The following is a 104459-nucleotide window of genomic DNA, read 5'->3' as shown; positions in this document are numbered from 1 at the left end:
GTCATTCCAGTGCTTTGGGAGGCTAAGGTGGGAGGATCGCTTGAACCCAGGGGATTGAGGCTGCAGTGAACCTCGATGGTGCCAGCGTGCTCCGGCATGGGTGACAGAGCAAGGCTACTGGAAAAAAGAAGGGAAATGCCACCTGGCTTCCCTCTGTGTCCTCCCCGCCACCACCTCTGCCCCTGTGGAAGGCAGAGCTTCGGCCTTCTGTGATGGAAACCACTTCCTCCACACTGCTCCTGTCACGTAGCCTCCGAGGGAAGGCTGCCCCTGCCTCTTCCCCAGCGTGGCACCATCCTCTCCCTGTCCCCGCGCTTCAGGGAGTGGCGGCTCCCAGCAGTGGCAGCTGAGCTGAGACTCAGCCCCACAGAAAGGAAGCGCTGGCTTTCCAAGCTGCCGGTTTGGTTGGAAACCCCGGCAGGTCCCGAGACACGCCCTGCACTCCCCCTGCGTCTGCAGCAGGCCCAGCCCAGGGCGGGTGGTTCTGTCACCTCTCCTCGCCCAACAAATCAGAAGTGACCACCAGGGCATGTGACCCTTTCGGGCATGTGACCCTTTGCAGCCCTTTTTGGGCTGCAGATGAAACGGTGAGGGCTTGTCCTGGGGTCTTCGGGGTTCCCGGAGGCCCATCACCTGCTTCTCCGGTTGTCCGAGATCCAAAGCCCAGCCTTTCTACCTTCGGGGCTGTGTGCTCGGATAGAGGAGGCCGCCTCTGGGCTCGATGTGGGCAGCTGGGCTGTTCTAGGGGCCCGCTGAGCTCTCTAAAGCTCTTGGGGCTGTGAGCCTCCCCCTTCAGTACTTCCTGGAGACTACTCGCAAGCTGATGCTTATCTGCGGGCGAATTGTAGGGGAAGGGTGGCTGGCACTGTGTTTCTGGAGGAAACAAAGCAGAAGGTGGGGGCTTGTGGTTCTGTGGGAACTGCTGGATTGTCCTTTTCTTCTTAGGGTGACCCTTCTAGTCTTGTGTGTCTTTTTTTTTTTTTTTCTGCAGACACCAAAGAAGAGATGAGTTGACACCTCCTGCAAACAGCTCCCCAGGCTTTTCTGCTCCTTCATGTTTTGCCCCTAAAGTCTCACATGACTTAAAAAAAAAAAAAAAAAAAAAAAAAAAGCCAGGCTTGGTGGCTCACACCTGTAATCTAAACACTTTGGGAGTCCGAGGCAAGAAGATCACTTGAGCCCAGGAGTTAAAGACCAGCCTGAGCAACATAGTAAAACCCTATCTCTACCAAAAAAAAAAAAAAAAAAAAAAAATTGGCCGGGCGTGGTAGTGCACAACTGTAGTCCCAGCTACTCAGGAGGCTGAGGCAGGAGAATCACCTGAGCCTGGGGAGGTGGAGGTTGCAGTGAGCCGAGATCTCACCATCACACTCCAGCCCGGGCGACAGAGTGTGGCCCCAAAAAATAAGAAATAGGAGAAAAAAAAAAGTGTTGAAGGTGCCGCCCTGTGGGTAACCAGGACCCTCAGTATTGCCGGGAGGGCGCGGGGGGGATGTGTTGCCTGCCTGTGCTCCAAGCCGGCGGGTCCTCTGTGCCGGTCCTGGAAACCCCAGGGTCCTGGCCACCCCCTGCCATTGGCAAGGGGGTCCCAGGGGAGCAGGGGCAGTCTGGGCTGGGTGGGGACGGACTCCGCCCCAGGATCCCTGCGGTGTGCACGGCCATCCTGCAGCTTCATTGGAGCCCCACAGCACCCCAGAGGGAAGGACGGAAGAGAAGCTGTGGTCTTGCCTGTCTTCCCTGCCTCGCTTCAGGGTCAGACTTCTAGAAACTACTTTGTAGATGTGGCAAGAGTGCGTCCACCCCGGCAGTTTCTAGATCTCTCAACTCCTGCTCCCCACAAGAAACCACCCAGACCCAGCCGCCGCCTCATCCGAGACCACCCTCCTGCCTGCTGTCCTTTGGACTTGTTGCCTCATTTTCTCCACTGTGGAGGCCTGGGAAGGGATCCCGGGTGCTCCCAAAAGTGGCTACACACCTGGGGATGCCCCGTTTTGCCCTGGCCACGGACGTGCTGCAGGCCAGGGGGTAGGATCCCCCTGCATCCTGGGGCCAGAACCTTTCCTGTAAAACATGCAGAATTTTAAAGTTTGCAGGGCATGGGCTGGGTGGCTCACGCCTGTAATCCCAGGGCTTTGAGGCCGAGATGGGCAGATCACCTGAGGTCAGGAGTTCAAGACCAGCCTGGCCAACATAGTGAAACCCCATCTCTACCAAAAAATACAAAAATTAACGGGGCGTGGTGGCAGGCAACTATAATCCCAGCTACTCGGGAGGCTGAGGCCAGAGAATCGCTTGAACCTGGGAGGCGGAGTTTGCAGTGAGCCGAGATCGCCCCACTGTACTCCAGCCTAGATGACACAGCCAGACTCTGTCTCAAAGAAAAAGGTTGTGGGGCTTGGCCGGGTGTGGTGGCTCACGCCTATAATCCTAACACTTTGGGAGGCCGAGGCAGGTGGATCACCTGAGGTCAGGAGTTCGAGACCAGCCCGGCCAACACGGCGAAACCCTGTCTCTACTAAAAATACAAAAAAAGTTAGTCGAGCTTGGTGGTGGGTGCCTGTAGTCCCAGCTACTGGGGAGGGTGAGGCAGGAGAATGGTGTGAACCCAAGAGGCAGAGCTTGCAGTGAGCCAAGATCATGCCACTGCACTCGAGCCTGGGCGACAGAGTGAGACTCCATCTAAAAAAAAAAAAAATTAGGTGGATGTGGTGCCAGCCACCTATAATCCCAGCTACACGGGAGGCTGAGGCAGGAGAATTGCTTGAACTCAGAAGGCGGAGGTTGCAGTGAGCTGAGATTGTGCCACTACACTCCAGCCTGGGCGACAGAGCAAGACTCTGTCTTAAAAAATAAATAACGTGGCCAGGCGCGGTGGCTCACACCTGTAATCCCAGCACTTTGGGAGGCTGAGGTAGGCGGATCACGAGGTCAGGAGATCGAGACCATCCTGGCTAACACAGTGAAACCCCGTCTCCACTAAAAATACAAAAAATTAGCCGGGTGTGGTGGCGGGCACCTGTAGTCCTAGGTACTCAGGAGGCTGAGGCAGGAGAATGGCGTGAACCCGGGAGGCGGAGCTTACAGTGAGCTGAGACTGTGTCACTACACTCCAGCCTGGGCGAGAGAGCGAGACTCCGTCTCAAAAAAATAATAATAAAAAAATAAATAAATAACATTTGCGGGGCTTTAGGGTGAAGGGAGTGTCACTGAAAGCCAGGCCTTGGGGTGCCCTGGGGCAGCTCACTCCTTGACATTGGAAGGTTTTACACAGATGTGTTGAGGTTTTCTGTGGTTATTAAAAACCTCCAGATAGGCCGGGAGCGGTGGCTTATGCCTGTAATCCCAGCACTTTGGGACGCCAAGAGGTGTGGATCACGAGGTCAGAAGTTCGAGACCAGCCTTGCCAACATGGTGAAACCGTGTCTCTACTAAAAATACAAAAATTAGCCAGGCATGGTAGCACACCTGTAATCCCAGCTACTCAGGAGGCTGAGGCAGGAGAATGGCGTGAACCCGGGAGGCAGAGGTTGCAGTGAGCCGAGATCGCGCCACTGTACTCCAGCCTGGGCGACAGAGCAAGACTCCGTCTCAAAAACAAAACAAAACAAAACAAAACAAAAAAAGAAAAAAAACCTCCCGACAACATGATAGCCCTGCCCCATGTCTGAGGCCCACGTGGACCTGGGGCACACTACCTGTGGCCCCAAGAAGACTCCTACAGCGTTTTGTCGGCTGTTTTCCCAGCTCGGTATTTTTTTTTTCCAGACAGAGTATTGCTCTGTCGCCCAGCCTAGAGTGCAGTGGCACTATCTCAGCTCACTGCAACCTTCACCTCCCAGGTTCAATTGATGCTCATATGTCAGCCTCCCGAGTAGCTGGGACTACAGGTGCCCACCACACCCAGCTAATTTTTGTATTTTTAGTAGAGACAGGGTTTCACCATGTTGCCCAGGCTGGTCTCAAACTCCTGACCTCAAGCCATTCACCCGCCTGGGCCTCCCAAAGTGCTGGGATTACAGGCGTGAGCCACCGCGCCCGCCCCCCAGCTCGGTATTTTCATCGTAAATAAACAGCGCTTGACTTGGTCATGTGTGCTGGCTTCTGCCTCCGGAGAACATGGGCAGCCCTGACATCCCTCTCCATAGTGCAGTCTGTCCCCGGACACAACAAAAAGTCACCGGCTCCATGCAAGTGCCCCAGGCTGTGTGCCGGGCAGGATTTGCTAAAATATTCGGTTTATGAAGCTGGGGTCACAGGCGACCGCCCGCTCGCTTCATCCTGTGGAATTCTCCCCAGATGGGACCCAGGCTGGGCCTGGGACAGGCACGTACTTCCTTCTCCTCCTACAACAACCGCCTCGGGGTGGGACAAGTGGAAAGGTCATCAAATGAAACGAGGCTGGAGAAGCAACCAGCCGCCCAGAGGGTGAGATTCCACGTGGGTCACCACGCCATAGCATCCCCATCCTGTCCCCATCCCTGCCACCCCAACCCAGTGTGCACATTGCACCCCAGACGAAATGTACATTTCCCAGTTTTAGCAGAATTTCCCTGTTAAAACATTTTAAATAGAAAAGGCTGGGCACAGTGGCCCACGCCTGTAATCCCAGCACATTGGGAGGCCAAGGCAGGAGGATCACTTGAGGTCAGGAGTTCGAGACCAGCCTGGGCAACACAATGAAATCCCATCTCTACTAAAAATACAAAAATTAGCCAGGCATGGTGGTGGGCGCCTGTAATCCCAGCTACTCGGGAGGCTGAGGCAGGAGAATCCCTTGAACCTGGGAGGTGGAGCTTGCAGTGAGCCGAGATCCTGCCACTGCACTCCAGCCTGGGCGACAGAGTGAGACTCCATCTCAAAATAAACAAACATAAATTAGCCGGTGTATTCACTTAAACCCAGGAGACAGAGGCTGCAGTGAACCAAGATCATGCCACTGCCCTCCAGCCTGGGCGACAGAGCGAGACTCTGTCTCAAAACATACAAACAAACAAAAATTAGCCGGCCTGTTCGCTTAAACCCAAGAAGCGGAGGCTGCAGTGAGCCAATATCGTGCCACTGCCCTCCAGCCTGGGTGACAGAGCGAGACTCTGTCTCAAAAAAAATAAATACTGTTTGGGTGCGGTGACTCAGACCTGTAATCCCAGCACTTTGGGAGGCCAAGGTGGGTGATCACCTGAGGTTGAGAGTTCAAGACCAGCCTAGCCAACATGATGAAAGCCCATCTCTACAAAAAATACAAAAATTAGCTGGGCATGGTTGTGGGCACCTGTGATCCCAACTACTCGGGAGGCTGAGGCAGGAGCGCAGGAGTTACCTGTTCCGCCCATGTGGCCCTGCACTGCAGCCTGGCAACAGAGGGAGACAGACTCCATCTCAATAAATAAATAAATAAATATTAATAAACAAAACAGAAGAAAAGAACAGATGATTTGATAGTATATTTAACCCAGCAGAGCCAAAATAATCCCATTTCACCTTGGAATCAATATGAAATATTTAGGTGTTTTTTTTTTTTTTTTTTTGAGACGGAGTCTCGCTCTGCTGCCCAGGCTGGAGTGCAGTGGCGTGATCTCGGCTCACCACAACCTCCACCTCCCGGGTTCAAGCGATTCTCTTGCCTCAGTCTCCCGAGTAGCTGGGATTACAGGCATGTGCCACCACCCCCGGCTAATTTTTGTATTTTTAGTAGAGACAGGGTTTCACCATGTTGGCCAGGCTGGTCTCGAACCCCTCACTTCAATGATCTGACCGCCTCGGCCTCCCAAAGTGCTGGGATGACAGGCGTGAGCAACTGCGCCCAGTGGTTTTGTTTTGTTTTTTTGGATGCAAATACTTGGGAATTTTGTCTGCCAGGGACTGCCTGACCGGCAGGCACAAAACTCAGTCATTTCTGTCCCCTCACAGATGTCATTTAATCCACTGGATCTTAGCAGGAACCATTCTGTCCCCTCACCCAGGGGAGGCTTGGAAACTCCCAGATGTCTGTGGTTGTCGAGACAGGGGGTGCCCCTGCCATGGAGTGGATGGAGGCCAGAGATGTCACCCAGCACCCTGCCCAGGGCGGCCCCACCGCCAGAGAACCATCCAGCCCAGATGTCCCCAGTGCGGGATGGAGGCGGGGGTCTCAGGCAGCCCTCCCTGGGGCCAGGGCGGTTTCCTGTGTGCAGAGTCTGGGACACAGGGTGGAGGGGGTGCAGGCAGGGGACAGCTGCACCCAGGGTGAGGACATGATGGGGCAGCACAGAAAGAAGCTTCTAGAAGGTGGGCGGTCTGGGGCCACGTGGCCAGGGGTGGAGGTGTGTGACTTGCAGGAAGCCTCAGGTCCCGCAGGCGGAACTCAGCCTCCTGGAGGCCCTGGGCTCCAGAGCAGGTTAAGGAGAGTTCAGAGGAAGTTGTCACAGCCTTTCCCAGAATGCAGGGGTCTGGCGAGGGGTGGGAGGGAGGGAGGAAGAAGGGGCCCGGCTCAAAACGAAACCAGCAGCGGCCGGCGGCCCCACCCCTCTCTCCGCTCCCCTTCCTGGCCTCTGAGCTGACCAGGTGTGCGGGTCCCGGGGCCTCCAGGCCGCACCTGGAGCAACAGGCCAGGTGGGTTGAGGGTGGCGCAGGAGTTACCTGTTCCCCAGTCCCTGCCAGGCGGACAGGAGAGGCCTGGGCCCAGTGGCGATCTGGAACTGGAGGCCCAGTCTCAGGTTTCTGCCGGGCTTCCCAGGGGAGGGACAGAGGCCGGCAGAGAGGCCCCCTGGGGGGCAGCACAGGTGAGGACCCACCCCCCAGCTGGGACCCTGACACCAGCTCTCTCCCGTCTACCAGTGACTCACCACCAGCCCCTCAGGACAGCAGGGCCTCCTGTTTTGTTTATGTTTTTGTTTGACGCAGGGTCTCACTCTGTCGCCCAGGCTGGAGTTCAGTGCCACCATCATGGCTCACTTCAGCCTCCGCCTCCCGGGTTCCAGCGATCCTCCTGCCTCCGCCTCCTGAGTAACTGGGACTACAGGCATGCGCCACCATGCCCAGCTAATTTTTTGAAGCTTTCTCGTAGAGATGGGGTCTCACCATATTGCCCAGGCTGGCCTGAAACTCCTGGAACTCCTGGCCCCAAGCAATCCTTCTGATCCCAATGTGCTGGGATGACAGGCGTGAGTCACTGCGGCTGGCCAGGGCCTCCTGTTTGAACATCAGGCCACAGGCCTGACGATATTTCTGCTGTCCGTGGGCCTGTGACCTTGGGGAAGATACAATCCCCTCTGAGAGCCTCAGTTTCCCTATTTGCAAAGGAACTCATCACAGGCCGCGCGTGGTGGCTCACGCCTGTAATCCCAGCACTTTAGGAGGCCGAGGCAGGTGGATCACCTGAGGTCAGGAGCTGGAGACCAGCTTGGCCAACATGGGGAAACCCCATTTCTACTAAAAGTACAAAAATTAGCCGGGTGTGGGGGCGCACGCCTGTAATCTCAGCTACTCTGAAAGCTGAGGCGGGAGAATCGCTTGAACCCGGAAGGCAGAGGTTGCAGTGAGCTGAGATCGTGCCACTGCACTCCAGCCTGGGCGACAGAGCAAGACTCCATGTCTAGAAAAAAAAAAAAAAAAAAAGGCCAGGCGCAGTGGCTCAGGCCTGTAATCCCAGCACTTTGGGAGGCCGAGGTGGGCAGATCACCTGAGGTCAGGAGTTCAAGACCAGCCTGGCCAACAATAGTGAAACCCCGTCTCTACTAAAAATACAAAAAAAAAAAAAAAAAAATTATCCTCTTGTGGTGGCGCATGCCTGTAATCCCAGCTACTCGGGAGGCTGAGGCAGGACACTAGCTTGAACCCGGGAGGTGGAGGTTGCAGTGAGCCAAGATCACGCCATTGCACTCCAGCCTGGGCAACAAGAGTGAAACTCCGTCCGGCGTGGTGGCTCATGCCTATAATCCTAGCACTTTGGGAGGCCAAGGCGGGCAGATCACGAGGTCAGGAGATGGAGACCATCCTGGCTAGAAACCCCGTCTCTACTAAAAATACAAAAAATTAGCCAGGCGTGGCGGCAGGCGCCTGTAGTCCCAGCTACTCGGGAGGCTGAGGCAGGAGAATGGCGTGAACCCAGGAGGCGGAGCTTGCAGTGAACCGAGATCGCGCCACTGCACTCCAGACTGGGTGACAGAGTGAGACTCTGTCTCAAAAAAAAAGAAAAGAGAGAAGTGTCCACGGAGGAGCGAATCCTCTCTGCAGACTTCCGAGGAGGCTCACATCCCTTCTGTTTGCACCCCACAAAATAGGCTGACCAGGTTTGCCTCTCCCCACACAACCTCTGCGGCAGCTGAGTCCCTCTGCAAGTTCGGTGACCTTCTGAAGGTGACTCGAGCCTCCCCCAGGGAAGACATGGACGATCCTGTGGTCCCACCATCCTGCTCTCCCCCCTAACAGGACACTGCCTTCGTGACCCACAAATATTTGGGGCTCTTCTACAGTGCCCTGTGGGATCCTAAAAGATAAACGCCCCTGTCCATCCTTGGGGAGCCTGCAGCCTCACCACTCGGGCCCAGAAATTAGAATTTATAGCCGCCCTAAGGGCTAAAGGCAAATTTAGCCAGAACCTAGAGGAGAAGTCCTGGGAAGGAGAGGAATCCACAGCTGAGGGCTGGAGAGGACATTCCCAACAGTGGCGGGGCCAACATGGGCAACTGTGTCAGCAAAGGCTCGGAGGCAGGACTGGGTGACAGGGGCCCTTGGAGAGGACCAGCATGGCTGGGGGCGCGGGCTGGGAGCAACGAGGTTCAAAATATGGCCATGCAGCTGAGATCCCTTCCTCCCTCCAGGCAAGAAAGGAGGGCAGCTTTTTGTTTTGTTTTGTTTTGTTTTGTTTTGTTTTTGAAATGGAGTCTCGCTCTGTCACCGAGGCTGGAGTGCAGTGGCACGATCTCGGCTCACTGCAAGCTCTGCCTCCTGGGTTCACGCCATTCTCCTGCCTCAGCCTCCCCAATAGGTGGGACTACAGTTGCCCGCCACCACACCCGGCTAATTTTTTTGTATTTTTTAGTAGAGACGGGGTTTCACCCTGTTAGCCAGGACGGTCTCAATCTCCTGACCTAGTGATCCACCCGCCTCAGTCTCCCAAAGTGCTGGGATTACTGGCGTGAGCCACTGCGCCTGGCCAAGGGGGGCAGCTTTGAAAGCCCCCGGCACAACCTCCTGAGCTGTGGCATCGCTGCCAAGATGGCACTGAGGGCCCTCCATGGCACGGGGTCCCTACTGGGCCCCCTGAGTGTGGCTGGTGGTTGGTGGCTGGTTGCCTCTTGGAGTGAGGCTCACTGCGCACAAAGGTTAAAGGCTGGATGTCACCAGGCCTGGAGCAGTGGCAGGTTCAAATGCAGATGTTGCCGCAACTTCCGTCAGTATCTAGAACTATCTAGAACTCGCACTCCCAGGAACACCTGGTCCAGGTCACCTTCCCCTCCTCCCTCAAGCCAGGCTTGAGCTCTGTGCAGAGACAAAGGCTGGGGCCTGAGTGGCTGTCCTGGGTCCCCCTTCCTCCCAGAATACCAAGCTCACACCGTTTCTCAGGCCTCGGGAGACCCTTCGTGTTAGGCCTTTGCAGCTCTGTCCCCACGGACACTGGGCTCCCTGGGCTCTTGAAGGAAGAAGGAGGGAGGAGGGGCAGGCAGGAGGGAGGAGGGGCAGATAGGAGGGAGGAGGAGGAACAGGGAGGAGTGGGGGAGGGAGGAGGAGCAGGGGTGAGTAGGGAGGAAGAAGCAGGAGCAAGAAGGAGGAGGAGGGAGGAAGGAAGAGCAGGGAGGAGGGAGGAGGGGCAGGCAGGAGGGAGGAGAGGCGAGGAGGAGGGGGGAGTAGGAGGGAGGAAGGAGAAGCAGGGAAGAGCAGGGAGGAGGGAGGAGAGGCAGGGAGGAGGAGGGAGGAGGAGCAAGAAGGAGGAGGAGGGAGGAAGGAGGAGGAGCATCGAGGAGGAGGGAGAAGGGAGGAGGAACATCGAGGAGAAGGGAGGAGGAGCAATGATCACAGACACAGGAGGGAGCTCCCTGGGATTTCATAAGATCCTAGTGCCAGAGCCAGCTGGGCTGAGGAAAGAGGAGATCCTGAATGTGGAACCCTGGAAGGGAGATTAGACTGGAGCCCTAGCTGACACTTGTGGGTATCCACTCTACACTCCCCATACCTTTTTTTTTTTCTGAGACAGAGTCCCGCTTTGTACCCCAGGCTGGAGTGCAGTGGCGCAACCTCAGCTCACTAAAACCTCCACCTCCCAGGTTCAAGCGATTCTTCCGCCTCAGCCTCCCGAGTAGCTGGGATTACAGGCGCGCGCCACCACGCCCAACTAACTTTTGTATTTTTAGTAGAGACGGGGTTTCACTGTGTTAGCCAGGATGGTCTCGATCTCCTGACCTTGTGATCTGCCCGCCTCAGCCTCCCAAAGTGCTGGGATTACAGGCGTAAGCCACCATGCCCGGCCCCTTCCTCCCCTCTTTTCCCTTCCCCCTTCCCGTCCCCACCCCTCCCTCTCTCTCTCCCCTTCCCTTCATCTCCCCTCCGTGTCTTCCCCTCCCTGCTCTTTCCCTCCCACCTCTTCCCCTCCACCTCTCCTTTCCTCCTGCCCTCCCCATCCCCTCCCCCTTCTCCTCCTCCTCTCTTCCCCCCTTCCCCTCCCCACCCTTCCCTCTCTCCCTCCACCTCCTCCCTTCCTTCCCCTCCCCATCCCTTCTCCCCTTCCCCTTCCCTCCCCATAATTTGTTTGTTTGTTTTTTGAGACAGGATCTCACTCTGTCACTCAGGCTGGAGTGCAGTGGCGGCACGATCACCTCTCGCTGCAGCCTCCTGCTCAGGTGAACCTCCTGTCTCAGCCTCCTGAGTAGCTGGGATGACAGGCACACGCCACCATGCATTACTAATTTTTGTGTTTTTTTTTGTAGAGTCAGGGTTTCATCATGTGGCCAGGCTGGTCTCCAAGTCCTGGGCTGAAGGGATCCTCCATACTCCCGCCTCGGCCTCCCAAAGTGCTGGGGTTACAGGTGTCAGTCACTGCACCATGGCCCCCTCTCCCAATCATTAAAGGGGAGGGGCCATTGTGTACCCAGCCCACTTGTCTCTGTTCCTCTCTGGGCCTCCTCAGAGCGCCACCTGTGAATGCTAACGTGGGTTTCCCTTTTTATTTATTTATTTATTTTTTTGAGACGGAGTCTCACTCTGTCGCCCAGGCTGGAGTGCAGTGGCGCAATCTCGGCTCACTGCAAGCTCTGCCTCCCGGGTTCACGCCATTCTCCTGCCTCAGCCTCCCAAGTAGCTGGGACTACAGGCGCCCGCCACCACGCCCAGCTAATTTTTGTATTTTCAGTAGAGCTGGGGTTGCACCATGTTGGCCAGGCTAGTCTTGAACTCCTGACCTCATGATCCACCTGCCTCGGCCTCCCAAAGTGCTGGGATGACAGGCGTGAGCCACCGCACTGGGCTGCTAATGTGGGTTTCTAAGGTTCCAGCAGCCTCCCTAAGCCTCCTCTTTGGAAGTCCTGGGTTCCCGCCCTGTGTGGGGTGGAGAAGGGGCTTTTCCAGGAGCACAGAGCTGCCAGCCCAGGTGGATCCTCTCAGCACCTTAGCCAGCTGGTGCTGTCTTTCTATCCATTTTATTATTATTATTATTATTATTATTATTATTTTAGACAGGGTCTCAGTCTGTTGCCCAGGCTGGAGTGCAGTGGTGCGATCTCAGCTCACTGCAACCTCCACTTCCCAGATCCAAGTGATTCTCCTGCCTCAGCCTCCCAAGTAGCTGGAATTACAGGCGCCTGCCACCATGGCTGGTTAATATTTATTTATTTATTTTCTCTCTTTTTATTATTCCCGTTTTACAATGAAGAAGCTAATTTTTATTTTTCTTAATTTTTAATGTTTTTATTTTGAGATGGAGTCTGGCTGTCTTGCCCAGGATGGAGTGCAGTGGCACGATCTTGGCTCACTGCAACCTCTGCCTCCCAGATTCAAGCAATTCTCCCGCCTCAGCCTCCGGAGTAGCTGGGATTACAGGTGCAAGCCACCACGCCTGGCTAAGTTTTATATTTTTAGTAGAGACGGAGTTTCACCACGTTGGCCAGGCTGGTCTTGAACTCCTGACCTCAAGTGATCCGCCCCTCTTCGCCTCCTAAGGTGCTGGAATTACAGGTGTGAGCCATCCAGCCCAGCCAAGTGACTATACTAAAAACCACTGAAGCTGGGTGAGGTGACGCATGCCTGTAATCCCAGCACTTTGGGAGGCCGAGGCGGGCAGATTGCCTGAACGCAGGAGTTCAAGACCAGCCTGGGCAACATGGTGAAACACTGTCTCTACTAAAATGTAAAAATTAGCCGGGCATGGTGGTGGGCACCTGTATTCCCAGCTACTCCAGAGGCTGAGGCAGGAGAATCAGTTGAACCTGGGAGGTGGAGGCTGCAGTGAGCCGAGACTGCTCTGCTGTACTCCAGAGTGAGACTGTGTCTCCAAAAAAAGAAAAAAGAAAAACAAAAAAACACTTAACTATATACTCTAAATTGGGTGAATTGCACGGCATGTGAATTATATCTCAATAAAGCTGTTAAAAAAAAAAAAAAAACTGCCCCCCCTCACATTTTGACACAGACTAACCGCCTATCTCTACTGAGATATGTTATTGATATTGACATGCAAATAGTCACTCCCCTATCCTGTCTGACCAGCACCAAGCACCTGCCCCACCTTGACTGGGCCCTGTGGGGGTGCTGAGGACAGGGAGGTCAGTGGGTCTCAGTCCCTGCTCTTGAGTGAGTGGCTCAAGCCCCAGGCCCCCACCAAGCAGGAAGGACCTGAGGGTGGGGTGGGGATGGAGGTGGGGTGGGGACAAGGCCATGCCCAACTGAATTTCCAGCCTGGATCTGCTAGCGGACAGAGCTCCAGCCTCCGCTGGGGGTTCTGGGGGACAGTGGCTCATCCCAGGCTCGGGACTCGGGCAGCCCGGAGCCTCCTTCCCGGTGGTTTCTGGGCCAAGGGTCTCTCCCCGGCCAAAGGAGCGGCCGACATCCTGTTCTGCCTGGGAGTTGGCCCCGCCCCCTCCCACAGGGACATTATGGGATGGTCCGCGGTGCTGGAGGAACCTTTGAACTTCCCAGCGCTGGATGGGGTTTACGTGATTCTTAGCCCCACTTTTGGGTAACTGGGGGTCCAGGAAAGGAGGCTCAGGGATAGTGGGAAGTTGCTTCTCCCACCCAAGGTCACACAGGGAGAACTTGACCTTGACCCCATGACCTTGACTTCCAGGATCCCCCCGCCAGGCCAGAAGAAGGTCAGGAAAAGGAGCGGCAGGTGGTGGACCCCTCCCCGGCCCCCGACTTAACAATGCCACCACCCTCTCCGGCTCTGTCCCTCTCTCTGTCCCTCTCTCCTCTCTCTGTCCCCAGCCCTGAAAGTGAAACCGGTGATACCAAAATGAAACGGAAGCTCTGGCCCCGGCAGCCAAGCCCGGCAGGCAGAGACAGAGAGAAGGAGAGGGGGACAGGGGTCAGCCCACGTGGCAGGTGGGCTGCAGGGAGGGAGGACTCCGCTCTTTAAATTGCAGTGGTTCTTAAAAAAAGAACAAACCCAGGAGGTCTGGCTGGACCAGAACCGCAGCCATGATCTCCCCCCCCACAGCCCCGCCCCCACCCCTGAAGTCTGGAGTCTTCAGCTCCACGCTGGAGGTGCCATGTTGAGGATTCTGCACAACTGGGGGCTGGGGGAGAGGACACACTGGCCTTGTCCATTGTTGGGAGGTCCCGTGGGGTGAGGGTGACCTTTGGGGTTCATCTCCAGGGTCCAGGAATCACCCCAAAGTGGGTAAAGCCTGGGGCCAGGGTCCCCCCCTTATCCCAGAGTAGGGACTGTCTGCTTTGGACAAGGGGGTGCCTGTAGGGGGTTGACCCCAGGGGTGGTGGTGGAGGGGCAGTGGATGACTGAAGTCCTGCCTTGTCCAGAGGTCACTGGCCAGTGGCTTTTCTTCTCCGCAGAGCACAGAGAGGAGAGAAGTGTGCAGGTGCCTTCTACAGCGAGCAAGACTGAAGTTAGACCCGGGCTAGAATTTCGGCCCCTCGGTGCGGTGGACAAGATGGGGCCGGATCAGCCTCTGGGGTGGGTCCATCCTGGGCACTGCAGGGTGCTGAGCTGTGTCCCTGGCCTCCACCCACCCCCTCCCCAATCATGACACCTAAAAATGTCTCCAGATATCACCCAGTGTCGCCTGGAAGGAGGCAGAGTCACTCCAGATGAGACCTCCTGAGCTAAAGGGTACTGGGCCACAGAGAGAGGTAGAGACTGGGCCCTGAGCCATGACCCAAAAGGCAGCAGGCCCTGGGCTTTGGAGCTCTGTGGCCAGGTCCTGAGAGGTGCCTGGGAGGCAGCCATCCAGTCTTGAAGAGAGTGGGTGGGGCAAGAGGCTGTGGCTCAGGTACAGAGAGGGGCCTGGGCTGGGTAAAAACGGGGCAGAAGGACCCATTGCAGATGGGAATTCTGAGTGGTGTGGTGGAGATGGATCCAGTCCCAGCATAGCTACCAAGGCTTCTGCCTTCTGGAACAAATCGAAGTCACCTCTTAGCAGCTACCCGGGTGAAAATACCCAGGCACCATCTCCCCAACCGCTATGAATTCAGAGGCCATGGAGAAGTCAGCAGCTCAGAAAGTATTTCTCCCAGGCCAGGCACGGTGGCTCACGCCTGTGATCTCAGCACTTTGGGAGGCCAAAGCGGGTGGATCACCTGAGCTCAGGAGTTTGAAACCAGTATGGTCAACACGGTAAGACCACATCTGTAGTAAAAATACAAAAGTTAGCCAGGTGTGGTGGCACACACCTGTAATGCCAGTTACTCAGGAGGCTGCGGCAGGAGAATCGCCTGAACCCGGGAGGTGGAGGTTGCAGTGAGCTGAGATCACACCACTGCACTCCAGCCTGGGTGACAGAATAAGACTCAGTCTCAAAAAATAAAATAATAAATAAATAAATTGAGATATAATTCACATACCAGAATATGTACCTTTTATTTATTATTTATTTATTTATTTATTTATTTATTATTTTTTTGAGACAGAGTTTTGCTCTTATTGCCCAGGCTGGAGTGCAATGGCAAGATCTTGGCTCACTCCAACCTCTGCCTCCCAGGTTCAAGTGATTTTCCTGCCTCAGCCTCCCAAGTAGCTGGGATTACAGGCACCCACCACCATGCCCAGCTGATTTTTGTATTTTTAGTGGAGATGAGGTATCGTCATGTTGGTCAGGCTGGTCTTGAACTCCTGACCTCAGGTGATCTGGCTGCCTCGACTTCCCAAAGTGCTGGGATTCCAGGCATGAGCCACCACGCCAGGCTAATTTTGTATTTTTAGTGGAGACGGGTGTAGTCACGTTGGCCAGGCTGGTCTTGAACTCCCGACCTCAGGTGATCCAGCCGCCTCGGCTTCCCAAAGTGCTGGGATTCCAAGCGAGAGTCTGTCTTTTTTTTTTTTTTAAGACAAAGTCTCACTCTGTTGCCCAGGCTGGAGTGCAGTGGCGCAATCTCAGCTCACTGCAACCTCTGCCTCCCAGGTTCAAGCGATTCTCCTGCCTCAGCCTCCTGAGTAGCTGAGATTACAGGCGCGCATCACCACGCCCGGCTAATTTTTTTTGTTTTGTATTTTTAGTAGAGACGGGGTTTCACGGGGTTTCATGATGTTGGTCAGGCTGATCTTGAACTCCTGACCTCGTGATCCGCCCTCCTCGGCCTCCCAAAGTGCTGGGATTACAGGCTACAGGTGAGCCACCGCGCCCAGCCTCGAGCCTGCCCTTTTTAAAGGGTGCGATTCAGTCATTCTCAATACATTCACAGAGTTGTGCAACTATCACCACTATCTAGTTGCAGAACCTATCACCCCAAAAAGGAAGCCCCATCCCCATCGGCAGTCACTACCCATCCCCCTCCCTGCCCCGGCACCCACGCATCCCCTTCCTGCCTTTGTGGCTTGGCCTATCCTGGACATTTCATAGAAATGGGATCACACGCTGTGTGGCTTTTTGTGTCTGACTTCCCTCACTGAGTGTGAGGTCCTCAGGGTTCATCCACGCGGTGGCCTGAGTCAGAGCCTCCTTCCTTTTCATAGCTGAATCCAGAACACTTTAAATAAAGTCCACAGCCTGCACCATGGCCCACAGGTCCCCACTGGGTGCCCTCTGACTCCCAACTGGAGCCACTCTGGGCACCTTGGCTGTTCCTCTCACCTAGGAAACATACGGAGGTCTTCAGCTGATTCTATCTTCATTCAGATCTCTGCTCATGGCCGGGCGCAGTGGCTCACCCCTGTAATCCCAGCACTTTGGGAAGCCAACGTGGGTGGACACATGAGGTCAGGAGTTCGAGACCAGCCTGACCAACATGGCGAAACCCCATCTTTACTAAAAATACAAAGAGTAGCCAGGCGCGGTGGCGCACGCCTGCAATCCCAGCTACTCGGGAGGCTGAGGCAAGAGAATCTCTTGAACCCGGGAGGCGAAGGTTGGAGTGAGCGGAGATCGCACCACTGCCCTCCAGCCTGGTGACAGAGCAAGACTGTCTCCAAAATGAAAGAAAGAAAGAAAGAAAGAGAGAGAGAGAGGGAGGGAGGGAGGGAGGGAGGGAGGGAGGGAAGGAGGGAGGGAGGGAAAGGAAAGGAAGGAAAGAAAGAAAGAAAGGGAAAGGAAAGGAAAGGAAAGAAAGAAAGAAGGAAGGAAGGAAGGAGAGAAAAGAAAGAAAGAAAGGGAAAGGAAAGAAAGAAAGAAAGAAAGAAAGAAAGATCTCTGCTCAAACATCACTTCCTTTGAAGAAATCATCTTCATGATCTTTTTTTTTTTTTTTTTTTTTCTGGTAGAGACAGGGTCTCACTATGTTGCCCAGGCTGATCTTGACCTCCTGGGCTCAAGCAGTCCTTTAGCTTTGGCCTCCCAAGATGCTGGGATTACAGACGTGAGCCACCGTGTCGGCCTTTCAGGACTATTTAAAAAATAAAATAGCCTCTAGGCACAAGTAGGTTTTGTCTGATTCTGTGGGATCTCTGTGTCTTTTGCTATCTTTGAGTTATTTCACAATCCCATAAGTTGTAGAAAACTGATAATAATTGCAACGATTCTTGTCCACAAGAAAACAAATTCATTGTGTATCATCACGTCGTCTTCCTTCTATTTGTAGATGCATTCTAGCATTTTTTTTTTTTTTTTTTTTTTGAGACGGAGTCTCGCTCTGTCGCGCAGGCTGGAATGCGATGGTGCGATCTTGGCTCACTGCAAGCTCCGCCCCCTGGGTTCACGCCATTCTCCTGCCTCAGCCTCCTGAGTAGCTGGGAATACAGGCACCCACCACTATGCGCAGGTAATTTTTTGTATATTTAGTAGAGATGGGGTTTCACTGTGTTGGCCAGGATGGTCTCGATCTCCTGACCTCGTGATCCACCCGCCTCGGCCTCCCAAAGTGCTGGCTTGAGCCACTGTGCCCAGCCTTTTTTTTTTTTTTTTTTTTTTGAGACAGAGTTTTGCTCTTGTTGCCCAAGCTGGAGTGCAATGGAACGATCATGGCTCACCACCTCCCGGGTTCAAGTGATTCTCCTGCCTCAGCCTCCTGAGTAGCTGGGATTACGGGCGTGCGCCACTATGTCTGGCTAATTTTGTGTTTTTAGTAGAAACGGGGTTTCACCATGTTGGTCAGGCTGGTCTCAAACTCCTGACCTCAGGTGATCCACCCGCGTCAGCCTCCCAAAATGCTGGGATTACAGGTGGGAGCCACCATGCCCAGCCTATTATTATTATTTTAAATTTTAGAGATGGAGTCTTGCTCTGTTGCCCAGGCTGGAGTGCAGAGGATACTGACGGACACAATCATAGCTCACTGCAGCCACCAATTCTTGGGCTCAAGTGATCCTCCTGCCTCAGCCTCCCACATAGCTGGGACTACAGGCATGCAGCACCGTGCTTGGTTCCTAATTATGCAAAAAAAAAAAAAAAAAAATTCCCTGGCCAGGTGTGGTGGCTCACACTTGTAATCCCAGCACTCTGGGAGGCCAAGGCAGTGGATCACCTGAGGTCAAAGGTTCGAGACCAGCATGGCCAACATGGTGAAACCCCGTCTCTAAGAAAAATACAAAAATTTGCTGGGGGTGGTGGCAGGCACCTGTAATCCCAGCTACTCAGGAGGCTGAGACAGGAGAATCACTTGAACCCGGGAGGTGGAGGTTGCAGTGAGCTGAGATAAGGTGGCACCATTGCACTCCGGGCTGGGCGACAGAGTGAGACTCCGTCTCAAAAACAAACAAACAAAAAACAATTCCACAGGATTGGTCCTGGTATTTCCATTCCTATGGCTTGCTTTTCTCATTGCACTCATGATGTCTGGAATTTTGTATTCATTTGTCTTCTTTCTTACTATCTTTAGCCTCCTCTAGCCTGTATGCTGGAGAGCAGGGACTTGGCCCATGCAAAGCATATGGTCCATTTTTGTCCAGTGAATAAATGAGACAGGAAGTCATGGCCGGGCATGGTGGCTCATGCCTACAATCCCCGCACATTGGGAGGCCAAGGCAGGTGGATCACTTCAGCCCACGAGTTTGAGACCAGCCTAGGCAACATAGCCAGACTCTGTCTTTATCTACAAAATAAAAAGAAAAATAATTAGGCCGGGCACGGTGGCTTCTGCCTGTAATCCCAGCACTTTGGGAGGCTGAGGTAGGTGGAACATCTGTGGTCAGAAGTTCGAGACTAGCCTGACCAACAGGGAGAAACCCCATCTCTTCTAAACATACAAAATTAGCCCAGTGTAGTGGTGCGTGCCTGTAATCCCAGCTACTCGGGAGGCTGAGGCAGGAGAATGGCTTGAACCCGGGAGGTGGAGGTTGCAGTGAGCCAAGATCACGCCATTGCACTCCAGCCTGGGTGACAAAATCAAAACTCTGTCTCTAAATAAATAAATAAATAAATAAATAATAGGTCAGGCGTGGTAGCTCATGCCTGTAATCCCAGCACTTTGGAAGGCCAAGGCGGGTGGATCACAAGGTCAGAAGTTCAAGACCAGCCTGACCAACATGGTGAAACCTCATCTCTACTAAAACTACAAAAAATTAGCCGGGCGTGATGGTGTGTGCCTGTAGTCCCAGCTACTTGGGAGGCTGAGGCAGAATTACTTGAACCTGGGAGGCAGAGGTTGCAGTGAGCCAAGATTGCGCCACTGCACTCCAGCCTGGGAGACAGAGTATGACTCTGTCTCTAAATAAATAAATAAATAAATAAATAAATAAAGCACAAGGCTGGGCACAGTGGCTCACGCCTGTAATCCCAGCACTTTGGGAAGCTGAGGTGGGTGGTTCCCAAGGTCAGGAGTTCGAGACCAGTCTGGCCAACATAGTGAAACCTTGTCTCTACTAAAAATACAAAAAATTAGTGGGACGTTGTGGCGGGCACCCGTAATCCCAGCTACTCAGGACGCTGAGGCAGAAGAATTGCTGGAACCCGGGAGGCGGAGGTTGCGGTGAGCCAAGATCACGCCATTGCACTCCAGCCCAGGCAACAGTGTGAGACTCCGTCTGAAAGAAAATAAATAAAAATAAAAATAAAAAATAAAAAGCACAGTTGTTTCGAGAATATTGAAAGAGTTATGGAACCATTACTTCTATATAATTTCAGAACATTCTCATCATCACCAAAATAAACCTCATGTCCAATAGCAGTCACCCCCATTCCCCTCCCCAGCCTCTGATAACCATGCATCCACTTTGTATCTCTGTGGATTGGCCTGTTCAGGACATTTCAGAGAAATGGGATCACACAGTTTGGACTTTTGTGTCTTGCTTCTCTCACTGAGTGTGATGTCCTCAAAGTGCATCCACACTGTGGCCTGCATCAGAGCCTTGCTCCTTTTCATGGCTGAGTCATATTCCACTGTGTGGATGTCCTACGCTGTGTTTATCCATTGATCTAATAATGGAAGCTGGGCACAGTGGCTCACGCCTGTAATCCTAGCACTTAGGGAAGCTGAGACGGGTGAATCACCTGAGGTCAGGAGTTTGAGACCAGCCTGGCCAACATGGTGAAACCTCGTCTCTACTAAAAATACAAAAATTAGCCGGGCATGGTGGCAGATGCCTGTAATCCCAGCTACTTGGGAGGCTGAGGCAGGAGAATCGCTTGAACCTGGGAGGTGGAGGTTGCAGTGAGCTGAGATTGTGCCACTGCACTCCAGCCTGGGTGACACAGGAGACTGTCTCAGAAAAAAAAAAAAAAAAAAGAAAGAAAGAAAAGAAAAGAATAATAGCAATGGACACTGGAATTGTTTCCACCTTTTGGCTGTTGTGAATTATGCTGTTATAAACATTCTATTTTGGCCGGGCGCGGTGGCTCACTGTAATCCCAGCACTTTGGGAGGCCAAGGTGGGTGGATCACGAGGTCAGGAGATCGAGACCATCCTGGCTAACACGGTGAAACCCCGTCTCTACTAAAAACACACAAAAAATTAGCTGGGCGTGGTGGTGGGTGCCTGTAGTCCCAGCTACTCTGGAGGCTGAGGCAGGAGAATGGCGTGAACCCGGGAGGCGGAGCTTGCAGTGAGCCGAGATAGTGCCATTGCACTCCAGCCTGGGCGACAGAGCAAGACTCCGCCTCAAAAAAATAAAATAAAATAAACATTCTATTTCATTATTATTATTATTCATTTATTTTTAAAAAATGGAGATGGGGCCAGGCGCCGTGGCTCACGCCTGTAATCCCAGCACTTTGGGAGGCCAAGGTGGGTGGATCACAAGGTCAGGGATTTGAGACCAGCTTGGCCAATATGGTGAAACTCCGTCTCCAGTAAAAATACAAAAATTAGCTGTGCATGGTGGCGTGCACCTGTAGTCCCAGCTACTTGGGAGGCTGAGGCACAAGAATTGCTTGAACCCGGGAGGTGAAGGTTGCAGTGAGCTGAGATCGCGGCACTGCACTCCAGCCTGGGCAACAGAGCGAGACTCCGTATCAAAATAAATAAATAAATAAAAATAAAATAAAATATTACATGACTTCACAGCACAGTCTAGTCAACGTAACTGAAACTCAAGTCCCCCCAGTCACTCCTTTTGTGTCTTTGCTAAGTTACTCCTCCACCCTGGTCCCCTGTCTACATCTATCCACTAAGGATAATAACCCTGGCTACGGCCGGGCGCGGTGGCTCACGCCTGTAATCCCAGCACTTTGGGAGGCCGAGGCGGGCGGATCATCTGAGGTCGGGAATTCAAGACCAGCCTGAATAACATGGAGAAACCCCATCTCTACTAAAAATACAAAATTAGAGGCCGGGCACGGTGGCTTATGCCTGTAATCCTGGCACATTGGGAGGCCGAGGCAGGCGGATCATGAGGTCAGGAGTTCGAGACTAGCCTTGCCCACATGATGAAACCCCCTCTCTACTAAAAATGCAAAATTAGCTGGGCATGGTGGTGCTCGGCTGTAATCCCAGCTACTCAGAAGGCCGAGGCAGGAAAATCGCTTGAACCGGGGAGGCAGAAGTTGCAGTGAGCCGAGATCGCGCCATTGCACTCCAGCCTGGGCAATAGAGTGAGACTTCGTCTCAAAAAAAAAAAAAAAAAAAAAAAAAAATTAGCCGGATGTAGTGACGCATGCCTGTAATCCCAGCTACTCGGGAGGTTGAGGCAGGAGAATCGCTTGAACCTGGGAGGCAGAGGTTGTGGTGAGCCGAGATCGTGCCATTACACTCCAGCCTGGGCAATAAGAGTGAAACTCTGTCTCACAAACAAATAAACAAACAAACAAACAGAAAACCCCTGGCTACACAGAGACAAAAATAATAGGCGTGGCTCAAACATTAATAATATAATCACACCTATCATGTATTGAAGACCTCCCTGGTGCAGGGGTTGTGCTGTCTCAGCATTCCATGCACCGTCTCATTTCTCCCTTGTCACAACACTAGGAAGTTGCATCGATTCTTCTCTCCAAAGGAGTCTGAGGATCAGAGAGGTTAAGCAACTGCCCAAGATCACACAGCAACCCAATCTTTTATACTTTATTAGGTTTTCAATAGTATCAACTCGGGTTTTTTTTTTTTTTTTTTTTTTGGTTGGGGGAGGAAAAAGGAAGTGAAGGGCAGAGGTCAGGAGGAAGCTTTGGGTCCCCTTCTTTCTGTTTTCATGACAGGGGTGGGGGGCGTGGTTTGGGGTGTGCCACATCCTGGCACTTCCTGAAGGACCTCCCTTCGGTCCCCCTGGCAGTGTCCAGAGACACGTGAATGCTGGATTTAACATCCTTGCTCCTTGTCCATCTCTGGGCCTCAGTTTCCCCAACTGTATAATGGAAATTGTGGTCTCTGCTTCTTCTCAGGGCTGCGATGAGGATTAGGGTCCATGCCCGTCTCACAGAGGAGCCCCTGCCCCTCTGAGTCAGGTTCTCACCATGGAGAATCCGAGTGGGGCCTTCTCGATCCTTTTCCTGCAGGATCGGATCTGAGGCTGGTGGTACAGAAGGGGAAACTGAGTCACCTGCTGCTCCTGGTGTGGGGGAAGTTAGACCATGTAGAGCTTAGAGCCTGGGCGTCTCACTGGCACGATGGTTCATGCCTGTCATCTCAGCACTGTGGGAGGCTCAGGTGGGAGGAACACTGAAGCCCAGGAGTTTGGGACCTGGGAAACATAGCAAGACCCCCCCTACGCCCCCACCAAATCTCTATTAAAAAAACAAAAAACAAAAACAAACAAACAAACAAAAAAAACAAGGACAGCCACGGTGGCTCACGCCTGTAATCCCAGCACTTTGGGAGGCCAAGGCGGGTGGATCACCTGAAGTCAGGAGTTTGAGACCAGGCTGGCCAACATGGCGAAACTCTGTCTCTACTGAAAATACAAAAAAAAAAAAATTAGCTGGGCGTGGTGGCAGGTGCCTGTAATCCCAGCTACTCAGGAGGCTGAGGCAGGGGAATCGCTTGAACCCGGGAGGCAGAGATTGCAGTGAGCCAAGATCGTGCCATTGCACTCCAGGCTGGGCGACAGAGCAAGTCTGTCTAAAAAAAAAAAAACAAAAAAAAAATCAAAAAAAAAAAAAAACCGTCTAGGCATCATTTGCAGAAATCCAAACACAACAGTGGGATCTGGGAAGAATCGTGCTTCAGCGTGGCCTCCTGGTCCCGAGGCTGATGGCCGGTGGTTGAAGGAAGAAGGGTTTCTATCCAAGGCAGGGTCCTTGGAGCAAAGTCCCTGGATGACACCCTCGCCCTAGATCCACGCGGCCCCTCCCTGGGTCCCTTCCCACCTACTAGGCTGGTTTCAGGCTGCGAGTCCTGAGACAGTCCACTTCCCCTCCGGGGGGCCCTCCCGGGTTTCCCCTCGTAGCAAGATTATTATTACAAAAGCCAATCCAACCCGTTTGGGTGTTGAAAGGCGCTTTTAATAAATTGTGCGAAGAAGCCATAAACTGTGTCTCTCGCAGGAGAGGCTTTGAAGTCGGAGGACAGGCTGGGTACACTACACCCAGGCCGGTGGTGGTTCCCGCTGTCAGGTGGTGTTGGTACTAAGAATGACAAATAATAATAAAACATAAGAATGACCCTGGGATTAGGTGTTAGAATGAAGGCACAGTGAGCCCCGGAACAGGGTCACCCGCTGGATAAGCGCTCACTAAACGGCAGCTAAAGCAGCTGTCAGTACTCTCTCCGTCCGGAGGAATGAGGAAGGGGAAACTGAGTCCTGGAGCCCCCCCCCAGACGCCCGGTCGCACCAGCCAGCCCTCCCCGGGCCAGGCCAGGACGTTCTCACCACTCGTGCCCTGCTCCCCCTTCCCTGTCCCCCGCCGGACCTCTCCCACGACCGGGGAGGAAGTGGGAGAAACGGACAGGGGAAAAAAAAAAGTCGCGCTGAACCAACGCCTCCCCACTCCCCACCTCCGCCCCTCGCGAGCCATGCAGACCCCCTTGTGCCAAGGAGCGGACCGCGCGGACCCAGGCGTCCAGGGCCCGATCCCCGTCCCGCCCCGTGGCCCGCAGCCGGGTGGGGGAACTCGCGAAGCCGGGAAAACAACCGCCCTCCCCGCCCCTCGCCAACCCCTTTCCCCGCTGACGCCCCTAGCGCAGCGGGGTGGAGGCGACTCCTTTATATAATCGCGGGAGGGCAGGTTGGTGGTTTCATTTAGGGACCCGGGAGCCCCGCGGACCCGGGCCGTCCTTGGCAAGGCCACCCCCCGGGGTCCCTGGCGCGGCAAGTCCCACTGAGGCCCGGGGAGGCCCAGGGCCTGGCCTTGCGGGGGTGTCCCCATCGCCTCGCCCCCAACCCACCCCCGGCAGCCCGGGCCGCGCGACCCACACGCCCGCGTCGCTCCTCGCTGTGCGCACCGCGCTCCCCGCCCCCGCTGCCATCCTGCCACGCCCCGGGCGTCGGGGGCACAGCCCGCGCCCCCCCGCACCCCGCCCCTGCGCAGAGGCTGGGGGCCTGTTTATCTGGAGGCCCCCACCCCCCCTCCACCCCGGGGGGCCCGCTCCCCCCGCGCCCCGGGGAGCTCTGGGGCCAGATAAGCTGGCAAGCTGGCACGGCGCCGCGCGGCGGGGCGGAGAGGTCAGAGGCGGGGGGGCGCGCCGGGGCGGGCCGGACCCCCCCCCACTTGACAAAACCTAATAACAGCCCGGTCTCCCCGGCGCAGCGGGCGAAGCCCCACGGGAGGGCAGAGACGTGGCAAGAGGGGACCTGCTGAGCCTGTTCTGGCCTCCGAGGCCAGGCTGGGGGGGGCGGGCTGGGCGTGGGGGGGCCGGCGGCTGCGGCACCTTTAAGACAAGGGAGGACCCCTCTTGCCCTCGGAGAAACCAGGAAGGGAGTCGCGAGCATCATACGGGGCTTTGGCTGTACTGTACAGTTACTGTAGGGGCAGTGACGCCGCCGCCGCCGCGCGAGGGAGCGACCAGGGCAGCGCGACGCGGGCAGAGCGAGCGCCGCGGACCCCGGAGGCGAGCGGCCGAGGGAGCCCAGTCCCAACTCCGGGCCCCGGCCCCGCGCGCCCCGGCCCGGCCCCGCGAGGTAAGTCAGCGCCCGGCGCGGCCCCCGGCACGGGGTGCAGGGCGGGGACGGGCGGGGGTCGCTGCGCCCACCGCTGCCCCCTCGGGAAGGGGAGATCCGGGGAGCCGGGGACGTTCCCCCAAGTTTCAGAGGAGGGGGTGGTTGGCAGCTGCCCGGAGGCTGGAGGCGCCCTGGATCCCGAGCGCGGGGAGGGGGCGCCGCCCGGGAAGGGGGGATTGGGGGCTAAGTGCATGAGCTTGTGCGCCAGCCCCCCCCAACCCGGGTGCATGGCTTTTCGGGGCTCCCAGGCGCGCGGGGAGCGGGGGAGGGGAAGGAGGGCTGCATTGAGGGTGGGGGGAGCCGGCGTGGGGAGATAGGGGGGCGCGTCGCCTGCTAAGTTTCCAGCTGAAGACGAGGGGCGCTCTCGCCCCCCGGGGGCCTATTCGATGCTGCGTGCATACGTTGGAGTTGGCCAGGATTGAGCTCCATGGGGGATGGGGGGGAGGGGGCTGAAAAAACAGGGAGGGGGGCTTTGGAAGGGAGGGGGAAGGGGTGGGGTGTCCGGGTGGGCGGGCAGGGCCGCAGAGACCTCTGGGCGTCGTAGTCCCTCCGCCGTTTGCAGCCGGCAGGTGGCAAGCGGCTTGGACTACAAGTCCCAGGGTGCCCCGCGCCGGCAGCCCGCCGCGGCCCGCGGGTAGGGGCGGTGCGGAGGAGGGGCGGTGAGCGGCGGGCCGGAGAGCCAATGGGCGCGGGCCGATCGCGCGGCGCGGCGCGGGGGCGGGGCCAGCCGGCCCGGGGGCGGGGCCTGGAGCCGGGCTCCCCTCGCCGGGGGCCGGTGGCGGTCCCGGCTTCCGGCTGCGCGGCCCGCGGGCCGGCCCCCTCCCCGCCCCGGGGCCCCTCCCCGCCTGGTTGTGTAACCGTCCCCAGCCCCCCTCCCCTCGGCCCCCCGCCCGTGGGGGGGGGGGTCACCCTCCCCGCTCTCCCCGGGGAGGGCGGCGGCCCGGGCGGCCGCGCGGTGCAGGCGAGCCCGGGGATGCGCGGCCTAGCGCAGGCCGGGCCCGGGCGTGGGGGAGGCGGGCGGGCGGACCCAGATCCGGGGTAATTTGCATCGCCCTCCCCCCAGCCCGGGTGGGGATTGGCCGCCGGCGGCGGGGGGTGGCGCGGGGCCAGGCTCACTGCCGCCTCCCGGCCCCTCGGAGGGAGCCAGCCCAGCCGCAGCCGCCGCCACCGCCGCCGCCGGGGCCGGGCCCCCTCGCCGCTGCCCCGGGAAGGAGGTAGGAGCCCCCCGCGCGGGCGAGACGGCGGGGGCCCGCGGGCCGGGCGGGGGCCGCGCTGCGGCCGGGGCGGGGGAGGGGGCCGCTTCCTGCCCCCGCCCGGGCCTGACTCAGCCCCGGGTCGGGGGCCCGGCCTGGCCCCTCGCCCTGCCCGGACGGCCATACGGCTCCGACCCGCGAGAGGGGGCGGAGAGAGCACCCCAGTCCCCGCCGTCCGCTCCCCCAAAGCGCGTGACCCCGTCTCCTCTGGCCCGGACCCCCCCTCCTTCCCCTTGACGCCACCACCACGTGCGAAGCCTGAGCCCGGGCAGGGGAGGGGGGAGCTGGTGGGATCCGGCCCCCTCCCTCCCGCTCCCTACCTCCCGGGCGGGAGACCCAGCCCCCCCGGGCCTGGGAGCCTGGCTGGGGGCTGAGCGGAGCGGAGGAGCGGGTGCCCCCCCAGGGCCCGGGCCTCTGCGGGTTCTGGGAGGCGCTGCCCGGGCTGGCTGGCGGGGGCGCACGGTGGGCCGCGGCGGGAGGTTGCTGTCCACCCGGGCCCGGGCACCCAGTCGGCGCCCACTAAATGTTGGCGGAATGCAGCCAGGAGTTGGCGGCGAGGCGGGGGGAGGCAGCAAACTCCTCTCCCCCCTAGTCAGGCGGCGGAAGTCACAGAGGTGCTGGTGCCCCTGCCACCCGCGGCACCCACCTGGCTCACCCATGGGTGGCGGGCTCGGTGGGCCCCCCCACCTCCCTGCCATCTGCCTCCGAAGAGGGCGTCGGGATTCCGTGTCAGCACCCCCCGCCCCAACCTCAGAACTGGACCAGGGCGTAACCCTGAGCGTGCCGCTCCCACACTGGGGGTGCCTCCCCACCACCGGCCGATCACTTCCTATTGGCAAGCTGGTCTGGGAGAGGTCCCGGGGAGGCCAGGCTGGGGCAGGGGCCCAGGCCAGGCCAGGCCTAGGCCCAGCCCTGCTGCTGCCAGGGCCTGAGGGCTGCAGGCCGGGGGCGTTTGTCCCCGAGGGCCACCCCCCATGGGGCCCCGAGAGCACCTATCGGCGGGGCCGGGGCCTCTGTTTACCACCAGCCATCGCTGTGGAGACAGAGCCTGGGGGAGAAGGGGGGGCAGGAGCCGGCCGCTGGAAAAGCGAAGTCTAAGGAAGGAAAGAAGAGCCAACCGGGACACTGAAATTTTAATTCGTGGGTCAGTCCGGGGGGTATTTATTATTCAGTTCCGATTGGCTGCGTGGCGGCCAGTCAGCACCCGGGCCCGGGCGGGCAGCCACGCATCGGCAGAGGCCCGCGGGCGGCCGCAGGCAGTGGATAGGTCCTTTGCTCTGTGCGGGAGACTGAGGCGCGGCGGTGGCAAAGCCCAGCCTGGGGCCTGGTCGGGAAGGTTCCTGGGGCGATCACAAATCCCTGCTGGGTGTTTGTTTGTTTGTTTTTTCCTTTTCTTTCCTTGAGTCCCTCTGACCTATAGCTGGGTCCACCTGGTGGCAGATCCCCGTTGCCATATGAGGAGGAAACTAAGGCCGGGAGGGGAGGTCGAATGTGAGCTTGGAAACTCCGGAGGTTAGAGCAAGCCTCGGAGCAGGTGCCGGTGCTGGGCAGGGGAGACTGAGGCGTAGGGGGAAGCAGAGAGCGGCCCAAGGTCACTCAGGTGGAGTCAGAGCTGCCCCCTGTGCTCCATCCTTCCAGCTCGGGGCCTGTCCAAAGTCCCCTCCCCCTGTGTGGTGGCCCAGGGGCGCCTGCCCACCTGTCTTTAAGCAGGGCGGGAGGTTGGCAGTAGAGGCTCAACTGCGGGCACCTGCCTGCAAATGGAGCGTCACCGAGGCTTATTAAACCCTGTGTCCGAAGATGACATTGAGGCTCAGAGAGGGCCAGCATGGCTCCCAAGGTCACACAGCACGAGCCACAGCCCTCTCGCCTCCCTGCCTCACCGGGCAGGCCCTTGCTGGTGCACGTGCATACGAGGCCCCTCTCCAATCCTGCCGAGCCACAAACTCATCTCACCTTGGTCCTCAGAGGCCGGCAGGGCTCTGGGTTTTATGACCAGAGGAGACCGAGTTCACCTCCCCAGAGCCAGCCCACTGCAGCCCAGATGCTCCAAGGAGGGCTCCTCAAGGGTTGGAATGCTGGCACGCTTGCTCTGCGACCTTGGACGAGCCCCGTGACCCCTGCAGCCGGGGCGCGCTGTGTGCCGGGGTCTGCAGAGGGTCCCCCAGCTGGTGCCTGCGAAGCCACCCGTGTTGTCTTTTCTTTTCTGCTCCGTGGCGGAAACTCCCAGGTCAGCTCAGGGCATGGCAGAGACCTGAGTGTGGGACGTGGGTCAGAGCTGCGTGAGACACCTGCACCCCCACCTGTCACCTGCCAGACCATAAACCGCCCTGCAGTAGCCCTGGGCAACAAGGACAAGAGGAACGAGCTTGGGTGGGGGTGAGCCTTGGGTGGGGGTGAGCATGGTCCAATCCTAGCCCAGCCCTTGGGTCCACCCCAGCAGTCACTCCCCCTCTGCCAGCCTCAGTCTTCCCATCCAGACAGTGGGGAGATGGTCATCAGCCCTAGAGTGTTGTCTCGAGGGTCCGCTCAGTGGGTCCTTGGGAATGTTTGTTGAGCGACTACTGTGCACTGTGTCAGGCCCTTGGGGAGCTGTCTTGAGGGCTGGAGGGGCAGAGGCGCCTCCCTGAGCTGCCTATGTCAGCTGGACTCCAGCCCTGCCCCAGGCTCCTGTGCGAGAGCTCCCTTGCAAGGCAGCTCTGAGGGTATGAGGATAAGCTGTCCTTCCTCTCAGCCCCCAGGGTAGGGGGATTTCATCTCCTGCTGGTATCCGGGGGCCAGGAAAGGGGGTGGAAGGAGCCGTGGGAGGACTAGTTAGGCAGGCCAGAGCCAGACGGACGGCCAGTGCTCAAATTCCAGTTCTGCTGTGCGACCCTGGCCAAGCTGCTCCCCCTCTCTGATCCCGTTCCCTGTTTGCAAAATGGGGCACAGACACAGATCCTGCCTTCCAGCGCTGTGGGTGCCGTCACGTACCGTGGGTCTCTGGGGCGATTATCAAGGCCCAGCCTCCCCTAGCTGCTCCGAGGAGCGGCTCTGGCCCTTGGGCCCCGAGCGCCGAGTCCAGAGCCCCATAGCGCAGAAGGCACCCCTCAAGAGAATCCGGCGCTCGGGAGAAGCATGGCCAAAGGACCAGCCCCTCCATCTGTCCCCCCAGCAGGCTGTGGACGGCGACTCGGTGGAAGTGTCGCCACCCACGCCTTTCTGGTTTGACTGGAAAACAAGGCCCATCCCACCTATCAGGATGCCTGAGAGAAGGATCTGGCCGGATTCTGCAGGCTGCGGGGCTCCCAGGCTGAGCCTTCCACCTGCTCAGGCGAGGGTGGGGGTGGGGCAGGTATCTCCAGGTGACAAGCAGGCCTCCCTCAGGGGAGGGAGAGAGAGGTCACCCCGGCCTCTCACAGGCATCTCAGCTAAGCAGGTGCAGCCTGGGCTGATGGCAGGGTGGACAAGGATGGGCTTCCGAGAGTCTGGCCTTGCTTGCCCCCAGTGATGGGAAGCTCAGCCCCTCCACTGTCGTCGTGAAGCTTCCTCTTGGAACCCGGGCTCAGGCTATAGTCTGGGCTTCCTGGCCCATGACACCTCAGAGTGTGGGAACAGGGTGGGCCTCAGTCCCACCCATGAGTTGGGCGTCAGATGGGATCCCCCTGGCCTCCTCATCGCTGCCCCCATCCCCGCTGTCACACTTACCACTGGGCCCCCGCGGCCTTCCTGCCTCTGGCCCTTTAAGGCCCGGGCAGGAAGCCCCTCCCCATTTAGGGCAATAAATGGACACGTAAAATGGCCGAGGGCCTGTTTGCTCCATGTCTGGCCCAGAGGGAGGCCTGCGGGCCAGGGCAGGCGGGCAGGGGGCGGGTTGGCAGCTGGCAGCCACCCCAGGCCGTTGGTGCCCCCCGATCGGGACACTGCATTCCTGTCCCATTAAACCCAGGCCGAGGACTGGGCCAGGCGGGGCTTGGCACCAGGTCAGGGCGGGGTTACCCGTCGGGGCCAACCTTGCAACACAGGCCGCTGGGCGGGGAGGGGGCGGGGGCTGCCGGGTGCAGGCCTGGCAGCCGCACCTGCACACCAGGCTTACAGTGTGACCTTGGGCCGGCCGCCCACCCTCTCTGGGCCTGATCTCCCCTTCCAGCTTCCTCCTCAGACCCCACCACTCACTCCCTTGGTAGGTGAGGAGGGGACTGAATTCCCAGAATGGCATTCAGGAGCGAAGTTCCCATCTGTGAGGGGTGGTGAACAGCCTGGCAATGTGTTTTGGGGACTGGCTCTGGTGCACATTACGTCCCTGGGCTAAGTTTGCTGAATGGATGTGAGCGGGACCCTGACCACAGTGGGGGGCCTCTTTCCACTGTCACGACCCCCATCCCCCAGGAGACAGAGGCTCAGAGAGGTCTCGCATCTTGCCCAAGGTCACACAGCTTGGAGGTGGGGGAGTCGAGGCTTGAACCCAAGCTGCTTTGCACAGCACATAGGAGGGTTGAGAGGTCCCTTTGACCTCCTTCCCTGTTCTCCCTGGGCAGAGGGTTGGGTGGGGGCCCTGATCCCCTCATTAGACGGCCCCCGGCTCCAGGAAGTGGCCTTCGGGAAGGTGGCGGGTGGCAGTTACCTGCCCAGCCCTCACCTTGTCGTGTGACCTTGGGGAGGCCCCTGGCTACCACACCCTGCACTAGCGATGCAGCCTCCTCTCTGCCGGTCCCCCTTGCCTGGTCGCCCACCTCCAGGCCTCAGTTCCTGATGCTCCCCATGCTGGGGCGCCCTTCTTGGGATGCCGGGGTCCTTCCTGGGCGACATCTGCTGCTCCCTGAGCCACGTCAGGGTGCTTCCGAGCTCACGGCACATCCCCAGCAGCTGGGAAGTGGCAGCTGCCCAGGTCAGAGGGCTGCTGTGTGACCTCGACTGGGCCGCCTCACCTCTCTGAGCCTCTCAGGGACCTGGGGAAGATGAAGTGAAGGTGCCCAGTTAGTTTGGGAGCACAGAGGAGGCCGAAATGTGGCCTGGGTGCCGTGGCTCTCGATAGACACTACAACAAGTGACCCTTAGGTTAGATGGGAGGTGGGACCAGCAGGCTGCCCAGCCCCCTGCTTCTGGGTATGCCTGGCAGCCAGCTGGGCGGGCCTGGGCGTGGGCTGTCTCTGGTTTATCTGGCGGTTTGCTGCGCCCCTACTGTGCGCCGCCCTGGGAGGGTTGGGCTTAGGGGCCTGGGAGTGGCCCGGGGGGAGGAGGGCGCCCCACCTCCAGCCCAGGAGGGGCCTGCCAGGGCCTGCCCCTCAGCCGTCGAGTCAGCATCGAGCAGCCCCGGAAATCCCACGGAGGCCAGCGCGGGGGAGGAGCTGTGATGAAAGATGGGGCCCCGGGTGGGTGTGGGCCGAGCCCAGGGGACCCTGGCTGGCGTGGGGCCGGGGCTTCCCGGAGGAGGGGAACGAAACCGCCACCTCCGGAGGCGTGTACCATGTGTCGGGCGCACAGTGGGGCTTCAGCACTCGGGGACTTTTTATTGCCAAGACTTTGTGGCCCCCCCCGGAGGTGCTCTGGCTGGGCCCAGCCTCCTCTCTCCCACCTCGGAGGCAGGGTCTTCGGCCCTTTCCTTAGGGGAGGCCTCCAGGAGGCCCAGGTGGGGGCATTGGCGCAGGGCGTGGCCGGCAGGTGGCTTGTGTTCCTGGAGTGAGGGCGTGGGTCAGTTGTCTCAGAGCGAGTTTAGTTTCCAGGGCGAGGGCAGGGCCTTGCCCTGGGTGGGTGGGGGGACCGGCCCCTCCATCATTTCCTGGCCCCCAGCCCCTGGGAGTCAGCCCTGCCGGGCACCCTTAGGCCAGGACTGCAGCCCTCTCTGGGCCCCGGCGTTCTCATCTGTAAAACGTGGCCACAGTCCTCTCACGGGGTCTTTCCTTGGCTGACATCACCCCGGGCCTCGCTGCTTTGAGGGAGGGCCTCAGTGATATTTAGGGGGGAATAGGGGCCCAAGAGAGGGTCCCAGGCTGGAGAGGGCAGAGACTGGGACCCCCGGACCCAACCTGGAGCTGGGATCTTCACGCTGGCGGGGACCTGCAGGAGGTGGCTGAGCCACCTGGATTATTTTGGGTCCATCCTCCAGGCCCCAGGAAAGACACCTCCCAGCCAGTCCAGAGCGGGGACCCTGGTCACCCGAGGGGAGGAGCGGCCCAGCAGGCCGGGGTGGCCATCTTGGGGCGTTGGTGGCCTGGGTCAGAGGTCTCCCCCCATGCTGGGGTGGGTAGGAGGGCCCGGGCCCGTCTGATCCAGAGCTCCATCTGCTCACACGCTCCCCGCGGCCCAGGGCCAGACGGCAGATGGTGGCAGGGAGTGGACACCACCAAAGGGGGCTCCTCGGAGGCTTCCCAGGGCCGAGCCTTGGGTGGGGTCGCCCCCCTCCTACCCTCCCTGCTCCCAGCAGCCACATCTGAGCCCACTGACCCACCACAGGCCTTAGAGTGGACGGGGGCGCTGAGCAGCTGGGCCCTGGGCCGAGGCTGGAAGGAGGGAAGGAAGGCGGGTGGAGGGGCCTGGGGAGCGTGGTGGCACTGAGCAAGCTCACAAAGGCCTCTGTGTCGCCCGGCAGCTCGGGCCCCGCGCTGAGGGCCCTGGGCTTTGGGTTCGGCTGGACCGACACCATGCCTCCCTTGTGGGGCCTGGCTCAAGCCCATCGGCGTCAGAGCCTGCCTGGGCTGCCACGCTCGGGGACAGGAGGGTCTGGTGGCCCGGAGGAGGCCATGGAAGGTCCAGCTCAGGCCCTCTCCCCAGGGGCCTTGCCCAGGGGCTCTGGCCTGAGAGCCACCGGCCGGCCTGGAGGAATGTGAGCTGTGCTGGGTGACTCTGGGCAGCTGGGGGCTCCCAGGAGAGGGCGGAGGGGTGGGGACAGGGGCCAGAGGGTTGCACAAGCTCCGAGTGGGTGGATGAGTCACAGCCGAGGGGAAGGCGGAAAAAAGGGAGGGGGAGAAAGGGGTGGGACAGACACAGTCCCCCCAGGGCCTGGCGCTGCCCGAAACCTCTGCCCATTTGACAGATAGGGAGACCGAGGCCCAGAGAGGGCCAAGGTCTTGGCTGGGGCTGAACAGCTCAGCTGGGGTGGCTGAGAGTTGGGGAGGGGCTGCCAGGCGGGCCTGTGGGCAGGCAGGAGGTGGATAGGGGTTGCCCCGGCTCCCCGCTCCTCCCGGGCTGTAGCCCGGTCTCTTTTACTCACAGCTAGGGCTGAGCCCTATGCTGGGGGCTCAGAGGGGCAGGAAGGGGTTTAGCCTGCGGAGTCACTGGCCCTGCCCGGACGGGGCACACCCACGGTGGCCTTGACCTCGGCTGGGTTTCGGCACTGGGTCCCCGTGCCTGGGCTGCCACACCCCTTCCTGCTGACTCAGAGCCCCCTGAAAAGAACCAGGCCTGACCAGGAGGCAGGAGTCAGGGCTGGGGAGGCCGAGGGGTCGGCTCTTAGGTCCACTCCCGGTTTGAGTTCGGACGCAACTGTGTCCTCATGGTGGGGCCTCGGGCAAGTGGCCTCAGCTCACGACGGAGTGGGTGCTGCTCGTGGGGTTCGGGTGGAACTGGTGGGAAGTAGGTGTTATGTGTTGTTGTTTTTTTTTTTTTGGAGACGAGTCTCGCTCTGTCACCAGACTGGAGTGCTGTGGCGTGATCTAGGTGGCTCACTGCAGCCTCCACGTCCCGGTTCAAGTGATTATCCTGCCTCAGCCTCCCGAGTAGCTGGGACTATAGGCCCGAGCCACCAGGCCCAGCTAATTTTTTGTTAGAGATGGGGTTACACCATATTGCCCAGGATGGTCTCGATCTCTTGACCTCGTGATCCACCCGCTTTGGCCTCTCAAAGTGCTGGGATTACAAGTGTGAGCCACGGCGCCTGGCCAAAGTAGGTGTTTTGTAAAGGTCACTGCGTGGCCTCCCCTCTATATCGGCCGAAGCCCGTGCTCAGACCAACAGGAAAATGGCTCAGATCAGGGCACTTCTCTCGAGCACCTACTGTGTGCTCCTATAGCACCTCAAAGTGCCCTTTCCTTATTTATTTATTTATTTATTTATTTTTCCGAGACGGAGTTTCGCTCTTGTTGTCCAGGCTGGAGTACAATGGCGCAATCTCACCGCAACCTCCGACTCCCGGGTTCAAGCGATTCTCCTGCCTCAGCCTCCCGAGTAGCTGGAATTACAGGCATGTGCCACCATGCCCGGCTAATTTTGTATTTTTAGTAGAGACGAGGTTTCACCATGTTGGTCAGGCTGGTCTTGAACTCTCGACCTTAGGTGATCCGCCTGCCTTGGCCTGCCAAAGTGCTGGGATTACAGGTGTGAACCACAGTGCTCAGCCCTTTTTTTTTTTTCTTTTTTTTTTTTGAGACCGAGTCTCACTGTGTTGCCCAGGCCGGAGTACAGTGGCTCCATCCAGGCTCACCACAACCTCCGCCTCCCGGGTTCAAGCAATTCTTCTGCCTCAGCCTCCTGAGTAGCTAGGATTACAGGCACCTGCCACCACGCCTGGCTGATTTTTTGTTGTTGTTAAGACGGAGTCTCTCTGTGGCCCAGGCTGGAGTGCAGTGGTGCAATCTCGGCTCACTGCAACCTCCACCTCCCGGGTTCAAGCGATTCTCCCGCCTCAGCCTCCCAAATAGCTGGGATTACAGGCACGTGCCACCACGCCCATCTATTTTTGTATTTTTAGTAGAGACAGAGTTTCACTGTGTCAGCCAGGATGGTCTCGATCTCCTGACCTGGTGATCTGCCCGCCTCGGCCTCCCAAAGTGCTGGAATTACAGGTGTGAGCCACCACACCCAGCCTAATTTTTGTATTTTTAGTAGAGACAGGGTTTCACCATGTTGGCCAGGCTGGTCGCTGGTCTTGAACTCCTGACCTCAAGTGATCTGCCCACTTCAGCCTCCCAAAAATGCTAGAATTACAGGCGTGAGCACTGAGCCCGGCCTCAAAGTGCCCTTTCAACAGGCATTCCCAGGGTCCCTCCTGGGAGGGGTGGTGCCAGTGTGCTTGTGACATTTAAGCGTCCAGTGTGGGTTTTGCCGGCATAATCTCACGCTGATGAGACAGAACAGGGCATCTGACTGCTCTTGGGCACAGCTAGGGAAACTGAGGCTGGTGGGGGGCAGGAAACCTGACTGTCTTCATGCACAGCTGGGGAAACTGAGGCTGGGGGCAGGACATCTGGCTGCCCTCGTGTACGGATGGGAAACAGGCTGGGAGTGGGACACCTGATTGCCTTCCTGTACAGCTGGGGAAACTGAGGCTGGGGACAGGACATCTAATTGCTTTTGTGCACAGCTGGGGAAACAGGCTGGGGGAGGCAAGACAGCTGACCATTCTCATGTACAGCTGGGGAAACTGAGGCTAGAGGATAGGACATTTGACTGCCCTTGGGAACAGCTGGGTAAACTGAGGCTGGGGAGCCGGGACATCTGGCTATCCTCATGCACAGATGGAAAACAGTCTTGGCCGGGTGCCGTGGCTCACGCCTGTAATCTTAACACTTTGGGAGGCAGGGGCGGTTGGATCATTTGAGGCCAGGGTTTTTTTATTTGTTTTGTTTTGTTTTTTTGAGATGGAGTCTCGCTCTGTCGCCCAGGCTGGAGTGCAGTGGTGCGATCTCAGCTCACTGCAAGCTCTGCCTCCTGGGTTCATGCCATTCTCCTGCCTCAGCCTCCCGAGTAGCTGGGACTACAGGCCCCCGCCACCACGTCCGGCTAATTTTTTGTATATTTTAGTACAGACGGGGTTTCACTGTGTTAGCCAGGATGGTCTCGATCCCCTGACCTCATGATCCGCCCCTCTCGGCCTCCCAAAGTGCTGGGATTACAGGCGTGAGCCACCGCGCCAGGGGTTTGAGACTAGCCTGGCCAACATGGTGAAAGCCTGTCTCTATACTAAAGACACACAAAAAAGAAAAGAGGCTGGAGGCAGGGCATGTATCGCTTTGGTGCACAGCTGGGGAAGCTGGGGCTGGAAAGGCGCAACATCTGACCGCCTTCACGTGCAGGTGGGAATCTTGAGGCTGGGGGAGCAGGGTGGAGCGCCGCTTCTCAAGGGCCTCGGGCCCTTGTCAGTGGGCACAGGAACCCCCGCACCCCCACTCACGAGTGCCCTCTCCCTCCCCACTGCTGCAGGTCTCGGCGCGGAAGATGGCCGGCGGCGTGGACGGCCCCATCGGGATCCCGTTCCCCGACCACAGCAGCGACATCCTGAGTGGGCTGAACGAGCAGCGGACGCAGGGCCTGCTGTGCGACGTGGTGATCCTGGTGGAGGGCCGCGAGTTCCCCACGCACCGCTCGGTGCTGGCCGCCTGCAGCCAGTACTTCAAGAAGCTGTTCACGTCGGGCGCCGTGGTGGACCAGCAGAACGTGTACGAGATCGACTTCGTCAGCGCCGAGGCGCTCACCGCGCTCATGGACTTCGCCTACACGGCCACGCTCACCGTCAGCACAGCCAACGTGGGTGACATCCTCAGCGCCGCCCGCCTGCTGGAGATCCCCGCCGTGAGCCACGTGTGCGCCGACCTCCTGGACCGGCAGATCCTGGCGGCCGACGCGGGCGCCGACGCCGGGCAGCTGGACCTTGTAGATCAAATTGATCAGCGCAACCTCCTCCGCGCCAAGGAGTACCTCGAGTTCTTCCAGAGCAACCCCATGAACAGCCTGCCCCCCGCGGCCGCCGCCGCCGCCGCCAGCTTCCCGTGGTCCGCCTTTGGGGCGTCCGATGACGACCTGGATGCCACCAAGGAGGCCGTGGCCGCCGCTGTGGCCGCCGTGGCCGCGGGCGACTGCAACGGCTTAGACTTCTATGGGCCGGGCCCCCCGGCCGAGCGGCCCCCGACGGGGGACGGGGACGAGGGCGACAGCAACCCGGGTCTGTGGCCAGAGCGGGATGAGGACGCCCCCACTGGGGGTCTCTTTCCGCCGCCGGTGGCCCCGCCGGCCGCCACGCAGAACGGCCACTACGGCCGGGGCGGAGAGGAGGAGGCCGCCTCGCTGTCGGAGGCGGCCCCCGAGCCGGGCGACTCTCCGGGCTTCCTGTCGGGAGCGGCCGAGGGCGAGGACGGGGACGGGCCCGACGTGGACGGGCTGGCGGCCAGCACGCTGCTGCAGCAGATGATGTCATCGGTGGGCCGGGCGGGGGCCGCGGCGGGGGACAGCGACGAGGAGTCGCGGGCCGACGACAAGGGCGTCATGGACTACTACCTGAAGTACTTCAGCGGCGCCCACGACGGCGACGTCTACCCGGCCTGGTCGCAGAAGGTGGAGAAGAAGATCCGAGCCAAGGCCTTCCAGAAGTGCCCCATCTGCGAGAAGGTCATCCAGGGCGCCGGCAAGCTGCCGCGACACATCCGCACCCACACGGGCGAGAAGCCCTACGAGTGCAACATCTGCAAGGTCCGCTTCACCAGGTGAGCTGCCCGCCGCGGGGGAGGCGCCGTCCTGCTCTCTGCCCCAGCATCCGCCACTCACGACCCCTCCCGCCTCTCTCCCTGCACCGCACGCACACATGCACGCAGACGCACAGACACATGCACGTCACATACACATCCACACGCACGCAGACACACACACACGCAATTGCACAGACATGTACGCGCACATGCACAGACACACAGACGCATACACATGCACACCACATACACATGCACACGCACACACGCACACGTGCACACAGACGTGCTACACAAACACACATGCAGACACAGATGCACATGCACACCACATACACATCACATACACATGCACGCACACACACACACACATAACACGCACATGAACACCCAGACACGCACACAGATGCACAGGCACACACAGACATGCACTCAGGCACATGCACACAGACACGTACATGCACAGACATACACGCACATGCATGCAACCATGCACCCACAGACACACATACATGCACGCACACACACACAGACACACCCCACCTCTTGGACCCAAAGCCAACGCTTCCCTGATCCACTTAGCTGTTAAGAACAACCTAGACCAGGACTTGCCCTTGTGTGTGGACATCCCGGTGGGTGACAGCACGGGCCAGACATAAGATGACAGCCACATCATATGCAAAGCGTGCCGGACAGGGTTGAGCTGTGGGAGGTGGGTGGGAAGGCACAGTCGTTCTTCCTCCCTGGAGGGCTGGTTCCTCTCTTCTGCACTTTTGGATCTTTTTCTTTTTCTGCTTTGGGAGAGGGTGACAGGCCCTCAGGCTTAGGGAGGGAGAGTCCAGGCCGTGGAGTGGTTTCTGAGTTTCCCGTGAGCCTGGGTAATTTGCTTCAATCAGCCAACATTTATGAAGCATCTGCTGGTGCCAGGCCTGTTCTAGGCGCCGGGGACAGGCCTTGCCGGAACCTGAAGGAGGGGAGGAGCAGCTGTGGGAAAGGGCGTTCCAGGCAGAGGGAACAGCCAGTGCAGAGGCCCTGAGGCCAGCTCAGCTTGAGAGATCACTGTGCCCCCCTGGGAGCCACGGGGCTTGGTCCCTAAACAGCAGGAGTTCAAGGCCAGGCTGGGGCAGTTTTCGATTCGGTCTCAGGAGTCCAGAGGTGGCTGGCTGGGCCTCGTAGATCCAGGGCGGGCTGTAGCGGTGGGGGCAGGGGGCTGGCAGGCAGGGACCTGGCCAGGCCGGGTGACTCAGCACCACCCCCTGCCCCCCGCCCGCCCTGGGGTTCCCCCAGCCACGCCCACCGAGGCTGAAGAAAGAGGCCATTGTCCCAGCTTCCCAGCCCCACCCCGTGGGGACAGGAACTGGGACTGACCCCTCCCCAGCACCCTGGCCCCCTCCCCAGCAGGCCAGGAGAGGAGGGTGTGGCCTGGACTCCGGCACCCAGGAGTGCCAGGCAGGGGGCAAAGGGCACTTTGGGAGGCAGGCAGTGTAGCTGGTGGTTTGTCCCTCCTTGGTGAGGCTGGGATACTGGAGGTCTTGGGGGGCTCCTCTTCCTCCAGGCAGGGGTCACTGTGGGTTCGTCTCTGAGCTCAGGAAGAGCAGCTTGGTGGGGTGCAGAGAACCGGGGTCTGCAGAGGGGACCAGGCTGAGCGAAGGTGGTGACCCCCACCCTGCCTCCCTGTCCGCAGGCCACAGGCCCAGTTTCATTCTGACTCGGGCACTGCTGGCTCTCCCACCCCACCCGGGGCTGATCCCCTCAGTCAGAGAAACTGAGGCTTAGAGAGGGACAATTGTTGAGACCTCTTCCTCCCACCCCAATTTAGACCCACCTGCTTCCTCTTTTCCCCCACCCCATGCTCTGGTCCCCCCTCCCCAGGACACCAGCACCCCCACCCTCCAAAAGCCTGGGAGCCCGAGGCCCCTCTGAGTCACAGCAGGGCGTTGAGTAAGTGGGGCCTGTGGTGGCCCGGGCTATAATTACCCAGGCTGGGGCTCGGGGTGATGAAACTAGGGATACCTCCGCCCCCACCCCGCCTCTGCGTGGCCCTCTGGCCTGCTGTGCAGCCCCAGGCAAGTCCCTTCCTCTCTCTGGGCCTCCCAGGCTCATCTGGGGAGTCTGCACAGTTCTAGAAAAAGCTAGTAGCTGCCATCCCCTCTGTGACCCCGGCCCTGAGCCAGATCTGGGCAAGGCAGCCTGGAGACCTTGCCGTGAGCTTTGCAGAAGGTGATCAGTAAACCAGAGGCAGCCTGGAGACCTTGCCGTGAGCTTTGCAGAAGGTGATCAGTAAACCAGAGGCCTGGAGGCTGGTAAACAGACCTGGTTAGGCCAGGGTTCTGTTAGCAAACTACCACGTTCTGTTGGCTTCAGTGGGGCAGCAAGGCTAGAGATAAGGTAGGGGTCTGGTTGCAAAGGGCCAGGCCTTGACCCTCAGGGCAACAGAGCCAAGGAAGGGTTAAAGTTAGGGACACCAGCTCTGTAGCTGGTGCCAGAGGGAGGGACTTAGGGCTGGAGGAACCCAGAGGGGAGCCAGGTCTTTGGGAATTAGGAAAGGTAGAGGGGCATTCAAGGTAGGGCTTTGAGGGATGAATAAGAGTTTGCCAGTCCCCACACTAAAGAAGTCTTCAGTCTATTGAGTGTGAGAAGGAAGAAACCCAAAGTGGCTCAGATGTGGGGCGCAACAGGCAGCAGCAAGGAGTAGGTCAGATTCTAGCCAGGGCTCTTGAGACCCAGGGTTCCCTCCTGCCCTCTGGATCCCAGGAAGGAGTACACTTTATCACTATAGATTGGCAACACGCAATGGGAATAGGCAAGACACCTTTTTTTTTTCTTTTTTTTTTTTGAGACTGTCGCCCAGGCTGGAGTGCAGTGGCACCATCTCAGCTCACTGCAACCTCCACCTCCCAGGTTCAAGCGATTCTCCTGCCTCAGCTTCCCAAGTAGCTGGGATTAGAGGCGCCCACCACCATGCCGGCTAATTTTTGTATTTTTAGTAGAGACGGGGTTTCGCCATGTTGGCCAGGCTGGTCTTGAACTCCTGACCTCAGGTGATCTGTCCGCCTCAGCCTCCCAAAGCGCTGGGGTTACAAGTGTGAGCCACCATGCCCGGCCAGCAAGCCACCTACATATTTTTACATTTTCTGACAGCCCCGTTCAAAAAAAGTCAAAGGGAGTTGGTGAAAGTGACTTGAAACATATTTTACCTAACCCAGTAGATGTATTTCCATGTGTAGTCAATGTGCACAATCCTCATTGAGCCATTTTACATCACCTTTTGCATATCAAATCTTCAAAAGCTGGGGTACCTTTTGCACTTCAGCGCACATCAGTTCAGAGCGGCCACATTCCAAGGGTTCAGGAGTCACCTAGGCCACAGGCACCCGGCTGATATGGTGACCGGCTTTGTAGGCTAGAGGCTCCAGGCTAAGCTGGGTCCACGCTGCCTCCGTGGGGCAAGGAGGGGCCCTTGAGTCACACCCAACCCCTGCCTTCTCAGGGCTCACGATCCAATTAGGGAGACGGAGGAGAAACAAGGAAATCAACAGAAACAAGAGAGACTGGCCAGGCGCAGTGGCTCACGCCTGTAATCCCGGCACTTTGGGAGGCTGAGGCAGGCGGATCACTTGAGGTCAGGACTTCAAGACCAGCCCAGCCAACATGGTGAAAACCCTGTCTCTATTAAAAATACAAAAATCAGCCAGGTGTGGTGGTGCACGCCTGTAATCCCAGCGTTTGGGAGACCGAGGTGGGTGGATCACCTGAGGTCAGGAGTTCGAGACCAGCCTGGCCAACATGGTGAAACCCCGTCTCTACTAAAAATACAAAAATGAGCCAGGTGTGGTGGCAGAGGGCCTGTAATCCCAGCTACTTGGGAGGCTGAGGCAGGAGAATTGCTTGAACCCGGGAAACGGAGGTTGCAGTGAGCCGAGATCACGCCACTGCGCTCAAGCCTGGAAGATAGAGCGAGACTTGGTCTCAAAAAAAAAAAAAACAATGGAAGAGTCAGATGGTGATGGCAGGAGGATGGAGACAGAGCTGGGGAAGGAGGTGACATTTGAGCCCAAATTTGACTGTGAAGATTCAGGAGGAAAAAAGAAAGTGCCCCGGACTGCGGGAACAGCACATGCAAAGGCCCCAGTGTAGCTTGCGCTTTGCACGTCAGGGTGGAGCCCAGATAGGGGAGTGACGCTGAAGTGAGGGGGGAGTGGGCAGTCCTGGGTGCCATGGGGTGGGGACTCGGTTACTAGGGTGACCAACTGCCCCACTTTGTCCCGGACAGAGGGGTTTCCCAGGATGCAAGACTTTCAGTGCTAAAACCAGAACAGTTGGTCATCCTATCTGTCACCAAACACCTCGGCCACTGCCAGCCTCGAGAGGGCAGGGATGTTTGCCTGTCTTGTTCCCTGTGGTATTTTCAGCACCTGGAACAGGGCCTGGCCCTCAGTGGGCGCTCGGCAAAGGTCTGTGGAATGAATGAAGGCACCAGGCACTGGCTGGCCTCATCCTACCCCAGGGGTAGGGGCAGGATGGAGCGGCAGAAGCCCACTGTCTCCTGCGGTAGGGAAAGGGGTTCATGGCGGGCGCAGTAGCTCACACCTGTAATCCTAGAGCTTTGGGAGGCCAAGGCAAGAGGATCACTTGAGCCCAGGAGCTTGAGATTAGCCTGGGTAACGTAGCTCGACCCCCATCTCTCAAACTTATATGTATATGTATATGTATATGTATATGTATATGTATGTATATATGTATATATATGTGTGTATATATGTGTATGTATATATGTATATGTGTATATATATACACACACACATATAGTTTAATAGCTATTTAATAGGGTGTGGTGGTGTGTGTGCTACTCTGGAGGATGAGGCAAGACGACGGCTGGAGCCCAGGAGTTCGAGGCTGCAGGGAACCGTGATCACGCCACTGCCCTCCAGCCTGAAGGACAAAGTCAGACCCTGCCTCTCTTTTTTTTTTGGAGACAGTCTCATTCTGTCACCGAGGCTGGAGGGAAGTGGCGTGATCTTGGCTCACTGCAACCTCCATCTCCCAGGTAGCTGGGATTATAGGCCTGCGCCACCACGCCTGGCAAATTTTTTTTTTTGAGACGGAGTTTCGCTGCAACCTCCACCTCCCAGATTCAAGCGATCCTCCTGCCTCAGCCTTCCTAATAGCTGGCATTACAGGCGCCTGCCACCATGCCCAGCTAATTTTTGTATTTTTTTTTATTTATTTATTTTTTTTAGTAGAGACGGGGTTTCACTGTGTTGATCAGGTTGGTCTCCAACTCCTGGCCTCAAGTGATCCGCCCTCCTTGGCCTCCCAAAGTGCTGGGATTACAGGCCTGAGCCACCGCGCCTGGCCTAGACCTTGTCTCTTAAAAAGTTAAAAAAGAAAAGGAAACGGGGTTCAGAGAGGCTTAGAGTTTTCCCAAGGCCACACAGCACTCGGGGTCCGAGGCCCTCTTTAGATGTTCAGAATGCGAAATCGCCCCCACTCCTCCCGCTTTTCGAGGGACCGTCCCCATCGAGGCACCGACACCTCTGGTGCACGGTCCGTGTTCTGCAAGGGTGATCCAGGGCCTGCCGCGTCCGTGAGGGTCCCTGGGCGGGGATCGGGGGTCCCCGGCCCCACTGACCGTGCCCACCCCGTGCCCCGTCCACAGGCAGGACAAGCTGAAGGTGCACATGCGGAAGCACACGGGCGAGAAGCCGTACCTGTGCCAGCAGTGCGGCGCCGCCTTTGCCCACAACTACGACCTGAAGAACCACATGCGCGTGCACACGGGCCTGCGCCCCTACCAGTGCGACAGCTGCTGCAAGACCTTCGTCCGCTCCGACCACCTGCACAGACACCTCAAGAAAGACGGCTGCAACGGCGTCCCCTCGCGCCGCGGCCGCAAGCCCCGCGTCCGGGGCGGGGGGCCCGACCCCAGCCCGGGGGCCACCGCGACCCCCGGCGCCCCCGCCCAGCCCAGCTCCCCCGACGCCCGGCGCAACGGCCAGGAGAAGCACTTTAAGGACGAGGACGAGGACGAGGACGTGGCCAGCCCCGACGGCTTGGGCCGGTTGAATGTAGCGGGCGCCGGTGGAGGAGGTGACAGCGGAGGTGGCCCCGGGGCCGCCACCGACGGTAACTTCACAGCCGGACTCGCCTAAAAACCAAAAAGAGAAAACAGAAACCCGAGAAAGAGAGAGACAGAGAGAGAGAAAAAAAATCACCCACCACCCCCCCAAAAACACAAAAAAAGAAAATCTATCTATATACAGATATCTATATCTATATATATATATACAGATATATATATATGACGCGTCACAGAATCTAGGGTAGCGCTTTCTCAGATTTCCCTCCTTTCTGACGTTTTTCTCCCTCCGCAGGGGCCCCGGACCTCCCTGGCTCCCCTTCCCCCCATCTCCCCATCGCTGGGTTTCGGGGCTTGGTTTAGGGTTTTTTGTAGGACACAAGGAATCCGAGACCCCGCACAGCCCCCTGGGCACCCGGCATGGGGCCTGGGGCCCGATCCGAGGCCCTGGGCTGGGGGGAGGGTAGACGTGAGGGGGCTGGGGGGGGACTGGGGTGGGCTTTTAATTTCCTCCCCTCGCTGGTTTCTATGAGTCTTTCAGACAAGACCTTAAATGATTTCTGTCTGCTCTGAGCGGACGTTAAAATGGGCCCCCGTCCCCCGACCCGCACCCTCCTTCCTCAGGGCACTTACTAAGGGAGGGGTCTCCCTCTCCATCTCCCCAATGGCCTCCCCGCCTCCAGCCCTGCCTGCGGCCTCCACCCCTCACCCACCCCACATCTCCTGGCCACTGAGACACAAACCTATTTATTTCTAGGCCTGGAGAAAGGAGATCGGACTGGGGTTCCCGGTGGGGCACCAGGATGGCTCCTGGGGGTGCTCCTGCCGCCTTCCTTCACGGCACTTACAACCGGCGGGACCCCCAGGGACCACCCCTCAGGGCGCCCCCCACCCCCGCCCGGTCCACCTAGACCCCCACGTTTGGAGATTCAAAACTTCTGTCTTCGTCCTCTCCCCCGAGCCCCCTCTCCCAAATTTTTAAAGCACTTTTTAGATTTTTTTTTCTCTTTCCTCCTTAAAAACAAAATTTATATATAGATATATATATATATATAAATAATATACTTTTCCTCAGAGGAGCAGGCAACAGTGTGGGACAGACAGAGTCATGATCAGAGGAACCCCAGGGTCTGGTGATGGCAGGGACGGGGGGAGAGAGAGAAAATCCACAAATTCCAGTGTCACAAAAGCAATAAAACAAACTAGAAAAAAAAAGGTTTTACAAAACGAAAGGAAGGAAAAAAAAAAAAGGCAACCAACCACATTAGAAGTCTTGGCACTTTGTAACGGAACGGGTACTACACTTTATTTTAATTCTTAATTTAAAAACATGTTTACAAGTTACAACCAACTTCTATGAAAAGTTGAAAAGACAAAAAAAAAAAAAAGCGAGCGAGAGAGAGAGCGAGAGAGAGAGCGAGAGCAGAAGAAATTCCTAAAAGTCGATTTATTTTTGTACAAAATAATAAAAAAAAAAACCCACCACAAACGTAGAATCCACTTCTGTTCCCCAAAAAGCGAGAAGGGGGGTTCAGGAGGAAGCCATCGCAGGGGACCTGGGAGACGCCCCGAGGTGTTTGTGCTTCACACCCGGACGTCAGCCTCGAAGGCAGGACTGTGGGGTGTTCGTGCTGTGTTCCCCCCACCCCCCCTTTCTGTCCCCTTTTTTGGTTCTGACGTGAAGAGGTCTTAGTGCCCGCTTCTGTCCACGGGGTCTCTCCTTCCTCCTCCCTAGCTCAGGGATGGGCCTTCCAGCCGGAGCACCCCGATCCCCATCCGGCACCCCCCAATCCCCCAACATGCCTATCCTCCCACATGGCCACCAAGGAGCTGGACCTTGGATGCGCCTGCCCTGTTGAGGTGGGTGACAGGGGCCCCCCACCTCCAGGGCCTTAGAACCACCGCCCCCCTCCCCACCCCAGGCACCCTTTTTTTTACTCAAAGGCACTGACTGTAATCCAGGGGGACTGGGACCTGCCTCCCCCCAACCTCTGGCTCCCACAAGGCCCGGTGTTGACCGAGCCACAGGCCACGGACAGGGGCCGGGGTTGGGGAGACTATGTCGCCAGATGCCAGGACACCCTCACCCCTTTTGCATATGCAATGCCTAGCATGGGACCCCGAAAATAGACGCTCTGCTGCACTGAGACTTCTTGTCTATGCCCAACCGGGGGAGGTGTCTCCCTGCCCCCGACCCCCCCATACCCCGTTTTCTGTGACACACACATCTTCTCGTCTCTTTTTCTTTCATTGTTAAAGGGAAGCTTTTTAAGAAGGCAATTTTCATATTGTTTCTACAGGATGGTTTTGGTTCCCTTCCCTTCCCACCCCCCCTTAAGCCTGTCAGCCCCCTCCAAATGTCTCAGGATCCCCCCTCTCCCCTGGGGCTGGGTGACAGCACCCCGGCTGCGTTCACACCCCAGTGTCACAGGGCGAGCTGTTCTGGAGAGAAAACCATCTGTCGTGGCTGAGCAGGGAGCTTGAACACCCAGGCCAGGGACACCCCTCCCCAGCTCCCAGAGAGGCCCCCTGAGGGGTGAGCCCTCTTTCCACCTTCCCCTATCCATGCACCCCCTCGCAATAAAACCAACTCTAAAATCACAGCTGTCGTCCTAGCCAGTGGGGGCGACCGGACTTGGGGGGTGGAGCCCTCTGGGACTTCGTAGGAACAAGGGCTGCGGCCCACCGCGATACTTACACAGACCTCGGGGATTGCACTAAACCCTCGTTCCTAGCTCCGCACTCAGCTTCGCCTGTCCTGCCCGCCCACTTTGCCTTAACTGCCCGCCCGTCCTGGGGGCCACAGCCTCTGCATGGGCCCAGAGCCGGGACCCCCCCCCAGCCCAGCCCCGCCCTCCCCAGACTCCGCGCAATCACATACTGTATATAGACGTGAATCGATTTTATTTTTATTCTTTAAATTAAGGTCGTGATAAAGTGTTGCCAAAGATACCTGCTGAATTCTCGCGTTTCAGGAAACAAACAAACAAAAAAAAAATGATATTTGAGGAGGGTCGTGTTGACTCCATAAGAAAGGACACAGCTCAAAGCTTTTTTGTTTGGTTGTTTGGGGTTTTTTTGTGTTTTCTTTTTTTGGGGTGTTTTTTTTTTTTAACTGCCTGGTACAAAAAAAAAAAGAAAAAAAAAAGAAAAACAATGCGAAATTGTTATTTCCATTCTCATGGTGAAGTTGCGTGGACGCGTGTGTGCGTGTGTGCAAGAGAGCGGGAGTGAGGTCCAGGCTGGGGTTGGGAGGCTTCAGGTGGGGGCGCCCGGGGGCCGGGGAGGTGGCCGGGCCGGAGCCCCCGTCTGCAGTGGCCCCCAGCCTGCTGGGCCCAGGAGAGAGAGAGAAGCATCTTTGCTACTAGCTGTTGCTGCTACCTGCCTCTGCCCCCCGACGCCCCCCCTCCTTTTGAGATTAAGGAAAAAAAAAAAAAGTCAAAAAAGTTTTTAAAAATGAAAAAAAAAATTATAAACCAGTGAATGTAAAATGCCGGAGCAGGCCCAGCCTGGCATGGGTGCGGGCCTGCAGCCAGCCAGGCTCGAGCGGGCGATACCAAAGTCTGCCCCCCACCATTGTGGCCATGGAGTCCTGTCACTGTCTTTTTGCCTCCTTCCGAGGGGGGTCCCCCAGCCTCTTCCAGGGTCTTCCCCTGGAAATGGGCGGCTGCAGGGAAGGTGGGGGACGGGGGTCTTTGCACGATTCAGACCCCGGGGCCGTGGCAGGAGCGGTCACCTCACAGGTGGTGACACTGAGGCAGGGGCCTCAGGGTGCCCCCTCCCGCCAGGCAGCCAGAATGGTTGGAGGCAAGACAGAGAGAATGAAAAGAAAAACAGAATAAAAAAAAATATTAAAAACCAACAAAAAAAAGCAAAAATCCTATTTTTTGAGAAAGAAAGATATTTATATTTGCAGTTTTATTTTAAAAAGTTATTTAAGTTGAAGCAGCCTTCCTGGAGGTGGGGGGGGGATGGGTGGCTGGCGCAGGACGGGTCAGGGGCCTGGAGGCTGGGGGGGCCCCAGGAGCTACAACCTCAGAGTTAAGACTAGCTCGCATTAAATACATAGATTTACAAGGGGTGGGTGGGGGGACCGGGGCCAGGAGGTGGAGGGGGCCGGGGAGACCCCCATGCCTCGCCGGGGCTGCCTGGAGGCTGTGGACCAGGATCCGATGCCCAGGTCCCGCCCCCCACCCCACCCCAGGCCCAGAATCGAGGTGCCTTGGACATTGGAGGGGCCAGGCCTGGGGAATGGGGGGCGGGGCGGCGCCCTCAGGGTACAGAGCACAGACAGACATTCCAGAGACTGTATTTGAGAGTCTTTATAAAGTGTGGGAGATTTAAAAAAAAAAAAAAAACTGATAAAAATGCACTTTTTGGGAGTGGGGAGGGAGAAGCTTTAAAAGTAATAAAAAACAAACAAAAACACAAAAGATGAAAAAACAAAAAAATTCGTTTTTCTTGTACATAAAAAAAAAAAAGAACCACTAAACGCAGCCTGTTACGACCGCTGCCGCCTCAGTCGCCTCATTTGATGTTCTCTGTGTTTTGTTTGGGGGAGGCTGGGGAGCGGGGATGGGGGCCTTGGGGGGGGTCTCCTTTTTCCCCTTTTGGCCCTGAAGAGACTGGGTGGGTTGAGCGCCTCATCCATACCACACCTTTGGGCCCAGGGTGACCGGATCCTGGGTCCCAAGGAGAGAAGCCCCAGGTCCCCGACCTTTCCTGCTCTTCCTGCCCAGCCTTGGAAGCCAGGCCCATCTCTTTGGGGTCCGTCTGTTGCGTGGTAGGGAGGCTGGGTGTGGATGGTGACCCAGAGCACCGGGGTGGGGGGTGAGTGTCCGAGGAGTACCCAGGTCCAGAGGCCCCTCTTGCAGGGAAGGTGACCCACAGCCCCTGGCGCGGGCAGGCAGCTGGCACAGGATAAGGCCAGAGGGGCAGCAGGGAGAACCGGCCGGGCGGGTTGTCAGCAGAATCCAGGGCTGGGCCCTGGGCACCGCTGACTCCAGGCTTTCCCGAGGCCCCAGGCGGGGTAGCCTCACCTGGGGGCCACCCGACTGTGCTAGAGGACCCCAGGGTGCTGCCCCATGCCAGGCCCCAGGGACATGAGCCAGGATCTGGAGCTGGAAGCCTCAGCTAGCTGCAGCCCCTACCTCTGGGTAGGGTCTCTGAGGCAGAGCCTCCTCCTTCCTCCTGTCCTCCAACCAGACTCGGCCGATGTCCAAGGAATCTGTCCAGGCCAGCAAAGGTGGGGATGGGGCCAGCCCCAAGGGATGGATGAGGCACTCATGGAAGCAGATGGCACAGTGAGGCACCAGTGGCTGCACTGAGCCGGGCACTGGGTCCACTCAGAACCCCAGCTCCTCCTCTGTGGATTGGGCTCTTCCCAGTAGCCACAGGAAGTCAACAAAGCCTGGCCCAGCCCTTGCCAGGAAACACCACATAGACCACACCACGAAGTCTGAGGGCCTCCGTGTCCTTGTGTGGACCCCATGCTAAAGCCCCTTACCTGTGCGAGGCCACCCATGAACCTGCTGCAGCCAGGATTCGTGCCCAAGTCCCTGACACGGGCTGGGGCAGGGTTGGGGGTCGGTGGTTCTACAGCCGTGTCCTGAGCCCCCTGCACCCTGGACCCTCAGGGCACACTGAGGCCTCTGCTCAGAGGTCCCACGTTGGGAAGCTGAAGGAGCCGCAGCCTCAGGACCACAAGCCAGGGTTAGGTGCTTCCTAACCTCTGTGCTTCAGAGAAGGCCGGGAGTGGTGGTTCATGCCTGTAATCCCAGCACTTTGGGAGGCTGAGGAGGGAGGATTGCTTGAGCCCAGGAGTTCGAGACCAGCCAGAAAAACAAGGTGAAACCACATCTCTGCAAAAAATACAAAAATTAGCCAGGTGTGATGGTGCACGCCTGTGGTCTCAGCTACTCTGGAGGCTGAGGTGGAAGTATTGCTTGAGCCCAGGAGGTCAAGGCTGCAGTGAGCTATGATTGCATGCACCACTGCACTCCAGCCTGGGTGACAGAGTGAGACCCTTCCTCAGAAATGAAAATAAACGTAATTCACACACCATATAATTGCCCTTCAAGGCCAGGCGCAGCGGCTCATGCCTGTAATCCCAGCATTTTGGGAGGCCAAGGCAGATGGATCACGAGGTCAGGAGATTGAGACCATCCTGGCCAACATGGTGAAACCCCGTCTCTAGTAAAAATACAAAAATTAGCCAGGCGTGGTGGTGCACGCCTATAGTCCCAGCTACTCAGGAAGCTGTAGCAGGAGAATCACTTAAACCTGGGAGGTGAAGGTTGCAGTAAGCCGAGATGGTGCCACTGCACTCCAGCCTGGGCAACAGAGCAAGACTCCATGTCAAAAAAAAAAAAAGGCCGGGCGCGGTGGCTCACGCCTGTAATCCCAACACTTTGGGAGGCCGAGGTGGGCCGATCACGAGGTCAGGAGATCGAAACCATCCTGGCTAACACGGTGAAACCCCGTCTCTACTAAAAATACAAAAATTAGCCGGGCATGGTGGCAGGGGCCTATAGTCCCAGCTACTTGGAAGGCTGAGGCAGGAGAATGGCGTGAACCCGTGAGGCAGCACTTGCAATGAGCTGAGATTCCGCCACTGCACTCCAGCCTGGGCGACAGAGCGAGACTGTCTCAAACAAACAAACAAACAAACAAACAAATTCCCTTAAAAAAATTATGCACCTGTCACCACTAATTCCAGAACATTCTATCCAGCCCAAAGGATGCCCATATCCATTTGTGGTCACTCTCAATCCCCTTCTCCACCCTCCGGCACCCATGAATCCCCTTCCTGTCTCTGTGGATGGGCCTGTTCTGGACATTTCGTAGAAATGGGATCACACGCCGCGTGGCCTTTGGTGTCTGATGTCTCTCACTAAGCGTGGCGTCCTCAGGGTTCGTCTGTGCTGGGGCCTGTGTCACAGCCTCGCTCCTTTCCATGGCTGTCATTCTGCGGTGTGGATGGCCACGCTGCGCTGATTCACTCCCCAGTTGGACACGGGTCATTGCCACGCTTGGCTGCTGTGCACATCCGTGAACACGTTTCAGTGTGGACGGATGTGTTCACTTACCTTGGGGACATGTCTAGGACTGGCATTGCAGGTCCCACACTAACTCCACATTTAACCTTTTGAACAACTGCTCAACTGTTTCCAAAGGGCTGCGCCATGTTATCCTCCCCAGCTACGTGGACTGCAGCTTCCTCTGACCCTCGCTGCTGTCTTTGATGCTAGCTGTTCCTGGTAGGGGTGACAGGTATCTCACTGTGCATTTGACTCACATCCCTAACATCTCTTCATGTGCTCATTGGTTGTCTGTATTATTATTATTATTATTGTATATATATATTTTTTGAGACGGAGTCTCGCTCTGTTGCCCAGGCTAAAGTGCAGTGGCGTGATCTCAGCTCACTGCAACCTCCGCCTCCCAGGTTCAAGCGATTCTCCTGCCTCAGTCTCCCGAGTAGCTGGAACTACAAGGCGCGTGCCACCATGCCTGGCTTTTTGTATTTTTAGTAGCGATGGGGCTTCACTGTGTTAGCCGGGATGGTCTCGATCTCCTGACCTCAGGTGATCCGCCCACCTCGGCCTCCCAAAGTGCTGGGATTACAAGCATGAGCCACTGCACCCGGCCCTTTTTTTTCATCTTACAAAAGCAAAACGTTTGTGTATCGTCTTGGCCACCCAGAGACATGGACGATCCTGGGACCTGAATTCCGCGTATGGCCCAAGCCCCTTCTCCCAGTCTCCCAGCTTGGTGGACACCAGGCCCAGGCAGTACAGTACACAGTAAAACTGGCCTCATTCAGGTCGGGCACGGTGGCTCATGCCTGTAATCCTAGCACTTTGGGAGGTTGAGGCAGCAGGATCACTTGAGGCCCAGAGTTCAAGACCAGCCTGGGCAACACAGCGAGACTCCCTCTCTATTAAAAATAAATAAATAAATAAATAATCTGCCTCATTTGACCACGAGCAGCACCTTTTGAATTCTGAAGCTGAGGCAATAACCAAGAAAGAGAGATGTGGGTGAGGCTGTTTCTGTCCTTCCCCCAACCCCGCCCCCCAACTACACGGTACACACTTAAGAGACACAGAGCACAGAAAAGCAGACACCTGGGTGGCTTCACCTCGACCTTTTTTATTTGCATTTTTTAAAAACAATTAAATTAGAATACAAATATTAGAAAACAGCGGCCTTCAGCTGCCCGTGCGGGCGGGAGGGGCCGAGCTGCGCAGCGGGCTGCGGGCTCTGCAGTGAGACTGAACTGCCCTCGGCCAGATGCACGTCCCTTTCTTTAGACCTGAAATGATATTGCTTCCTGACTAGGAGTTCTGTTTATACAAAGGAAAATTCTGGGCTGGGGAGGACAAAAGCAAAACAGACCGCAGGCAGCGGTGTTAAAGAACCAGGTGAGGCCAGTGCCCCGCCTGAGCCCCGGTCTCCTGGGGGGCAAGGGGGGTGCCCAGCTGTGGGCTCCTGGAGGCAGAGCCCTGGTAGCTCCCCCAGTTGTTGGACCCTGAGGCCAAGGGCACGGGTGGGGCCTGCGAGGGGCCGGGAACCCCTGGGGACAGGAGGGAGGCCCCTGGTCTGGTCCTGCTGGAAGAGTGAGGCTCCCGGGGGACAGGGTGCCGGGCTAGCCTCATACCCGTCGGAAAACCAAGAGCAAAAAGGAGAGGAATCAACCCAAACCGAGAGCCGGGGTGGCCGGGGTCCCTGCTGCCCCTTGGGAAGCGACCGCCCCCCAGGCCCCAAGGACCGGGGTATGGTGGCGGCGGCGGAAGCTGTGGACATCTGTGGACATCTGTGCTGTTCCGTAGGGAAGTTAACCTGAATTGGAGTTACCGAGGTAGCTGGCTAGAAAACTGAGACCCCCCCACGCCACACGGTGCCGCACCCTGGGCCCCCGCCTTCCCCGGGGGTTCCTGGCCACACGCCGGGTCTTCAAAATACCAAATTATTGCACTTTCAAAAAATACAACACATCTGTGGCTAAACCCTCCCCAGCTGCCCACCGCACCCCCATCCTGCCCACCCATCCCCCCACCCCACTGCCCCTCCCTGCCCCAACCCACTCCATGGCTTCTCGGCTAAAACCCCCGCTGCTCGGCGTGTGAGGGTCTCTGGGCGAGGGTGCATTTACAGAGAAAAAGCAAAGGAAGAGACAAACGTCAAAGTGGTCGCCAGAGAGGAGCTGCGCCCCACCGCCCGCCGCCCAGGTCCCTGCGCACGGGCTGGAATGGTCGTGGGAAGGGGGCGGCGGGACATCCGGAGGGGAGGGCGCAGGGCGGCGTCCTGGTCCCTCCCGCCCACTACCCCTTCCCGGCTCGGACTCCAGCCGGGGAGGCGGCTGTGTGGGTGGCCGGCCTTGTTTTTAAGAGTTTGACTTTTTTGTTTCATTTTTCTTTTTTGTATCTTTTTTTGTCATTTTACTTTTTTAATCCCCCGATAGGAGAGTCCAGAGGTACAGGTGCCAGGAGCCAGGCAAAAGGGTGGAAAAACAAAACGAACGACAATAAAAAGAAAAAGAAAGGTCACTCCTCCCTCTGCGCCCGAGGCTGGCCCGCGCCCCTCTGCGTGGTGAGCACCAGGAAAGTCGAGTGTGCGGCCAGGGTCAGCAGGCCGGCACCAGGCCCTTCTGGAAGGGGCAGCGGCGCTTGGGCCGGGGTCCCTCTTCGTCCTCGTCTTCCTCCTCCTCTTCCTCCTCCTCCTCATCCTCCGAGGATGATGAGCTGTCCAGCGTGAGGTCCACCACATCGGCGCCCGGCTTCCCATTCTCCACGCTGCCCACAGGGCCGCCGCCACCTGTGCTGCCCAGGGCACCGCTCCCGTTGACGCTGGGGGCGGGCAGGAGCCCACTGGCGTCCGAGGGGCCTGTGGGCGACAGGGACAGGGTACAGGTACTTAGGATGCAACCACTGACAAATGGGGAAACTGAGGCGGCCCTGGCTGCAGACTGCGCAGCTGGTGGGGCGAGGCACTCACCCAGCACGAGGATGGCGCCCTGCGGGCTGCAGCTGCGCTCCTTTTCGGCGCGGATCGGGCACCACGAGCCGTCCACCAGGTACTCGATCTCGTCAGCGTCCTCACACTCGCTCAGGATCTTCGAGAGGAGCCTGGGGCGAGGCGGACAGCTGACGCCTGGGCTGGAGGCGCCCCGCCCCCCAAACTCCCCCAGCCCTCCATCCCTCCCGGATGCAGCCAGACACTCCCCACTTCTCTCTGCAAGAGCAGCTTCACCACCCCGACCGCAGGGGTCCAGGGGCCCCGCATTCCCTCCCCTGGCCTCAGGCCCCTACAGGTGCTGAGCCCCAGGCAGGTCTGCAGTGCACAGCACGGCCAGGGGAGGGGCGCGGCATGGAGGCAATACCCAGTGGCCCCCAACTACCCACAAGAGCAGGGGGTGTGGCGGCTGCAGGGGTCCTGCCCACCCTGCCCCTCTGGGCACCTCCAGGTGTGCACGCATGTTTGAGCGTGTGTAGATGTGACAGTATATCTGTGTGTGTGCATGTGCGTGTGTGCGAGCATGTGCGTGTGTGCGAGCATGTGCGTGTGTGCACACGTGTGTGGAGTCTATGAATGTGTATGTGTGAGCACGTGTACACACGTGTGACTGCATATGGGCATACGTGAATGTGGACTGTATGGATGTGTGGGGGGGTGTGTGTGTGATGGTGTGGACTGTATGGATGTGTGTGGGTGTGTGTGTGTGACGGTGTGGACCGTATGGATGTGTGTGGGGGTGTGTGTGTGAAAGTGTGGACTGTATGGACGTGTGTGTGTGAGAGAAGGTGTGGACTGTATGGATGTGTGTGGGTGTGTGACAGTGTGGACTATATGGATGTGTGTGGGTGTGTGTGTGTGACGGTGTGGACTGGATGTGTGTGGGTGTGTGTGTGAAGGTGTGGACTATAGATGTGTGTGGGTGTGACGGTGTGGACTGTATAGGTGTGTGTGGGTGTGTGTGAAGGTGTGGACTGTATGGATGTGTGTGGGTGTGTGTGAAGGTGTGAACTGTATGGATGTGTGTGGGTGTGTGTGACGGTGTGGACTGTATGGATGAGTGTGGGTGTGTGTGAAGGTGTGGACTGTATGGATGTGTGTGGGTGTGTGTGAAGGTGTGGACTGTATGGATGTGTGTGGGTGTGTGTGACGGTGTGGACTGTATGGATGTGTGTGGGTGTGTGTGAAGGTGTGGACTGTATGGATGTGTGTGGGGGTGTGTGTAAGTGTGGACTGTATGGACGTGTGTGTGTGTGAGAGAAGGTGTGGACTGTATGGATGTGTGTGGGTGTGTGTGTGACAGTGTGGACTATATGGATGTGTGTGGGTGTGTGTGTGACGGTGTGGACTGGATGTGTGTGGGTGTGTGTGAAGGTGTGGACTGTATAGATGTGTGTGGGTGTGTGGGTGTGACGGTGTGGACTGTATAGGTGTGTGTGGGTGTGTGTGAAGGTGTGGACTGTATGGATGTGTGTGGGTGTGTGTGAAGGTGTGGACTGTATGGATGTGTGTGGGTGTGTGTGACGGTGTGGACTGTATGGATGTGTGTGGGTGTGTGTGAAGGTGTGGACTGTATGGATGTGTGTGGGGGTGTGTGTGTGAAAGTGTGGACTGTATGGACGTGTGTGTGTGTGAGAGAAGGTTTGGACTGTATGGATGTGTGTGGGTGTGTGTGTGACAGTGTGGACTATATGGATGTGTGTGGGTGTGTGTGTGACGGTGTGGACTGGATGTGTGTGGGTGTGTGTGAAGGTGTGGACTGTATAGATGTGTGTGGGTGTGTGGGTGTGACGGTGTGGACTGTATAGGTGTGTGTGGGTGTGTGTGACGGTGTGGACTGTATGGATGTGTGTGGGTGTGTGTGTGAAGGTGTGAACTGTATGGATGTGTGTGGGTGTGTGTGACGGTGTGGACTGTATGGATGTGTGTGGGTGTGTGTGTGAAGGTGTGGACTGTATGGATGTGTGTGGGTGTGTGTGAAGGTGTGGACTGTATGGATGTGTGTGGGTGTGTGTGAAGGTGTGGACTGTATGGATGTGTGTGGGTGTGTGTGTGTGAAGGTGTGGACTGTATGGATGTGTGTGGGTGTGTGTGTGTGAAGGTGTGGACTGTATGGATGTGTGTGGGTGTGTGTGTGTGAAGGTGTGGACTGTATGGATGTGTGTGGGTGTGTGTGTGTGAAGGTGTGGACTGTATGGATGTGTGTGGGTGTGTGTGTGAAGGTGTGGACTGTATGGATGTGTGTGGGTGTGTGTGTGTGAAGGTGTGGACTGTATGGATGTGTGTGTGTGGGGGTGTGTGTGTGAAGGTGTGGACTGTATGGATGTGTGTGGGTGTGTGTGTGTGAAGGTGTGGACTGTATGGATGTGTGTGGGTGTGTGTGTGTGAAGGTGTGGACTGTATGGATGTGTGTGGGTGTGTGTGTGTGAAGGTGTGGACTGTATGGATGTGTGTGGGTGTGTGTGTGAAGGTGTGGACTGTATGGATGTGTGTGGGTGTGTGTGTGTGAAGGTGTGGACTGTATGGATGTGTGTGTGTGGGGGTGTGTGTGTGAAGGTGTGGACTGTATGGATGTGTGTGGGTGTGTGTGTGTGAAGGTGTGGACTGTATAGATGTGTGTGGGTGTGTGTGAAGGTGTGGACTGTATGGATGGTGTGTGTGTGGGTGTGTGTGTGTGAAGGTGTGAACTGTATGGATGTGTGTGGGTGTGTGTGTGAAGGTGTGGACTGTATGGATGTGTGTGGGTGTGTGTGTGAAGGTGTGGACTGGATGTGTGTGGGTGTGTGTGAAGGTGTGGACTGTATAGATGTGTGTGGGTGTGTGTGTGAAGGTGTGGACTGTATGGATGTGTGTGGGTGTGTGTGTGAAGGTGTGGACTGTATGGATGTGTGTGGGTGTGTGTGTGTGAAGGTGTGGACTGTATGGATGTGTGTGGGTGTGTGTGTGAAGGTGTGGACTGTATGGATGTGTGTGGGTGTGTGTGAAGGTGTGGACTGTATGGATGTGTGTGGGTGTGTGTGTGAAGGTGTGGACTGTATGGATGTGTGTGGGTGTGTGTGAAGGTGTGGACTGTATGGATGTGTGTGGGTGTGTGTGAAGGTGTGGACTGTATGGATGTGTGTGGGTGTGTGTGTGTGAAGGTGTGGACTGTATGGATGTGTGTGGGTGTGTGTGTGAAGGTGTGGACTGTATGGATGTGTGTGGGTGTGTGTGTGAAGGTGTGGACTGTATGGATGTGTGTGTGTGGGTGTGTGTGAAGGTGTGGACTGTATGGATGTGTGTGGGTGTGTGTGTGAAGGTGTGGACTGTATGGATGTGTGTGGGTGTGTGTGTGAAGGTGTGGACTGTATGGATGTGTGTGGGTGTGTGTGTGATGGTGTGGACTGTATGGATGTGTGTGTGTGTGTGGGTGTGTGTGTGAAGGTGTGGACTGTATGGATGTGTGTGGGTGTGTGTGAAGGTGTGGACTGTATGGATGTGTGTGGGTGTGTGTGTGTGAAGGTGTGGACTGTATGGATGTGTGTGGGTGTGTGTGTGAAGGTGTGGACTGTATGGATGTGTGTGGGTGTGTGTGTGAAGGTGTGGACTGTATGGATGTGTGTGTGTGGGTGTGTGTGAAGGTGTGGACTGTATAGATGTGTGTGGGTGTGTGTGAAGGTGTGGACTGTATGGATGTGTGTGTGTGGGTGTGTGTGTGTGAAGGTGTGGACTGTATGGATGTGTGTGTGGGTGTGTGTGTGTGAAGGTGTGGACTGTATGGATGTGTGTGTGGGTGTGTGTGTGTGAAGGTGTGGACTGTATGGATGTGTGTGGGTGTGTGTGTGAAGGTGTGGACTGTATGGATGTGTGTGGGTGTGTGTGTGAAGGTGTGGACTGTATGGATGTGTGTGTGTGGGTGTGTGTGTGTGAAGGTGTGGACTGTATGGATGTGTGTGTGGGTGTGTGTGTGTGAAGGTGTGGACTGTATGGATGTGTGTGTGGGTGTGTGTGTGTGAAGGTGTGGACTGTATGGATGTGTGTGGGTGTGTGTGTGAAGGTGTGGACTGTATGGATGTGTGTGGGTGTGTGTGTGAAGGTGTGGACTGTATGGATGTGTGTGTGTGGGTGTGTGTGAAGGTGTGGACTGTATAGATGTGTGTGGGTGTGTGTGAAGGTGTGGACTGTATGGATGTGTGTGTGTGGGTGTGTGTGTGTGAAGGTGTGGACTGTATGGATGTGTGTGTGGGTGTGTGTGTGTGAAGGTGTGGACTGTATGGATGTGTGTGGGTGTGTGTGTGAAGGTGTGGACTGTATGGATGTGTGTGGGTGTGTGTGTGAAGGTGTGGACTGTATGGATGTGTGTGTGTGGGTGTGTGTGAAGGTGTGGACTGTATAGATGTGTGTGGGTGTGTGTGAAGGTGTGGACTGTATGGATGTGTGTGTGTGGGTGTGTGTGTGTGAAGGTGTGGACTGTATGGATGTGTGTGTGGGTGTGTGTGTGTGTGAAGGTGTGGACTGTATGGATGTGTGTGTGGGTGTGTGTGTGTGAAGGTGTGGACTGTATGGATGTGTGTGGGTGTGTGTGTGAAGGTGTGGACTGTATGGATGTGTGTGGGTGTGTGTGTGAAGGTGTGGACTGTATGGATGTGTGTGTGTGGGTGTGTGTGAAGGTGTGGACTGTATAGATGTGTGTGGGTGTGTGTGAAGGTGTGGACTGTATGGATGTGTGTGTGTGGGTGTGTGTGTGAAGGTGTGGACTGTATGGATGTGTGTGTGGGTGTGTGTGTGTGAAGGTGTGGACTGTATGGATGTGTGTGGGTGTGTGTGAAGGTGTGGACTGTATGGATGTGTGTGTGTGTGTGTGTGTGTGTGAAGGTGTGGACTGTATGGATGTGTGTGGGTGTGTGTGTGTGAAGGTGTGGACTGTATGGATGTGTGTGTGTGGGTGTGTGTGTGTGAAGGTGTGGACTGTATGGATGTGTGTGTGTGGGTGTGTGTGAAGGTGTGGACTGTATGGATGTGTGTGTGTGGGTGTGTGTGTGTGAAGGTGTGGACTGTATGGATGTGTGTGTGTGTGGGTGTGTGTGTGAAGGTGTGGACTGTATGGATGTGTGTGTGTGGGTGTGTGAAGGTGTGGACTGTATGGATGTGTGTGTGGGTGTGTGTGTGTGAAGGTGTGGACTGTATGGATGTGTGTGTGGGTGTGTGTGTGTGAAGGTGTGGACTGTATGGATGTGTGTGGGTGTGTGTGTGAAGGTGTGGACTGTATGGATGTGTGTGGGTGTGTGTGTGAAGGTGTGGACTGTATGGATGTGTGTGGGTGTGTGTGTGAAGGTGTGGACTGTATGGATGTGTGTGGGTGTGTGTGTGAAGGTGTGGACTGTATGGATGTGTGTGTGTGGGTGTGTGTGTGAAGGTGTGGACTGTATAGATGTGTGTGGGTGTGTGTGAAGGTGTGGACTGTATGGATGTGTGTGGGTGTGTGTGAAGGTGTGGACTATGGATGTGTGTGTGTGTGTGGGTGTGTGTGTGTGAAGGTGTGGACTGTATAGACGTGTGGGCCTGCAGGTGTGTGTGAAGGTGTGGACTATGGATGTGTGTGTGTGTGTGGGTGTGTGTGTGTGAAGGTGTGGACTGTATGGATGTGTGTGGGTGTGTGTGTGAAGGTGTGGACTGTATGGATGTGTGTGGGTGTGTGTGTGAAGGTGTGGACTGTATGGATATGTGTGTGTGGGTGTGTGTGAAGGTGTGGACTGTATAGATGTGTGTGGGTGTGTGTGAAGGTGTGGACTGTATGGATGTGTGTGTGTGGGTGTGTGTGTGTGAAGGTGTGGACTGTATGGATGTGTGTGTGGGTGTGTGTGTGTGAAGGTGTGGACTGTATGGATGTGTGTGTGGGTGTGTGTGTGTGAAGGTGTGGACTGTATGGATGTGTGTGTGGGTGTGTGTGTGTGAAGGTGTGGACTGTATGGATGTGTGTGGGTGTGTGTGTGAAGGTGTGGACTGTATGGATGTGTGTGGGTGTGTGTGTGAAGGTGTGGACTGTATGGATGTGTGTGGGTGTGTGTGTGTGAAGGTGTGGACTGTATGGATGTGTGTGGGTGTGTGTGAAGGTGTGGACTGTATGGATGTGTGTGGGTGTGTGTGAAGGTGTGGACTGTATGGATGTGTGTGGGTGTGTGTGAAGGTGTGGACTGTATGGATGTGTGTGGGTGTGTGTGAAGGTGTGGACTGTATGGATGTGTGTGGGTGTGTGTGTGTGAAGGTGTGGACTGTATGGGGGTGTGTGTGTGTGTGGGTGTGTGTGTGAAGGTGTGGACTGTATGGATGTGTGTGTGTGGGTGTGTGTGTGAAGGCGTGGACTGTATGGATGTGTGTGTGTGGGTGTGTGTGTGTGAAGGTGTGGACTGTATGGATGTGTGTGTGTGTGTGTGTGAAGGTGTGGACTGTATGGATGTGTGTGGGTGTGTGTGTGAAGGTGTGGACTGTATGGATGTGTGTGGGTGTGTGTGTGAAGGTGTGGACTGTATGGATGTGTGTGGGTGTGTGTGAAGGTGTGGACTGTATGGATGTGTGTGGGTGTGTGTGAAGGTGTGGACTGTATGGATGTGTGTGTGTGTGAAGGTGTGGACTGTATGGATGTGTGTGTGGGTGTGTGTGTGAAGGTGTGGACTGTATGGATGTGTGTGTGTGTGTGTGAAGGTGTGGACTGTATGGGTGTGTGTGTGTGGGTGTGTGTGTGAAGGTGTGGACTGTATGGATGTGTGTGGGTGTGTGTGTGAAGGTGTGGACTGTATGGATGTGTGTGGGTGTGTGTGTGTGAAGGTGTGGACTGTATGGATGTGTGTGGGTGTGTGTGTGTGAAGGTGTGGACTGTATGGGTGTGTGTGTGTGTGTGGGTGTGTGTGTGAAGGTGTGGACTATGGATGTGTGTGTGTGTGGGTGTGTGTGAAGGTGTGGACTGTATGGATGTGTGTGTGGGTGTGTGTGTGAAGGTGTGGACTGTATGGATGTGTGTGTGTGTGTGGGTGTGTGTGTGAAGGTGTGGACTGTATGGATGTGTGTGGGTGTGTGTGAAGGTGTGGACTGTATGGATGTGTGTGGGTGTGTGTGTGAAGGTGTGGACTGTATGGATGTGTGTGGGTGGGTGTGTGTGAAGGTGTGGACTGTATGGATGTGTGTGGGTGTGTGTGAAGGTGTGGACTGTATGGATGTGTGTGGGTGTGTGTGTGTGAAGGTGTGGACTGTATGGATGTGTGTGGGTGTGTGTGAAGGTGTGGACTGTATGGATGTGTGTGTGTGTGGGTGTGTGTGTGAAGGTGTGGACTGTATGGATGTGTGTGGGTGTGTGTGTGAAGGTGTGGACTGTATGGATGTGTGTGGGTGTGTGTGTGTGTGAAGGTGTGGACTGTATGGATGTGTGTGGGTGTGTGTGTGTGTGAAGGTGTGGACTGTATGGATGTGTGTGGGGGTGTGTGTGTGAAGGTGTGGACTGTATGGGTGTGTGTGTGTGTGTGGGTGTGTGTGTGAAGGTGTGGACTATGGATGTGTGTGTGTGGGTGTGTGTGAAGGTGTGGACTGTATGGATGTGTGTGTGGGTGTGTGTGTGAAGGTGTGGACTGTATGGATGTGTGTGTGTGTGTGGGTGTGTGTGTGAAGGTGTGGACTGTATGGATGTGTGTGGGTGTGTGTGAAGGTGTGGACTGTATGGATGTGTGTGGGTGTGTGTGTGAAGGTGTGGACTATGGATGTGTGTGGGTGGGTGTGTGTGAAGGTGTGGACTGTATGGATGTGTGTGGGTGTGTGTGAAGGTGTGGACTGTATGGATGTGTGTGGGTGTGTGTGTGTGAAGGTGTGGACTGTATGGATGTGTGTGTGTGTGGGTGTGTGTGTGAAGGTGTGGACTGTATGGATGTGTGTGGGTGTGTGTGAAGGTGTGGACTGTATGGATGTGTGTGGGTGTGTGTGTGAAGGTGTGGACTGTATGGATGTGTGTGGGTGGGTGTGTGTGAAGGTGTGGACTGTATGGATGTGTGTGGGTGTGTGTGAAGGTGTGGACTGTATGGATGTGTGTGTGTGTGTGTGTGTGAAGGTGTGGACTGTATGGATGTGTGTGGGTGTGTGTGAAGGTGTGGACTGTATGGATGTGTGTGTGTGTGTGGGTGTGTGTGTGAAGGTGTGGACTGTATGGATGTGTGTGTGTGTGTGGGTGTGTGTGTGTGAAGGTGTGGACTGTATAGACGTGTAGGCCTGCAGGTGTGGGTGTGTGTGTGAAGGTGTGGACTGTATGGATGTGTGTGTGTGTAGGTGTGTGTGTGTGAAGGTGTGGACTGTATGGATGTGTGTGTGTGTGGGTGTGTGTGTGTGAAGGTGTGGACTGTATGGATGTGTGTGTGTGGGTGTGTGTGTGTGAAGGTGTGGACTGTATGGATGTGTGTGTGTGGGTGTGTGTGTGAAGGTGTGGACTGTATAGGCGTGTGGGCCTGCAGGTGTGGGTGTGTGTGTGAAGGTGTGGACTGTATAGACGTGTGGGCCTGCAGGTGTGGGTGTGTGTGTGAAGGTGTGGACTGTATAGACGTGTGGGCCTGCAGGTGTGGGTGTGCGCGCACGCCTGCTTTCACGTCGCACTGTGTGCTCGCCAGATCAGGAAACAGCCTGGAGTGAAGGTGCTGGCTGCTCAAAGCCCCTGCAGAGGCTGTGAGGGTAGCAATGGGAGCAGAGTGGGGGGTCCCCACGCCCATCCCAGCCACAGCCTCTCCAGAGCGCCCCCGCTGTGTCCGGCCTTCTTACTCGGAGGTCCTACCAGCCCCATTTTACAAATGCAGAAACAGAGGCTCGGGAAGGGGATGAGTTCCCTGAGGCCACAAGGCCAATTGGAGGCAGGCACTGGTTCTGCTCCCCCACCCGTCTTGGCCAAAGGGCCTCAGTCTCCCCACCCGCAGGAAAGGAAGGGTGCAGTGGCTGGGGGGCGTCTGAGGAGAGGCCCCCTGCCCCACGGGTCCATGCAGGGCCCAGGCTGGCCTGTTACTGTCAAGGCTACAGCTGCTCCCAGGCACCCGCAGTAGCATCGTTCTCATCACACAGGAGAGCCCTCGTCCCGCTCTGGGCCACTCTTTCTGAGGCTCTCACCCAGGCCAGCCCCTCCGCCCCGCCGAGCTCTCTGTGAGGCGATGCTCGGAGCCCACCGTGCCAGGGCCGCCCCAGGCGTAGCACAGCCCTGCCTGCCGCTTGCAAAACTCCTTTTCACCCTCCAAAGCCCCACCCCAAAGCTTCTCTTCCTCCTCCCCAAGACACACACAGCAACAGGAACGTTTATGTCTGCCTCTGCTTCTCTATCCGCTCCCCTGGCCAAGAACAAGAACCTGAAGGCAGGGTCTGGGATGGGGCTCTTTTGGGGACCCTGGGGTCACCCAGCTCAGAGCCAGGGACAGAGAGGCAATAGGGCTCATGGAACAAAGTATGAACCAAGGACCCCTCCTCCAGGAAGCCTCCCTGGCTACACCGAGTCCCATGGGCTGCTGAGGACAAGGCCTGCGTGGGACACAGCTGCCTGCCCCAGCCCTGGTGGCCCTGGAGCTGTGAGAGCTGCCACCACCCCAAGCCCAAGCCCCACTCCGGGCCTGTGGGGGAAGGCGGGCACCCGGCTGCACAGCTGTCAGGCTGGGAACAGAGCGGCCATTCAGGCAGCCCACGTGCCCAGCCCCAAGGACTCCTCTCTCTACCCGAAGCTGGGATGCAAGGGGGTGGCCACCCAGCCCTCCACAGAGGGGACCCAGACTCAGGCTGGGTTCGAGTCCCAGCCTGGCCCCCTGTGAGCCGGGGCAGCTCCAGCTGCTGGTTGCCTCCTCTGAGCCTGTTTTCTCATCTGTAAAATGAGGAAGCTCACAGGTCTGTCTCCTGGGATGGGGACAAGTGCATGAACCGGAGGTCCACTTGGGGATCAAATCTACAACCCCAGAGGCAGGCCAGCCCTGCCTTCACCTGCACAGTCTGCTGAGGCCGTGCCCGAGGGCTGGGGACTCGGCCCACCCCCACAGGCAGGGCCTGCTCCCGCCTGTGAGGGCATCAGCTGGTGCCACTGTGGCCTCACGCCCTGCCGGTGGCTCTGGGGACGAGGCTCTGGGGCCGGCGCCGAGCAGGAGCCGCATCAGGCACCACAGACAATGGGGCTCAGTTTCTGGAAACTTAAGCCCTGGACAGAGCCTTCCACCAGGGGGAATGGTCTTGTCCTCCTGTCCCCTGTGGCCTGGGGAATGCCTGGCCACAGCTGTGCCACCTAGGAAGGGAAGGGCATGGCGTGGCCAGAGCGCTACAGGAGGCGCCACCTCCTCTGCCTTTCTGCGAGGTCACCCCCAAGGCTGCGCGTCCTAGGGTGAACGCCGTGTGAAAGCATGACCTGGCTCAGTTTTTTGTGGCAAAAACCACACTCCTGGAGCTCAGGGTCACACTCGCCTGAGGCCACGTGGGAGCGGGGTGGACTGGGGCCCACCTTCTGCAACCTAAGCTACGTGGCTGTCACCTGCATAGCAAAGGCTCTGAGAAGTTCCGCCAGAAAGAAACCGGCTCTTTTTGCAGCCCGGGGCTTCCAAAGCTCCAGGACCATGTGCCCCCATTGCTGTGTCTTGCTGGGGCACCACGTGGTCTGCAGGAAGCAGGGTGCCATCGAGACCTCCACAGCCGTCCGGCTCCGGCCGCCCTCCCCGGGGCCCCAGGCTCACCCATCAATGATGAGCTGGTCGTAGGGGGCTGGCTTGTCACACACGGGGCACATCCAGGTGGGCTTCTTCTCGTTCATCTGCAGGTAGAAGACGGCGTCGAAGCACTGCAAGTGGGCGCAGGTCTCTGCCCGGCAGGGCACAGAGAGCCGCATTTTCACCAGCTGTGGGGGAGGGGCTGCGTGAGCAGGGCACCCCTCCTGTTGTGCCCGCCTGCCCGGTGCCCCTCACCCCCAGCTCCATCCTGTGGCTTGCTCCAATCACTCATGCCTCAGGAACACGGAGGGGACCAAGACCAGCCTTGCCCCCGCAGGCTCGCGGCCCAGCCAAGCCGCCCCGGGCCCAGGGCCTCCAGGGAGGAAGTACGGTCGCAGTAGAGGGCCTCGAGGAGGGGGCTGTGCCCCAACTCACCGGGCAGATGAGGGACACTCGCACACCGGTGGTGGCGATCTCGCTGTCAGGATCAAGGCGCAGCTTCTCCTTGACTGTGGGGAGGGAACGGAAGACATCGTCAGGAGGGTGGGAACAGCAGGGCGTGGGGCTGTGATTCGCGTTCTCTCCAGCACGGATGTCCACCTCCCAGAACAGGCCCCTGACGAGTCCCGAGCTTCGCTGTGTGGCTCGGGGCCATGACGGATCAGAGAAAGCCGGGTGGCGACCACCATTAGATTTGACCACAACCTGGGCACAGCACAGACCCAGCCAAAGCCCCCACATGGAGATGGCCTACGTGGCCCCCCCCCACCCTGCGTGGGCTGTGACCCGTGGGACTTTTCTGGCAAGTTTCATGCAACACAGCCACCGACAGGGTCATTGCCGTGACTTCATTCTGTCACCGAAGCACCATCCCCAAGGCCACAGCGGGGAATGAGGCAGGGACTCCTTTGGGAGACGGATCCTGGGGCCTCCTGGCTGTGAGCCAGGAAGCGGCTGCCGCCCAGCCCCAGCGCCGCCCCAACGCAGCCCGCACAGCCAGAAGTGTAGCTGCTTCTTTAAAGGAAAAGATGGTGCCCGCCAGCAAGCTGCACGGAACACGGGGAAACATATGTGAAACATGAAGGCTTGGGGGCAGGTGCCGCCCTCCCCTCGACAGGCAGCAGGCCCACAGCCAGAAGGAAACTCATGCAGGGACCCTGGCTGCCCTCCTGATGCTTCTGGGATGCGGCTAAACTCCATCCATGGGTAGCTCAGGAGAGACCCCAGCTCTGGGCCGTGCGGGGCAGACCACCCTGGCCCACAACCCATAGGGCCTGTCTATCCACCACCTGGCCCTCAGCTGCCTGGTGGACCAGTGTTGCTTCCTCCAGGAAGCCACCTGCCCAACTGACTTGGGGTCCAGAGTGATGGTGCCAGCCTGCGCCCCCCCCACTCCCCCCAGCTGTCCTGACGTTCCTCTGCCTGGAAATGCCCCTACCACGCCTTATGGCCTAAACCACCACTTATCTCTGGCCGCTTGGGAGCCACTTCCTCCTTTCTGACCCCCACCCAGCCCCCCGAGCCGGTGTGTGGAGCAGTGGCTCTCCCTTCTCCCGTGGGGACGTGGTGGCAGCCACGTGCTGGCCGACACGGTCTGGCTCCCTCACAGGCTCCCAGCAGCTCTCCTGCTTGAGCCAAGGCTGCCCCAGCCGCTCACTCCTCAGCTGAGTTTTCATCCCTGGATCCCAGCTTTGGCTACCAGGTGCCCAGGTGGACCCTCACGCCTGGCAAAGGGGCAGCTAGGAGGGGATGTAGGTGCCCCTCTGATTTTAAAGCAAACCCTCCCTCCTTCGTGTACAGAGAGACGTGCACAGCAGGAAGGGTTCAAGTGAGGTAAAGGTGAGGACTTCCTAGGTGCAGCAAGAAAGAAATCCAGTGACAGAAAGGCTGAGCCTGGGGCCGGCTGTGGGAAGCGGCAGGAGACCCCTTCAGAGAGGAAGCCTGACCCCGCAGCCCCCAGCACTGCAGGGCTCTGGTCACTGAGGAGTTAAGCCCGGCACCCACTCTGTGGGCCTAGAAGAGGCCTGCCCAGCCCCAGCCTCCTCCCTCAAGTTGGCCATTGTCCCCACAGTCAAGGAAGGTCGGCGGGAGGGTTGAAAAAAGGGCCCTTTGAGGGAAGAGGGAGGTGGGGCGGGGTAACCCAGGTCACAGAACCTTAACTTTGCCACTCTGTGCCTCAGTGTCCCCACTGGTCACACGGGGACATCGCCAGGCCCTCCCTCCCCGAGCCTGGAGGAGCCTGGCCAGGGATGCCGGACTCCGTGGACGGACCCCTCGCCCTCCACGTCCTGCTCTGCAGAGGGGGCGCTGCCGGGTATCTTTCCTGACTTGGAGGGCTGGAGTGCACAAGAGGCTTCACCACGATGGGGCTCGCAGGCCCCTGGCAGTGCCAGCACTGCTCCAGGCTTCTGGACACCCAGGCTAGGAGGTGCCCTTTGGTGGTCAGGAACAGGGACCAGAGGCCCAGGCCTGGCTGTGCCAGGAGGGCAGTGCTCATGTGGAACTCTCTGGCCTGGGTACAGGGGCCTGGGCAGCTAGGAGGGGCAGCTGGAAGACCCTCTGGCCCACATTCTGCCAAGGGGCTGGGGTGGTGCCCAGATTCCACCTGAAAACAGCCACCATTCGGGAAGTGGGTGTGAGCAAACCCGACTGGCCCAGAACCGCCCTCTCCTCAGCCTGGCAGGTGGTCCCAGTCCTCACTCACCCGCCCGACAACCACTCCCAGCTCCAAAGGACTCCAGGTTAGGCCTAGCCTCTCCATAGGACAGGCCTGCAGAGCCCACTGAGGCCTGGGCCCCAAGCATGTGGGGTCCAGAGAGATGCCCAGGTGCCTTCAAGATGGCTCAGATCTATTCTCCTGAAGACAGTGACCACCAGAGAAGGCCATCGACTTTCTGAGGCCACACAGCCGCCAAGCAGGGCTAACTGCTGTATGCTGGCTTTGTGCTGCGCGGCTGCTCGGGGTGGGGACTGATTCGCCTGCCAGTCTTGGCAGGCTTTTATTTTTTTTGAGACGGAGTCTCAGTCTCACACTCTGACCCAGGCTGGAGTGCAGTGGCACGATTTCGGCTCACTGCAAGCTCCGCCTCCTGGGTTCATGCCATTCTCCTGCCTCAGCCTCCCAAGTAGCTGGGACTACAGGCGCCCGCCACCATGCCTGGCTAATTTTTTGTATTTTTAGTAGAGATGGGGTTTCACCATATTAGCCAGGATGGTGTTGATCTCCTGACCCCGTGATCCACCCGCCTTGGCCTCCCCAAGTGCTGGGATTACAGGCGTCAGTCACCATGCCTTGCCGGCAGGCTTTCTTTTAAAATTGCTCTGCGTGTCACTTAAAAAAAAATTGTTTTCATTGTTACAAGTACAAAAGAGACCAGGTGCGAAAGTGGCCAAGACTGTAATCCCAGCACTTTGGGAGATTGAGGCAGGTGCACTGCTTGAGCCCAGGAATTTAAGACCAGCCTGGGCAACACAGCAAGATTCCATCTCTACGAAACATTAAAAAATTAGTTGGGGCCGGGCGCGGTGGCTCACGCCTGTAATCCCAGCACTTTGGGAGGCCAAGGCGAGCGGATCACAAGGTCAGGAGCTCAAGACCATCCTGGCTAACACAGTGAAACCCCTTCTCTACTAAAAATACAAAAAAATTAGCCAGGCACGGTGGCACGTGCCTGTAATCCCAGCTACTCAGGAGGCTGAGGCAGAAGAATTGCTTGAACCCAGGAGGTGGAGGTTTCAGTGAGCCGAGATCGCGCCATTGCACTCCAGCCTGGGCAACAGAGTGAGACTCTGTCTCAAAAAAAAAAAAAAATTAGTTGGGTGTGATGGTGAACACATGTGGGCCCAAGCTACTCAGGAGGCTGAGGCAGGAGGATGGCTTGAGCTCGAGTTAGAGGCTGCAGTGAGCCACGATCCCACCACTGCACTGTAGCCTGGGTGATACAGCGAGACACTCTTTTTTTTTTTTTTTTGAGGTGGAGTTTTGCTCTGCAGCCCAGGCTGGAGTGCAGTGGTGCAATCTCAGCTCACTGCAACCTCTATCTCCCGGAGACCCTGACTCTCTAAAAAAAAAAATTAAAAAAAAAAAAAGATTAAATGAGGCCTCACCAATGTGAGATCAGACCGCCGCCGCCCATCTTCCTCCCACAACAACCGCCTCCATGACCCTCGCTGTCCGTGACCCGCCAGGTCCCGCAGCACCCTTGGCCCCGCTGAGGCAACCAGAAGGGGCTGCTTAGACCACAGCTCCCTCTGTGCTCCTCTCACCCCTCCCGGCCTCTGTGCTGTCCCGGAATGAGGCTCCAGCTCTTTTGCTGCTCGGACCCCTGTGGGCTGGGGCGCCTGGGGCCAGCAACACAAGGTGTGACCTACAAGCCTTTGCACAGCAGCTCCCACTGCCAAGTGCCCCCTCTGCCATCCGTATCCTCCAGAGACCTCCCCAGCCACAGCCGGGGGGCCATGGACCCCCAGAGTGACAGGCGGCCCCTGATCGATCTCCTTCGGGTGTAGGGCCCCCCACTTCACCCAGCACAGGGCAGGTTTCCAGGGTGGACTCGGCACCCCTCGGCCGAGGTGGCCTGAGCTGCTCACCCAGCGCCTTGCACAGCTCCGGGTGCTTCACCCCAATGGTCTTCAGCCTCTGCAGCAGCTCCGACGAGGTCAGCTGCCGTACCAGGTACAGGGCCACCGAGTAGCTCTGGGGACAGAAGGGCGGGGTCAGGGCTGGCAGGCCGGGGCCAGGGCTGGGGGGCAGGGTGGGCACCTGGGCACGCACTCACCTTGCCATAGTTCCCCCAGGTGACGGTGATGCGGTTGGTGGCCGAGGACAGGTACATGAGGTGGGTGAGGTTGATGGGGCGGCACGGCCTCTTGGGCTCCACCCCGGGCTTATTGGAGGGGTAGTAGCCCTGCAAGCAGGTGGGCTGCTCAGCCTCGAGCCAAGAGCGGCTGGGAAATCCAACGGTCCCTACCCTCCCTCTACGCCCCCCAAACTCGTGCAGCAGACGCAGTGGGGCCATGCTCACCGGGACTGAGCAGTAGCTGTGGTTGACCTTCACAGCGATGTTGGGCGGGTACTGGTCCTCCTGAGGGCAGCTGGTATCTGAGTAACAGATTCTGCAACGACAACAGGGACCATGGGGCGGGGAGGGGGCACACAGGAAGGGCTAGGCCGCTGCAGGGATACATGAATGGGAGCCAGGCGGCAGTGATGGGGGCACTGGAGAAGGTGACACGGGGGGGTATCGGGGCCCCCGGGTGTGGCCTGAGTGGGGGTCGGATGGTGGTGTATCCCCAGACAGGGACAGACAGCAGGCGAGGGGAGCTGGGTTCCGCTGTTAGCAGGGGAGACTGAGAAGGGCCTGGGCCAGGACTGGGGGGCGGGGAGGGGTGGGTGGCTGAGGGTCCAGCCCTGGGGTCGCGGGCACACCTGGGCATACCTCAGGACGACCTGCACGGCTTTAACTCCGGGCTGCAGTTCCCTGTGGGTGTGGAGCAAACCAGAGGAAAGGAAAGGAGAGCTGAGTGAGGAGGGCTTGACCCCAGCCCGCCCAACAAGGTGGAGACCGCCACCCCACAAGGCTCCCTCCCCCAGAGCTGGGAAACTGGGGCCCAGGACTCTTTTGTACAGGCTGGGTGAGACAGGAGTGGCTGTGGGGTTAGGAGAGGGGCTGGCCTCCCTGGAAAATGCAAAAGAATCCACAGCAAAACCCTGAACCAGAGAGGGCAGCCAGGTACCTCTCCCTGCGAAGAAACATAGCTAAAACGTGCATTCTAGAATCTAGCAGCTGGCTCACAATGGCAAGAAAACACCCAGTTTGGGAGGTCAAGGCTGGCGGAGCTCTTGAGCCCAGGAATTCGAGACCAGCCTGTGCAATATGGTGAAACTGTCTCTACAAAAAATACAAAAAATTATCCAGGTGTGGTGGTGCACACCTGTGGTCCCAGCTGCTTGGAGGCTGAGGCAGGAGGATCATCTGAACCCATGGAGGCAGAGGCTGCAGTGAGCTATGATTGCACCACTGCGCTCCAGCCTGGGTAACAAAGAGAAACACTCTCCAAAAAAAAAAAAAAACAAAAAAACCCAGTAACACCTGAGGATAAACTTTAACAAGAAACGCCCCCAGAAGAAGAGGAAAAAGTCTATCTACCCAAAGACGCATCCGTGGATGTTCACAGCAGAACTGACCACGACAGCCACAAACTAGCAGCATCCTGAGTGTCCTTCCATAGACCGAAGGACCAACACGCACGGGACGCGACCCAGTCACGGAAAGGAGCCAGGCTCAGACCCAGGCCTCGGCACAGGTGCACCATGAGGACGTCCCGCCCAGTGAGAGATGCCAGACACGAAAGGACACACAAGGCAGGTGGCTCACGACAGTAACCCCAGCACTTTGGGAGGCGGAGGTGGGTGGGTCACCTGAGGTCAGGAGTTCGAGACAAGCCTGGGCAACATGGTGAAACCTCGTCTCTACTAAAAATACAAAAATTAGGCCAGGCGCGGTGGTTCACGCCTGTAATCCCAGCACTTGGGGAGGCCGAGGCGGGCGGATCACAAGGCCAGGAGATCGAGACCCTCCTGGCTATCACGGTGAAACCCTGTCTCTACTAAAAATACAAAAAAAAAAAAAAAAATCAGCCAGGCGTGGTGGCAGGCGCCTGTAGTCCCAGCTACTCGGGAGGCTGAGGCAGGAGAATGGTGTGAACCCAGGAGGCGGAGCTTGCAGTGAGCCAAGATCGCGCCACTGCACTCCAGCCTGGGCGTCAGAGCGTGACTCCGTCTCAAAAAAAAAAAAAATACAAATATTAGCTGAGCGTGGTGGTGCATGCCTGTAATCCTACCTACTCAGAGGTCTGGGGCAAGAGAATCACTTGAACCTGGGAGGCGGAGATTGCAGTGAGCTGAGATCGCGACACTGCACTCCAGCCTGGGCGACAGAGTGAGATTCTGTCTCAAATAATAATAATAAACGAAAGCCACACAGTATGTGATTCCACTTCTACGAAATGTCCAGGACAGGCCCATTTACAGACAGGAGGGGATGCGTGGGGGCCAGTGGATGAAGGGTGGCAGCTGCTGGGGATAGACACAACTGCTCTGAGACTAGGCAGTGGTGGGAGCTGCGCTACCTACTGATCCACAAGAACCCACTCGATGACACCCTTAAAAATTGTATATTCTATGGTATGCAAATCATATCTCAATGTAAGAAAAAGAAATGTGGGATGGGCAGGGTGGCTCATGCCTGTAATCCCAGCACTTTGGGAGGCAGAGGTGGGGTGGATCACATGGTCAAGAGATTGAGATCATCCTGGCCAACATGGTGAAACCCTGTCTCTACTAAAAACACAAAAATTAGCCAGGCGTGGTGGTGCGCACCTGTAGTCCCAGCTACTCGGGAGGCTGAGTCAGGAGAATCGCTTGAACCTGGGAGGCAGAAGTTGCAGTGAGCCGACATCACGCCACTGCACTCCAGCCTGGCGACAGAGCGACTTCATCTCAAAAAAAAAAAAAAAAAAAAGAGAAAGAAAAAGAAATGTCCAGAAGCTTTCTGAGGAGAAAACCAAACTCATTTTTTTTTTTTTTTTTTTTTGAGACGGAGTCTCCCTTTGTTGCCCAGGCTGGAGTGCAGTGGCGGGATCTCGGCTCACTGCAAGCTCCGCCTCCCGGGTTCATGCCATTCTCCTGCCTCAGCCTCCCGAGTAGCTGGGACTACAGGCGCCCGCCACCACACCCAGCTAATTTTTTTGTATGTTTGGCAGAGACGGGGTTTCACTGTGTTAGCCAAGATGGTCTTGATCTTCTGACCTCGTGATCCACCTGCCTCGCCCTCCCAAAGGGCTGGGATTACAGTTGTGAGCCACCGAGCCCAGCCCAAACTGATTTTATACTGTGTGGCTGGCTCTGAGCACCTGCAGCAGGGACCCAGTGCAGGTGGAGGCTGTGCTGACCCAGGTACACAGACAAGGAAGATGAGGCTGAGGAAGACGAGGTCGCCACCTTGTGTCACCCAGGCAGAGAGGCCTCCGTGGCCAAGCCTGGCTCGGCTGGATCTGAACCCTTACTAGGTGTGAGGGCCAGGCTGGGAGGCCCCAGGAACCTGGCCCCACAGCAGGTGGGGGCGGTGGGTCTGAAGCGGCTGGGCATGAGAAGTCGGGCATTAAATGGGGGCGCCCAGCCCAGCCCTGCCATGGACTCAGGGGTGACCTGGGCAAATTACCTCCCCTGTCCTGAGGGCCTAGCACCCACCATTATCCTGCCCAGCAGGAATCTGTCTCAGCTGGAGGCAGGACAGCCTTGGCGAGACTGAGGGAGGAGCAGAGCGCAGGGCAGCCACATTGGCCCCTCACCTGCTACAGTTCGACTGTCCTCATCTGAGGGCGACCCTGCCCCAGGCAACACCGGGCTGTGTCTGGGGACATCTGTGGTTGTCAGGGTTAGGGGTGTTCCTGGCACAGAGCAGGTGGAGGCCAGGGACGCTGCTCAGCAGCCTGCAGTCCCCAGGACGGCCCCACCGAGGGAACCATCCCACCTCACTATCCACGGTGCAGAGGGGGATACCCCGTGTTCATTATATAACTGGGAAAAAACCTGACTTCCGCCGGGCGCGGTGGCTCACGCCTGTAACCCCAGCACTCTGGGAGGCTGAGGTGGGTGAATCACCTGAGTCAGGAGTTCGAGACCAGCCTGACCAACATGGCAAAACCCCGTCTCTACTAAAATTACAAGATTAGCCGGGCGTGGTAGCGGGCGCCTGTAATCCCAGCTACTTGGGAGGCTGAAGCAGGAGAATCGCTTGAATCCAGGAGGTGGAGGTTGCAGGAAGCCAAAATTGCGCCACTGCACTCCAGCCTGGAAGCCTGGATAACAAGAGCCACACTGAGTCTCAAAAAAACAAAAACAAAAACAAAAACAAAAAACACCTGACTTAACTTCCTGCTCATGCTGGACACCAGAATAAATTCCTGATAAGGCGGGCGGTGTAAACCGGGGACCCCCAGCTCCTGCGATTCACCTCCTTTCTCCCCCTCCAATTCAGGGTGTGGATTTCAATGTATGCAGCCTTCTGGGACCTCAGCAGGGCAGAGGATCATGGGACGCAGAATCTCTTGGGGGTATGTGGAATCCCCTAACCCAGGGAGGTCTCGCCCGGGTTATCCTGCCCTAGGGGACACTGGACAATGTCTGGGGACATCCGTGGTTGTCACAACAGGGGCGTGTTCTTGGCATGGAGTGGGTGGAGGCGAGGAATGCTCCTCCTCCGCACCCTGCAATGCCCAGGATGGGCCCAGGAGGGCAAGACCGTGTTAAAAGGGGACAGTGAGTCCGCCTCTCTCTAGCGGGCTGCAGGGCACAGGCAGTGGGCACACAGCCCAGCACCTGAGACCCAGGATGGGGTTTTCTGGAAGGAAGCAAACCCGGCCACTGCCTTGCAGCACGGTTCTGGACTGAGCCCGAGCGAGGTCTGCAGTGGATGTGGCTGCCAGCTATCCCCAGTGAGCCCAGGAGAAAGTGGGTGGGTGGGCGGCGGGGTGCTGGGCTGGGGGAGGTGCCGCACACCTGGAGTTCCGGATCAACTCCACCTGTCTTGGCGTCAATGCGAAGATGCATGGGCTCTCCTGAAGCTTCTCGTTGTTCTGTGGGACTGAAGACAAACACGGGGTCAGGGGCATGTCTGGTCCCTGGCAGGTCCCCCGAGCCCAGTCGCTTTTCCCAGCCTGCGCCTCTTCAGACCAGGAAACAGGAAATGGGAAGTTGGCCGGACAGATATGTGGGGCAGAGGTGGGGGCCGCCCAGGAAGGAGGATGAGGGAGGACTCCTGCCCGTCCCCTTCTCGGGGCCGCTCACCACGGCCTGTGTCCTGTTGAGGGCCACTCAGAGAGCTGGGTGACCTTCGCAGCCTGTGGGATGCAGGCGTCTACTTAGGAAAACTGAAAAGTGCCGAGCTGCCTGGCGGGGAGAGCTGGACCCAGCCAGGCCAGCAGGACACTGCCATACCTCCTCCCTCCTGAGCACAAACCGGACCCGGCCCTTGCTCTCCTCATGCCTGCAGGGTGGCCACGTCACCTGGACAGAGGTGGTGCCGGGGGTACTGACGGGATGAAGGCCATGGTGCTCATAAGCCTGGGCCCTACCCTCTTACTTAGAACTGGACTGACAAGCAGAGGCGCAGTCAGAAAACATTGGTTTTTGTTTGTTTTGTTTTGTTTTGGAAATGGAGTCTTACCCTGTTGCCCAGGCTGGAGTGCAATGGCACGATCTTGGCTCACTGTAACCTCCGTCTCCCGGGTTTAAGCGATTCTCCTGCCTCAACCTCCGGAATAGCCACCACGCCCAGCTAATTTTTGTATTTTTAGTAGAGATGGGATTTCGCCGTGTTGGCCAGGCTGGTTTCGAACTCGTGACCTCAGGTGATCTGCCCATCTCAAAATCTCAAAATGCTGGGATTACAGGCATGAGCCACTGCGCCCAGCCAGCCCCATTTTTTTTTTTTTTTTTTTGAGACTTTGTTTCACTCTTGTTGCCCAGGCTGGAGTACAATAGCACAATCTCAGCTCACCGCAACCTCCACCTCCTGTGTTCAAGCGATCCTCCTGCCTCAGCCTCCCAAAGTAGCTGGGATTACAGGCGTGAGCCACCACGCACGGCTAATTTTGTATTTTTAGTAGAGGCAGGGTTTCTCCATGTTGGCCAGGCTGCTCTCGAACTCCCGACCTCAGGTGATCTGCCCGCCTCGGCCTCCCAAAGTGCTGGGATTATAGATATGAGCCATGGTGCCTGGCTGCCGCATCTCTTAAAAAAAACAGCAGGGTGTGGTGTCTCAAAAAAAAAAATTAGCCAGGCGTGGTTCGGGCACCTGTAATCTCAGCTACTTGGGAGGCTGAGGCAGGAGAATTGTTTGAAGCTGAGAGGCAGAGGTTGCAGTGAGTGGAGATCACACCACTGCCTGGGCGACAGAGCGAGACTGTTTCCAAAAAAAAACCCAAAAAAACAAAAACAAAAACAAAAACAAACGGCCGTGCACGGTGGCTCACGCCTGTAATCCCAGCACTTTGGGAGGCCGAGGCGGGTGGATCACGACGTCAGGAGATCGAGACCATCCTGGCTAACACGGTGAAACCCCATCTCTACTAAAAATACAAAAAATTAGCCAGGCGTAGTGGCAGGCGCCTGTAGTCCCAGCTACAAGGGAGGCGGAGCTTGCAGTGAGCCAAGATCGTGCCACTGCACTGCAGCCTGGGCTACAGAGCGAGACTCTGTCTCAAAAAAAAAAAACAAAACCAAAAACAACAACAAGAAGAAAACAAACAAACAAAACTCTAGCTGAACAATAAAAAGACAGTGAGAACACAAACTACCAATATCAGAAATGAAAGAACAATAGTGCAGACCCTACAGCTTTTCAGTTCAATAGGGGAATAAAAGGTGAAACTTTATACCAATGAATCTGACAACTTAGCGACATGGACAAATTCTCCCAAAGATGCAAATTACCAAAACGGGTACCAAAAGATACAGGAAGTTTGAAAAGCTCTTTACCTGTTAAGGAATTTGGATCCATAATTAAAACCTTTTCTGAAGACTGCAGGTCCAGATTGGGCGTAGTGGTTCATGCCCGTAATCCCAGCACTTTGGGGGCTGAGGTGGGCAGATCGCTTGAGCCCAGGAGTTTGAGGCCAGCCTGGGCAACAAAGTGAGACCTTGTCTCTACAAAAAATTTTTAAATTAGCCAGGTGTGGAGGTGCGCACCATCTGTAGTCCCAGCTACTTTGGAGGCTGAGGCAGGAGGATTGCTTGAACCCAGGAAGGGGAGGCTGCAGTGAGCCATGATCGTGCCACTGCACTCCAGCCTGGGCAACAGAACCAGACCCCATCTCAAAAAAAAGAAAAAGAAATTGCAGGTCCATACTGGTGAATTCTATAAAACGTTTTGGAAAGAAACCACATAAACTGTACATAAACTCTTTCAAAAAACAGAGAAGGAAAGAATACTTCTTATTTTACAACGCCAGCATAACTCTGATACCAGAACCTCACAACTCAGCGTCAAGGAAGGAAAATTACCAATAAATACCCCTCATGAACACAGATGTAAAATCCTCCACAAAATATCAGCCAGTATTTCAGGCCCCTGCAATTTGTGTAGAAATCCAAGGCGGGTTTAAATCCTCTCTACACACCCAGGTCAGGTGCGGTGGCTCATGCCTGGAATCCCAGCACTGTGGAGGCGAGGCGGGTGGATCACTTGAGGTCAGGAGTTCAAGACCAGCCTGGACAATATGGTAACCCCATCTCTACTAAAACTACAAAAATTAGCCAGGCATGGTGACACACACCTGTAATCCCAGCTACTCGGGAGGCTGAGGAGAATCGCTTAAACCCAGAAGGCGGAGGTTGCAGTGAGCCGAGATTGCATAACTGCACTCCAGCCTGGGTGACAGAGTGAGGCTCCGTATCAATAATATAAAATGAGGTAAAATAAAATAAAATATCTCTCTACACATCCACTAGCATGGCTAAAATGAAAAGACTGGCAATTCTAAGAGGTGGTGAAGGTGTAGAGCAATCAGAACTCTCTGCTGGTGGGGTTATAAGACAGTACAATCACTCTGGGAAACTGCCCTTATAAAGGTAAGCACAGACCTACCCTATCACCCAGGAATCCCACTGCAAAGTATTTTCCCTCAATAAATGGAAACGTGTTCAAAGAAACTTGCAGGCCGGCCACAGCGGCTCTCATGCCTGTAATCCCAACACTTCAGGAGGCCAAGGTAGGAGCACCGCTTTAGCACAGGAGTTGGAGACCAGCCCGGGCAACATAGTGAGACCTTGTCTCTAAAGAAAGTTTTTAAATAACCCTGAGCCAGGTGTGCTGGTGTGCAGCTGTCATTCCCGCTACTTAGGAGGCTGAGGTGGGAGGATTGCTTGGGCTCAGAAGTTCGAGACCAGCCTGGGCAACATAGCAAGACTGTGTCTACATTAAAAAATATATTTAGATACAAAGCAAAACGCTGAGCAGCGTGCACGTCCTGCTATTGCTTGTGTAATGAAAATGAAGGGAAGGCATCTGAGTAAACACCTATTTGTTTATAAGTGTAAAAAATATCGGAGGAGTGTGGGGGAGCGAGAATCTGGCCACAATGGCAACCTTGGAGCGGCCAGGAGACGAGATGACGAGATGACAGGCAAGCCCTTTAGAACACGGATGGAGAACTGCCCCTGGTAAAGGCTGGAGCTCATCAGCTTCGCAGGCTATGTCTGTGCTCCCAGGTGCTCCCAGGACGGCAGTGCACACAGTGGTGTGGCCTGCACCCACGACAGGGCCTTTACAAGAACCGGAGCCGTGGGATCGGACCTCAACTACCGGCACTATCTTGGAACTCTCTCAATCAAAACCCACGAGAGGCCGGGTGCGGTGGCTCACGCCTGTAATCCCAGCACTTTGGGAGGCCGAGGCAGGCGGATCATGAGGTCAGGAGATTGAGACCATCCTGGCTAACACGGTGAAACCCCGTCTCTACTAAAAATACAAAAAATTAGCCAGGCATGGTGGCGGGTGCCTGTGGTCCCAGCTACTTGGGAGGCTGAGGCAGGAGAATGGCGTGAACCCGGGAGGCAGAGCTTGCAGTGAGCTGAGATCCCGCCACTGCACTCCAGCCTGGGCGACAGAGTGAGACTCCACTTCAAAAAAAAAAAAAAAAAAAAAAAAAAAAAAAAAAAGGCCAGACTCCCTGGGCTCGGCTCCCAGCCCTGCCAGGGCCTCTGTGGCTTGAGCCTGCATGTCCGGCCCATGCTGACCCGTTTCTTCGGGGACTGGTGCCGGGTCTGTGGCTGGCCCTCAGGAAGAGGGTGCTGCCACAGCCGGTTCCCATTTATATGCTGAAGGCACAGCCAGTCTCTGCAGAGGTGATGGGCTGTGGAGTCCCGGCTGGGCCCCTGAGGAAGGCTACCTAATTGGGAGGGGAGCACACAGGCCACCTGCAGACGCGCCCAGGTCTGCCCTGAGTGCCAGGGGAGCAATGGTTCATAGGCAGGGAGGCCGCACAGAAGCCGACACCTGAGCTGGGCCTTGAGCTTCCAGGCTGGGTTGGAGGTGAAAACACAGACACCCCAGCCCTCAGTGTCTCAGGAGGAGGTAGGGAAGAAGGGAAGGTCCCCACCAGGCAGCAAGGGAGCCACCCAGCTGGCCAGGGATCGTTGCCAGCCCATGACCGGGGCAGACAGGGCCCAGTCATTGAAGAACAAGACTCTGGGGTCCCTGCCCTGGGAGGGCTCCTCCCTCTGGGGGAGACCGGGCTGTGCTTCTCTGCTGGGGGCCCAGGAGGTGCCCTGTGCTCTGACTGCTCTGCTGTGCCACTGGCCCCGGGCCACTCACGGATCCCCCCAAACACCCGGCCCCCCCATGCTGGGGAAGGGGCTGTGGGGTCTCCCTCAAACCTGCCCTTCTGCCCTCGGGGTCAGCTGTTTGGGGCCAGAAACCCAGGTGGCATCCATGAAGCCCCCGTCTCTGCTGTCCTGCAAACATCGACTCCCTCAGCCAGTCCTGTCACCTCTGTTTTCAAATCCCACCCAGTGCAGACGCCTGCCCCCAGCTCTGCTGGTCTCAGCAGCCAGAGCCCGCTCCCTGGGCTGGCTCCGCAGGAGACCCCTGACCCTCAGCACCCCTGCTCAGGGCCACACACACCCTGGCGCACACATGGCCACCACCCTGGCCTCCTGTTTGGGCCCCACCAGCCATGCTGCCTCAGGGCCTCCGCACCTGCCATTCCCTCTTCTGGAACCTTCCTCCCCCGACCAGCCTCATGGCCCTATATTTGTCTCTGTACAAATGTCACCAGAAGGAAAGCCTTCGCTGAGCACCTCATTTAAAAACCGCACCCCCCACCACCTCACTTTTCTCCAAACCTTCTCCTCCCAAGGATCGACTCAGTTTCCCTACATCACTCTGCTGCTCCTTCTTGTTGGGCCACTGAAGCATGAAGTTCCCCGAGGAGGAGATGGTTTCCTGGGCTGCCCAGCATCCAAGGGCCACAGGACCAAGGCACGGGCACCACTGAACCAGATGCACCTTTGGGGCCAGGTGCAAGATCGGGTGACCACAGGGGCCTTGCCAGGCAGAGCCGGTTCTGGGATGCAGTGCTCGGCCAGGCCCTCCAGCCCGGGCACGAAAAGCAGCCCCTGGGCCCAATCCAAGAGCCCAACAAGAAGGGCCCAGCCGTTGGCTCCACCCAAGGCTGCCAGGGAGCCTCACGAGATGCTGCTGACGATGAATATTTAACGCTGTGAGCAGATGCTCACAGTATGGGGGGTGGTTATAAAATAGCAGCCAGGACACAGCCACACATTCCTACAATCACATATGCAAAGGGAGAATGAGGCAAGCACTGGCCCGGTGTACCAAAGCGGCCCACTTGGGCAGCAGGGCGCTGGCCGGACTGCTCTGCTGTTGACTCCAGTTTTCTAGGACAAGTGCATAATTGTACAAGTTTAAATAGAAATGAAACACAGGCAGTTTTTAAAAGGCTGATCGGGGCCCGGCCTGGTGGCTCACGCCTATAATCCCAGCACTTTGGGAGGCCGAGGCAGGTGGATCACTTGAGGTTAGGAATTCAAGACAAGCCTCGTCAACATGACAAAACCCCGTCTCCATTAAAAATACAAAAAATTAGACTGGGCGCAGTGGCTCACGCCTGTAACCCCAACACTTTGGGAGGCCAAGGTGGGTGGATCACCTGAGGTCAGTAGTTCAAGACTAGCCTGGCCAAGATGGTGAAACCTCGTCTCTACTAAAAGTACATAAAATTAGCTGGGTGTGGTGGTGCGTGCCTGTAATCTCAGTTACTTGGGAGGCTGAGGCAGGAGAATCGCTTGAAGCCAGGAGGCTGTAGTGAGCCAAGATCGCACCACTGCACTCCAGCACAGGCGACAGTCAGACTCCATCTCAAAAAAACAAACAAACAAACAAACAAAAAAAGCTGATCGGATGGGACCATTCCCCCTCCAGCTGGCCCGTGTGCTGGCCCCCTCCCCAGGCTGTCCCCTCCCCGGCACATACAAGTTCTCTAACTCCCGGACCCACCCTGTCCAGCTAAGAGCTACCAGCACTGATTCCCCACCCCAGGTCCCCCAGATCAAGAGCAGAGGCAGCATCGTCAGGTATGAGGGACACAGGGGGCACTGTCCTGGAGGGGCGGGGAATAGGTGCCCCTGGCTAGGCACAGGGGTGATGTTGACCACTCTACCCATCAGTGAGAACATTCACGGGCTGCCATGGGAGGGGGACCAGTGGGCAGGAAGCAGAGCAGGAGGCTGCAGCCAGCGGGCAGGTTGGGGAGCTGGGCTGGGCTGGGCAGGGCAGGGGGCGACAGGGGATGGGAGAAGGACTAGCAGGACATGGGGGTGGCTGCCGGAAGCCCCCCATCTGGTAGCGGTGGGCCCATCCCTCCTCTTCAACCTGAAGGCCAAGACCTAGGGCAGAGCTGGCAGAGTCCCCCTGTTCCCCAACCACAGGTATGGGAAGTGCCAGGGGGCTGAGTGGGTCAGACTACCCCACACATGGGACAGCGACACAGGACGCTCCATGCCCATCCAGGCCCCCAGTATGCAGACAGACAGATGGTGGGCCTGGGCGGGCAGCAGGCCTGGCTGTGGAAGGCAGACAGCCACTCGCCTCCTGGACTTCAGTTTCCTCACTGACCCCAAAAATCATACCAGAACCTCAGGGGCGCTGCAGCCCTCAGGGCAAGGAGGGTAGCCCCCAGCCTTCCCCGGGCCCACCATTCTCGGGTTCCAGCCTCTACCGCCCGCGCCCAGGCTACTGCGTCCCTCCTCCTGGGCGCACCACATTCTGGCCACAATGGACGCCATTCAGCCCCATGAATGAGCCCTCTCTGGCCATCAGCCTCTGCCCTCGCTGCCCTCTGCCTGGAATACGCTCCCCTGCCCCCTCCTCTCTGCCTGGCTTCTTGAGAGTCACCATCGGGTCTGGACTGGAATGCTGCTGCCTCCAGGAAGCCTTCCTGACTGCTACCTCCTCACAAATGTAGAGTAAATGGCTCCTGCTACTGACAGCTGCCCCTGAAAGCCCTCTGTCTGCCATGAGACTTATCACCTGGCACTTCTGTGCTGCACCTGAGCAGGGACCATGCTACCTTGCTGTGGCCTGGGCAATGCTGGCCCAAGGGCTTCAGAGGCTGAAGGGCGCACATGCCTATACACAGCACAGCAGACCGGCGGCTCTTGGCTGGTGCCAGGGCTATCTGCCTCTGGGGGCATCTGGAGCCATGGTGACAGGGGCTCCACTCTGCACAGCAGGTGGGCGGGCAGGCAGATTCCTTGGGGTGCCCGCTGCGAGCCAAGGCCCTAGAGGAGCAGCTCTGTGCCCGGCCAGCATGTGTCCTTCCTTCCGCCCCACATCTCCTGACAGCCTCTCTTCCCAAGTACCCCGACAGGAGGGTCAGGCCCCTAGCCAGACTCCCCAGGTGGCACAGGCTGGGAAGGGGTGGAGCAGGCTTCCTTGCTGAGAGGCAGGACAGGGTTCCCAGCCTGCACGAGGTCCAGGCCAGAGCCTCTGCTCAGGAGCAGGACCCAGTCGGCTCGGGAGGAGGGAAGGCAGGCCGCTGTGCGACCTTGGGCCGTTCTCCGCACTGTTCTGGGTGCCAGCCCCATCCCCACACACAGCACCTCCCACTGGAGCTGATCATCTACAGCCTGAGGCCCCTGCAGCCTGCTCTGCGGCTCTGTCACCCCCTCCCCCAGCCCAGCATTCCGCGCCGCGTGATTTATGGCTCCTGTCCGCCTGGCGCGGTCTCCATCCTGGAGCCGGCCGGCGGCTATTCCGGGGAAACAGACCAAGAGCAGTGGGCCTCACGCTGCACGGTGGGTCACAGCCAGAGGCGGGAGCGAGGGAGAAGCCGGTGGAACTGGGTCCTCCGGAGGTGGCCCCCGGGCAAGGCCAGCACCACAGAGTACACCCTGGGGAGCGACACAGCCCAGGGTCAGGGCGGACGGATGGCATCTCAGGTCCTAAAACCATGGGGACCACTGCTTCGGGGCCAGGGTCTATTCTCCAGGAAACCTCTGAGGACCGAGGCGGCCCCCAGGGGGTCCCCCAAGAGCACGGAATTCAGGAAAGGAGGTTCACCTGGCGCCTGAGATGGAGAGGGAGCCAGTGGGAAAGAGAGGCAGGGTGGGGATGGCCTCTTTGTTCTGAGCCGCCAGCACAGTCACACTGGTGTAGACAGGGGAGCAGGCTCTCCCGGAGATCAGGTGACCGGGGTCCCTGTTGGCTCAGGGCACAGCGATGTATTGTGGGACGGAGCTACTGGTCCCCGTGCAGGAAGGAAGCTGGTCAGCCCCGTCCCCCGCCCTGGACCAAACCTGCCCTGCCGCTCCCAGGAAAGCCCAGTCTCCCTGTGATGCAGGTCCTTCCCAAGGCCCAACCTTCAGAGACAGCTAGCTCTGCCCAAGAACCTGGCAGAGGTAACCGCTTCCCTCAAGAGAGCGCAAAGGCTGGGAAAGTCAGTCCAATGGAACTCAGGCCAAGGCCCTGAGTCCCCCAGGACAGGTGCCGCTGGGCCAACCTGCTCCCCAGGAGGCTGCTGCTAGACACCTCCTGCAAGAGAAAAAAGGTGGAGGCGGAGCCTCACTTGGAAGGCGGAGCCTCAGGCTGGAGGGAGGAGCCTCGGCTGCCGCAGGAACCACCGACAGCACCTTCCTCCCTCCTCCACTTCCTCCATCCTCACCTGGAAGCACAGCCCCTCCAGCCTAACCTCACTAAGTCTCAGGGCTGTAGGTGGGAGGGGAAAGGCGGCCAGTTCCCCTTCCCCCTACCCCCATCAATGCTGCTTCCCAGGGCAGGGGAGAGGGGGCCAGCTGGCACCCAGTGGACTGAAGCGTGCCAGAGAAGGGCCCTCAGGCCACAGCAGGGGCCAGGCAGGTTGCTGGGTCAGCAGGGTGGGAGGGGGCGTGCACAGGGCTTCTGAACCTCGTGGCCTTGGTCCTGTTCCCTGCTGCGTGCCCACGCCTGGTGCCCATCACGCACCCACCCAGCAGGCGCTCCGACGTTTACTGTGCGAAGGAAAGAGTGGGGGCAGGGGAGGGGAGGCAGCAAGAAGAGACGGAGAGACCTCCAGGCATACAGAGGACCTGGTGATATCTGAGCGCCTCGAGGCACAGGTCCGCAAAAGGCCCAGGACGTTCCGCTCCCTATCTGGGAGTCCCAGAGGCTGCACACTCTCTCTGCCCTGGGGGCTGGGGCTGCTCAGGCCTCCCTGGCCCTGAGCTCAGAGCTATGGCTGAGGCAGAGACTGGGCTCAATACCCATCTGCAGCCTGAATGGTCACGGCTGCTAGGGAGGCATCAGGGGCCTGTCCACACTGCTGTGGGCTATGAGGTCCTGACACACAGTTCCTGCTCAGTCAGTGCTTGCAGACAAAGACACGAGAGAGAGAAGCGTGGAGCCCAGCACCCCTCCTCCGCCTGGGATTGCCCTGAACCCCCAGCACACCCGGTGCGCACAGCCTGGCAGTGACCTGAGCCCGCTGACCAAGGCCACTCCTGCAGGCTGCCAGCGAGGAACCAGAGCCTGGGGGAAGGATGCCACTGGCCAGCCCCCTTTCCATGGGGAATAAGCAGGGAAACCAGGCTCCCAGGTGGCCCTAGTCACCCCTGGCCCTGGCAATCACAGCCTGGTGTGGTCCCTGCATGTGTCACAGAGTCTGTGTGAGCAATGGACTCTGTGGGAGAGATGGCGAGGCGTGTCCGAGGTTGGGTTATAAAAAGGGCTCCAGCTCCCAGCTTGGAGGTGCACACTCGCTACCCTAGGGTGAGGGAGCCACCAGGCTGAGGACGCCCAGGCAACTCGTGCAGGAGTCCACACCATGAGGACCTGGGGACTGTGGCCAAAAGCCGGAGAGGAGCTGAGGCCTGCCAGCCACCACACAAGGATGTGGCTGCTCCAGCCCTGGTCGAGCCTCCAGATGAGGTGGCTCCAGCCTGACTGAGCCTCATGAGAGCCCCCAAGCCCCAACGCCCCGCAACACAGCTCACAGGTTCCTGAGAGCTAACAGACGCCCACTGCTTCCAGTGGCTCCATTTCGGGGTAACTTGTAACACAGCAAGGGGTGACCAATATCAAAGATGGTCCCTTTGCTTCCGAGGAAGGACACCCCTGGCCACCGTGGCTCCCCGCCCTGGCTGTGCCACAGAGAACATCACTCGAAGTCGGCTGTGTGGCTGGGCTGGGTTGGGCTGGGCTGGGCGACGGGGCCTAGGTGAAGCCTCCAGTCGCAGCCTCCCTGGGGTGACCACTCACCTAATTCGGTGGGCTTCAGCAGCTCGTCCAGCATATTAAAGAACGGCAGCTTCACCAGGCGGACTTCTGGCTTGAGGGTCTTGGCGGGCAACCGTCCCAGTCCGTTTAAGTACTTTCCGTAGAGCACGGGGTAGTCAATATTGGGGCCTGCCAGTGGAGTCCTGGGCACCGCGCCGGCCCGGTCGTAGGTGGAGTGCATGGTCAGGGGGTCCAGGGGCCGATGTGGCTGTGGGGCAGGCTCCGAGTTCTTCTTGGCGTAGCGGGTCTCGTACAGCTCCTTGATCTTCTTGAACAGCTCAGGGCTACAGTCAAACTGCACCAGCTGGAGGGCCCTGGTGACTAGCTCGTGCTTCAGTCCGCTCTTACTCCGGCCCACGAAACCCAGGAGCATCTGAAGGTCGGAGACTCGAAAACTCATCACCATGTTCTGAGGAGGAGCAAGCACACACACACTCAGAGGACGCAGCTGCGAGGCAGGGGACTCCGTGGAGGCCAGGCCCTGATGCGGGGGCCGTGAAAGACACCCACTCGCCAGGAAGCGCCAGCCTTGGCTGGGGCTGGTGGAGTGCCCTGCCCCTACGGTGCCCCCTCCCAGCAAAGCCCTGCCCCCTCCCTCCTCCTCATCAAACTTTCCCCAGCATCGCCAACGCGGCAAAAGCGCCTCTGACTAGGCCCCACTTCTATTTTAGTTCTCTTTCCCTGTCTTCAGCCTGAAAGCATCCCCAGGGCAGGAACTGGCAATTGTGCTTTACTTGTAAACAGCCTCTGCCAGTGCCTTGCCGGCAAACACCAAGTACCTCTCTGACCCTCAGTCTCTTCGTCAGGAGGATAACGACATAAAGCACTGGCTGGGCGGGTGCTCAACCCATGTCAGCCACAGATATGTTTTCCCTTCGGTCTCGCCAACGGTAGCCACAGTTTACTTAGTACTAATCACCTGCCGGGAACCAAGCCGGTCATGTGATTATATATTTAACTCTGATCCTTAAAACACCCCTGCTAGGCTGGTGTGTGAGCTCTGTCACAAATGAGGAACTGTCGGCTCAGAGGTGGCAGTGCCAAGATTCAAACCCAGGCCTGGCTCTGAAGCCAGGGGCGGTTCTTGCTGCCACACTACTCCCTGGATGTCAACATAGGGCTGGGCCTGTGGGGGCCTCCGAAACATCTGCCGATCATCCCAGGTGGGGTTTCTCCCCCTCGGCCCTGTGGACACTGGGGCCGTCCTGGGCACTGTGTGGTGCTAAACACAGTTCATGACAACCAAACACATCTCCACACATTGCCCTGAGTCCCTGGGGAACCGGTCCAAGGGGAAGGTAGCAGCCACAGGGGCTGTTGTGGGACCTGGGTCAAAGTGACAAATGAGGCTTGGCAGGACCTGGCCCTCATCGCCTGGCCGGGCCTCTCCAGCGAAATTAAACCAAACAGCAGAGCCCAGCTGACCCTAGTGTTTGATGTGGGGTAGCCTGGCAGTGGCCTGCCCTCCATGAGGGGTAGGACCCTGAAGGGGAAGGAAGGCTCCTCAACAGGCTGCAGAAGCCAGGTGTCCTCGAGGGATGGGCTGGCAGGGTTTTGGGGCCACCCACCCTCAGCCCTGAAGCTGGCCTGGGATGAATGAGATGTGGTGGGAAACAACAGCTTCTAGGAGGAATGGGGAAAAAGCTCAAGCGTCAAGGGTGGTAAGGAAAGCTGGCGGGTACCCGAAGAAACCAATAAACCATTCAAACTCCACTCGAAAGACCCTGAGGGTCGAAGCCAGAGGCAGTCCCACTGGGGTGTGTAAACTGCAGCCTCCGTGCCAGGAGGCGCTGGGGTTTCCGGTTCCCGGCTGCCCCAGGGTGAGGCCAGGAGCCTAGCCGCACATTTCAGCACCAAGGCTGCAGCAGCCAGGGCCCGCTGTCGGGTCCTCATCTGTCAGCTCTGATTTCTTCCAGCTGTATCGGGCCAGGGTCCTGTTGGAGACGGAGAGGCTGTCCAGGCTCAAAACAACAAGGACACACGTGCGGGCGGCCCAGCCCTGCCCGAAGAGCCTTGGGAGAAGCGTCTTCCCATATCACGGCTGCGCGGCCCCGTGACTGTAAAGAATCGGGATGCCAGCGTCTGCTCGCTACCAGGCACCAGCAAGGCCTGTGTCGCTGATTTCACAATGACCACACCCATCGTGTAGGTGAGGAAACCGAGGCTCACAGAGGGAAGCGGCTAGCCCAGAGCCTCCCTAGTACATGCGTGGGACTGGCATCGGCCCCTAAGGCCCCTGGCCTCCCAAGGGTGTTCCCGTCCACTGCCCCGGGGACCCTCACTCACCAGCACACTGGCTATGGGGACCTGCGTGCTCTGCTGGGCCTGAGAGTCAGGAATGCTTTGAAAACAAAAATGCCTCATCTCCCTTGGCCTGACTTCCTACCTTGTGCAGAAAACAAAAAGGCTTGCGGACAAGATGTTTCTTCTGGAAGCGGCCCAAAGCCTTAGCAGGGAGAGACGATGTCATGTGGACCCTTCACACTGGCAGCCTGGCCGAAGGCAGGTGGGCTGGGGAACCTGCTGACATCCTCACACCCTGGGAGCCCCTGCCCCGCCCAGGCTGGACAGTGGAGCCGCAGCTCCCGCTTCCCGGAGCACACCCCTTAGGCGGCCATATGTTCACGACTCAGATTTCCTGGCAGCTGCCACCTCGGAGGAGCCTGCCCTTGACACTGAAGGGAGTGCGGGGGGGACAAGCATTCAGGAAGAAGCCCCAAACGCCCCAAGATCACTTCCTGCCCTGGTTTCAAGCTGACCTGCTTGCCGTCAGAGCTGTGTTTATAAACAGCGCCAGGCCCCAGCAGCTTCCAGAGTTTCAACTCCAGGCTTGCCTGGAAGTCGCGTGGGGAGACATCAGCCGAGACACAGCAGCTGCGCTGAACCTTTCCTCCAGCACAGGCCCCTTGGAGCACCGGGGGTAGCTCAGGAAGGCGCCTCTCTCCAGGAAAGCGGAGATCTGTACGAAACGCTGTGGACTATTTCAGGGAGCTCACAGACACCCCTGCCCCAAACCTGCCTCCAGGCCTTAAGCTGAGAGTCTCAGATTTCAAAGTTCACCAACAAGCCCCAAACATTCGCCCCTCCGAGCAGTCTGTGATGCACCCCAAAAGACAGAACCTGCAGCCATGAATATGACAGGCTGGGGAAGGCCCCTGTAAAGAAGGGGATGTTTCAATGACATTTAAGGTACTTGGAGGGGTAGCAACAGACTCAAGGAGAAAGAAGGTTCCCCAGGGTCCGGGCCCCCTTGAATGGAGGCTCACAGTTTAGAGAATCTGAAAGACGGGTCAACTTGATTTAATTGGGGTGGGGGGGCCCAGCCACCAGAGGGTCAAGGAAAGTTCATCAGATCATATTTCAAGGCCTGGATGGTACAAAAGAGTGCAGACCCTGCCCTCAGCCAGGGTGGGGGTGGGGTCCAGGGTCACAGCTCCAAGCCCCGAAACAGGAGGTTACATTTCAGGACTCCAGGACACTTCAAGCCCAGAGCCTGCCACTTTGGGTTTACAGAGTTCAGCCCTCCACATCTCCAGGGCGAGTCTCCACTTTTCAAAACTCTAGAGAGGGGCAGAAGTGTGTGCAGGGGTGTAGGGTTGGGAGGTGAAGAGAAGTATATGCTATAATCACAGAGCCCTGAGCGCTGCGTTTTCAGATCCCAGTGAGTAATGTGAGAGGACGGAGAAGAAAATATGTACAGGTCAGGACCGTGGGGAGGGAAAATGTGAAGGGGGATGGGGGAGGGAGAGGTCCCCTAACCTCCCCGGAAGCCGTGGCCTTGCGGGCACTTCTAAGGGTTTTAGACCCTCAGCTCTAGGTAGGCATCTACAAAAAGGTACATCCCCTGGAATGGGGATACTCTGAGCTCAATCCCAGGATGATTAAAAGTGGTTCCAAGCTAGGAGATGGTATCTATGGGACATGGGACCTGGACAGGACTCAGAGTATAACAGAGCAGCAGCAGAAGTTATTCTAAAGAGGCCAGCCTTGGATCCATTGGGGACCCTCCAGAGATCAACAAAAGAGAATAGGCAGAAAGAGAGGGGACCTTAGAAACCAAAGTTGGGGTTCATAAAAGTTCTGGGGGCTGTGTAAGGAGGGTGGGTGTCTGACCTAAGAAGTAGACTCGCTCAAGAGCAGAAAATAGGAGAAGCAGCCAAGGTTTGAGGACAGTATCTGATGCTGCACAGGTGAGGTTTAGAGCCCCCCGAAGTAGAATCAGTAGCCTCAGATTCTGTCCCGAGGGGAACGAGGTAGGACCAAAGCACAGTCCAGGATTTAAGATAAAAAAAGGAGAATAAGAAAGGTCTGTGACCAAGAAGAGTAGTCAGGACTCCATCCTACGGGGAGGGAAAGGGAGGGACCAGCCTTCCCCCAGCGCCCACTCCGGCGTGTGAGAGACGGTGTCGGGAAGGGGGCGGGGTTCTGGGACCAATGCAGGAGCTGAAGAGGAGCTCAAGCCCGAGCCTGGACTCCAGACCCCAAGAGGACGTGCTGTGTCTTGGGGGTGGTCTCAGGGCCCTGACTCCTCCACCTGGACTGTGGCAGGACACTATCCAGGACTCAGGGGACCCTTCCGAGCAGGAGACTCGCAAATCCCAGCCTGGCCTGTTGGGCGGGGACGAGACCCAGATAGCAGTCCTGGGAGCCCTGTGGGCGGGGAGGAGCAGACACTCCCCCCCCCAACACCAGCCAAAGAGCAAGGACCCCGGCTCGGAACCAAGAAGGCAACGAGTAGCTCAACACGTCCCGCATCCCGGCGGGACAGTGCCTCACCCGGGAGGCGCGGCCCTGGCCTGGCGCTCAGGGACCGGGACCCTAAGGGCTCGGGCTGGGTGGGGAGACCCTGCCCGAGGCCGGGGGAGCGACCCCCGGCGCGAAGACCCGGGTGAGGCAGGAGGGCCCCGCCCCCGGCCTCCCCGCCCCCCGCCCTCACTCTGAGACCTGGGGTCGGGGTCTGGGGGCCGGGACGGCGAGCCGCGGGCCAGCCGCGCTGTGGGGCCCCGGACAGAAGGCGCAGACCTCGACCCGCGGCCCGGCCCCCGCCCTCTCGCCCACTTGCCCCGGCCGGCGCCGCCACCGCTCACTCACTTTGGCCTCCACCAGCTCCGCCGCCATCTTGGCCACCAGCGTCCCCCGCGCCGGGAGCCCCCAGCCGTCGCGTCACGTGACCACTCACCACTCGCGGGCGGGGCCCCCACCCGGGCCAATTAGCACCCGCGCGCGCTCCTCCCGCCGCCGGTGCCCGCTGCTGCCTCCTGCGCAGGCGCGCGCGGCCACCGCCCGGGCCTCCGGCCAATCAGGTCCGCCCTACACCGGCCCCTCCCCCCTTCTCCTCTCGCTCGCGGCGACCACGCCTACCCCTGGCGGCGTCTGACTCTTAAAGTGGTACTAGCCCTGCGCAGGTGGGGACGGGTGCTGGGTTGCCTCTAGGGAGGGAAGGCGAGAGGGGGCGGTGGCAGCGACAACAATGCAGCTAGGTGCCGTGGCTTCCTGCGCGCGGCGGCCGCCAGGTGCATCTCCAGACTCCCGGCGGCGTCGGGCAGGGGATGGTTGCTCCGCCGCAACGGCCGCCAGTGCGTACAGTGAGGCGCCTTGCAGCGCAGCGCGGTGCACGCTCGACGGGCCCAGACGCCCCGCGCGCTGCACATCCGGGTCCTGGTGTGCAGATGGGGCGTGGGCTCGGCAACCAGCTGGCTGGGGGCGCCCGGCGGAGAAAAGCAGGACCCCTGCTCCCAAATTCCTCGGAGATCGTGCAGCCCTCACCTCTTTACAGGCGCCCCCTCCCCATCCTGCCTCCCCAGCCCCATCCTGCCTCCCCACCCATGGGAAACCTTGGATCTGCACCAGTTGGGACCCCTCCTTCTCCAAAGCGCTCCTTGGCTTTGGAGCCAAGTGGCTTAGTGCCCGTAGAAGTGGATTTCAAACTTCAGTAATCAAGTATTTCAGTGCAATTTATTTTTTATTTTTATTTTTGTAGAGACGAGGATCTCATGTTGTCCAGGGTGGTCTCGAATGTCTGGGCTTAAATGATCCTCCTGGCTGGGCCTCCCACAGTGCAGGGTTTACGGGCGTGAGTCACCACACCTGGCTAGTCCAACACTTTAAACATAAAAAAATCAATGCAAACGAGTCCATGATGGATGAAATACCAAATTGTTACTTATTTATTTATTTTCGAGACGGAGTTTTACTCTTGTTGCCCAGGCTGGAGTTCAATGGCGCTATCTCAGCTCACTGCAACCTCCATCTCTCGGGTTCAAGGGATTCTCCTGCCTCAGCCTCCCAAGTAGCTGGGATTACAGGCGACTGCCACCACGCCCAGCTAATTTTTTTTTTGGCCAGGCTGTTCTCCAACCCCTGACCTCAAGTGATCTGCCCGCTTCAACCTCCCAAAGTGCTAGGATTACAGGCATAAGCCATCATGCCCGGCCTTTTTTTTTTTTTTTTTTTTGAGAGTCTTGCTGTGTTGCCCAGGCTGGAGTGCAATGGAGCGATCTCCACTCACTGCAACCTCTGCCTCCTGGGTTCAAGCGATTCCCCTGCCTCAGCCTCCCAAGTAGCTGGGATTACAGGTATGCACCACTATACCCAGCTAATTTTTTTTTTTTTTTTTGAGACGGAGTCTTGCTTTGTCACCAGACTGGAGTGCAGTGGCGCAATCTCGGCTCACTGCATCCTCCGCCTCCCGGGGTCAAGTGAGTCTCCTGCCTCAGCCTCCCAAGTAGCTGGGACTATAGGTGGGCACCACCACGCTCAGCTGATTTTTGTATTTTTAGTAGAGATGGAGTTTCACTATGTTGGTCAGGCTGGTCTACGAACTCCTGACCTCAGGTGATCCACCAGCCTCAGCCTCCCAAAGTGCTGGGATCATGGGTGTTAGCCGCCGCGCCCGGCGTGAAATACCAAAATTTTAAGTAAAGAGCTAGACATAGGAGTGTGCGCCTGTGGTCCCAGCTATTCAGGAGGCTGAGGCAGGAGGATCACTTGAGCCCAGGAGTTGGAGGCTGCAGTGAGCTTTGATCATGCCACTACACTCCAGCCTGGGCAACAAAATTATAGGAGGCGGTTGTTTCAGACTAAACTCTTGTGCTAGGCACCAAGACACAGGAATAAACAAAACGCAGCTACTCACACTCAGATTCTAAGTCACAATGACGAAGCTAAGTTGTTATCTGACCTTTGGGGAAATCAGGAGGGAGCCCTATCAGCCCATTTTCTTTATGTTTCTTTCTTTCTTTTCTTTCTTTCTTTCTCTTTCTTTCTTTCTCTCTCTCTCTCTCTTCCTTTCTTTCCAGGAGTCTCACATTTGTCACCTAGGCTGGAATGCAATGGCGCAATCTCGGTTCACTGCAACCTGTGCCTTCCAGGTTCAAGCGATTCTCTTGCCTCAGCCTCCCGAGTAGCTGGGATTACAGGTGCCTGCCACCACACCCGGCTAGTTTTTTTGTATTTTTTAGTAGAGATGGGGTTTCGCCATGTTGGCCAGACTGGTCGCGAACTACTGACCTTAGATTATCCGCCCGCCTCGGCCTCCCAAATGCTGGGATTACAGGCGTGAGCCACCGCGCCCGGCCAGCCAATTTTCCAAACAGGCCAGTTTCAGCCTTCAGTGGTCAATGTCCTAAAGTTCCCTCTGCTTATTTTCTTTAATCCTTACACAAAAAAACTAGCCTGGCCAGGCGCGGTGGCTCACGCCTGTAATCCCAGCACTTTGGGAGGCCGAGGCGGGCGGATCACGAGGTCAGGAGATCGAGACCACCCTGGCTAATACAGTGAAACCCCGTCTCTACTAAAAATACAAAAAATTAGCCGGGCATGGTGGCGGGTGCCTCTAGTCCCAGCTACTTGGGAGGCTGAGGCAGGAGAATGACGTGAACCCGGCAGTCCGAGCTTGCAGTGAGCCGAGATCGTGCCACTGTACTCCAGCCTGGGCGACAGAGGGAGACTCCGTCTCAAAAAAAAAAAAAACTATCCTGAAACAACCTGATGGTAACTAATGAGTTAACACATTCTTTGCTGTTGGGTTTTTTTTGTTGTTGTTGCTGTTGTTTTTGAGTTAGGTTTCTGTCTCCCAGGTTGTCGTGCAGTGGCTCAATCATGGCTCACTACAGCCTCAACCGCCTGGGCTCAGGTGATCTTCCCACCTCAGCCTCCTGAGTAGCTGGGACTACAGGTGCACACCACCACGCCTGGCTAATTTTTGTATTTTTTGTCGAGATGGGGTTTTGCCAAGTTGCCCAGGCTGGTCTCGAACTCCTGAGCTCGGGGATCCTCCCAAAGTGCTGGGATTACAGACATAAGCCACCCCGCCCAGCCCGTTCTTTGATTTTGCTCTCTACAACCCTTCTCTTCCTGTAGAGCCAACCTCCTCTGCCCAGCTGATTGGAACAGTTATCCTATTTTATGGAATGAAGTGTAGCAAATTGCAATGAAGCCGATTAAGGTCCTTAGATTTGTTGTAATGTTGTCCATTGACAGCAGAACCCAGCTCTGCCATTGCACGTATGAGTCTTACCTCACCTTCATTCCCGCCCTGCTGATTCTGCTGGGGATTGGGTTTTTTTGTTTTTGTTTTGTTTTGTTTTGTTTTAGACAGGGTCTTGCTCTGTCACCGAGGCTGGAGTGTGGCAGTGCGATCTCAACTCACCGCAACCTCCGCCTCTCAGATTCAAGTGATTCTTGTGCTTCAGCCTCCCGAATAGCTGGGATTACAGGTGTGCGCCACCATACCCGGCTCATTTTTGTAATTTTATTTATTAATTTTCTTGAGACAGGGTCTCCCTCTGTCACTCAGGCTGGAGTGCAGTGGTGGGATCTTGGCTCACTTCAACCTCCACCTCTCAGGATCAAGTGATTCTCCTGCCTCAGCCTCCCAGGCAGTGGGGATTACAGGTGCACACCACCACACTGGCTAATTTTTGGTATTTTTAGTAGAGACGAGGTTTGACCGTGTTGGCCAGGCTGGTCTCGAACTCCTGACCTTAAGTGATCTGCCGGCCTCAGCCTCCCAAAGTGCTGGGATTACAGGTATGAGCCACCACACCTGGCCAGGTTTTGTTTTTAAGTATGATTTATATTTGTTTTGGTGAAGATTCAGATTCACAAGAAGTTGCAAAAATAGTAGAGAGAGATTTGTGCACCTTTCTCCCAGCTTTCCCCAGTGATAGTATTTTATATAACTGGCTGGGCTTGGTGGCTCACACCTGTAATCCCTGCACTTTGGGAGGCCAAGTTGGGCGGATCAGCTGAGGTCAGGAGTTTGAGACCAGCCTGGCCAACATGGTGAAACTCCTGTCTCTACTAAAAATACAAAAATTAGCCGGGCATGGTGGCGGGGCCTGTAAGCTTAGCTACTTAGGAGGCTGAGGCTGGAGAATCGCTTGACCCCAGGAGACAGAGGTTGCAGTGAGCCGAGATTGTGCCATCACACTCCAGCGCAGACAACAAGAGCAACACTCCATCTAAAAAAAAAAAAAAAAAGCTTGAACCCAGGAGGCAGAGGTTGCAGTGAACTGAGATTGCGCCATTGCACTCCAGCCTGGGTGACAGAGCGAGATTCCGACTCAAAAAAAAAAAAAAAAAAAAGATTAAAAAAACTTTTTACATAGCCTTGTGTTGTCAAAACCTGGGCGTTGATGTTAGTTAGTATAATGGAATCAACTCGAGTGCAGACATTATTTGGATTTCACCCATTTTTACATGCACCTTCTTCTGTGTATGTGTTTGGTTCTATTATTTATTATTACTATTACTTTTTGAGACAGAATCTCGCTCTGTTGCCGAGGTTGGAGTGCAGTGGCGCGATCTCAGCTCACTACAACCTCTGCTTCCCAGGTTCAAGCAATTCCCGTGCCTCAGCCTCCTGAGTAGCTGCGATTACAGGCGGGCGCCACCACACTCAGCTAATTTTTGTATTTTTAGTAGAGACGGGGTTTCACCATGTTGCCCAGGCTGGTCTTGAACTCCTGACCTTAAATGATCCACCTGCCTCAATCTCCCAAAAGTGCTGGGATTACAGGCATGAGACAGCGTGCTTGGCAGTTGCGAGAAATTTTGTCTCACTTGTAGATTCCTGCAACCCTTGTGGTTTGAAGGTTCTGTGTAATCATGGTACTGTGTCTATGTTTTAAAATATGTTTTGGGCTGGGTGCCTGCTTCAAGCCTGTAATCCCAGCCCTCTAGGAGGCTGAGGCAGGAGGATCGCTTAAGCCCAAGAGTTTGAGACTAGCCAGGGCAAAATAACGCGAGATCCTCATCTCTACAAAAAAATTATTATTATTATTATCTTTTTTTTGAGATGGAGTCTGGCTCTGTCACCCAGGCTGCAGTGCAATGGCATGATCTCGGCTCACTGCAACCTCCGTCTCCTTGGTTCCAGCAATTCTTCTGCCTCAGCCTCCCAACTAACTAAGACTACAGCCGCGTGCTACCACACCCAGCTAATTTTTGTATTTTTAGCAGAAACGGGGTTTCACCATGTTGGCCAGGCTGGTCTCCAACTCTGGACCTCAGGTGATCTGCCTGCCTCGGCCTCCTAAAGTGCTGGGATTACAGGTGTGAGCCACTGCGCCTGGCCCCCCCAATTTTTTTTTTTTTTTTTGAGACAGAGTCTTGCTCTGTCGCCCAGGCTGGGTGGCGCGATCTCGGCTCACTGCAAGCTCCGCCTCCCGGGTTCACGCCATTCTCCTGCCTCAGCCTCCCAAGTAGCTGGGACTACAGGTACCCGCCACCACGCCTGGCTAATTTTTTGTATTTTTAGTAGAGACGGGGTTTCACCGTGTTAGCCAGGATGTTCTCAATCTCCTGACCTCGTGATCCACCCACCTCGGCCTCCCAAAGTGCTGGGATTACAGGCGTGAGCCACCGCGCCTGACCCCCCAAATTTTTTTTTAAATTAGCTGGCCATGGAGGTACATACCTTTAGTGCCAGCTACTGCAGAGTTTGAGGCAGGAGGATCACTGGAGCCCAGGACTTTGAGGCTGCAGTGAGCTATGATAGCACCACTGTACTCTGGCCTGAGTGATAGCCAGACCCTGTCTCAAAAATAATTATAATAAATCAATAACGAGTCTTTATCAGTTACAAATAACTGCCAAGCATATTTACAGAAGAAATGGTATAGAATTTGCATTGAAATAACAGGAAGAGGCTGGCCACTGTGGCTCACGCCTGTAATCCCAGCACTTTGGGAGCCCGAAGCAGGCGGATCACCTGAAGTCAGGAATTTGAGACCAGCCTGACCAACGTCGAGAAACCCTGTCTCTACTAAAAATACAAAATTAGCTGGGCGTAGTGGCACATGCCTGTAATCCCAGCTACTTGGGAGGCAGAGGCAGGAGAATCGCTTGAACCCGGGAGGCAGAGGTTGTGGTGAGCCGAGATTGCACTCCAGCCTGGGCAACAAGAGCGAAACTCCGTCTCGAAAAAAAAAAAAGAAAAAAAAAAAAAAAGAAAGAAAAGAAATAATAGGAAGAGTATTGAGGGAGAAAAATAAAACAAAATGGAATATATGTGTTGCCAATGGTTGAACCTGAAGGGTGGATCAGGAGGGACTCAGGATGCTCTGTACTTAAAATTGCTGAGCCGTGGCCTGGTGCAGTGGCTCATACCTGTAATCCCAGCCCTTTGGGAAGCTGAGGCAGGCGGATTATTAGAGGCCAGGAGTTTGAGACCAGCCTGGCCAACATGGTGAAACCCCGTCTCTACTAAAAATACAAAAATTAGCTGGGCGTGATGGTGGGCACCTGTAATCCCAGCTACTCAGGAGGCTGAGGCAGGAGAATTGCTTGAACTCTGAAAGCAGAGGTTATAGTGAGCTGAGATCACACCACTGCACTCCAGCCTGGGCAACAGAGCAAGACTCCATCTCAAAAAAAAAAAAAAATTGCTGAGCCCTGTCCTAGAAACTGTCAGAATAAGGTGTTTCCATGTTAGCTCCATCTGCATCAAACCCCATTCTGTGATGATGAAAGCTGGTATCAGATGGGAGCACCTGCCCAGGCATTGGCTAAACCACTATCTTTTTTTTTTTGGTTTTTTTTTTTTTGGATTCAAGAGTCTCATTCCATCACCCAGGCTGGGTGCAATCTTGGCTCACTGCAACCTCCGCCTCCTGGGTTCAAGCTGTTCTCCTGCCTCAGCCTCCTGAGTAGCTGGGATTAGAGGCTCGTGCCAACACACCCAGCTAATTTTTGTACTTCTAGTACAGACGGGGTTTTGCCATGTTGGCCAAGCTGGTCTCGAACTCTTGACCTCAAGTGATCTACCTGCCTTGGCCTCCCAAAATGCTGAGATTATATGCATGAGCCACCACATCCGGCCTTTTTTTGTTTTGTTTTGTTTTTGTTTTTTTGTTTTTTTGTTTGTAGATTTGGGAGGGGGAGTTTTACTCTGCTGCCTAGGCTGGTCTCAAACTCCTGGCCTCAAACCGTCTTCCTACATTGACCTCCCAAACTGCTGAGATTACAGGCATGAGCTGCCATGCCCAGCCTAAACCACTGTCTTAATCTGCATCCAGCTGTCTCCAAAGGCTAAAATACCTCCCCTTCTTACATCAGATATACAAGTAATGACCAGGCACACTGGCTTAACGCTCATAATCCCAGCGCTTTGGGAGGCCAAGGCAGGAGGATTGCTTGAGCCCAGGAAGTCAAGGCTGCAGTGAGTTGTGATTGTGGCACTGCACGCCAGCCGGGGCAACAGAGCAAGACCTTGTCTCAAAAATAAAAAATTAAAAAGACATGCAAGTAATAATCTCTCTGTATTATCAAGCACCTACTGTATACAAGGCACTGTTTTGGTTCAGGGATCTGCAAACGTTTTCTGTAGAGATCCAGGAAGTAAGTATTTTCTGCTTCTGGACCACATATAATGACTAGAGCAATTACTCAACTCTGCCATCTAAGGGCAAAAGAAACCGTAGACTATAAATAAACAAATGAGCATGGCTGGCCTGGAGTGGTGGCTCATGCCTGTAATCCCAGCACTTTGGGAGGCCGAGGCGGGCGGATCATGAGGTCAGGAGTTTGAGACCAGCCTGGCCAATACGGTGAAACCTCATCTCTACTAAAAATACAAAAATTAGCAGGGCGTGGTGGTGTGCACCTGTAGTCCCAGCTACTTGGGAGGCTGAGGCAGGAGAATCGCCTGAACCGGAGAGGCGGAGGTTGTGGTGAGCCGAGATCACACCACTGCACTCCAGCCTGGGCGACAGAACAAGGCTCTGTCTCAAAAAAAAAAAAAGAAAAAGAAAAGAGAAGAAAAAAAAACAAATGCGCATGGCTGTGTGCTAGTAAAACTTTATTTTATTTATTTATTTATTTATGACAAAGTCTTGCTCTGTTGCCCAAGCTGGAGTGCAGGGGCCTGATCTTGGTGCACTGCAACCTCCGCCTCCTGGGTTCAAATGATTTTCCTGCCTCAGCCTCCCGAGTAGCTGGGTCTACAGGCGCATGCCACCAGGCCCAGCTAATTTTTGTATTTTTAGTAGAGACGGGGTTTCACCGTGTGGGCCAGGCTGGTCTTGAACTACTGACCTCAAGTGATCTGCCCTCCTGGGCCTCCCAAAATGCTGAGATTACGGGTGTGAACCACTGAGCCAGGGCTGTATGCTAGTAAAACTTCATAAACACAGAAATTTCAATCTTACATATTTTCACATGTCATATTATTATTATGCTTTTTTTGAACATTTAAAAGAGAAAGAAGGCTGGGTGCTGTGGGTCAGGCCTGTAATCCCAGCACTTTTGGAGATCCAGGCAGGAGGACTGCTTGAACACAGGATTTCTGCACCAGACTGAGCAACATAATGAGATCTTCTCTCTGCAAAAAATAAAAAATTAACTAGGCACGGTGGTGCACGCCTACAGTCTCACCTACTCAGGTGGATGGCTTGAGCCCAGGAGTTCCAGGCAGCAGTGAACCGTGATTGTGCCACTGCACTCTAGCCTTGGTGACAGACAGAGACTCTGTCTCAAAAGTAATAATAATAATAATAATAATACGCTGGGCGCGGTGGCTCATGCCTGTAATCCCAGCACTTTGGGAGGCCGAGGCGGGCAGATGACGAGGTCAGGAGATCAACACCATCCTGGCTAACATGATGAAACCCCATCTCTACTAAAAATACCAAAAATTAGCCAGGCGTGGTGGCGGGCCCCTGTAGTCCCAGCTACCCAGGAGGCTGAGGCAGGAGAATTGCTTGAACCCAGGAGGCAGATCTTGCAGCAAGCCGAGATCGTGCCACTGCACTCCAGCCTGGGTGACAGAGCAAGACTCCGTCTCAAAAATAAATAAATAAATAAAATAATAATAATAAAGGTGTCAAGTTAGATTAGGGCTCGGCCAGGCGTGGTGGCTCACACCTGTAATCCCAGCACTTTGGGAGGCCGAGGCAGGCAGATCAGAAGATCAGGAGATCGAGACCATCCTGGCTAACGCGGTGAAACCCCGTCTCTACTAAAAATACAAAAAATTAGCCGGGCGTGGTGGCAGGCGCCTGTAGTCCAAGCTACTTGGGAGGCTGAGGCAGGAGAATGGCGTGAACCTGGGAGGTGGAGCTTGCAGTGAGCCAAGATGGCGTCACCGCATTCCAGCCTGGGCGACAGAGCGAGACTCCGTCTCAAAAAAAAAACAAAAAAACAAAAAACATAGATTAGGGCTGAGGGCTGTAGCTTGCTAGTCTTTGTTAGAGATGCTCAGACACAGTGGTGACCACAACAGGCAGAATTCCCTGTCCTTGTGGAATTGACGTTCCAGGAGGGAGATCAGCAACAAACAAAATCAAAAGCTAATTAAAGGTCCAGGTGCAGTGGCTCACGCCTGTAATCCCAGCACTTTGGGAGTCCGAGGTGGGCAGATCACCTGAGGCCCAGAGTTCGAGACCAGCCTGGCCAAGGTGGTGAAAACCCATCTCTACCAAAAATACAAAAATTAGCTGGGTGTGTTGGCCCACGCCTGTAGTCCCAGCTACTTGGGAGGCTGAGGCAGGAGAATCACTTGAACCCGGAAGGTGGAGCTTGCAGGGAGCCGAGATGGCACCACTGTACTCCAGCCTGGGCAACACAGGGAGACTCCATCTCAAAAAAAAAAAAAAAAAAAAGGCTAAATACAGAACATGTTCAGACACTGATGGGAGGTAGACAGACAAGAAAGAGGAGAGGGAGGCTATGGAAAATCCCCGCACGACCAATTTAAAGCTTTACAGCCTGTTTTAGGACAGAATTCATCAGTTCTAAATCAGATCCTTTGCAATTCTGACAAAATTCACAAACCACCTCCACTGTTATGTAAGATACATAGAGATAGATGGAGAGAGGTAGATATAGATACAGATAGTTACTCCCTTTTTGCACTTAAATAAATGGAGTCGTTTCCTGGGCAAAAATACCTATGAGCCGGGCGCGGTGTCTCACACTTGTAATCCCAGCACTTGTAATCGAGGCAGGTGGATCACGAGGTCAGGAGTTCGAGACCACCTGGCCAACATGGTGAAACCCCGTCTCTACTAAAAATACAAAAAAAATTACCGGGGCATGGTGGCATGCACCTGTAATCCCAGCTACTCAGGATGCTGAGTAGTGCAGTGAGCCGAGATGACGACACTGCACTCCAGCCTGGGTGACAGAAGGAGACTCCATCTTTTTAAAAAAAAAAAAACTTATAAAATTGTGAATTTGGTGTTAGCTGAATATTAAAAGCATCTTAAATTTAAATAAAGTTGTGTGCATGTTTGTATATATGTATTTCAAAACATAGCAATGTATTATCACAATTGATTGCATTTTCTGGATCTGAAACAGATTGTAGGCCAGGCACAGTGGCTCACTCCTGTAATCCCAGTACTTTGGGAGGCCGAGGCAGGAGGATCACCTGAGGTCAGAAGTTTGAGACCAGCCCATGCAACATGGTGAAACCCCCGTCTCCACTAAAAATACAAAAATTAGTTGGGCATAGTGGCACACACCTGTAATTCCTGCTACTCAGGAGGCTGAGACAGGAGAATCACTTTAACCTGAGAGGCAGAGGTTGCAGTGAGCTGAGATCGTGCTGCTGCACTCCAGCCTGGGCAACATATGAGACTCCATCTCAAAAAATTCAAATAAATAAATAAATAAATAAAACATTATATAAACAAATATAATCTAATTGGGGGATAGGTTGGGCGCTGCGGCTTAGGCCTAGAATCCCAGCACTTAGGGAGGCTGAGGCAGGAGGATTGCTTGAGCTCAGGAGTTCAAGACCAGCCTGGGCAACATAGTCAGACCCCATCTCTTCAACAATCTTAAAAATACCCAGGTATGGCCAGGCGCGGTGACTCACACCTGTAATCCCAGCACTTTGGGAGGCTGAGGCGGGCAGATCACGAGGTCAGGAGATTGAGACCATCCTGGTTAACACGGTGAAACCCCGTCTCTACTAAAAATGCAAAAAAATTAGCGGGGCGTGGTGGCAGGTGCCTGTAGTCCCAGATGCTGGTGAGGCTGTGGCAGGAGAATGGTGTGAACCCGGGAGGCGGAGCTTGCAATGAGCCGAGATGGCGCCACTGCACTCCAGCCTGGGCGACAGAGCAAGACTCCGTCTCAACTAAAAAAAAAAAAATCCAGGTATGGTGGCGTGAACTTGTAGTCCCAGCTAATCGGGAGGCTGAGGTGTGAGAACTGCTTGAGCCTGGGAGGTCGAGGCTGCAGTGAGCTATGATCACACCAATGCACTCCAGCCTGGGTAACAGTGAGATGCTGTCTAAAGATAAATAAGTAAATAATTGAATTGGGAGTTAAGGAATTTGTTCTCTCTCCCACCACCCCACCCTCAGGGCATTTTCTCAGGGACACAGAAGTCTCTTTCATAGGAATAACCACCCACCTACTATTTTTTTTTTTTCTTTTTGAGACTGAGTCTCACTCTATCACCCAGGCTGGAGTGCAGTGGCACAATCTTGGCTCACTGCAACCTCCGCCTCCTAGGCTCAAGCAATCCTCCCACCTCAGCCTCTTGAGTAGCTGGTTTTATAGCCACATGCCACCATGCCCAGCTATTTTTTTTGCAGTTTTTGTAGAGATGAGGAGAATTGCTTTAACCCAGGAGGTGGAGGTTGCAGTGAGCTGAGATTGCACCACTGCACTCCAGCCTGGCGACAGTGAGACTCCGTCTCAAAAAGAAAAAAAAAAAAAAAACTCCTGGGCTCAAGTGACCCTCCTGCCTCAGCCTCCCAAGTAGTTGAGACTACAGGGGTGCACCATCATGCCCAGTTTATTAAAAAAGGCTTCTGGAGGGCGGGGCGTGGTGGCTCACGCCTGTAATCCCACCACTTTGGGAGGCTGAGGCGGGTGGATCACGAGGTCAAGAGATCGAGACCATCCTGACCAACATGGTGAAACCCCATCTCTACTAAAAATACAAAAAAAATAGCTGGGCATGGTTCTGGTCACCAGTAGTCCCAGCTACTCGGGAGGCTGAGGCAAGAGAATCACTTGAACCTGGGAGGCGGAGGTTGCAGTGAGCCGAGATTGTGCCACTGCACTCCAGCCTGGCTGCAGAGTGAGACACTGTCTCAAAAAAAAAAAAAAAAAAAGTTTTTTTGGTAGATACGGGGTCTCCCTATGTTGCCAAATCTGGTCTTGAACTGCTAGCCTCGAGCAATCCTCCCCCTTTCCAAAAGGCTGGGATTATGATGTGACCTACTGGGACCTGCCATGATGTCTTGTATACGTAGCCTGAAACAGCACACTCCCATTTTCAAAACATCCTATAAAGCTCAGCCCTGTTCGATGTGAGCAGGTCATACCTGGATGTCAGGAGGGCAGATTCGTTGGGACAGTCGTGCAGGCTGGGCACCACAAATTGTATCTATTTTACAGGGTGATTGTAGGGCCATAAAGCATTTAGCTCAGTGTCTGGTACACAGTAAGCCCTCAAGAATTGTGAAATATTATTATATTGCCATTAATTTAGAAAGGACAAGAGGGTCTCAAGGGCATTCTGCTGAGTGGGGGGCAAAAGCCAATCTGGGCTGGGCACAGTGGCTCACGCCTGTAATCTCAGCACTTTGGGAGGCCAAGGCGGGTGGATCACTTGAGGCTAGGAGTTCAAAACTAGCCTGGCCAACATGATGAAAGCCTGTCTCTACTAAAAATACAAAAATTAGCCGGATGTGGTGGCGGGTATCTGTAATTTCAGTTACTCGGGAGGCGGAGGCAGGAGAATCACTTGAACCCGGGAGGCAGATGTTGCAGTGAGTTGAGATTGCACCACTGCACTCCAGCCTGGGAGACAGAGTGAGACTCCATCTCGAAACAACGACAACAACAACAACAACAACAACAAAAAACGTTCTTGAAATGACAGAATTATAGAGCTGGAACACAGGTCAGTTGTTTCCAGAGATCAGGGCAAGGCCATGGGGAGGGGAATAGTTGTGACAATAGGGAGGTAACAGAAGAGTGATCATTGTGGTGATGAAATAGTTCTGTATGATTTTGTTTTGTTTATTTATACATATGTTTTGAGACAAACTTTTGCTCTGGTTGCCCAGGCTGGAGTGCGGTGACGTGATCTCGGCTCACTGCAACTTCTGCCTCCCGGGTTGAAGCGATTCTCCTGCCTCAGCCTCCCGTGTAGCTGGGATTACAGGTGCCCACCACCACACGTGGCCAATTTTTGTATTTTTAGTAGAGATGGGGTTTCACCATGTTGGCCAGGCTGGTCTCAAACTCCTGACCTCAGGTGATCCACCCGCCTCAGCCTCCCAAAGTGCTGGGATTACAGGCGTGAGCCACCGCGCCCAGCCTTTGTTTTTGTTTTAACAGAGTCACACTCTGTCGCCCAGGCTGGAGTGCGGTGACATGATCATAGCTCATTGCAACCCTGACCTCCTGGGCTCAAGCCTCTCTAGGAGGTGAGACTGCAGGCATATGCTACCACCTGCGGCTAATTTTTTTTTTTTAAGAGATAGGATCTCACTATGTTGCCCAGGCTGGTCTCAAACTCCTGGTTTTAAGGGATCCTCCCTCCTTGGCCTCCCAAAGTGCTGGGTTCCAGGTATGAGCCACAGTGTCCAGCTACAATAACTTGGAACTGAATACACACATTGTACTAATGTCGTATTTCTTGTTTTGATGTTTTACATAAGATGTGACCACTGAGGGAAGCTCGGTGACAGGCACACAAGACCTATTTGTCCTATATGTGCAGCTCCCTTTGAATCTATAATTATTTCAGAATAAGAAACGTTGGCCAGGCCCAGTGGCTCACACCTGTATTCCCGTACTTTGGGCAGCTGAGGCTGGAGGATTGCTTAAGTCCAGGAGTTCAAGACTAACCCGGGCAACATAGGGAGGCCCTGTCTCTACAAAAAATAAAAAATTGGCCAGGCGTGGTGGCTCACGCCTGTAATCCCAGCACTTTGGGAGACCAAGGCGGGTGGATCAAGAGGTCAGGAGATCGAGACCATCCTGGCTAACATGGCGAAACCCCATGTCTAATAAAAATATAAAAAATTAGCCGGGCTTGGTCGTGGGCGCATGTAGTCCCAGCTGCTCGGGAAGCTGAGGCAGGAGAATGGTGTGAACCCAGGAGGCGGAGCTTGCAGTGAGCTGAGATAGCGCCACTGCACTCCAGCCTGGGCGACAGAGCAAGACTCCTTCTCAAAAAAAAAAAAAAAAAAAAATTTAGGACGTGGGGGTGGGGAGTGG

At 56.5% G+C, this 104459-nt stretch overlaps 2 protein-coding genes across 5 annotated transcripts; one reads left to right on the top strand and one right to left on the bottom strand.

The window, feature by feature from the left end:
• Window positions 1-24663: 24663 nt before the first annotated feature.
• ZBTB7A (zinc finger and BTB domain containing 7A) lies at window positions 24664-48250 on the top strand. Of its 4 annotated transcripts, none has more exons than XM_024237236.3 (3): window positions 24664-24998; window positions 36404-37680; window positions 43322-48250. In XM_024237236.3, the coding sequence occupies exons 2-3, from the start codon at window positions 36419-36421 to the stop codon at window positions 43812-43814; spliced, it is 1755 nt and encodes a 584-aa protein (XP_024093004.1). In that variant the 5' UTR covers window positions 24664-24998; window positions 36404-36418; the 3' UTR covers window positions 43815-48250. The 4 variants fall into 4 exon arrangements, with proteins under 4 accessions (XP_024093004.1, XP_024093005.1, XP_054395334.1 ...); XM_024237237.3 differs by lacking the exon at window positions 24664-24998 and adding an exon at window positions 25958-26251; XM_054539359.2 differs by lacking the exon at window positions 24664-24998 and adding an exon at window positions 26321-27434.
• Window positions 48251-51875: 3625 nt separating this feature from the next.
• Window positions 51876-90023, bottom strand: PIAS4 (protein inhibitor of activated STAT 4). The gene is made up of 11 exons (XM_024237982.2): window positions 89856-90023; window positions 84747-85173; window positions 73991-74075; window positions 69867-69908; window positions 69453-69543; window positions 69207-69335; window positions 69019-69124; window positions 64864-64937; window positions 64456-64616; window positions 53741-53871; window positions 51876-53629 (listed from the first exon to the last, which is right to left on the bottom strand). The coding sequence occupies exons 1-11, from the start codon at window positions 89880-89882 to the stop codon at window positions 53370-53372; spliced, it is 1533 nt and encodes a 510-aa protein (XP_024093750.1). The 5' UTR covers window positions 89883-90023; the 3' UTR covers window positions 51876-53369.
• Between the last annotated feature and the right edge of the window lie 14436 nt (window positions 90024-104459).

This window comes from Pongo abelii, chromosome 20 (assembly GCF_028885655.2).
Source record: "Pongo abelii isolate AG06213 chromosome 20, NHGRI_mPonAbe1-v2.0_pri, whole genome shotgun sequence".
Classification (NCBI taxonomy): domain Eukaryota; kingdom Metazoa; phylum Chordata; class Mammalia; order Primates; family Hominidae; genus Pongo; species Pongo abelii.
This window is presented reverse-complemented; position numbering and strand designations above follow the sequence as displayed.

Coding starts and splice junctions, on each gene's coding strand:
- ZBTB7A (XM_024237238.3), top strand. CDS start 36,142: ATGGTGAAAGCCTGTCTCTATACTAAAGACACACAAAAAAGAAAAGAG. Junction 36,277..36,403: donor CTGACCGCCTTCACGTGCAG/GTGGGAATCTTG, acceptor CCACTGCTGCAG/GTCTCGGCGCGGAAGATGGC. Junction 37,681..43,321: donor TGCAAGGTCCGCTTCACCAG/GTGAGCTGCCCG, acceptor CCCCGTCCACAG/GCAGGACAAGCTGAAGGTGC.
- PIAS4 (XM_024237982.2), bottom strand. CDS start 89,882: ATGGCGGCGGAGCTGGTGGAGGCCAAA. Junction 85,174..89,855: donor CGGAGCTGGTGGAGGCCAAA/GTGAGTGAGCGG, acceptor GCTCCTCCTCAG/AACATGGTGATGAGTTTTCG. Junction 53,872..64,455: donor GACCAGCTCATCATTGATGG/GTGAGCCTGGGG, acceptor GCCTCGCCCCAG/GCTCCTCTCGAAGATCCTGA.